The sequence below is a fragment of the Rattus norvegicus genome, chromosome 1 (genome assembly GCF_036323735.1).
Source record: "Rattus norvegicus strain BN/NHsdMcwi chromosome 1, GRCr8, whole genome shotgun sequence".
Classification (NCBI taxonomy): domain Eukaryota; kingdom Metazoa; phylum Chordata; class Mammalia; order Rodentia; family Muridae; genus Rattus; species Rattus norvegicus.
Window position 1 is genome coordinate 104,917,389 of NC_086019.1, and position 102,192 is coordinate 105,019,580.

Below are 102,192 nucleotides of genomic sequence, written 5' to 3' on the forward strand. Positions count from 1 at the left end.
ATTGGTTTCCCGGGGCTCCAAAGTTCCAAGAGGTGTAGACATTGAGGCTCCATGGGGTCCTAAAATGAACTCCTGGACTGATTTTAAAGGATTTCTTGCAAAAAGACCCAGCCAAATTTAACCATCTGGAGTGAAATTTCTGCTGGCGAGACATGCTGGTTCCTAGATCAAAAAAGGCTCAAGGGGGTCTGGGGATATAGTTAGAGTAACTTCCTAGAGTCCAGAGAGAGATGAGGGAGGAGCCCAGTGGTAGAGAGCTCCTGTTTAGAATACCCCAGTGAAGGGCTGGGCTGCCATTACTCAGTGCTGGAATGTACTTGCTGTAACCTGAGTTTGATCTCTGGGACACACGTGGTGGGAGGAAAAAAATTGCCCCCTAACTTGTCACTCTGATCTTTATCTATACATTGTAGCATCAATGTATCCCACATACACAGGAATACACACACACACACACACACACACACACACACACACACAAAGTGGAATTTTTAAAAATCTCAATTCCTAGCACCAAAGGAAAATGGACCTGCCCTTCCTTAATACATGCCAGGAAAAGTCAGTATCCTTAAACCAGTCAACAACACAAGGCCAGCCTCACAGAAAGGGACATGTGTCAGTGGACACTAGCACTAGCCCCTTATTGCCACCACCGTGACTATTTGGGTTGGTGGAAAGGACGTAGCCTTTCCAGGGAGAGTCTGGTGGTTGTACATTTGGCCGTGTTCCAGCACGACTCCATACCCAGAGAGGCAGAGAGCTGGAACCCCTCCAATTTGGAGGATGTTTTGGTTTTGATTTTTGGATGTGTCGGCTGTTGGTGACTTTCTCGCTATTTAACTAATAATCGTTGTCAGTTCAGCCTTGTCATTACCGGCTTAGTTTGTTATGGGTTATTTAGTTAAATTGCAGTGTACAACGATGTGGATTTGCCGACACCCCCGTGTGAGCGTGGCCTGCAATTTCCCACTAATTAGACTTTTTAAAGACACATATGCATTTACCTACTCAAATCTGCATCATCTGTTTGCATGTTGCCGGAGCAAATGACAGCGGCGCCCACCCTCTCTCCAGGACCGGCTCTCTTATTACCACCCTGTTAGATTCCCACAGGAAAGCAGAAAGCAGCAGGGGCTCAGACGGCCCCTGTCTCCTGCAGGGAAAGCCACCCAGACAGAGGTCTGCACAGGAGGCTCTGGGTCTAAGTCCACAGCTGCAGTGGTGGTAGAGGGTCAGACTCCCAGCTTCTTCCCCAGCCAGTTCCACATGAGTCAAGCCTCTGCTGTAATTCTCATCAAATGGCTTTATTTCCCCATTGTGGGGAAGCTGTGCATAGGGTCTGTGGTTCCTGCACCCCAGGACCTTCTGGCCTCCTCTGCTTGTGGCTGGGCCCACAAAGGGGCCAACATTGCCAGCTCAGAGCTTGATCTGCCCAAGGTCAGGCTGCTCCTGGAAGGCAGTCCCTCTGGCGAGACAGCAACCCCTGAACATGGGGTCTACGGTGAGGACAAGGCCACCAGTTGTGTAGCTTGAGGCAGACTGGGCGCAGCTCTCGGAATGAACCCTCTCAGGATGCAAACACCTAGATGTCCACCAGGGACACTCAGTCTGGAAGAGACAGAGAGGACAGAAGGTGGTGAGTACCGGGAGATGAGAGAGTGACACAAAGGTGCAGCACTGGGGGCACATTCAGTGGGTAAGGTGCCTATCATGAAAGCATGAGGCCTGAGCTCAGATTCTGCTCTGGTTAACACTGTCAACCTGCTGCAGCCTACAGTCTCTCAGGAGGAAGAGCCTCAGCTGTTTAGATCAAATTGACCTGTGGGCATGTCTGTGGGGGGTTATCTTGATTGCCCATGGATATAGGGAAGGCCCAGCCCACTACGGACAATGCTATCTCCTCGGGTGAGGAGTCTCGAACTGGATGCTGAAGCTGGCTGAGTGGAAGGCGCTGTGGTCCAGTGGACAGCGTTGTTCTGTGGCTTCTGGTGCATTTCTTTAGCTGCGAGCTTTCTGGTTATAGGTGAGAACGTCCAAGTTCTCGCCCTGCTTCCCTCACTGACGGACTGTAACCTAGGAGCATAAGTCAAATAAATCCTTCACCCCCTAAGTTGCTTGTGGGACTAGCAAGAGATATGAAACTAGAAACTAGAAAAGTACACAGCACTTATGTTAAAGGGGGTGAGGGAGTGGCACCTATGTTAACAAAAAAATGGGGGAAGGTGCACTGGCACCCTAGGGTGAACATGGGACCCACTTCAAATGCCAGGGGAGCCGGGCAGATACAGATGGATTTCCCAGAGTTCCCAGGCCAACTGGAGGACCTCCGGGCCCAGGGATAAATCCCGTTTCAAAGATTAAGGTGGAGAGGGAGAGACAGAGAGGAAGGCGGCAGACATCAACCCTGGCCTCCACGTGCACATACACGCACCCCAGCTACGCACATCCCCTTCAGCAGACCAAGCAAGGGACCCCAAGAACAATGGGAAGGCGCACGGGGGTTGGGACGATGTCTTGCAGAAGCCCAGGACCACACTGACCTTTGGACCCAGTGGGGCTTGGAGGGGGTGGCCCCCCTGGAGGCAGTAAGGCAGAGTGGCTAAGGGCCTCAGCCATCCAAGTCAGGACTCGAGAACAGTGTTGGACCTAGGAAGGCAGGGGTAAGACAAGGCAGGAGCAGGGAACCAGGTGGTCCCAGCCCTGCCAGCCCACGCCTCGCCATGCCCAAATCCTCACCTCTCTCTCCAGCCCCCTCAGACGCCGGTCATACTCTCTGATCTGTCCCAGCTGCTTCAGTGCAGTGTCCACCCTAAAAAAGAGAGAGCATTCTCCCAGCTGAAGTGACAACATCCCACCTGCAGATCCTGTCCATACCAGGTCCCCGCCTCACTTCTGGGACGTGCGTTTCAGACGCTCCGAGTCGCTGTCTCGCTTGTCACGAGCTTGTGCCAATAGGAAGTTCTCTTTGTGCACAGACTCCCAAGTCAGCAGCGTCCTCTCTGCTTCCTTAGAGAGACAGACACCTGCAGGGCCAAGTCCCAGGAATCAAAGAGCAGGCGAACTTGAGAACTTGTCCCCTCCCCAAAGCCATCAAATTCCTCATGCTCCATCTCCAGATGGCTACAGACCCTGACCCCCCGCCCCCACCTGCCCTTCTTTCCCCTCGCCTCCACCCCCGTCCCGCTCCCTTGCAGACCAAGCTCCATTCTCACGGAAGTGCTCGAAGACTGGGGAGGCGGGCAAGTTAGTCCTATGACACCTGCGCAGCCACTTGAAGAGGAGACGCAGGTGAGAGATGATGATGAGGGGTGGGGCCAGGGCAGGCCGCGAATGGAATTCCCGGATGAGGCTGTAGCGCTGCGCCTTCCAGTAGAGGTCGCTGTTGCCATGCACTTTGTTGAAGGTGTAGCTGTAGAGGCCAAAGGTCAAGAGTCACTGGAAGCCAATAAAGGACCTTGGTCATAGGATTGGATTAGGAGTTGAGATAAAGTAGTCAGAGACAGCTCTGTGGTCAAGAGCACTTGGCACCCGCAGAGGACCCACATCGGTTCTCAGCACTCATATGGAAACTCCCATTCCAAAAGATCCAGTGGAGCCTTCTGGTCTCTGCCAGCACTATCCTCATGTGGTGTACATACAGACAGACAGACATGCAGACATACTGGCAAATACTCATACACATGATAGAAATCAAAGTTTTATATGCAAGTTTCCCCTGGAAACAGACCTCCAGTCAATTAGTGAGTCCTGCTATGTGGGTTCTAGGGTCTCTGGTCCTCATGATCGAGCTACAAATGCTCTCAGCTGCCGAGCCATCTCTACAATACAAGTGCTTGTTTATTTAATGCTTGTCGGCGCACACGTTTGTGTATGTACAGATGCATGCGTGTGTGCGCATGGAGCCTGAAGGATAACCTTGCTGAGCTCCTCAGGATGCTGCCCACCTTGGAAGCATGGTCTCTCACTGGCTCACTGGTTAGAATAGACCAGTACCCCTCAGAGATCCTCCAGTCGCTGTCTTCCCAGCACTGGGATTACAATTATTCAACAATGGATGAAAAACGTGCCTGGATTCTGGGCATCAGGCTCAGGTCCTTGTACTTGCAAGACAAATGCGTTACTGACTGAGTCATGCCCACCCCACGGCACCCCACCATCTTGGCTTTGATGTTTTCAAAATTATAACAATGGGTACTTGATGTTGTTGTCGTTTGTTGTTTGTTTTTTGAGACAGGTTTCTCTGTGTAGCCCTGGCTATCCTAAAACTCACTCTGTAGACCAGGCTGGCCTTGAACTCAGAGATTTACTAGCTGCTGCCTCCCTAGTGCTAGGATCAAAGGCATGAGCCACCATTACCTGGCTTTTTTACAAAGGTTCATTTATTTTTTTTACATGTATAGCTATTTTTGCCTGCATGTATGCCTATGCACATTACCCACAGAGGCCGGAAGAGGATGTCAGATCTCCTGGAACTAGGATTACAGGCACTCTCGAGCTTTCATGCGAGTGCCGGGAATCAACTCCACGTCCTCTATGAAAGCAGTCAGCGGTCTTAACCACTGAGCCACCTCTCCCTGTTTGATTTAGGGTTTCATGTAGCCCAGGCTTCTGACCCTTCTACCTTGACCTTCCAAGTGCTGGGACAACAAGCTTGTCCACCTCACCCGCCTGAGCTCAGCTGGTTTCAAACAAGAACTTTAAGCCCTTAATGTTTTTAATGAACTCTCCTGAACGGACACAAAGACTGAAGTAGGGCCTAAACTCACACTGCAAACCAAATTAACTCCAAATGGGCCAATGATCTACAGATAAAAGCTAAAACCCAGGGGCTTGGGGATTTAGCTCAGTGGTAGAGCGCTTGCCTAGCAGGCGTAAGGCCCTGGGTTCGGTCCCCAGCTCCGAAAAAAAGAAAAAGAGAGGAAAAAAAAAAAAAAAAGCTAAAACCCAAAACCAACTCTTAGAAAGCCTGGAAGTAAGTCTCCAGACTCTGGACTTTTACTGACCCTCTGTCTGGGACTGTAAAATGTGTGTGTATGTGTGAATGTGTGTCTGAGTGTGTGAGTGTGTGTATGTGTGTGTGTGTGTTTTAATTTTTTTTTTTTTTTGGTTTTTTTCGGAGCTGGGGACCGAACCCAGGGCCTTGCGCTTCCTAGGCAAGCGCTCTACCACTGAGCTAAATCCCCAACCCCGTGTTTTAATTTTTTTCTCTTAATGTTTCCTCTTCTTACAGATAATAACCAGTTCTCCTAACTCCCTGCCAGCCCTCCTCCCAGGTTCCAGCCCAGCCCCTCCAGCCCCTTCAAACGTTTCTCCCCTCAGTTTCTCAAGAGTGTGTTTAAACAGACTCTTCTCCCAGATTTCCCAATACCAGCAGCTCCAGACTAAATCAACCGTTCCAGCCTCTCTGCTCAGCTCACTTCCCTCCAACTGTCTTCTCTTCTCACTTTGCTAGCCCAATCCCGGTCCCTTTCTCAGCCTCAGCTGGCCTTTTTATATCCTTTCCCTTTCCCAGAAATCCAAGAGGCAATCAACACTGGAGGCCATGGCACCAGGCAATTCTAACAGCCAAGAATTCTTTTTTTCTAGTCAGTGTTTCTCTGCATAGCCCTGTTTGTCCTGGAACTCACTCTATAGACCAGGCTGAACTGGAACTCAGAGATCTGCCCACCTCTGCCTCCCAAGTGCTAGGATTAAAGGCTCGGCTCAGCTAAAATTCTTAAAGAACCAGTTAACCGGCAACTGGGGATCCTTTGAAGGACCAGACATACAAAATAAATCACGTTACATGGGACAAAAACAAGAGTATAAGCAACAAAAAACAGGACTGGAGAGATGGCTCCGCTCAGGTTAAGAGCACTGGCTGCTCTTGCAAAGCATCCAGGCTCAGTTCCCAGCACCTACTTGGCGGCTCACAATCGCCTGTAACTCCAGTTCCACAGGCTCCAATGCCCTTCTTCTGACCCCTGCCGGCACTGCACACGCATATGGTACATGCATGCAAAACATTCACACACATACATAAAACAAACTGCAGACAACAAAACAGGTCACTAAAGTGGACTTCATCAAAAGAAGAAGCATTTAGCACCCTGGAGGCCCACGCATGTGATCCCAGTGCTAGGAGGCAGAGGCAAGGTTACCCTACATTCCAAGGTCAGCCTAGGCTACCGTGCCTCAGTGAGGCCAAAACAGTAGCAACAAAGTCTCAACGTCCAAGTCAGGCACAGGACCGTCCCGCACTGGCTGAAAGTTAGGACATGGCGCCTACTGAGCAGGCTCAGGTCTGGGAGAAGCCCCAGATGGCAAGGTCAGGCACACCTGAACATGGCGATGAGCAGATTGAGCAGCAGGATATTGGCCACCAGCAAGAAGACGATGAGGAGCAACACCACCAGCCAGTTGGCATACTGGGACACACAGGAGCCTGCGACCGGCCCCTCCGGGTGAGCCCAGGAGCCCCGCTCGGCAGAGCAGTTACTGGGATTCATGAGGGCCACTGCAAAGGGAACAGCGGATGTGAGCAGAGGGGTGCAGGGAGAGGGGAGGAGACGGGAGACAGAGACACAGTCAGAGACCACTGAGAGAGACCTAGACTCGGCTGGAGAGCCCTCTCCTACCATCCATTTCCTCCTGGGGAATTTGTCCGAAGATCTGCAGATACGGACGGTAGAAGACCCTGCGCAGGATGCTCGGTAGACTGCGGTCCTGGGGCCTCAGGATCCCCTCTGTGGCCACCCCATAAGCTACAAGCCACACGCAGAGGAAGAAGAGGAAAAAGAATACATCCTTCATCTGGAAGCAGAGGAAGATGTGGGTGAAATGACCAGGTCCTTTCCTCCCTGGCTCCACTCCTTCGCAGAGCAACCCCTACCCCAGACCTAGCTACTCTCCTTACCTTAGACACAGCATCCTCAAAGGCCTGTCCCTTCCTGTCCTGCCCTGCCCACCTCAGAAGTCTCACCCCCACCCCCAATTCTATCCTCAGGTCCACATCCAGTCACGGAAAGGCAAGGCCCTCCCTCCCGTTCAGACTCCACCCCCATCCCCTCCGTTGCCACTCTAGGTTCTGCCCTGCATCCCTGCCTCCACCCCTGCACGCCAGACTCACCATCTTGCTCACGATGACAATCTTGGGCCCCAGCTGCTTGTTCACCGTGAAGATGTGCAGCAGGCGCAGTGTGAAGATCATGAAGTCAAGACAGAGGACTGTGCGTCCCAAGTCAAACAGGCCAGGAGTCAGCCTGAGGAGTGGGGAGAGACGGCACAGCTCAGATCGGGGTGTCTCCTGAGACGAAGTGGGGGCCTCACAGGGCAGGAGCAGGGCCCCTCTGACCAGCTTTCTCTGGTCTCAGTGTGGGTGGATGGACTTCTAAGAATCCCGTTTGGAATTTGCCGTGCCACACGCCTGTCATCCAAGTGCTGGAGAGGCCAGGGAGGAAGGATCTCTGGGAATTCCAGACAGGCCTGCCTGGGCTACAGAGTGAGACCCTGTCCTCCCAGAAAAGGGGAGAGAGACCCTAAAATATGGAGTGGTCAGAAGTGAATAAATGAAAACATTTGTAGGCTGCAAACTGACAAAGGTGGTAAGTCTGATTTGATTGACAGCTTCAGGTTACAGAGCACCAGGTAGTGCCTAGCATGTCCTCATGGGGGCGCTCACAGCTACTGCTGCCAGACAGGCAGGCAATGGGGCGAGCTATTTAGACGGAAATCTACGGATGTAACCGATCCACCTGCCCTGTGACCCACTCACTTTACACCAAGGATGTAAATATATTTTTGCAACAACAAAAATTAGAAATAATAAAAAACCTAAGTGTCTCTCTGGAGGGCACTGGCTTAAAGGATGACAAGACCCGGGGTGAGGATATTTCTTCCTCCGAAGATGCAATGCTTTGTCAGCCCTTGGAAAGGGTGCTTAATAAAATGTATCAAATGTACCCTGGACAACGGCTTTCCTGCACTTGGCTGGGCGGGGTGTGGCCCTGTCTTCTCAGACGATACATTACACTAAATAAAGCCTGGGACATGCAGAAATATTAGTTTGCTAAGCCCACTTCTCTCCTTTCTGTTTGGATAAATTATTCATACCAGGTTACTCTGTTTCAAACTCACGTGGACTGGAGAAAACCTACTTCTTGGTATGTCAGCTGAGGGATGCTACAGGAAAGGGGGAGGTAGGTGACTGTCCACCCCCCAGGACACTCCACCACTCACTGGGGGATTCTGGGCAGCGGCTCTGCCAGTCCCTTACTCACAGCTAGGGCTGCTCACTTACCTGCAGCCAACGCCCAGCAGGAAGCAGGTGAGTGCCAGCAAGTCGCACTGGTTCCAAGTATCCAAGAGGTAGAGGTGCAGACGATGGCGCAGGGGAGCTTTGCCAGGACCAGGTCCCCCGTTGGCCAGGGTACCCCAGCCACCGCCCAGGCCCTGGCGCAGCTCCTCGCATAGCAGCGTGAAGGCCCAGAAGTACAGCAGCAGCTCGAAGACGCCCGGCTTTGTAGGCTGGAAATCCACCAGCAACACGTGTGCAAACAGCAGCAGGAACAGCAGGTAACTGACCACGTTACCCAGGAAGGCGGTCACTGGGGCGCCCCAAAAGTACGACCAGCGCTTGGAGCACCCGCCACAGCAGAGGGTATGTCCTGGCCGCCGCCGCCGCCGCCTCTCAAGGGCCACCTTTGCTGAGGGCTCCGCAGGCCTGCAAGACAGCGAGCCTCAGGGACCACAGAGCCTGGACTGGCTGCCCACCTTGCATTCTAACCTCCATATTGTATCGCTTCGGACTCTGGGGACCGGAAGACACAGTCAATCCCAGCACATTTGAGATTGGGGCAGGAGTATTGTCTCGAGTTCCAGACCAGCCTGATATATAGAGTGTGGGAGGAAGGAACATAAAACATGGGTTCATTACACTTGGGAGACTGAGGCAGGCGGATTGCCATGTGTTTGATGCTAGCCTGAGCTTTGTGAAGGAACAAAAAACGTCAAAGAAAACAAAAAACAAACAAACAAAAAAAACCAAACCAAAACTGAGTACAAGCCCCCCCATCAACCCAGCCCCCCCCCTCAAGTAACTTTAATGGCAGCACAGGCAGGAGGATCTCTGTGAGTCAGTATGGTCTACCTAGTCAGCTCCAAGCCATCCAAGAACATATTCAGAGAAACGTTGTGTAAAACGAACAAACAAAAACAAGCCACACAACAACAAACCACTGAGCACAATATTTGTCTTTAAAACTGACCAGAAGGGCTGGAGAGATGACTCAGTGGTTAAGAGCACTGACTGCTCTTCCAGAGGTCCTGAGTTCAAATCCCAGCAACCACACGGTGGCTCACAACCATCTGTAATGAGATCTGATGCCCTCTTCTGGTGTGTCTGAAGACAGTGACAGTGTGCTCATATATAGATAAAATAAATAAATCTTAAAAAAAAAAAAAGAAAAAGAAAAAAAGACCAGAAGCACACAGTATGTTTCAGGAGCCTCAGAGGCAAAATGGGGGGAGGAGGGGAGCTTTGTTGAGGTCCATCTACTTCCTCCTGGCCAAGACTAGAATCTGAGCTGTACTGAGGGGGACCCTCGAACTGACGAGAATGAAATGTCAGTGTGGATTGATTGCTTCTTCCAAGAGTCTGATGTCAGGTCCACTGTCAGGATATTTAAAGCATAGTACATCTGGGAAAAGGTTTCCAAGCTACGATCAGTTCCTCAGTTCAATTCCAGGTGCATAATAAAGCTTAAAGCTTACTGTGTGACTGCGTAGAAATGTTTTTATAAAATACATATGACCAGGAAGATAGATTCTATAGCTAAAAGGCCTAGAATGTAGTGTGGTGAAGTGCATGTGACATCTCCCCAAAGAATGGGCAATGGTCTAGGAAGAGAGTCTGGGATTTGGGTGAGGTCTGCAGAAAGGTCAGCAGGTTGTTAACAAAATCCATTCCCAGACGTCTGAGCAGGAAAACAAGAATTTTCTCTCCTCCACTGAGAAGAAGCCCCTGTGTGTATAACATTCCTCCTGGTTTCCCTATGATCTGTGGGTGCAAGGTCCCTTGTGCTCCCAACACTACATCTGGCCTTGTGTGGAGACAGGACATTCTAAACCACGCCATACATCCCATAGCATTGTTGCCTCCTCTTATGAGCAAGGAAGAGACTCAGCAAATACAAGTGTCTGTCACATGACCTCAATCCCCAAGGTGGAAGGAGAGAACTGGCTTCTACAAGTTGTCTGTCTGTCCTCTGGATTCCACACCCTTACAGGTGGCAGGCCCACCCTCAAAAACAAAAAAATATGTACAAATAACAAAATAAAATCTGATTTAGAAAAAAAATGTACAGGGCTGAAGAACTGGTTCAGTAGTTCCGAGCACTGGCTGTTCTTCCGGAGAACGGGGTTTGACTCTAGTCACTGGGAATTCCTAGAAAGTCACTGTCTGCAGAGGCCGATTGACTGATAAAGACTTCAGAGACTGCGCAGTGCCTGGATGTTACTATCAGATAGTCTAATTCCTTTTGGGCTGTCTTTAACTCTTGTCTAGCTCAGTCTCAGATCTAACACCTTGATAAACAGATACAAATTTTGTCATGTGTTAACTTCACAAAACTCTGTACTCTGACAATAGACACTTAAGAGTGCTGTAAGATAGGACGTGAGCCCAAGGCTGGGATTCTTCTGTCTGCCCTCTCTGCACACTTAATATTTCTACCACTGTATTTTTAAACGCTGTGATTTATAACTTTCTTTGTCCTGTTACTATGAAACTGTTTCCATGTTGAAACCTAGCGCTAACTTAGCTCCATGTTTCCCGGCTTAGGTCATTCATATCTGACTCAGGAATAAGCTGCCTCTTAGTCTGTTTGAAGTGGGGGTTGGTTGGTTGGTTTGTCATGGTGTGTGTGTGTGTGTGTGTGTGTGTGTGTGTGTGTGTGTGTGTGAATTAACAGTCCTGGTCTCAGAGGGCAAACGCATGCACATACCCCACAACACACAAATCCACACATAGTTAAAAATAAAATCTTTGAAAGTATCTAAGGGGTTAATCCAGCAGAGCCTGCCAGTCACTAGTCCTAGAGTCTTCCTCTGCCCCAGGGAGTCTGAGTCATTTGAAGGAGCGGGAAAGATTAATTATCTCCTAAATGATACAATACGATACAGTTTACTTTTGGTTCCCTGGAGATGGCAATTGTAATCCTCCACACACAACCTGCGAGATCTTCTGACTCCAAGCTCAGAAAAACATAATCTTTGCTTCCCTTTTCTATATCTCTGTTTGTTAGTTTTGGATACTTCCCAAAGCCTGGGTTTGATTTCCTTGGAGCTCCGGGCTACCCATCCCTTCTCTCCAGCAAGCTACTGCTTGCTAACCTCCACCGCAATGGGAGCGGCTTCCTCTCCTCCTTTTCACAGTCTCCTGCTCTATTGCTTTTCTCTCAGCATCTAATAAAAGTGTTCCATGCTTCCTTCTGAGTCCATTTCTAAGTTATTTTATTAACCAGACTAAAAACCCTGGGCAGGTGAGAGGCCAGGGTTTGACGTCTCCCTCAGTCGATTTCCATCCTATCTTTAACACAGGACTTGCTGACTCAGCTACACAGACTGGCCCACAAAGCCCCAGGGATCCTTCCTCCTCCGCTCCATCACGCAGCACTAGAGCAGGCGTGCGTTGCCACGCCTGGATTTTATTACAGATGCTTGGAATTTGAACTCCGCTCCTCACGTTTGTGCACTGGGCACCTCCCTGGCTGACCTTCGATGCTTTTGTTTTCCTGTAGGGTTTGTGTTGTTTGTTTGGCCTGGGATGGAAGCCAGGCCTCGAGGAGCTTAGACAAGAACTTAGCAACGACACATATTGAGCCTGGTCCTTAATACATCTTCATGGGGATTGCAACATAGTGACAGAGCAAGGGCCCAGAGGGCAGGAACATAATAGAAAAGTGGGTAAATACTCCCTAACGACAACAGGAGAGCACAGGCAGCCAAAGTCAAACTGATTTCTTGGGACGACAACATCCTCGTAGGCAGAGATGATTTTTAAAGTTTTAACTGTGTGTGTGTGTGTGTGTGTGTGTGTGTGTGTGTGTGTCTGCCCTACATGTGAGTGGGTGAACTAAGAAAGGTGGAGGTCAAAAGAAGCACTTAAAAATCGTTTCTCGGGGCTGGGGATTTAGCTCAGTGGTAGAGCGCTTACCTAGGAAGCACAAGGCCCTGGGTTCGGTCCCCAGCTCCGAAAAAAAGAACCAAAAAAAAAAAAAATCGTTTCTCTGGGGCCGAAGAAATGGTTCAGCGGTTAAAAACACTGACTGCTCTTCCAGAGATCCTGAGTTCAAATCCCAGCAACCACATGGTGACTCACAACCATCTGTAATGGGATCCGATGCCCTCTTCTGGTGTGTCTGAAGACAGCTACAGTGTACTCACATACATAAAATAATTCTAGAAAAAGGATTGTTTCCCTCCTTGAATTCAGGTTTTTTGCTTGAGTAGAAAGCACCTTGACCGGCAGAGCCATCTCCTTGGTGCCAAGGACCAAATTTCAAGTCAGTCCTTAGGCGTGGCCTTTTAGAAAGTACCTCAGCATCCTCAGTGACTCACTGAAGTCATCAACTCCTAAAAGCCCAGTCCTCCCCTCACTTCAGGACCTGCTCCAGTCCCTGACAGGAAGTGGGAGTTGGCGAGATCCTGAAACTGCCCACGGTGGCACCCTCCCCCTCACCCCACAGTGCTGGCCTGTCACTCACCCAAGAGGACCTGCTCCATTCATGCTGCTGTCCATATCGAAGTCAAGATCCTTCTGTGTGGGCTCCTCCTCTGACTTCCTGCCGTGAGGGGCAGGACACAGAGTAAGAAATAGAGGGGTTCTTGAGAAAGACCCAAACTTAGTTTACCACAAACAGTGCAGAGAGATAAGGGAGTTGCCCTCCTCCAGAGCCATGGCCTAAAAAGTAGAGAAATTGCATAGAGAGATAATGCACAGGCAATTCAACAACCCCCACCTTCCAGAACATTCCCTCCAGAGAAGGAAAAGAGTGCCCTTTTTAGGAAAGAGAGATACGAGGTGGCCAAGTAAGAGGGCAGAGAGAAATAAGCCAGAGTAAGGGACTGAGCCCGGAGCCTACAGCACTAACCTGAAGAGGATGAGGTTGGTGTAGATGAGAGGCGGGCAGAAGAAGGTGAGAAGCAGGGCCCAGATAGGGTTCGTGCTGTCCATCTCCCCCCACCACTTCTGTGTCAGCAGAGACTGTGGAAGGTGGGAATATTAGAGTCCCAACCCCAACCCCCAGCTCCCAACCCGAGACCAGGACAAGAGCTGGAGTCCACCACCAGGGCACAGAGCAAGCAAGCGTCCATATGGAGTCTCAACTGTTAGAGCATGGGGCACAGTCGTCAGAGGCGGCCTCCTCAGGTTTAGCCAGGAAAATGGAACAGCCAAATTTTCTTTTAATGTGTGTGGGCGTTTCGCCTGCCTGCATGTCTGTGCACCATTGTGGGGGCTAAGATTATGTTTTAAGTTTAAATTACTGTGCTTAAGAGATCTATAGAACAAAAGTGTTCCAAATTCAACTCAAAAAACTGTGGTAGTAGTTCTCAGCCAGTGAGATTAACACCATGGCATGCCTGGTGCCCAGATAGGTAAGAAGAGGTCAGCAGAGCCCATAGAATTGGAGTTACGTGTGGCTGTGAGCCGCCTATGGGCGGTCGGAATCAAATCTTTCTCTGCAGGAGCAACCTGTGCCCTTAACCAGTGAACCATTCCTCCAGGCCCAGAGCTGCCAATTTTTATTGAGATTAAAGGGCAGACGCTGTGCCAAGCACTTTGCATGGACCAAATCACACTTGTATGTGAGTATTTTTCTCCTCACACACAAGATTGGCTAGAAACAGACAGAAATCAGCAGAGCTGGAATCCAGGAGCTCCACAGTGCTGAAAACAGGGGACTCAGGGTTATCATTTGAAATGCCAGCTGAAGTGGGGAAGGCAGCCAGACCTCTTGTTGGGACAAACCAGACTTCCTGTTAGAGTAGACAGGACTTCCTGTTGTGAGTGTGGGAATGTTTGAGCTCCTGTCAGATTTCAATTCATGATACTGGTAGTTCTCAAAATGTGAATGTCACGAATGGAGAGACCATGGGGAGTGACAGAGCTTTCCTCAGGGGAAGATTTCTGAAACCGAAGCTTGTGTTTATGTAAAACACGAGATGACGTTCCCTAGGTGCAGAGCTACAAACACCTTAAAGAAGTGGGACGGTGGACTGCAGAGATGGCTCAGTGGTTCAGAGCACTGGCTGTTCTTCCAGAGGACCGGGGTTCAATTCCTAGTACCCACACGGCAGCTCACAAGTATCTGCAACTCCAGTCCCAGGTGACCTCACACCCTCACATGGACATACATGCAGGCAGAACACCAATGCACATTAAAAAAAAAGTGGAAAGAGCTTCCTGCTGAGGAAGTGGCCCTTTCTTTAGGAGGAGAGGAAGTCCCCAGTAAGAATGAGGACTTCCCTTCCTGTGTGAGAAATTGTACTTCCTGGTAGCAACAGCACTGCCTTGGGAGCCAATAGTTATAGATGACGGGTCTTCTTGTGACGCAACATTGTCTAAGGCAGTGGTTCTCAGTGTTCTTAATGCTGTGACCCTTTAATACAGCTCTTCCTGTTGTGGTGACCCTATAACATTTCTATTGCTACTTTATAACTGTAATTTTGCTACTGTTACAAAAGGAAACTTTTTTTTTCTTTTTTGAGACATGGTTTTTCTGTGTAACCCTGGCTGTCCTGGAATTTACTCTATAGACCAGGCTGGCCTCAAACTCAGAGATTCACCTGCCTTTCTGCCTGTGAGTGCTAGGATTAAAGGCATATGCCACCACCACCAGATTTGCTGTTATGAATCTTTGTGTAAATATATGATATTCGACCTCTGTGAAAGGGTCGTTCGACCCTCAAAGGTTAATAGGGACAAGTGGACTCCAGGGTGGGGCTCATGGTTGTCTGAGTCACACGCTCACCTGTACTCCATCCTGGGCAAAGAACGCACGGGCGTCAGCCTGCATGGCAAGCTGGAGACAGGTGGCCTCTCCCCAGAGGGGACAGCGACGCAGAAGAAGGCGGGCTGCTCGATATTCACTGTTGTGGTAACACTCTCCAAAGAGGTCTGGGGACAAGAATTCAGATGAGGTCCGAAGGAGCAAGGAGGTGCCTGTGCAAACCCCAGCACTCGGCCCCACGCACCCACGCTCATGCTTTCAAACTTGGCAGCAAGGTCCTTCCGCCGTGCAGCTTCCTCAGCCTCCCACTCAAGGCGAGCCATCACTCGGAGTAAGAGACAAGCCCCGAGAGCAGAGGCCACTGAGTTGGAGCCCTGAAGAGACAGAAAGAGAACATGGTGAAGTTAGACCTTGCAGTGAAGCTTGGGGAAAGAAAGAACAGAGAGAAATCTTGTGGTTGTGGAAGGTCAAAAGTTAATGGAGTCAAGGCCAAGGGATTCACCTAAAGAAACGCACACGGCCAATAGACAGGGTCACTATCATCACATCAAAGATGGGAGGAAGGTAGCCGAGTGGTGGCCCGGAGCACTGAGGTGCTTTTTTCCTGGGCACTGAGTTCAGTCTGAGAAGATAATGTCACCATTGTATACATTTAAAAAATTCAGAGTGTGTGTGCGGGACAGAGGGGGGAGAGCATGGGTGGGGGCAGGGGGTAACAGGCAGCATTCATGAAAGGTTAAGGCAGAAGAATCACAGGGTCCTGGCCAGTCTGGGTTACACAGGAAGACCCTGTCTCAGCCCTGGGCAGAGTGCCTGCCTAGAGGGCACAGAGCCTTGGGTTCGATTCTCAGCACCGCATGAACCAAGGATAGTAGCACATGTCCAGGGCCAGCCTGGGCTATATGTGACCCTGCCTCAAAACAAACCACAAAAGAAAGAAAGACAGGGATTTGAGTGCAAGTTATCTGAGGCCAGAGGTCAGAGGTCAGAGCAGTCGACGAGCCTTGGTGTCTCTATGCACAGAGGGCAGAGGTGAGATCCACAGGAGGTCAGAACGAGGAGGAGGATTTACCTTCTCCCAGAAATAAATGGCCATCTGGGCTCGGTTCAACAACAGAGCCCAGATAAGCAGGTCACTCCAGGGGGCTTGTTCAAAGCTTGCATCCTGTTGCATGTTGGCCCAGTCCATGAGCAGAGAGTCCTGAAAGCACAAAGTCTAGCAAGAACCAGCCCCACCCCGGGCTTACCATACCCTCTCTCAAACACTACCTTTCCCCATCTTTCTACCCCCTCTTCCCAAAGCCCTGTCCCCTTCCCAGATGCATTCCCACCATGCACCCTCAGCCTTGATGGGCCTTACATTCTCTCTGTGGTCCTGGCCCAGCAGGGAGTGTCGGGTGTTCCTGGCGGGGTACCGCGGTGCACACGTTTCTCCCAACAGAGTCCTCAGAACTTGCCCCACATTAGGAGGCCGGAGCTCTGCAGCTCCATTTGCAGGTGGAGATTTGCTGCTACTAGCGTGGGACGCCTGGTCCAGAAGATTGCGGATCAGCGAGTTGGGGGACACTGCGCTGTACAGCTGGGCCAGGCGCACGGGGGTCAGGAAGTGTCCCAGACTAAGGCCATGGGAGATGAGCAAGCGCACAAACTCAGGCCGGTCATTCAGCAGAGCGTCCATGAGAGAGGCCTCCAGGTGGAAGGACTGTGTGAGGGCCGGGATGAGACAGCGATGAGCTGAGGCAGAAATGCCGGGGAAACTCAGAAATGGAGGACGAGAGACAGAGGCCACAAGTGAAGCATGATAGACAGGCAGACCGACTGACCGACTGACTGACTGATTGATTGATAGTGGATGGACAGATAAATAAGTGGGTGGATGGGTTGATGGGTGGATAGATGAAAGGATCCATGGGCAGATGGATATATGGAGTAAGCTGGTAGGTGAAAGGAGGGTGAGAATAGTTCAGTAAGTAAATATTGGTGCGTGCATGGCTAGAGAGATAGAAGGGTAAGTGGATGGATGGATAGGTGGATGGATGGATAGGTGGATGGATGGATGGATGGATGGATGGATGGATAGATGGGTGGGTGGATGGATGGATGGATGGATAGATAGCTAGAGAGATGGATGGATGAATGGATGGATGGGCGGATGGATGGACGGACAGCATGTTGATAGTAGACAGGGAGACAAGGAACAAGTCAGGGACAGAGGAACAATCAGAGATGAGTGGTCAATTAAGGGAAGGCGGGACAGATCATGATGGAAGGCAGGACGAGGTGTCCAAGAGGTCAGCCAGGAAGAGAAGTGAACCTGTGTCCCGACTCCTCACCCGCCACTGGATGTCCCCACGGAAAAGTTCACTTTGGGCGATGTCCACGCGGTTCCAAGCCACAGCCAAACGCAGTTCATCCAGGTAAGCCGAGGCCTCGGAGCTCCCACAGGCTGGAGGGATGAAAGGGAGAAGTGGGGCTCAGGGGAAGAATGGGGAGAAAGGGCGATGTCCATTTTGGTGTTCCCTCATCTAGGGAACTCGAGTCAGAGTGACGATATGACAATGACAAGTGATTCCAAACGGTGACCATCTTCAGCTGGCCCAGCAGTCTCTAAGGTTGACGTCTGGGACAGCAGAGGTCCAAAGGGTAATGAAGATACACAGGATCAAACCACTTCCCACTCAATTTTGAAAAGCAAACAGAGATGGAGAGTGAGACATATTGTCATTCTGTAATTTTTCTCGTATTCTTCCAAAGTGTCAAGAGAAAGAAAGCAAGCAGTCGATAAGATCCTGCTTGTCCGTGGATAGATGGATGAAGGGTTTGATGCATGAGTGGGCTGCTGAACGTAGATTGATCAGTCTATGGTGGCGTGGGTAGGTTGGAAGAAGGGATTGCTGAGTGGATGAATGAAGAATTTGGACATATGTCCCCTCAAAACTCCCTGTGCCCAAACTTGGCATCGTTTATCTCAAGAGCCTCCTGCCCTTAACCTTCCTGCTCCCCTTGTCCCACACCCAAAGTCAGTTTACTCAGCAAGGCAAAATCCCAGGATCCACCCCTCATGCCCCACAGCCCACAGTCCCCTGAGCCACTGTGTCATCCATGCCTCACGTCCAGTCCCAGTGGCCGCAGCACACCTCACGTGCCACATCTGAGCTCGGCGTCACTTCAGTCCCTTCTTCTGCTCATGGTCTCCTCTCTCCTAAACAGGCCACCCTGCCTGCTCCATGAGGGCCTCCCAAACACAGACTGGACTTGGTTCCCTCCAACCCTGCCTCTCAAGGGAAGTCCTGGCCTCCAATTCCTCAGCTGGTAAGGCCTGTGTCCCTTGCTGCTCTTGACTCCAGCACTCTGCCAAGTACATACTCCAGGCCTCTTTTGTCTCCTCAAAAATATCCCATGCTAGAGACCACATCGCACAAACCTAAATCCTCAGCCACACCAAGTGGCTACCTGGGGGAACTAGTGCAAAGTCTCTTTTCTTCCCTCCGAGCCTCAGGTGGTGGCAGTGGTCACATGCGCCTCTTCATCCAAGCTTACAACCCACCATTCACAGAATGCTGAGACGTAAGGTGAAAGGGAAGATGAATAAGTGGACTGAATTGTTAATGGATGTGTGTCAATGGGTAGTTAAAGAACTGTTGGGTGGTTAACAATTAAAGGTGGATAAATGGATAGGTGGGCATATGAGTGAGTGTATGGATGGGCAAGTGAGTGGGTGGCTAGGTGAATGATTGAATGCGTGGCTAGATGGTTGTATGGATGGGTAGATGGATAGGTAGGTGGATGGATGAATGGATACGTAAGTGGATGGATGGCCAAGTGGATGGGTGGGTGGATGGGTGGTTGGGTGGATGGGTGGGTGGATGGATGGATGGATGGATGGATGGATGGATGGATGGATGGGTGGATGGATGGATGGGTGGATGGGTGGGTGGATGGATGGATAGATGGATAGATAGATGGATGGATGGGTGGATGGGTGGATTACAGAGAATCAATACATGGAAACATGGATAGAAGAATGCATGGATAAGTGGGTGGTAGATGGGTGGGAGGCTGGATGAAAAGACAGAAAACGAATGGAAGAATGAAGGACAAATGGAGCGGTGGGTAGATGAAAATTGGAAGGGATTAATGGACATATGAATGGGTGGGTCCAACAGGGAAGTAAGTGGTTGAGAACAATGAAAGTGTCTAGGGAAAACTGTCCAACAGCATCTAGCAGAAACCTAGGAAGCAGGAAAGACATAGGAGACACAAAGAAGGGTGTGGCCTTAGGCTTAGAGGATCGAGGGTGGGGAGTCAGCCACAGCTGCACTGAAGCTCCATCCTACCTTTCACAAGAGCCCTCAAAACGATAGTCTCAAACTCCTCGGAGCCGTCCTCTGATGAATAGACTGTCAGCAGCTCCTTTCGGGTCATGATCCTCTCTACCTGCAGAACACACAACTCTAGACCCCCAGCACAGCCCCGTGGTTCCACCTATCCTTAGGACCTGCTAGCCAGGGTGCCCAGACCTTCCCGCCATGGTTCCACAATGCCATACCTGGGCCTGCAGGACCTCGGGGTCTCCTTTAGGGAAGTAACGTCTAATTCGATCCCGGGCTTCACCTCGCCTGAGTCCCCCACTCCCTGGGGCCAGAGTATCTTCCAGGGTCTCCACCAGGCAGTCTGCAGCACCCCCAGAGCCAGCCACCAAGAGGCAGGGGAGCTGAGCCTGGGTGGCATCCTCTATCCGCTTTAGAACAAGGAGAGAGCCAGTCAGGGTTCCGCCCTGCGGTCCCCTTATCCCTAAGACTCTCGCCTGCCAAGTCTGGGCCCTCAGCTCTCCTCCCACCTCAAAAACAAGGATGCAGCCCCAGATACCTTTAACATCTTCTCATCGCCTTCGATGAGAAGAAGGAGTACAGGGATGTCAATTCCAGTCCCTGAGAGAAAAAGGGAGAAGGAAACATGGTCGCATTCTATCAGCCTTTGCTGGGGATGGGAAAGAACTACATTTCCCCGGAGTCCCTTGGGGCAGACATTGACCTTGTCCCAAACTCTGTGGCCAAACATCATGGGAATTGTCATTTTTCTTTGAAAATTTGTATCATTCATTTATATAGTGTCGGGAGGGTGGTGCTCACGAATGTGTGAAGGTCAGAGAACAATTTGTGGGAGTCCATCCTCGCTTTCGGCTTTGTGGGCCCTGAGGATAGAACTCGTGTGATCAGGCTTGGCAGCAGGTGCTGTTAATTGCTGAAGACTGTCTGGGTTTTACTACTAATATGTGAGTGTTGTATGGTGTGTGTGTGTGTGTGTGTGTGTGTGTGTGTGTGTGTGTGTGTGTGATCGTGCACATGAACATAGGTGTGCACGTGCCATATGTGCTCGAGGAGGTCAGGGGACAAGCTCAGGTGTCGCTCCTCACCTCCCACCTTGATTTGAGGTGATTGTTATACACCACCGCATACACCAAGCTAGCAGTCTCTGTCGCCCACCTCACCATAGGAGAGCTGGGATTGCAGATTTGAGCTGCTGCAGCCAACATGGCTAGTGTCAACTCTAAGGTCCTCATTCTTGCCCAGCAAGCACATATCTGTCAAGTCATGCCCCAGCACCTTCAGCTCCCATATTTTTTAAGGCTAAGTCTCATGCATTATGGCCTCTGACACATTGTGCAGCCCAGGATGACCCTGAACATCGGATCCTCTTACGGAGTGCTGGGGGTGACAGCACCAGGTCCAGAAGTCCAGGGCAGTCACCTTAACTTCAGATGGGAGCAGAGCTTGGGACTGGGACTCTTGGCTCCCAAGTCAGTCTTATGATTGGCTAAGCCTTCTAAAGGCCAGTGAGGTGAGAGTTCAAGCGGAAAAGGAAGAAGATACAAATAGACGGGCAATCTTAGCACCATAAAACCATTCACAAAGTTCACTAGTCAAGGCACACGAAGGTATTGCAGTCTAATTCCACCCCAGTAAAATAATCAAGTAGATTGCACCAGGCTGGGCAGCATCATGGCATCCTGGAGCGCTGGGCTGAGGAAATAACAGACGCCAACAAGACGGTTACATTTAAGTGTGTGTTTTTAGAGGACAGTGGCTCACTCTGTAGCCCAGCCTGCTGCTCCAGCCTTCCTCCTCCAGCCTCCCAAGTGTCACTACATCCAGCTAAAACTATTTCTTCTCTCTCTTAGATTAATTTATTTCATGTGTGTATATGTGTGTGTATGTGTTCATGTGCATGTGTGTTTAAATCAGAGGCACATCTTGCAGAAATCGATTCCTTCTTTGCACCACGTGGGTTTCAGGGATTTGATCATTGGACTTAACAGCAAACGCCTTCCACCTGCTGAACCATCTCGCTGGCCCCGCAATCATGGACTCCGGATAAAAGTGAAAACTGTTGTAAAGAACTAAAAAGTTACTGTTCTGGTATGAGGAAGGGTGATCCCACTGGCTCATATATTTGAATACTTAGTCACCAGGGAGTGGCACTATTTAAGAAAGATAGGAGGTGCGGTCTTCTTGGAGTAAGTGTGTCACTGGGATGGGCTGCCAGGTTTCAAATGCTCAAGTCAAGCCCGGTGTCACCCTCTCTCCTCCTGCACCCTGTGAATCCAGATGTAGAACTGGTATCCACTTCTACAACACCGTGCCTGCCTGTGTCCCTCCATGCCTTCCTCCATGGACTACAGCTCTGAACCTGTGAGCCAGTCCCCAGTTAAATGTTTGTGAGTGTTGCCTTGGACAAGGTGCCTCATCACAGGATAGGACAGTGACTATGGAGGCCTGGCTTCGAGTCAGGCCATTCGAGATGTAAAACCCACATATCTACACATGAAAACACACAAGCACACGCATTCACCATGGTGACTCGTGCCAGGTGACTCAAACGTAAGATTCCCTAGCATCTGTCACCTGGGGAAATTCCACACGTGAGCTGTCATCTATAGTACGAGAGCTGGGAATGCTGGGGGTGTAGCTCACATGTCCAGCGCTTGCTTGGGGTGCACGCGGCCCTGGTTCAGTTGCCAGCATGGCAGGAAGAGGTAAAGAAGCTTGGGCGTAAAGATCACACACAAGGAAGATGTGATGGATCACGTCTAACACCATGAGAGAAGGAGAAACAAATGCCACTGGGAGGCTGAGGCAGTAGGATTGCCCAGAGGAAGGGATGGAGGGAGAAAAGAAGAGAGAAAAAGAATACATGTGCATAGAACTGTCAAACACCCAGGACTCCAGTGGGGGAAGGGGGATGAGGAAAATAATTCACTTCTCTTCAACTTTTTTTGTTTTTGAGGCAGGGTCTCATTATTCATAGCTCTGCCTGTCCTAGAACTCCCTGTATAGACCTGGAACTCACTGGGCTGTTCCCACTTCTGCCTGTAGATCACTGAGATTAAAAGTGTGCCCCACCACACCTGGAACCTTTTTTTTAATGTCCTTTCTTCTTCCTTTTTAAATAGCATTTTCTCTTTTAAAAAAATTATCGGGGTTGGGGATTTAGCTCAGTGGTAGAGCGCTTGCCTAGGAAGCGCAAGGCCCTGGGTTCAGTCCCCAGCTCTGAAAAAAAGAACCAAAAAAAAGGGGTTGGGGATTTAGCTCAGTGGTAGAGCGCTTGCCTAGGAAGCGCAAGGCCCTGGGTTCGGTCCCCAGCTCCGAAAAAAGAACCCAAAAAAAAAAAAAAAGAACCAAAAAAAAAAAAAATTATCTCTTCATGTACACCTGCAGGCCAGAAGAGGGCGCTGGATCCCAGTACAGGTGGTTGTGAGCCACCACGTGGTTGCTGGGAATTGAACTCAGGTCCTCAGGAAGAGCCTAATAGTGCTCTTAATCACTGAGCCGTCTCTCCAGCCCTTTATGTCCCTTCTTATGATTCAATTTGTTAAGTTGAGTTCACAGCAAGGGTGATGTGATACTGAAAGGAAGTCATGGTCCAAGGTCACATGTTAATTTGCAATGACCCCATCTGAAATTATTTGTAAGTGTTCACATGATGCCCAAATAAAGATCTGGGGGGAACATCTTTGATTTCTGACTTTTTTTTATGCTTAGGAATGCTCAACAGGTAAAATATATACAGCATGCCTGAAATAGAAAACATTTCTGGTCCTAGGTGAATAAGGAGCTTCATCCTATGTTCACATAGACAGGAGAGGCGGGCAAGCAGCTTTGGACACAGAGGGAAAGTCAAAGCTTCTGGGCCTCTCCTATTCTGTTTTTGAAAGCTGTTGCATAAGTGGATCCAGAGGTAAAAGTCCTTCACTTTATTGCTTTCAGTATTCTGTATCTAGAACTATTTCAAGAGTATCTTTCACCTTTGACACAGGGTTTCTCTGGGTAGCCCTGGCTGCCCTGGAACTCACTCTGTAGACCAGGCTGGCTTCAAACTCAGAGATTCACCTGCTTCTGACTCCCAAATGCTGAGATTAAAGGCATGTGCCACCACATGGCAAGATCAATTTTTAAAAAAATCTTCTGTGTGCGTGTGTACTTGTAGGTGTCTCTGTGTGTATGTGCCTGTGAGTGCCATGCCTAAGGAGGCCAGCAGAGGGAGCCTGGATTCCCTGGAGCTAGAGTTACAGGCAGTTGTGAGCTGCCCAAAGTGGGTGCTGGAGATGGACCTCAGGTCCTTTGTAAGAGCAGCAGTTTTTAACTACTGAGCCATCTATTCATACCCCCTTCATTTTATTTTACTTTTGAGAAATGGTCTTTTTACATAACTCTAGCTATCCTGTGTAGACTGGGCTGTCCTCAAATTCACAGCGATCTGCCTACCTCTGCCTCCAAGTGCTGAGATTAAAGGTCTGTGCCACCATCCCTAGCATGGATAAGACTCCTAACAGAGGAACTTTGCCTAATCTTGACCACACCTGGCCCATGGAGTGCTGGCTTCAGAACAGTAATCCCACTCACCTCCCACTCCGGTCTTCTGCTGAGCCACATAGGACTCAAACCGAAGGCGGAAGCGGTTCTCACCACCCATGCGGCCATAGGTACCATCATCCACCAAGAAGAAAGCAGAATAGTTATAGTCCAGGGGGAACTCAACTCCGTCCTCAGGGTCACCACGCCACCGGTATCTTGCAGGGAATGAGCCCTGCCAGAAAGAGAAGTCTTTTAGAAGGGACAGAACACTCCCCCACAGACCCGAGGACCAGACCTTGACCTCCTCCACCAGATCCAAGGATCTCTTCCAGATTTACTTAGACCCAGGAGTCCTTACCAGCCTCCTCCGTCAGATTTCAGGATTACTCCCTGCCCTCCTCCCTCAGACCAGCACTTCACACCAGGTCCTCTTCTCTGAACCCCATTCCCACCTTGGGGTTGATCAGCATGTCTCTGTTCCGGACCACTCCCCAGGGGGCCACACCCATGGCCACCACCTTGCTGCCCCCGGTGCTGGCCGTCTGGTGGTCCCTCACAGCCACACCCACATGCCGACCAATGCCTGTGTGCAGTCCCCCAGTGACGATCCAGGCCCCTATGTAGGACAGAGCAAGGGACAGAGTGGAAAACGGTGAGCAAAGACATGGAAAGGGGAACAATGTACTCCAACCAGGGCAGCAGTGGGGACGAGGCCCAGGAGACAGTTTCCGACCCCCGTGGTCACCTGTGCTCTGGGCTGCTCGCACCAGCCCACGACGCAGAAGGTCCTGCAGCCAGGTCTGTAGCACGGGGCCCTCCGACCCCCCCAGCACTGACACCACCAAGTTTGGAGCACGAAAGCCCCAAGAGCGGGTGACGAGACTGTACACAGTGGCCGGATCCGTGCGATCAGACAGCCGGAGGAACTGTGGACACAGGAGGAAGAGACACGTGGGGGACAGAGAGACAGAGACAGCAGGAGACAGACCCAGACAAATGCAGATGGAGTCTAGAGAGGGGACAGAAACCTAGAGAGAAGCAGACAGACAGACCGGGAGGCTGCAAGGACCAAGAGAGAGAGGGGGGACAGACTCTTAAGACAGAGGCACGCAAAGACAAGGCAGACCAGTGGGGAGACACATTCAGCGTTGCCCCAGCCCCACCCAGCCTGGCGCCCCGGACATGCAGGCCTCACGTTGCTGGACTTTCGGCCAGAGTATGTGAAGTCCAGGTCCCCGTAGGCATCTGTGGGCTTCTCCGTGGTGTGCTCATCACTGTTCCACTCGGTAACTACGGCTGCCCCAAAGGCATCCTCCACAGCCACAGAAGGGTGGGCATCCCGAGGTTGCCCACACTGGCACAAGGTCCCTCTGGGGGCATGAGGGTAGAGTATGAACCCTGGGTGTCCCCATTGAATCCATTCTATACAAATGTCTATATCCTGCCCCTAGAGACAGAGTCTGCCATAAACCCAGCACTGGCTCTGACTGTCTGGAGAAGAAACTGAGGTAAGGAGCCCTTATTTCCAAGCTCATCTCAAATAAGCCAGGACAGGGAGAGTGGCCTGCAGGAGAAGAAGGAAAAATAGGAGGCAGCCAATGGCAAGTGCCCTTGCTGCCCCAAGCCCCAAAGAAGGACATATGCTATGAAAAAGAAAGTTTAAAGAATGATTCAACCAAAAATGATAATGGCAAAGAAGAAGAAAAAGAAAGAAAGGAAGGAAGGAAGGAAGGAAGGAAGAAAGAAAGAAAGAAAGAAAGAAAGAAAGAAAGAAAGAAAGAAAACGAAAGGAAAGAGAAGGCCAGGTGTGGTGGCACATGCCTGTAACCCCACACTGAGGCCAGCTTGGTCTACAGAGAAATCCTGTCTCAAAAAGCAAAATTGAAAATTAAAAAAAAAATAATAATTAAAAATAAAAATAAATAAAAAGAATGATTCAAAGGGAGTTTGGATACCGGAAGTTGAAACAGCTATGGGAGTTTGGGTACCGGAAGTTGAGACCGCTGTGCAATTCGGGGCAAGTCTCTTCACCTCTCTGAAACTAAATTTCCTCCTCCAAAGGTACAAAGATAGTAAAAGCCCCACGGAACTCAGAGGAGCCAAGAAAGTCAGTGTTTCCTGAAGCAAGGATAGCAACCAGCCCCAGCTGCATGAACTCCAAACAAAGCTTTAAATAACTCAGAATTTCACAGTAGAAAAGCCGAGCCTTTTTCAGAGCTCCCTGACTGTAAGGAGGGCGCTTGGCCATGCGCTGGCCTGTCAGCCAGCCTCTGCCCAGCCCCAGGTTTGCCTTCTCAGGCAGAAAGGCAGGAGTGAGTGGCTGGACCCGGGTGGAAGCTAGAAGGTAAAATCATGTTCTTCGCTGTTCACTGTACCCCAGTACAATCCTTCCCCAGCTCCATTCCTTCTCATCCTGAGAAACAGACAACAGATGACGGTTTCCACTTCTTGTCTCCTTAGATAGAAGGTTTTCCTCTCTAAATAGGACACAGTGGGCTGGAGAGATGGCTCCGTGTTAAAAGTGCATACAGAAAGCCCGAAATAAATTCCCAGCACCCACATGGTGGCTCACAACCATCTGTAACCCCAGACCCAGGGAATCCAATGTTCACTCCTGGCCTTCTTGGACACCATGCATGCACGCACGTGGTGTACAAACACAATGCAGGCGAAATTCATATACATGTAAAATAAAAATAAATTTTAAAAATAACAAAAGGAATATTTAAAAGTCATAAATGTACAGTTGTCCCTTGGACTCAGGTTGACTCTCTGTCACCTTAGTTTCCGAGAGTAAGGAGCAGGGACTTGGGGAAAACACATTCTCCTTGGCCCTGATTCTAGAAGGAATTCAAATAGCGGGGCTCACCTGTGGCTTCAGAAGTTAGCAGAGCCACTGATAGAGGAGTGGGGGTTTGGGTGGTGGGTGGTCTTTTGACTAGGCTCTCAGTAGCCAAGGCTGGCCTCAAGCTTACAATAGCCAAAGCTGATCACAAATTATTTCTTCTTATTTACTTATTTTTGGCTTCAAATTTCTGATTCGCAGGCCTCAGCCTCAAGAGTTCTGGAATTGCAGGCATGCACTGGAACTGCAGGTGCTGGGGACACAGCCCTGGGTTGAGTGCGTGCTAAACCAGCATTCTAGTAACTGAGCCAGAGGCCCAAGCCCTGGGGGGGGTGGGTCCGTTTTCTTACATATTTTTATATTTTATATGTATGAATATTTGGCTTCCTGTATGTCAGCACACTGCATATGTGTGTGCACGGTTCCTGTGGAGGCTGCAAGAGAGTGTTGGGTTCCCCAGAACTGGAGTTAAAGGTGGTTGTGAGGCCTCACATGGGTGCTAGGAACTGGACTCAGCTCCTGTGCCTCTGACCACTGAGCCACCACCGAGGCCCTCCACCCCCTGTCTTCTGAGAGCCCGAGCTGGTCTAAAACTAACTTTGTAGCTCAGGCTGACCTTGAACTCCTGCTCCACCCCCTGAGTGCTGGGATGATGGCAAGTGCACACCAGCGCACACCAGCGCACACCAGCACACACCAGTGCACACCAGCACACACCAGCGCACACCAGCGCACACCTGGCATAAGGTGACGCTGTGAGGCAGGCTGTGGTACTGGTCATCCGCAGGACACACATCAGGTTCACACAGATGACCCATTGTCCCTCCAAAGCTACAATAAAGGACGCGACCTCCTCCTCCAGTGCCAGGGGACCCTGTGATGCTTCAGTTTCACCCGACTTGATCCTCTTACCCATCAGGACCTCATTCTCAGGACCCCCTCGTATCCTCTATTCTTTTAGTCAAAACTTCTGCATGGAACGTTGTGGAGCCTCTGGCCTCCGAAGCGTCTGGCCCCAGGAGCCTGTTATCCACGCAGGCTCCTTAACTAAACGTAAGTCTTAAACTAAAGACTTAAAGGAGCTCAGGGGAGAAAGTGCCTGCCTTGAGACAGGAGGACTTGAGTTTATCCTGAGGATCCATAAACAAGTTGTCATCTCAGTGCCGGGGAGGGGGAGACAGAGGTTCCCTGGGGCTAGCCAGGTCACACCGAGCTAGTGAGAGACACTGTCCTACAAAACAAGGTGCACGGTGTGTGAGGAACACTACCTGAGGTCGTCCTCTGGCCTCTATATGCATGATCTATACACATTTGCACCTGCGCTCAGGAGCACACACAAAATTAAATCAAAGGAAAACTCAGTTTCTTGACACACAGTTCCCAGCGCAGGGCCTCGTCACCTCTGTTAGTCACTGCACTCCACATGGACAGTGAGCACCACCATCACAGAGGAAAGTAGGTTCTGGTCACATGGTGCTGGCAACATCTCCTGGGCCTGCCTGCCTCCTATCACCTTTGCTCTGTGTGGGTGTGAGGCACAATGGCTCCATTCAAGTGTCATCTCACTGTCAGAAGGTGACTGGCCTCCATGGAATGCACTCCTTCTGGAAACGTCCTTCTAGTCGGTCCTCTCCTCAAAACTGTAATGCAACCCTCATAGTGGCTTTCTTTTCCCTTTGCTACCCTCAGAGCACCCAAGATCCATGCGAGCCCAACGACCCCAACGACCCCAGGGGCCAAGAAAGACAGTTAAGAAGCTTCCGGAAAGGAGGTGGAAAAGCAGCGGCCAGCACTTGTCTTAAAAGCGTTTAGAGATATGAGGGTGGGTGGGTGAATGTTTTGGCTTTTTGTTTTGTGGGGATTTGTTTGTTTTGTGAGGATTTGTCTGCATGTGTGTCTGTGTACCACATGTGTGCAGTGCCTGTGGAGGCCAGAAGAGGGCGGCAGATCCCCCAGAATGGGAGTTAAGGTGTTTGTGAGCTGCCATGTATGTGTTGGGAACTAAGCACTTGTCCTCTGCAAGAGCAGCCTGGGTTCTTAACCACTGAGCCACCACTGCAGCCCCTGGTTGCTTTTTAGTGCTGTTATTTTTTGGCTGGTTTTTTTTTGGCGGCAGAGGGGGTGGGGTCTGCATCTCTAGCCCAGATGGTCTCAGAACTACAGGAATCCCCTGCCTCAGTCTCCTGAGTGCTAGAACGAATGACAGTCATGTACCACCATGGCTGGCAGGGTTCTTTCTCGGGTTTGGGTTTTCGGTCCTAGGAATGGAACCCAACACATGCTAAGTATGTGTGCTACCACTGAATTACAGCCTAAGCCCAGAGGTGTAAGGAGGAAAGAAGAGGGGGAGAGAGAAAGGGAAGGGGTTTGTATTTCCCTCACCTATTTCCATGGTTTTGATTTCCATCCATAACTAGGACCTCTCAGACCCCAGTATGAACCTTGATCTTCTGCTAAGTACCAACTAGGCCCCAGTCCTCCCCATATCCCTGTCCAAGGCCCCTCACATACGCAGAAGGGCTGGCATTCAGTATCCCTGTCCAAACCTGCTTCTTCTGGGCTCCTCATCTTGGTTGATGGGCCCCACTCTCTTCTCACCTTTCTGACCTCCTACCCATTCTCACGCAGCTTACACACACACAGAGCCTACCCAGCCCCAGAAACCACACGCAAAGTGGCCTCTCATGAGGTCTGGCACCAGCCGTCTCACTCACATTCTACACAGCCTGAACTCTGCTCTGTTTTCAAACCACGCCGGGCTGCCCTTAGGGAGGACTTCAACCGAGCAGTTCAAGGCCCAGAGCCACCTTCAGAGCACCACACTGCACCATCTTTCCAACAACACCTGTATCCCACCAGCTCCCATCCCTTCCCCCTGACTTCAGTGTCACCCCATCTGTGTTTATTTACACAGCATTTTCCTGTCCCACAGTGGTGGAACAACAGGATCCTGATAAAGTCACACTAAGGAAAGCAGATGACGCTGTCCCAGGCCAAGAGTCCACCCTGAGAACTGATTTAAAGCTGGACCTAGCTAGGGAGACCAAGAATGCAGTCAAGAAGCCTATAGGGCTTGCTCCTGTCCCCTGCCACCCACAGAACAGCACTGAGCACGCAATGGTAATTGCCCTCTTCTCGTGGGAGTTGCAGACATTTCCGGGTGTTTATTAGGTGGAGGGCAGAGTTCCAGAAACATCCCAGAGTGACCTTGTTTAGTTTGCACAGCAGCCCCAGAAGGGAGGAGCTGTTCAGTGCCCAGGTGACAAGCGCAGCTCAAGAAGGGAATTGCTATCCCAAAGCTGCAGAGCTATGTAAGGCTGGCCCGGCTGTGGGCTGTGTGGCTATGCTCGCTGAGCCAGGATGACACAGAAAGCCAAAGCAGAGACAAAGTGATACAAAGAGACACATGGACCAGACACAAAGACACAGAATGGATCCCTGAAGCGTTTCCATGACTCCCATCCCCACCTAGAGGGGAATGCAGGATTGGGGTGTGCCCTAAGTACCGTGGCCCAAAACAAGGGCAGGGGAGGGGTCTGTCTGAAATGAAGGCGGGAATGTCCTTGGTGGGCGGGGCCTGAGTGTGCTGAGCGGGGGCCTTCTGTGGTGGGTGGGGTGTATCTGTGCACCAAGACCTCCTGCGGTGGGCAGTGAAGGGGATGTATGTGGTGGGCAGCCTTGTCTGCGTTGAGAGGGGCGAGTCCGGTCTATGGGGCGGAGCCTGTCTGCAGTGGGCAGGGCCCGCGAACCTAAGCTGCCAGGTCAGCAGCCGCGAACTGCTCACCCCGCATCATCGTGGAGGTCCACTATGAACGTCGTGCACACCTTCTTCCTGAAGATCTTAGGGATCCAACTCTGAGAACCGGAACAAGAAGGGCAGGGCGGGCACCCGGGTAAGACCCACGGGATTCGAAGACAGCCCCGCGCGCCCCCGGGACACATTGGGAACTCCTCCCTCCGGCTCAGCCAGGAACCCACGCCGCTCGGTCTGGGAACTCCTGGTTCAGCCCCTGCTACATCTGACCAGGATCCGCAGAGGTGCCGCTGCCTATGGACCCCACTCCTCCCAGTCCCGCGCTGTGCGATACCTGCTCTTTCTCCTGCCCCACCATGCTGCCGTCGCAGCCCCTGGGGCTCCGTGTATTTCTCTCAGCCGCCGACCCGCCCGACCGAACCGGATCCGCAACTTCGCAGCCCAGCCCGGGGCGGGGAGTCCCGGGACACGTCACGGGAGGCGGGGAGAGGGCGGCTGCGAGCAGGGACAGACTCTGCTGCCAAACCACGGATCGGGTCGGCTTGGGGGACACGAAAGACCCAGACTTGGAAGGCAGAGAAACGAAGGAAGCAGAGTAGGGCACACGATAGATATCAGCCATGGGACAAACATAGATTCTGAGAGGCGGAGACTGAGAGAAAGACCCAAAAAGAGGCAGAGACAGAAACTAAGAGAGGGACCCAGCCCAGAGAAAGAAAAAAGAGGGCAGAGACCGAGAGAGAGAGAGAGAGAGAGAGAGAGAGAGAGAGAGAGAGAGAGAGAGAGAGAGAGAGAGAGAGAGAGAGAGAGAGGACAGAGAGAGAGACAGCTAGAAATGCAAAGTGATAGAGCGACAGAGTCCCAGAATCAGAGAGAAGAGACAGAAAAACAGAATCACACACGGAGACAGAGACACACACGCAGAGAGAGAAAGAGACAGAGACACTCGCACACACACAACATACACCGAGAGGCAGAGAGAGAGACACACAGAGAGAGAGACACACACAGAGAGAAAGAGACAGAGAGACAGAGACTCATACACACACACAATACACACAAAGAGAGAGGCAGACAGAAAGACAGGCACACACGAATCACCCACAACACACACACACACAGACACACACACAGAGAAAGGGGGAGAGAGAGAGAGAGAGACCAGTAGAGAGAGATTAGGGAAGACACAGTAGGAGAGAAGGGTAGAACCCTGAGGAGAAGAAGGGACCCTCAGAACAATGACTATAATGGGGGGAGGGGCTTGTCTCATAAAGGACAAAAACCCAAAGAGTGTGGATATACTGACAAGTGTGGGGTGGGTGACACTGGGCCTCCAAGAAGGCATTGACACCTGTCTCCAGCCAAGTCCCTCTGGTGGGGACAGCTGGGGCCTAGTAACCTGAGCCCCCAGCACCTCCCCCTGTTGTATTTATAGCCCTGGTCTGGTCCCCTGCCCCCAGATCTGAGTGCCAGGGAGAGGAGGTCATGGGGTGTTGGGGACAGGATTCTTTCACTGTCTTCCACAGTTTCTGCATGACACCACTGCCACACCGAATGTCTCATTCTGCCCGCTTTCTTCCCAGTGTTTACCGTGCAGCAGGCTCTGCTTCTGCACACCCCTCCTTTCCCAGCACCCCAGACTTTTCCAGCAAGACACTCTAAAAGTCTAGCCTTTGTGCCAAAGATGCCAAACTTGAGCTTGCCATGTCCCTGCCCCCCTCCTGGACATGAAGACCCCTCCACCACCCAGTCCTGAGCCAGAGGAACAGGAGGGGAGGGGCAGGCAGGGAGTGACCAGAATAACTTAGACTCTGGATAAATTTAGCCACAAGAAGGGGAGGGGACAGACCCCATTGGCCCAGCAGTGGGGAAGGGAGGTCCTGGAACCAGGGTCACAGCTCCAAAGGGGACATCCTCAGAGGGTCATCCAAGACCTAAGGAAGATAGAGAAGCAGAGTGGAAGCCGTACCACAAAAAAGAGACAATCTGAAAGTCAAAGCCAAAAAAGGCACAAGGACCCATCAGAGGCAGCTGAAGCCAGCCTGGTTAGACGCTCAGCTGCTAAACGAACGTCCCCATGGGCTTCCAGGAGCCATGGTTGTACAGTTGTCTCCTTTGGGCCACAGTGGCCATCCTGCTGGTCCCTCCAGTGGTGACCCAGGAGCTGAGAGGGACTGGGCTGGGCCTCGGCAACTGGAACAACAACGCAGGTATCCCTGGGTCCTCAGAGGACCTATCAACTGAGTATGGTCACCACATCCACAGCCACGGGGCCTATCAAGGTGAGAAGGACAGACACCACAGAGAAGAAGATGAAGACTTCTCCAGGGAATATGGCCACCAAGTCCAAGACCACAGGTACCCTGGCCATGAAGTTGGGGAGGAGAATGTCTCAGAAGAGGTCTTCAGAGGGCATGTTAGACAGCTCCATGGGCACCACAAACCTAACAGTGAAGATTTAGGGGACTCAGCAGAGAGCCACTTCCCCAGACAGCAGAGCCACAACCGTGAAGAAGAGGACGGCGTTGTCTCCGGTGAGGATCACCGTCACATCCCCAGGCATGACCACCATGGCAACGAAGAGGAGGATGATGATGGAGAGGAGGAGGAGAGGGTGGGAGTGATGGAGAACTCTGATGATAAGCACCAGGCCCACGGCCACCACAGCCACTCAAAAGAAAGAGATGGACTCCATCATGCCCACAGCCACAGGCACCAAGGGCACCATGATGAAGATGATGATGATGAAGATGGTGTCTCCACTGAGGGTGAACACCAAGCTCACAGATATCAAGACCATGATGAGGAAGACGATGATGACTCAGATGAAGAGAGTCATGCCCACAGACTTCAAGGCCAAGAAGATGAAAATGATGATGAAGATGGTGACTCCAGTGAAAATGGACACCAGACCCAGGACCACCAAGGCCATAAAGAACAAGATGATGATGACGATGAAGAAGAAGAAGAAGAAGAAGAAGAAGAAGAAGAAGAAGAAGAAGAAGAAGAAGAAGAAGAAGAAGACGATGACGACGACTCCACTGAGCACAGGCACAGGCACCAGACCCAAGGCCACAGGAAGGGAAAAGATGAGGATGAGTCAGATGAAGATGATCATGTCACCCGGCATGGCCGCCGAGGCCATGAAGATGAAGATGATGACGATGACGATGACGATGACGATGATGACGACAATGATGGTGGCTCTACTGAGAATGTGCACCAAGCCCACAGACACAGAGGCCATGAGCACGAAGACGATGGGGATGACTCAGAAGAAGACTACCATCATGTCCCCAGCCATGGTCACCAAAGCCATCAAAATGAGGAAGAGGAAGATGAGGCTGTCTCCACTGAACACTGGCACCAGTCTCCTAGACATGCTCACCATGATCTTGGACGTGAGAATCAAGAAGAGGCAACAGTCAAGTACAGCCGCCATGTTGCAAGCCATCGACCCCAAGGCCACAGTGCGGAGGAGGACTCTCTAGAAGACTCTACCAATGAAGTCCCTGGACATCACCACCACAGAGTCTCCAGGGATGGCGACGAAGACATTTCTACTGAGTTTGGCCACAAGGCCCCCAGACACAGGCTACAAGATCAAGATGAATGGACCAGGCAGGGTCACGGAAAATCTGTCCAGGAAGACATTGGTCATCAGCCCCTGCAGCCCACAGGTCCTGGTTCTGGAGAATCAAGGAAGGAAGATGACCACAGCTCTCAAGAGGGAGATGAGGACTTAAAGCAGAGACAAGAAGCCCACAGTGAGGAGGAGGAGGAGGAAGAGGAGGGCCATGGCCTCCCCATGAGCCTGGAAGATGAAGAGGAGGAAGAAAAAGATAAGAAAGAGAGCAAGGGAGACAGGGCTGCAGTTTCGGCTCCACTGAGTCATCACAGGAAGCATGATGATGATGATGACGGCGACGGTGATGATGATGATGACGACAATGACGACGATGATGAGATCCTGGAGGAAAACCTGCTACCTTTCACCATTATCCCAAACCCACTGGCTGGGAGGGAGGTGGCCAGAGAAGGTTCCAGTGAGGAGGAGAGCCGCGAGGTCACAGGTAAGTGACCTGGCTCCACAGGGTATGGGGAAGGCCGAGCTCGCCAACTGGAGTCACTGTTACCCTCCTGTCCCCACAGGTCAGCAGGATGCCCAGGAGTATGAGAACTACCAGCCAGGGTCCCTGTGTGGCTACTGTTCTTTCTGCAACGTAGGTCCTGAGGCCAGATCTACTCCACAAGCCCTGGGGTGCTGTGGGAGGCCTGTGAGCCTGGGAGTGGGGGGAGCTAAAACAAATGCTTCCAGAACAAACCAGGGGCAGGGCAATAAGAAGTTAAGGTCCCAGGGTAGGGTCACAGAGTGTGTGACTGACAGGTGTCAGTGAGCACTCACAGGTCCCACCCTCCAGTGAATGGGTCACATGAGGTTGAGGTTGTCTTGAGATGGAAAACCAGGGTGGAGGGTGTCCCCAGAGAAGAGGAGCACCCTGAGCTCAGATGTGGAAGTCAACAGCTGAAATGATCATCTCCTGAGGGATTTGGGGCTAGGGGCTCCTCTGACCGGTCTCCTCCTATTCCCAGCGATGTAGTGAATGTGAAAGCTGCCACTGTGATGAGGAGAACATGGGGGAACACTGTGACCAGTGTCAGGTGAGACCTTCCCAGAGCCTCCAAGCTCAGACACCGAGCTGACTGGGACCACGGGAGTGCCCGAGGCCTGATGCTGGCCTTACATCACTTCATGTCTCCCTCCGGTGGACCCTCCACCTAGCCTCAAACCCTGGGTGGCCCTTCCTCATCTTTGTGCCTGACTCAGTCCCCTGACCAGGTTCTCTCCCTGTCCTCAGCACTGCCAATTCTGCTACCTCTGCCCGCTGGTCTGTGACACACTCTGCACTCCAGGTGAGCAGCAAAGAGGGAGAGTCAGACACCCACAGAGGGGGAAGGGCCCAGCAAAGTGAATCCTAGTGGGGTTGGAGCCAGCCTGAGCTGTGAACCAAGGCTGTGGTCTGCGGTTAAATGGGTAGGGTAGGGGTGTGGCCATGGCAAAGGTCCTGTGGGCAGAATCTGATATGGCTTAGATTGAGGTAATGTTGATGGGTAGTCCTAGAAGTGAGTGGGTGGGACCAAAGTAAATAGATACTAAGGGGTGGGGCAACCCGGAGGGTCCAAAGCAAGAAGGGTGTGATTCAGTTGAGGTGGGAATTAGAAGGGGGCTGGGCACATTTCTGCACTTGCCCTGAGTGTTCCCCGACCATGCCCCTCCTGGAGGCCCCTCAAACCTCTCCTCTCTCTGCTCCCTCACAGGAAGCTACGTTGACTATTTCTCCTCCTCTGTGTATCAGTAAGTGTGTGGGGCTGGGCTGGGAGATGATGCAGTTCAAGGGACCCGTTTAGAGGAGGGTTGGCCCACTGTGAGCTAAAGATCCACCCTGGACTCCATGTTCTCTTCTTATGTTCATGATGAGGGTCATGATGGTCAAGTGGCTTCTGCACACTGGCTAACTAACCTTCTTCCTGTTCTCCTGTCCAGAGCTGTGGCTGACATGCTGGAGACGCAAGAGCCCTGATCTGGCCACCTGGCAAGAGCCGCATTTATTTCTCTGAATAAATGTGCTCCTAGAAACATCAGTGTCCAGCGTGGGGTGTGTCCTGTTGGTAGGACAAGGCAACGGCCTCTCCTAGAGGGCCCAAGACGGACAGTCTCGACTCCTTGCTCTGGAGGTTAACATCTTAAGAACAAAAACTGGGACTGGTGGCACACACCTTTAATCTCAGTGCAGAGGCAGAGGCAGGCGGATCTCTGTGAGTTCGAGGCTAGCCTAGTCTACACAGTGAGTTCCAGGCCAGCCAGGACTACAAAGTGAGACCCTGTCTCAAAAAAAGGCTGGTCAACACCAGAGCTTTTGGAAACACTAGGTCTTTACCCGTGATCACTGAGTAACGCCTGGAGCCAGGAGGCCGAGTCGGGGTGGGGGCTCCCCATTGTCCGTCCTCTCCCCAGCCACATCGCCAGCGGCATAGTTGACAGAGGGATTTTCCCATGCAAACCCCGGAGTCAGAGGGGAAATAGGAACGCTGTGCTGCGTCCCTGGTCCCTGACCCTTGGGCACAGACACCGCCATAGCACGGGGGCGGGGAGGCCTCGGAGAACACGAGACAGGGAGGAGGGTCAGGGAACCCCGCTTGCAGATGACCCCGAGGACTGGCGACAAGACGCAGCGGGGCAGGGCTGAGTGGCATGGGGGGAGGGGCTGGGGGCGAGGCTTGTAGCAGCGAGTCTCCCCTCCCCTCCTAGCGGACGGAAAAGGAAGACTTGGGCCCCGCGACTGGGCAATAGAAAGGGGAGGGGTGGCATCTCCCCGCATGCGGCCCGAGAGGGAAGCCCCGCCCCCTTTCCACAGGTGCAGGGCGCCTGGCTCCCATTCGAAACGGATTAATAAATTACAAAGTAGAGAAAAGGGAGGCGGAAGTTTGGGGTGGGATTTCTTCCTGTCCTCTTCTTCGGCTGCCCCCTTTAAGTCCATTTCTTGTGGTTTGGTCCAGGCCCAGTCCATTTGGGAGGCGGGAACACGCACACCCGGCTGGTATGTGTAGGTGGTGCAGTCCGCAGGGGCGAGCTCCCTCACGGCGGTCTCTGGCTAGACAATACTCTGGAAAGGAGGGAAAACGGCCCAGCCTTCGGAAGGGTCTTCTTCGGAGTGAAGTCACTTGCATTGAGGTCAGACAGTTCACAGAGTGGGAACCATCTGGTACGCCATCCCGCGTTCCCGTGGCACCACCCTGAACCCTAAAAATCACCTGGCCGAGTCCTCACCTGGAGGTGCACACTAGCAGGAGTAAGTCCGGACCGAAACACCGTCTGCTCGTGAACTCCCAGAAGTCTGGCCTAGAGAGAGCAACGGCGCTTCAATCTGGAACTACCCTAGTGTACCCTAGGAAACACCCACTCCCCCCTAATACTGGAGATTGAAGGCGGGACCACGGAATTGCCAGTCAAAAGCCCTCCGCTGAACCACACCCCCAGCTCCTCAAAGTGGAATTCTAGGCGGTTCCTTCACCAGTGAGCTACTTGTTCAGCTCTCTTTTTACTTTTTGAAACAATCTTACTAAGCAGCCGGACTGTCTTGACTGCCTGTAGCCCAGGCAGGTAGGCTAGACCAGATGGAGGTTGTCTTAACACATGAATAGGGTCTGGACTGTCACTTTTAAGAGTCCCCTACCTTCAGGCTGCAGTTTGCGGAGTGGGAGTCCCGGTGAGCCTAGGGCTCCTGCTGCAGCTGAACGAAAGTTGGGGGGTAACATCTCGGCTGAATCGGGGGTTACACCCCGGAGGTCCTTCTCACGGAACATCTTCCTCCAGGATGGGGAGCGGCTGAAGGACTTGGCACTGTCCTAATTGTTTGATAGGAACCCAAGGTGAGGGAGGAGGGCACAAGTTCTGACTCTACCCCTCTGCATTAATAGTGACCCTCACTAAGCTCAACATCCAGCCACATTTGGTTGGCAACACCAAGCCCCACCCCTTCATCTCGGATTTGTAAGTGCAATTGGAAACAAGACCTCATTGCCACGCCCACCTCATCCAGCCGTCTGTCTGTTCCTAGGGAGATGAGGTTACTGAATTCTTTCTCCAGCAGTTGCCGAGCCTGGAAAGAAAAGGGGGAAGAGGTTAGTTGGAGCATACAGGTGGGGATACCCGGCATGTTTGCTGACCAGCCAAATCTCACTTGTGCATTCTGTGTAGGTATTTGTAGAAGCAAGGCCAGGTCGGAGTAGTCGAAGGTTTCATCCAGAGCCAACAGGGCTCCGTGCACCCCACTCTCGGTGAGATTCGTAGCAAACTCCTTCAGGCCAAGACCAGACACCCAACCCATGACCCGTTCGTTGGACCACACCATCACATCTGGGGAAGAAAGGGACTCTTAACTGTGCACCTCCCAGTGGCCAGCCCTGCCAAATTAACCTAACTTATTTCCTTTCCTAGCTAGGTCTCTATGCCGCTGCATCCGTCATCTATGAAACTGGACAGCTAGGCCCGTACTCCCATTACCCTCCCTAGCCACGCCCCACACTGGTTCTACTCATTATTTCTGGGAACAGCGCCTCCTAGAGAACAGGTTCATAGTCTCTCTTGGCCCAGCCCCTATTTCCGGCTCCACCCCTTGTGTGATAGCGCGCCCCAGTGGCCATGTCCAGCCACACATAACTCCACACTCATTTTATTGTCTGGCCACGCCCCCATAGTGGTTCCCCGGTTTCTAGTAGCTCTTGGTTTCTCTGGCTTTCCGCCGTTCAGTCTGCCCCTCCACATATCTCCCACAGGACCTCACCTCTGATTTGGGTCTGGCTTTCTTCCCTCCTTCGCTCCAGATCCTTCCGGTCATAGTTGAGCCGTTTCAAGCACATGATACCATAGTGCAGACTAACCCTGAGCAGTTGGAGAAACTGAGTCACCTAGAAGCCTTCCCGAGGCCACTGTTGTTGCCCTTACAGAACTAACTCTCTCCCTCCCTCCCTTCTCCCCCTCCCTCCCTTCCTCTGTCCCGTGTGTGTGTGTGTGTGTGTGTGTGTGTGTGTGTGTGAGCGTGCATGCGTGCGTGCACATGTGTGACCTATACTAGGCAGAAGCACGAAGTCCCAGTGCCGTACTGGTTACTTGTGTTCTCTTGCTTGTGTTTCTCTCTCTGTCTCCCTTTCTCTCTCCAAGATCTTTTAACACTTCCTGGGCTTGAACTCACTCTGTAGCCAGGCTAACATCAAACTTGTAGTCCTCCAGCCTCCCCAGTAGCAGGTCACCAGTTATCAATTTTTCTATGGACCATCATCTTTGGTTCAAGGAACACCAAGCGAAAATTTAATGGAACTTCCCATTAGCCAAAGTTTCTCTAAAGGGCTATGACTTCTTCCCCTTGGGCTGTTCCCATTGGCCAGGCAGCCCCCACCTGTGGAAGCTGTCCACCATCTTGAGTTGGCCTCGCAGTTCTTTCTTGTTCAGATGGTCCAACATCCGAGCATCAACTAGCGACTCCATGAAGTAGCTTCGGTACTGGGGCAGCCCAAGGCTGGGCAGCCAGTCGTTGCCCACCCACTCGTGGTTCATGTCGCCATATGCCAGGATCTGGGGCCATGGGCAGGTGAGGGAGGGGGTCAGACCTTCTTGTCCCTTCCCATATGCATAGGGAAAGGATAAAGTCCAGCCACCCCCCATCCCAAACTAGTTCTCTTCCCACCACAGAACAGTTTGGCTCTACAACTGGGACCACTGGACCAGCTGAGGGTCTCATGTAGCCCAGGCTAGCTTCAAACTTTTGGTGAAGCTGAGGATGACACTAGAGTCCCCTACCTCCACCCTTTTGAGTGCTGGGTTACAGATGTGTACCCCATACTCCAGCTTGGTGCTGGAACTCACTAGGCAAGGGCTCCATCAACTGGCCCCCAGCCCTGCAGGTCTGCATCCATTCAGCCCAAACATGACTAGACCCGGAAAGTCAGGACTTCAGCGTGGCTCTCCTGCCACCCACAGACATCACTGTTGCAATACCCGGAAAATACTAGTTCAAGCAATTCAGTTTAGGATAAGGCTATGAGACAAGCCCAAAGTCTTTTGCAGCTTTAGGGCAAGGAAACAGATCAGAGTTCAACCGGGTGTCTCCACCCCTGGCAAGTTCCAGCTGGGCACCTTGTGTCTCTCTTCTCCAGGCCACGATGTACTGTGTTCTCCCCGCCTCTCACTTGCTTGGCCCACCTCAAGGCCACCATAACTAGCACAGCTAACCCTTGTGCAGAGCTCCTGAACAGTGAGGGCAGCCCTCTTCCCCATCCCCTCAATGCAAACCCCTCCCATACCGGGCAGTTCCTTCCAGCTGCAGCAATCCCACAAACCCCAGCTTCCGAGCAACCCACAACCATGGAATAGCCAGGCTGGAGGCAGACACTGAGGGGCCCACTTTGTCCCCCATCGAGCCACTATGAACACAAGAACTATGAACAGCTGAGCTCCACGCTGCAGCCTTCCCCTCAGGGCAGGGACTTAGAATGTTCAGACGAGGGGTGGGGCGCAGAGAAACAGAAAGACCATGCAGCGTGCACAACCTGCTCATGCGTCCAACCCGCCCTGCACCCCTACCTGCTCCCAGCTGATCTCCTTGGTCTCCTGACCCGTTAGTGGGAAGAGGGGGAGAGAAGGGGTGGGTTAAGGGGACAGGCAGAGGAGAACAGAAGGGACAGACGATGCACTAACAGACAGACTCCTCCCAGCCCCCACACCCAGTAGGAATAGTGCCACCCCCAGGGCTACCAGCAGGAGGCACTCACGGGTTTTGTAGCTGCAGTCAGAGACTCCATCTCCTCGTGTGTCATCCACACGTTTCCTGTGGGCTGAAGGGCGCAGGGTGTTAAGGAATGGGTGATGACACAGAATACAGATGGTCTCCTAATCGCCCCACTCTAGCTCATCGGCTTATGCTCATTCTGTTTGGGGTTCCAGAGGAAACCCTTTGAAACCATCCAGCAAGATGACTCAGCAGGTAAAGGTGCTTGCCCCTAAGCCTAATGACCCGAGTTCTATCCTTCATGGTGAAAGTAGACTGCTAGTCTTCACTCATGCTCTGTGCTGGACACCAACACACACACACACACACACACACACACACACACACACACACACAGAGAGAGAGAGAGAGAGAGAGAGAGAGATGAGAGAGAGATCATTTATTTCATAAATATATAAATGTATAAATATAAATGTATTCATAAAAGTTAAATTTAAAGATTTCAGGGATGGAGAGAAGACTCAGTAGTTAAGAACATGTGTGGCACAAGCCTTTAATCCCAGCACTTGGGAGGCAGAGGCAGGAGGGTCAGCCTGGTCTATACAGTGGGTTCCAGAACAGCCTGGTCTACTCAGAGAAATTGTCTCAGGGAAACCAGGCACTCTCCCATTCACTCATGCAGGTAAAACATCCATACACATAATAAATCTAAAAAGGAGTTTGGGGTTTTTTTTGGGGGGGGGCTGGGCCTTTGATGTCACCTCCCTGGTGTCATACACAGTGAGGACTGAGAAGGTGACAGCAGACATGGCAAAGGGAGAGGTATACCAGCAGGAAGAGGTTTGCCACTTGTGCTGGGCAAACCTGGGAGCCTGGCATGGTGGAGCAGGCCTGTAATCCCAGCACTGGGGAGGCAGAGGCAGGACTGCACAAGCAAGTCAGTCAGAGCTACACAGGGAGAGTGTCTCGAAGTAAAGAGACTGTGGATTCACTGGGCATTGGCATTGCCTAGAGTTCTCCAGGAGCTAAGGGTCTGCATTCACAAGGCTTAGGGGGAATCCCTAGGACACACACAATGACAATGACATTGTGACCCCCCCATTCTTGTGGTCTGTGGTAAGAGCTCACAATAGGTTCCAGGCCAGCCTGGGTGAACCTCAAAGTCAGACCTTATATCAATAACATTTTGGAACATTTGCCTATGGATAGACTAGCAGATGAAATTAACAATAACCGTAACACTTGTGTGACCTAAGGTTGTGGAGACTCAAAGGAGGAAAAGAGATCTGCTGACGGCATTTCAAGGGATAACCTTTTGTCTTGTCCTTAAATTACACTCACGAACCCAAGAGAAGAGAGCACTTGGGAGGCAGAGGCAGGTGAGTTCAAGGTCAGCTTGGTCAGCAGAGCAAGTTCCAGGACAGAGAGAAAACCAAAACCAAAACAAAAACAAAAACAAAAAGGACCCAAGAGGCAAACAGGCCAATGGGAGCATGGAAGAGAAGATTTACTGTAAAATTAGACATAACCGTGGAATTCTCTTCTGTCTTTTCAGAATCCATGTCCAGACTGGACCCCCAACCCAAGCTTGCTAACAGTGCCGTAGCACTGAGCACCCTTCATGTTAGAATGCATGTTTAAAATAACGTGTTTATCTTATGTGTGTGTGACACGGCACTCTGTGACGGTAAGAGGACAATTATAGGAGTTGATTTTCTTTTCTTTTCTTTTTTTCGGAGCTGGGGACCGAACCCAGGGCCTCTACCCTCTACCCTCTACCACTGAACTAAATCCCCAACCCCAGAAGTTGATATTCTTATTCCCCCATGCCGGTTCCAGGAATTGACTTCGGGTGGCAGGCTGAGTGGCAGGCTGGGTGGCAAGCTGGGTGGCAGGCTGGGTGGCAGGCTTGGTGGCCAGCACCTTCACCCACTGAGCCATCTTGCAGGACCCCTCTCTTTTTTCAATATGAAGCAAAGTCTCACCAAATAGCCCAGTAGCCCAGGCTGGCTGCCATCCTACTGCCTCTGACACAGGTACCAACACTTGTTTGTGTGTTTAAGACTTCTCAAGAAAAAACTGGGTCTGGGTATGGCGGGGCTGGCTGGGGAAGCAGAGGAAGGCAGATCTCTGAGTTCTAAGCCCAGCCTGGTTCACATAGCTCCAGGCCAGCCAGCCCTCCATGAGCGAGAGCTTGTCTCAAAAGAAATGAAAATGAGAAACTGGTGGATCTGGACAGTCTCTTAGAAATGGTGAAATCGAGGTTGGGGATTTAGCTCAATGGTAGAGCTCTTGCCTAGCAAGCACAAGGCCCTGGGTTCAGTCCTTAGCTCTGGGGGTTGGGGGGGAAAAATGGTGAAATCTCCAGGAAGGGAGTCTTGGAGGGTGGGGGATAAAGAACTATGTAACCCACTCATGACACATGGTGGCAGGGTGCACGGGGGGGGGGGGAATGGAGCCCAGGATGGGGGGCTGGGTGCAGAGCCACTCAGCGGGGTGTGGGCCCAGGATAGGCGGTCTGCCAGTGAGGGGCAGAGCCAGGCAGAGGGGTGAGGATTGGCAGGCACTCACCGTGCGTGAGGAGGCAGGAGCAGAGGGTGATGTGAGTGATACCATCTCCTGAATGGCAAGGCGCAGTTTGAGCCTGTGCAGTGGATTGCTGATGCCGATTTCCCGCTGGATCTCCGTGTCTGACAGGTTGGCCATGATGGCGCCGCTCTTGACATTGGCCCGGCAGGCGGCCACGTACCATGCAGGCATGCCCACCCAGAGCTGAGGTCATGGGAAGGTGAGAATGTGGAGGAGTCCGTGGAGAGAGAGACAGATGGAGAAAGCTCTCAGGCAAAGAAACAGATGCGGCAAGACAGAGGCACGTGGGAGAAGGTGAGGGATGAGTACGGACCGGACAGATGGAAAGACAGACACAAGTCAGCAGAGACGGGGAGAGACCAGAAGAGACAGATGGAGTGGGCAGGGGTGGGAGAAAGAGGAAGTGGTTTCCCTCAGAGCCTTGGGTCCTGACCTCCCCACACACCCCACTTGTAGACTTGGGTTAGGGAGAGCCGTGGATAAAACCCTGGCACATGGCTCAGGTTTGTAATCCCAGCATTCAAGAGGCTGAGGTAAGAAAGAGGATTGCCATGCGCTTGAGGCTAGCCTGGGCTACAGAGTGAGACCCTGAGTTAATTACAAAACAAAAACATAAGTGGGGCTTAGACTAAAGGGTCCTTTCAAAGTTGGAGTACCTCCAGCCAGGAGACCACGGTGGGGCCGTCCCAGGCAGCAAAAGGCAGGCCTTGTCGACAGGCCTCTTCTAGAAGTTCATGCCTAGCAGAAAAGGTAGACAGGACCTCTCACACAGGTGCACAACAGCCAAGCATCTCTGAAGAGTGCAGTAAGACGTGATACTATGTAGACCCACCTTCCCACCCAGGCAGCAAAGCAATAAAGAAAGGTGTTCCCAGAGTCCCTGGAGAGCAAAGGGTCACGGCCGCCCACTGATAATCTTGCCCCAAACCCTGCAGACACTCACTTTCTCTTGTTCCTCCTGTCCTTATCTCCTGGACCAGTCAGCTTGGCTAGTCCCAGAGGGTCAGTGGCCAGTGTTTCATCAGACGGTGTCCCAGCTGGTGGCAAGGAAGCATCAAAGTTAGTAAAGTCTTAGATTAGCGGAACGCCGTGTCAGGGGAACTCGGTGGCTCACATCTGACATTTCCCAAGCACTGGAGAGGCAGGGGTAACAGGAACATTGCCAGCTTGAAGCCATTATCTGCTACAAGGCAAATGCCAGGCTATCCAGATTTACACAGCAAGACCCAAAAACAGGGCCTGCTGCACACCTCTTGGGAGTCAAAGAGAAGAGCAGCTTTGTGGGCTTGAGGCTAGCCTGGTCTACAAAGAGACAGCCAGAGCTATGTAAGCAAAGTGGAAGGAGAAAACCAACTTCGTGATGTTGTCCTCTGAACTCTAACACATGCACTGAGAACACACAGAGAATTATGATATATACTTTTAATTTTAAAAAGCAGGGGCTGGGAACACTGCTGAATGGTAGAATATTTGCTGAAAATTCGTGAGGCCCTGGGTTCAGTTCCCAGCCCCACAAGAAAGAAAAACAGTATTACCTAGTGAAGACAGAAATCAATTTCTAGCCAATGAGGAGGTAGGGAAAGACGGAGAAAGGCAGGGAGGGAGGAGGGAGGGGAGGAGGGGCGGGAGGAGGGGAGGGTTGACATTATAGTACTTACCCAGAGAAACACTTTCCCGGCCTGGGGGTCCCATCCGGCCCTTCTCTTTCTTGCCGAAGAGCCGACCGATGGATGACTTGATGCTCTTCCTCTTGGGGGCTTTGTGGAGGGAATCTGGGGTGCTCTCACTAGAGACACAGGGCAGAGCCTGCATGGATACTGTCCCCCACCACTCAAGCCTTTGTCCCTTTCCCAACCTCAACCCAAATTCCTGCTGACCTTCCCCGGGGAGGTGCCCCATCTTCCAGTGACCCCGCTTGCAGTGCCAAAGCCTGGGTCATCCTCTCAAGACGGGCAGAGCGGGGAGTGGGTGGTGGGGTGTCTCCTGGAATGGCTGGACCCTCCCCTCGTGGAACACCGGCTTCGTCCTTGGGGACATGATTCTGGGGACAGAGACAGATGGGATGTTAGTTGTGGGGTATGAATGAGAGGATGTGTGAGCTGGCTCTCGCTCCTCTTGTTCTGGCACTAACTGAAGGGAGGTAGCCTAGAGCAAATGGGGTGAATGCCTATACAGGAAGTAGCTTCACAACAGATGGCAGATGTGGAAGAGGTTTAGCGTCAAAGAAAGGGAAAGGGGGTCATGTACTCAGAACTGGAAAGGAAGATTTATAGAAACAAAACAACAACAAAACAAACAAACAAACAATTGCATATGATTTCGACTTCCTCCAAGGTGAATTCTCCTACTCTTCCTCTTCCTCTTTTGTTTCCTCTCCCTCTTCCTTTTGAAAGAGGGTTCCACTATATAGTCCAAGTTGGCCTCAAACTCACAGCAATCCTCCTGCCTCAGCCACACAAGCACTGGGATGACAGGTGTTGAGTTTCCATACACAAGTTCTCAAAGGTCATTTAAAGTTTATAGATCTCAAGTGTATGTGCATTTAAAAAAGTTTGTGTCAGGCGTTGTGGTGACATCCTGCACTTGGTAGGCAGAGACAGGCATAGCTCTGTGAGTTCGAGGCCAGCCTGGTTTCCACACTAAATTCCAGGGCAGCCAGGGCTACAGAATGAGAGCTTGTCTCAAAAATAAAACAAAAAAAATCCTCAAAAAATTAGTTTAATCATATTTTATTTCTGTGTATCTGTGACCTATACCCTTGTGGTAGGTCAGAGAACAATTATCAGAAATAAGTTCTTTCCTGCTACCATGTGGCTCCCTGGGATCATCTTGTTTGGGAGCAAGTGTCTTTACGAGCCGAGCTATCAGCCCCAGGAATATGTGGAGTCCATGGAGCTGGGCGTGGTGCATGTCCTGTAGACCAGGTAAGATGCTTGGGAAGCTATGGGAGGAAGAAAGATAGCTTGACCTCGCAAGTTTCACAGCAGCCTAAGGAACACACCAAGACTATGTGTTTAAAAAAAAATTGGGGCTGGAGAGATGGCTCAGAGATTAAGAGCACCGACTTCTCTTCCAGAGGTCCTGAGTTCAATTCCCAGCAACCACATGGTGGCTCACAAACATCTGTAACGGAATCCGATGCCCTCTTCTGGTGTGTCTGAAGACAGCTACAGTGTACTTATATACATTAAATAAATAATATTCAAAAAATTAAAAAATAAACATAAAAAATAAATTACAGAAACATAACACATGAGAACAAATCACATAGGCTTGCCAAGATGGCTCGGTGGGTAAAGGACTGCCTACCACATTTGATAGCCTGAGTTCAGACACCAGGGTATACATGTTAGGAGAAAACCAACTGCTGGAAATTGTTCTCTGACCTCCATAAGGGATGCTATAGCATGCTCAAGAATCACATACACCGGGGCTGGAGAGATGGCTCAGTCGTTAAGAGCACTGACTGCTCTTCCAGAGGTCCTAAGTTCAAATCCCAGCAACCACATGGTGGCTCACAACCATCTGTAATGGGATCTGATGCCCTCTTCTGGTGTGTCTGAAGACAGCTATAGCATACTCACATACAAAAAATAAATTAATTAATGAGACTACAGCTGACTAAGTTTCCAGAAACCAGCCTCTTTGTCCTTTCAAACTTTTCAAGAAAAACCGAGGCCACTGCAGTCCATTGTGTCAAGGCCCCGGCAGCCATCTGTGGGAAGTTCTGTCTCTGACCTCCCCCACCTACATGGGCTGGGTGACAGACAGAGGGTACTCACGGTCTTGTCGGTCTCCCGGGCAGGACTGGGAGGTGCCAGACGAGGGGTGGAGTGTCCGGAGCTGGGAGGTGAGGGGCTGGCGAGGGTGGAGGTGGTGAGGGAGGGCGGTAGTGAACAGCTGCTGCGGTACCGGCCCAGAGAGTCGAGGCCAGAACTGGACACCCGGCTCTCCAGCTCCTCTGCACGCTGCTCTGTCGTTTCTTTCTCTTCTTGAATTAGCCTGGAGGAGGAGAAGGAAGACAAAGGTGAGGTGGAGGGTGGAGGGGACTCACAAAGGATGGGGAGGGGAGTGGCTTGGAGAGTGAAGCGACTTAAGGGTGTTTTGGTGGACCCCAAGTCCATAGCTTCAGCAGCGGCTCAAAGGGAGCCAGGAAATACTGAGAGACTCAGGAAATCACTGAAGGCTTTGGCTGAGTGGTTGGGATTCCTGTCAGTTAGAAGGTGTTAACCAAATGGCTACACTAAGCCCTAGGGGTGTACCTCAGTGGTAGAGCACCTGCCTAAGGTCCCCTGGTGAGGGGCTGGGGTGACACAGCAGCAGAGGCCTCACTTGGCATACACGAGGCCCTGGGTTCAACCCCCCAAAACAACAAATTATAATTCTAAAGATAATAAAATTACTACAGGAACAGACAGTGTTCCAAGAGCCGAAAGGGTGAAAGACTAAGATCAGGGTGAAATCAAGGCTAATCAAAGTGGTTGAGAAGGTCCTGACTTCATTCAGTACAGGAGGGTGGATAGACAAAGTATGAATTAGAATGTGATTGTGTTTCCAGGGGCCCAGAAAGAATTCATGAGACCAGAAATACCAAAGCAGGCGGTTTCTGGAGGACAGGTGTCAGCGGCTGGAAAACTGTGCTGTTAGCTAAAAACGCTTGGTAGGTGCAGTTAAGTCTTTCTTTCATGCCTCCTTTTGGTTCTTTTTTTTTTTTTTTTTTGGAGCTGGGGACCGAACCCAGGGCCTTGTGCTTCCTAGGCAAGCGCTCTACCACTGAGCTAAATCCCCAACCCCCATGCCTCCTTTTGCGCACGCGCGCGCGTGTGTGTGTATACACCTGTGTGTGCGTGTGTGATTATGTCTGTTATGTGTGGGTTTTGTGTGTGTGTGGGGGGGGGGTTATAACTGTGTGTGCATGTGTTTTTGCCTGTGTGTGTGTTTATGCCTGTGTTATATGTGCTTTTGCATGTGTGTGTTATGTGTGTTTGTGTGTGTGTGTGTGTGTGTTATGTGTTTGCGTGAGTGAGGGGTGGTCGTGCCTGTGTTATGTGTGTTTTTGCATGTGTGAGGGTAGTGTGTGGATTTGAATGCACATAGAGGCCTGAGGTTTACTGAATCACCATCAGCCCTATTTACTGAGCTGGTGTTTCTCAGCCAGACCTGTCAGCCAGCTTCCTCCAGCAGTCTATCCTGTCTTCAGAGGCTGTCATTTCAGGTGAGCCATCTAGCCCACCTGACACTCATACGGGCTCCGGAGGATCTGAACTCCAGTCTCCGACTGTGCACGGCAATTATTTAATTGCCCAGCCAATTCTGAAATCCCTTCCTTCCTTTCTGTCTTCCTTTTCTTTGCTTTTTCTTCTTCTTTTCTTTATTTGAAAGATTTATTTATTTAATGTATATGAGCCCACTGTAGCTGTCTTCATACACACCAGAAAAGGGCTTCCTATTACATGGTTGTGAGCCACCATGTGGTTGCTGGGAATTGAACTCAGGACCTGTGGAAGAGCAGTCAGTGCTCTTAACCGCTGAGCCATCTCTCCAGCCCTCTTGCTTTATCTTTTATTTCCTAGCTTTTTTTTTCTTCCTTCCTTTCTTTCTCTTTCTTCCCCTATCTTCTTTGCTTTTCCACCTTAGGGACGGAATCCAGGGCTTCCCCGATGCTAACTAAATAAATGCTCTACCAAGTAAACTATATTCCCAGCCCGAGCCAAGGCTTCTTGATTTCTGTGTGAGGGTAAGATGTGCGGGCTTTTTGTTGCTGTTGGGACCTTGTGTTGGGATTCCTGCAGTATCAGGAGGCTCTAGGACATAGTTAAAGAGAGCGGTGATTTTCTCGAAAGTTCTCCTGTGGAGCTGAGGAGGAGTACTGTGGAACACACTCTTCGGTTTAGGCGCTGGCTTAGGGACACTGACACAGATAACAGAAGTGGTCTGTGGCTGGGGATTGTGGTCTGGGAGAATTGCTTGAGGGCGATGGGGAAGTAGTCAGGCTTAGAGAAAGGACTGGGATGGCTTTTAGGAGCTTCAGGGGCTGTGGAGACAGTTTGGGCGAGGCATAGCAGGCTTAGGCTGGCACTCACTTGATTTCCTTGTTGATGGCTTCCAATTGCTCCTGGAGCATGATGGCCAGTGTCTGCACATCAGCTTGCCCACTGGGGGACAGCAGTTCAGCCCCGAACATCCCCTCGGTCTCCTCCTCATCTGAGCCATCTAGCTCTCCAGGGAAAGGGGGTGGAATGGATCCAGCAGGGGTAGACCGGTCCCAGTCCTGTCCCTGGGAGTGAGGATTAAGGTTGGTACCTGGCTTCGCCCACACTCCTCACCTCCTGCATCCCATGATGCTCCTCCAGTCTACACCCTTCCTTTATCTTTGCATTGTAGTGGTAGAGTCAGGGTGTCACCTATGCCCAGGTTTAGATGAGCTGTATCCCTAGTGCCCTTCTTAGCAGGAATCTTCCTTGGACCAAAGAGCTAGCTCACTGGGTAAAATTTCTGTTGCACAGCCTGGTAACTCAGGCTCAATCCTCAGAGCACATTAAAGGTAGAAAGAAAGAACCAAGTCCACGGAGTCGTCTCTGACCTCCACAGGTGTTTTGTGGCTGGTACACCCCCAATAATAAGTTTTTAAAGGCTCATTCTTTAAAAAAAAAAAAATCATTGGCTGGACAGTGGTGGCACGTGCCAATAATCCCAGCACTTGGGAGGCAGGGGCAGGTGGATCTCAGAGTTCGAGGCCAGCCTGGTCTACGGAGTAAATTCCAGGATAGTCAGGGCTACTGATTGAGACATTCGCACCACCACGCCCTGCCCTGTTTTGTTTTTTTTAAATGTGTGCGTATGTAGAAGCCGTAGCTCTCTGTCCTCATTCGCTGTTCACACTATTCTTTTGAACTTTTTCTTTTTAACATTACTTCTTTTTGACGTGTGGTGGGGCCACGTGCATGTACTACGTTGTGTATACAGAGGTCAGAGGACAATCTTTCAGAGTCAGTTCTGTCCTTCCACCATGTTGGGCCTGGGCATTGAACTCAGATCCTCAAGATAAGCTTCAAATGCCACGACCTACTAACCCATCTCCCTGGCCCCACCCCCATCTCCCTGGCCCCACCCCCATCTCCCTGGCCCCACCCCCATCTCCCTGGCCCTACCCCCATATCCCTGGCCCCACCCCCATATCCCTGGCCCCACCCCCATATCCCTGGCCCCACCCCCATATCCCTGGCCCCACTCCCATATCCCTGGCCCCACCCCCATATCCCTGGCCCCACCCCCATATCCCTGGCCCCACCCCCATATCCCTGGCCCCACCCCCATATCCCTGGCCCCACCCCCATATCCCTGGCCCCACCTTTTGTTCTTTTCTATTGGTTGGTTGTTTCAGACAGGGTCTCACTGTATTGACCTTCCTGCCAGGAACTCTCAATGACCTACCTGCCTAGGACTCCCAAGTGCTGGGTTTAAAGGCATTTGCTAACAGGTCCCGCCCCACCGTATTTTCTGAGATAGTCTTTCACTGAACCTGGAGCTCACTGTCTAGGCTGGTTGACCACAGGCTTTAAAGACCCTCCTGCCTGCACCTCCCCAGAGCTGAGCCCAGAGGTACACACCATACATCTGGCTTATTACATGTGTGCCAGGGGATTTTACTAACCATGCTTTCTCTACAGCATCAGTCTTTCCTTACTGGCTCCTCCTAATTGTCCCTAAGCCACGCCCACACCCGCCATTCCTCTCTTCTTCCAGTTCCCCAGAGCCAACCAGCGAATTCTCCACTCTTCCTCCATCTTCAGTACTCACCATGTACATAATAGGAGGAGATCAGACGCGCAGGCAGGTGGATGGTGGTGGTGGTCAAGAGAGAAGACAGGGAGTCAGAGAGACGTGGCTTTTTCATCCCAGGATCCTCCCTAAGCTGCGCAGACCCAGCTGTCCTCCCCTCCCCATCACTGCCCCTCTCTAGGCCTAGAGGGGGATGCTGACCTTGGAAGACTCGTCCTTGGCCCCCGACCAGCGGCCCCTCTTGCCTGCCCGGCCACTGCCTGCCCCATAAGGATCCAGAGGGGCACCAGAAGGTAAGGTTGGTGCCTGGGAGTACCGGAGCTCCAGGGCACTGCCAGGGAGGGACCTGTGGACACAGGAAGGGCCAGAGAAAGGATAGAGATTAGGAGTCACAGGGATAGGCCTGCCTGTTCTGGGAGGAGGGGTGGCAACAGTTGAACTCAGTGGCTTATTTTAAAAAGGAAACTGTGACTGGACAGTGGTGGCTCACTTCTTTAATCCCAGTACTAGAGAGGCAGAGGCAGGCAGATCTCTGTGAGTTCAAGACCAGCCTGGTCTACAGACCAAGTTCCAGGACAGCCAGTATACACAGAGAATCCCTGTCTCTAGAAGAGGAAGAGGAAGAAGGGAAAGAAAAGAAAGCAATTAGGAATGAGATGTTTTATGGGGAAGAGTTGGGAGTGGATATGATCAAGATACATGTATGAATTAGTCCATTTGAGACAGTTTCTCTGGGTACTCTTGGCTGTCCTAGAACTTGCTCTGTAGACCAGGCTAGCCTCAAACTCAGAGATCCACCTACTTCTGCCTTCCAAGTGCTGGAATTAAAGCTGTGTGCCACCACCACCTGACTAAAATATTCTTAAATATAAATAAATGGAATTAATAAAACTGGACCTGGTGATGTAACCTTGTAGTCTCAGCTACTTGGGAGGCTGTGGCAGAAGGATCACAAGTTTAAAGCCACCGTAAGCAACTTAGTGAGCTTCTGTCTCAAAAGGAAAATCAAAAGGAGTCTGGAGATTTACAGGGTAGAGCTTAGAATTTCCCAGTGTGGAGCTGAAGATGTGGCTGGGAAGCAGAGTCCCTGCCTAGAATCCCCTAGTGAAGGGCTAGGACGTGTGACTTGGTGATAGCATGAGTCCCTGGTATTTGATTCCCCAGTACTGTAAAAATTAAAAATAAGGGGTTGGGGATTTAGCTCAGCGGTAGAGCACTTGCCTAGCAAGCGCAAGGCCCTGGGTTCGGTCCCCAGCTCCGAAAAAAAAAAAGAAAAAAATTAAAAATAAGGGATGAGGGCACTGGAGACATGGCTCAGCCATTAAGAGGACCAGCTGCCCTTTCAGAGGTCCTGAGTTCAATTCCCAGCAACCACATGGCGGCTCACAACCATCTTTAATGGGATCTGGTGCCCTCTCCTGGCATGCAGGTGTACATGTAGACAAAGCACTCCTACATAAAATAAATAAATAAATCTTAGAAGAAAAAAAAAGCATTAAGAAGGGATGAGCAGTTGAGGAGAAGGAGTGGGAAGGAAAGGATGGACTTGACCTAGACAGAAAGGACAGGAGGGCTTCTGTCACCTGGAATAGGAGGGCGGCCTCCCCCGTAGCTGGTCGATCTCCATCTGCATCCGTTCCATCTCAGCCAAGAGCTGCTCCTGTGGAGAGGAGGCAGAGGTATCAGGTGCAGTGTTGCTGCTGTGAGGAACAGGCCACTCCATACCTCCCCTGTCGAGTTCCAGGCCCTCACCTTATTCAGGAGCAGCTCATCTTGAAGCTTCTTCATGTTAGCAATCTCCTCACTCAGTGAGTTCTGTGGGGACAGGGGTGACATGGAAGGGCAAAGGGGTTGTGGTCTAGGAAAATAATGCTCTTGGGTCAAGCAAAATGGTGCTTTCAGTCACAGAGCAGAGTTCATGGGTACAGAGGTCTCAAATGACAGATCTGAGGAAGGTGTATGGGCCCTAGGATGGCAGTTAGAGGCAACCCCTGGTTGTCAAAGGCCTGGAATAGGGGTGAGAGGGGACGCACCTTCTCCTCCAGTGCCCCCATACGTTCCTTGAGGTGAAGCTGTAACCGTTCATTGGATTCACTTAGCAGCTTGTCCACCGTTTCTGATAGTCGTTTATTGTGGTCATCGTTCATCTTCTCCCTCTGCCGGGCCTGAGCAAAAGGAGACAGGGCACAGACTGTCAAACGAGTCCTTCCGAGATCGTTCCCCTTGCTCTAAATCATGCCCCTCACATGAGCCTTGCCGTGATTCCCACTCAGCCTGTCTCCTCTCTAAGCCCCTCCTAAACCCACCCCTCATACCATCCAAACCAGACTCTTCATCTAAGTCCCACCCACTACTCTGATCCTCAGTTAAGCCTCACCCTTTGTGTCTCACCCAACCCTGCCCCTCGTCTAAGCTCCACCCCCTCGATTTAGCCCCTCCCTAGAGATATCCTCACTGTGCCTAAGATCCCGTGTAAAGTCAGTCCACTTAACCAAGGACTCAGCTAAGCCCAACACCAGCTTGCAGCCTCATCTAAGCCCCATCTATCAACCCCAGTCCCTTCATCTAAGCGCTGTCCTTACTCTCAGGCTCTCTCTTTTAAGCCCTGCTGTCTTGTAAGCCCCACCTAACCTATCCCCTCAGTTAAGTTCCACCCAGTCCCACCCTTCATCTAAGCCTCATACATCCACCTAGTTCCTTCACGTAAGCTCCAGAAGCTCCACCCTTCATCTAAGTTCTGCCATTCGTATGAGTCCCATCTAGCTCACCCCTTCAGCTAAGCCTTGACCCTTCATTTAAACAGCGTGCAGGCGCGCGCGCGCGCGCGCGCACACACACACACACACACACACACACACACACACACACACACAAGTGTGTGGGTTTCCAAGCCCTGCCCCTCATGCAACCCCTCTCCTGATATAAACCTCGCCTTTCCTATAAACCACACCCCTAACCACTACCAAGCCCCGCCCTCGGGTTACCCCTGCCTCCACCTCACAGTTCCTTTGGCTCCCTTGGCCTCCTCACCCTCTGCAGCTCCTGGTTCTTCTCCTCCAGCTGTGCCTCCAGCTGCCGAAGCCTCTCCTCAAAGTTCCCATGGCGTTCCTCAGCCTAGTAGACAGGACGCGTGGAGTATGACTTGAACTCCACCAAGATCCCCGCCCCTGCACCTCCGGCCCAGCCCCTTGCCAGGCTATCACCTTGTTCAGAGCAGCCACTCTCTGTGCCAGCTGAGCCTCAATCTCAGGCAAGGTCTCTGCCTTCTGCAGGGTCTGCTGCAGCTTCTGCTTGGCGTCATCCAGCCACTCGGCCAGCTGACGGCTCTTCTCTTCACTCTGGGAGAGAAAGAGGCAGAAGAGCCGAGGGACTCAGTTATCCAACCACAGCATCCTCCCATGGTCTCTTGGATCTCTTGCTGGGTGGCCTCTCACCTGTCTGTACAGGGACTCTTTGCTGGCCAGCTCATTCTCCAGCTTATCGTTGGCATCATGTAGAGATGTGGCCTCACGCTGGGCACTCAGATAGCGCTTTTCCAGTGTGGTGATGCGTTCTTCCATATCTTCCCGCTGAGCCAGGGCCTGCAGAGGTTGTAATGGGATGTGTGGACTACAATCCCCAGAAAGCCTTGTGGCAGTAGAGGCCAAAAACTCTGGACAAGAAGTTCCAGGATCCATAGAAAATAGGCCCCCTTACGCCATTCTGTGTCACAACTTTTAAAGCAATTCTGACTTAGAGCCTCGCATAAAGATGATGGAAGGCTCGGGGCATGATAATGCCACATTCCAGTTATCCTGGCAAGTGGGAGGCTAAAGCAAGAGGACTTTGAAGGCCAGCCAAATTTACGACCCACCTGGGATACATAGGGAGACCGGATAAACAAATAAAAAAACCAAAGACCTATGGGATACAGCCTTCACTCAAGCCACACCAGCATAACACTGTCTTAGAATCACAGAGTCATTGCTGACGTTTCTCTGGAAGGTTCACACCATCTTTCATAAAGCTACCAGGCTAGCCCAAGCTTAGAAGCCCAGAAAAGATATGCCAGAATCAGGTGGGAGATAGGCCTGCCTGGGGCTGCCATGAGAAGCCTTGTGACAAGGCAAGCAACTCCTGCCATCTGCCCAGCTAATGAGGAACAAACATTCACTTGTTTAAATTCACTTTCTTCAAGTGTCAGACCAGCAGGGCCTAGTACTCATGTGGCTGAGGGAAGAGGCTGTGGTTCCACAGACAAACTGGACAAATTATACTGTCTCAAAATAATGAATAAAACAGCTAAAGGGATATAGCTCGGTGGGAGATGTCTACACTCCCCCAGTGAGGGGCTGAGAGAGTGACTCAGAAATAAAGTGCCTGCCAGTGAGAAACTAGGGCCATGGCTCAGAGGTAGATAGACCAATGAGCCTAGGGTATGTAAAGTCCTAGATTCTATCGCCATGGTAACACAAGAACCAGGTGCCAAGGGTCACTCTGCCATACACAAACACTCAGATTAGTCCCACTGGACAGATAAGGAAACTGAGGAGGGATTCCACATAACTGGGGACTGTGGGGACTGAGACCGGGTCTAGTCATTCTTGAACTCAGTTACTCTTGAAGGGCTGGGAGAAGGCTGGGGTGGGCGTTGGGGGGACCGAGAGCGGCTCTCCAGGGGCTCCGCCTCACCTCCTTGAGGTCGCGCTGCAGCTTGGAGTTAGCTTCCTCCGCCTTACCCAGCTCGCGGTGAGCAGTGCCCAGCTCCTCCTCCAGCTGGCTCATCTGACGGCACAGCACCGCCAGGCGCTCCCTCAGCTGGCACACCTCTGCACGCTGCCGCTCCAGTGCCTCCTCCAGCTCTGCCGTGCGCCGGCTGGATTCTCCAACGGGACCCAGGCCATTGGCAAGGGTCTGGAGAAAGAGAAAAGCAAATCGAACCCAGAGTGCAGAGCTGGGCTGGTCGGCCACCCTGAAGGCAGCCGCATATGGTGAGGGGAAATCAAAGACCAGTAAGGATCTTGTAGACCAAAGTCCAATGGGGTCTGTCACTGAGGGTCACAGTGACCAGTAAGGATCTTAGGGGATCAGATTGCATTGGGTCAGCGAGGGTTATAACCAACATTAAAGTGACCATTGGAGGCCAATCAACTGACTCAGCCACCAAGCCTGATGACCTGGGTTCAATCTCCACGACTCACATTATGAAAGGGAAGAACTACTCCCTCAAGTTGTCCTACGACCTCCACGTGCACATAAGTGTCACCTCCCACATTACCTATGCACAGTTGATTATAATTAAAACCTTAAAAGGGGCCCTGGCATGGTAGCACATGCCTTTAATCCCAGCACTAAAGAGGCAAGTGGAATTCTGTGAGTTCAAGGTCAGCCTGGTCTACAGCGAGAGTTCCAGGATAGCCAGGGCTCCACGGGGAAACCCTGTCTTCAAAACCAAACCAAACAGACAAAACAGTAAAGCGCTCATCAGAAAGTCAGGAGGTTACTGAGCAGAGCCGCAGCGTAGACTTGTACTTTCAATGACTTGGGAGGCTGAGGCAGAAGGATCTTGGGTTGGAGTCAACATGAGCTACAGAGTGTGACCCAGACTCACAAAAAGTAAAAAGAGGCCTAAGGATGTGGTCTGAAGTGAAGTAACTGCCTAGAATACCCTAGTGATGGGCTGGAAATGTTGTTTGGTGGTAGAAGCCTTGCAGAGAATATAAGATGCCTTAAATCCCACCCTCAGCACAATCAATCAATCAATCATCGCTGAGAGAAGGTCACATGAAGGGAACTAAGACTTCTCACCTGTCCATCCCCATCCTTGCCCGGCTCCTCCAGTCCTGACCGCCTTCTAGATAGCTGGTCTCGAAGGTTCAGGGCCTACAAGAGTCAAAACACCAGAGCACACTGAGTTCCTCCTTTGGGGCCCTGAGGATTTTTCTGGGATCCAATCCCATTGGCCCGCTTCCTTTAGAATACAACCAATCAGTTTCTTAGTCCTCCACCCAGACATGGCCCTCCCCTTCTCTACTGACCCCGCCCCTACCTCCTGATTGCTCAGTTCCAGCTCCTCCTCGAGCACTGCTACCCTCTCCAGTGCCATCCGCAATCTTTCCCGGACCTGCAGATGGGTGTGAGATAAGATCAGACCTTGTAGGGCTTGGTACTGAAGGCCTGTCGTCCCAGCTACTCAGAAGGCTGAGGCAGAAGGATCCCAAACTCACTGTCTACATGTGCTGCAGAGATAAGACCCAGTGTGGGTCAGGCGATCCTGTCCCAGAACACCCCAAAGAGACTTTCCCCCATTATACACTATTCTATTTCTGTTTTTACTTTTTTTGCCAAAGTCTTAAAACATAGCATTGTATGGCCTGGAACTCTGTGTAGACAAGACCTCGAACTCATAGAAATCTACTTTCCTCTGCCTCTTAAGTGCTGGGATTAAATAGTTCATATATATATATATATATATATATATTAAGATTTATTTATTTATTTCATGTATAAGTACACTATAGCTATCTTCAGACACACCAGAAGAGGACATCAGATACCATTACAGATAGATGGTTGTGAGCAACCATGTGATTGCTGGAAACTGAACTCAGGAACCCTGGAAGAGTAATCCATGCTCTTAACCACTGAGCCATCTCTCCAGTCCCCTCCTACATCTTTTTATCAAGTCATGTTCAAATCCACCATGGTAACATTTTCTCCCATGTCAAATACCTCCAGCCAATCATAGCCAGCTTTTCTCATTCCCACTTAGTTCAGTTGAGGTCAATCACGTGTTTTCTCCTCTTCATCCTCTGACTCTCCTACCTTCTCATCCAGGGCCTTGTGGTGCTCAAAGAGGGATTTTAGAGCCTTGAGCACTTCCACCTCAGAGGAGACTCCTCCAGGAGATTGGGCTTGGCGTTTCACCACAGTCATTCGTAGGGAACGCTCGTGCCTGGACACTAGGCACTCGAGGTGTTCCAGAAGTAGCTGGAAGGATAAGGCACCGAGTCATGGGGAAGAAGCAAGGGGAAGAAGAAAGGGGTGACACGTTGGGAGTGCACAGGGAAGAAAGATAAGGACCACAGAGAGGTGAGGAGGAGAGACAGGGAGGGACAACCGAGGTAGAGCTGACCAGGGTAAAGGGAATGGGAGCAGGGGAAGGCAATGATACAGGAGATTGGGAGCAAGGAAAAAGAGAAGACGGAAACTAGATGTTGGAAAAAGATATGTTGGCCGGCATCACCCAATGCCCCATCCTGTTTAAGCTCCATCCCCACAGCCCTCACCCGGGTGTTGTTTCGCTCCGCCTTCAGCTCTGCGATTTCTTCTTCCCTCTCCAGAAGCTGTTCCCGACATAAGTTAAGCTCCTTCGTCAGAGCCGCAAACTCCTGTCCAGGCGTGGGTAGAATCAGATGGCTGACTCAATTATTTCTGTATTTCTCTCTTTGTGAGAATTTGAAGGCTCTGACCCTCCTGGCTAGGTCCTGCCTCCTCCAGCCACTCAAAACTGACCCTTACTAAGTTGTGGTGGTCTCACAGCTCAAATCTTGCCCCTCTGGGCAAACTCTCCCTTTTGTTGTTGTGGAACTATATGGGTTCTGATAGCAGAATCTCCTCTTGCTGCTTAGGCCCCTCCTCTCCTCCTAAGGCTCAACTTTCTTGCTGCTCAGACCCCGCCCTTTCATATAAACCACGCCCATCTCCATGGTAAGACCCGCCCTCCGGTGTTAAGGTAATTCCCTACTCCCGGCCATACTCTGGAACTACCCATCTTAGGCCACTCTCTTTTTCCAAACTGAGCCCTCTACAGGTTCTGTCCTCCTAGTAAACCCTACCCATTTTGTTGTTGTTGTTTTTGTTTTTTGTTTCTTGGTGTTTCCAAACAGTGTTTTTCTCCGTAGCCCTATCCATCCTGGAACTCACTCTGTAGACCAGGCTGGCCTCGAACTCAGAGATCTGCTTGCCCCTGCCTCACGAGCTAAAGGCGCGTGCCATTCCAGGCTTACTTCCCAGACCCTGACTCCTACCAAGCCCCCATGGCAGCCCATACTCCTCAACGAGCTCTGATTCTCCAACTTCTCAGGCCCCGCCCCTTATTTATAGTCCCGACCTCGCCCAACTTGCTTTCTCCAGGCTCCGCCTCTCTCAAGCTCCGCCTTCTCACCAACTACTCAGGCCCCGCCCTTTCTATATAAGCCCTGCCCCTTTCGCAGCTAAGGCCCGCCCACCGAACGCAATCCAATCCCATACTCTCTTCAGCCTGGCCCCGCCCATTCAGAACAGCCCTCGCCTTTAGGCTCCGCCTCCCTAAGACCCCGCCCAACCTGAGGCAGAGCAATGCTGAGCTGCCGCTGCAGCGAGTCCTTCTCGTGGCCGAGCTCGCGCAGTCGTAGCTGCGCTGTCGCCAACCCGTCCTGCGCCTCTCGCAGCGTCTCCAGCAGGCGCTCGCGCTCCGTGAGCATCGTGACCATGAGGCGCTCCAGCTCGCCGCCGGCCTCGTCCGGGCCCAGCGCCGAGCCCCGCCGGCCATCCTCGCTGATGGTAGGCATCACCTCGCACATCATGGCGGCGGTGCCGGCCTGCGGGTACGCAGAGGGGACTGACTAACCTTGTCAAGGCTCAGGCACATAACTGAGGCAAGGCCAGTGAAATACTCCCTGGGGCCCCAATCTAGGTATTGCACAGGGGGCAACTGAGGTCAGCCGAGCCGATCGTGACACGGGGAAACTGAGGTACAGCCAAGTGTGTGGGGGGGTAACTAAGTGCTGGCCTCCAAGAGCTGGAAACTGGGGTCTGTCCTTTGTCATCATGGCACAGATAAACTGAAAATCATTGCTGTTAGAAAAACAGCGAGGGCTTCTTGGTGGTAAAAGCACTTTGGGACACTGAGACTTGGCTCCACCAGACACTGGCAGCAAGCCAAAGTCTGGCCACTGAGGAACTGAGAAAAGCTGGTGGACCAGTTATTGGCAACGTGAGTTAACAGTAACCTTTACCTATTGTGGCTGGACTTGCAATCCTCAACCCACTCTATAAATGAGGAAAGTGAGTCCCAAGCCAGAATCATACCTTGAAAAAGTCATAGGGCTTCGGATACTGAAATGGGTCACTGAACTGATTTGCCCATCTCTATGATTAAAGACCAACACTCCATTTGAAAGAATAAGAGTAAAACGCATAGCAAGAAGGCTGGAGTCGTAAGTCAGTGGCACAGCACATGCTTGGTACAAAATGAAGCTCTGGACTGAATTCTGTACCACTAAAATAAAATATTCATTTATTAAGCCAGGCAAGGTGGTGTATGCCTATAATCCCAGTACTTGGGAAGTGGAGATGGAAGGATCAGGAGTTCAAGGCCATCCTCAGGTATTTTAAGGAATTTCAGGTCAACCCGGTTTACATTAGAGCCTTTCTTTAAAAAAAAAAAAAAAAAAAAAAAAAAAAAAGGTGCATAACAGGGAGTAGTGCTGAATCATTTAACTTCGATCACAGGAGCCTGAGCCCCCACAGCTAGCTAGTAGCCCCCCTACAGCTAGGGATCTGAGCCTTCAACAGTCTCTTTTCGGACCCTTTTTACTTCCAGTGGCTCTAGATCTAAATCTAGATAAATCCCATAAATCTAAGCTGTTGGACCCTTCTCCCCTCCCACTCAGGTTCTAGCCACCCTAGGATGCTCCTCCTGCCCCGCCCTCATGAGGTGTTAACCAAGAGTGTGGGAGGAGGAGAGGCAGGATTTATAAGGCCAAAAGGCAGGACTTGGGTTCCCCTGGCCAGGGGCGGGGCGGAGATGTAAAGAGGCCTAGTGAGCCTCTCCCTGGAACACTTCAGGTCCAACAAGTCCATCTGGCCAGACCGAAAGCAGAAGGGACTTTCACTCCTTTCCTTCCCCTCAATACATGCAGTGGCCTAACCGGTTTGAGATTGGATACTTCCCAACTCCACCCAAGTGAGAACTGTGACCAAAGCCATTAGGTCCTTGGGATCCTATGAGACAAGAAGGGCTCTGGAATACAGGAAAGAATGCAACTGGGTCCCTAAATTCCCTTTGACTTTAAATTGTCCAGAACTCTACACTTCCCAGAAACTGGGACCAGCAAAAAGTTTAGAAGGCAGGAGGGCAGTTTTAGGCTTGAACACAACACAGAAGCTCAATCCCACGATTGGTCAGAATTTACAGCCCAGGATTACTGTAGAACCTCAGATTCTCTGAGAAAGAATGGACGGTCCATGTCACCAAGATGCTACAGAACACAGAAAGATTAAGAGCTTCTACATTGAGTGTGGGACTGAGGGCAAGAGCTGCCTTTTTGGCTAACTAGAGGTCCCTATGCTACAGCTGGGGACTGGAAGGTAAAATCAGCCCAAAGCCACCTGGTAACATCACTAGGTTCCTGGAACACTTCAGAACACAAAACACAGAGGTGAGCCAAATGACAGAGGGGCAGCCCTAATGCAGTGTATAGTAGATCTGGTCAAAGACAGAAGCTAGACCTCAGAGCTTGCTTAGCATGAATGCATGGGCCCAGGGCATCCGCTGAGCCCACAGCTGGGCCCAGGTGAGGCGGGAGGAGTGCAAGTTCAAAACTACCATGATGATATCCTGTTCCAAATACACACACACACACACACACACACACACACACACACACACACACACGGCCAGGAAGATGGCTTAGTGGGCAAAGCTTGCTACTAAGACTGAAGACCTGAGTTTGAGACTCTGGGACACATATGGTGTATGAGGAAGAGAACTCCTGCAACTTGTCCTTTGACCTCCACATGCACACTGTCACATGCACGCACATGTACAGTAAAACAAAATACACTAAATATCAAAGGGGGGGAGATCCTCTAACTGATGGGGGTGGTCTGTTTAGGAACCAAGAACATTTTCCAGAGGCTGAAGACTCTAGAAAAAGCGAGAGTCTAGAACAGGCTCAGAATGCCAAGACAGCAGATGGAGCTGACGCCTATGATCCAGCAGGGAACAGGACAGACACCAAAGCTAAGGCCATAGAAAGGAAAAGACAGAAGCTGTGACAGGGACCTAGAACCTGAGGCTCAAAAGATACTGGAACCTTCCAGGCTTAAGATTGTGCAAGCTATGGGGGATGGAGAGATGACACAGCCATTAATAGCACTGACTACTCTTCCACAGGACCCAGGTTCAATTCCCAACACCCACATGACAGCTCACAATGGTCTAACTCCAGTTCCAGAGGATCTGGCACCCTTGTACAAACATATATGCAGGCAAAACACTAATGCACATAAAACAAAAATAAATCATCAATTAAAAAATAAGATTGTGCATGCTAGAGTTCCAAAGACTACTAGACTATTTCATTGAAAACAACACATTCTGCAAGTTAGAATATCCATGGGAGGAAGGAAATCTAGAACAACAGCAGATGTGGCCAGAACATAAAACACATCTAAAATGCAAACCCAGGAGATATTAGTCTCTAAGAGTGGGAGTAGAGTGAGACCTTTCTGTTATTGGTCTAGTGCTAGTAATCGAACCCTGGACTTTGTGTGTGTGAGGTAAGTGCTCTACCCCAGCAACAACCCCAGCTTCAATAGCTAGAAATATAGGACATATCCAAGGAGAGGACTGAGAACAGAAAGTAGCTTAGGTATGTTATCTAGATATTTGTAAAGACCAGAGTAGGAAGAAGAAGAAGAAGGAGGAGGAGGAGGAGGAGGAGGAGGAGGAGGAGGAGGAGGAGGAGGAGGAGAAGAAGAAGAAGAAGAAGAAGAAGAAGAAGAAGAAGAAGAAGAAGAAGAAGAAGAAGAAGAAGAAGAAGAAGAAATAGAAGAAAAAAGGAGGAGGAGGAAGAAAAAAATATACACAACATAGTGAACATAGTGAGTTCTAATGCAGCCCAGGATGCATGGCAAAATCCTGACACTGGGATGTGAAGGGAGCAAGTGAAAAAAGACATGCCTAGAATTTAGTTCGTGGCATTAAATGTAGATCACACGCCTTGATGAGGACAGGACAGTGTATCATCTGGAAATGTTCTGGAACTTAGACTCTTGAACACAGCACAAGGAAAGGACTCATTATTAACTAGAAATGCAGAAAAAATGGCTGGCAAGTCCCAGATCACCTGATGAACCCTGATCACAGAACACACCTAGAAGAAAGGACAGCTGTTTGGTACTTGGAGTATGAGACATCAGATATTACCAGATGGGTCTCTAGAGGCAATGAGATGGCAGAAATATCCAGCTTTGGGGGGAGAGGAGACTCTGGAAGTCTAGCACCTCAGACGATAGGACAGATGAGTGTTTGTTAAAGCCATAGAAGATGTGGGGCTGGGGATTTAGCTCAGTGGTAGAGCGCTTACCTAGGAAGCGCAAGGCCCTGGGTTCGGTCCCCAGCTCCGAAAAAAAGAACCAAAAAAAAAAAAAAAAAAAAAAAAGAAGATGTAAAGTTCATAGAACACTGAGGCCACCAAGACCTGAAGATGGGAGAGGATGCAAAGCCAGGGTCCAGACCTTTGAATCCACCTGGGGGTGAAGAAACTTAGAGCCTGGATGTTTGATGGGAGTGTAGGCCTGGGTGGGTGGTCTGTTGGACAGGACACTCACCACAGTGAGATTCTGGGTTCCTGAGATGTGTGTTTGTTCTGGTGGAGGTTACAAGATGGGGGTGAGACACCTAGATCTTCAAGGGGGAGTGAGGATAGAATGTATTCCAGGTCTTTGAAAGGAAGCCATGGCGCCTGAGTCCATAAGGCAGCAAGCAGGTGCTGGTGTACCAAGAGGCTGGACATATTTGTCTTTGGGGGGTTGGGGGAGCTGTTAAAGTAAGTGCTAAGTGGGGAGGGGGTGGGCAAAGGCTAGGGAACTGGATCCCCCAGGTGCTGAATAAGATGACAGTGATTAGTCAGGGCCAGCAGATATATGGGCACTAACAGTTTTTTAGATCCAGGTGGGAGCGGGAGGCTCCATGCCAAGGTTTCTAAGTGGACTGGGCAGGGACATTCACAAGCTCTATGTAAGTGAAGCGGCTAGAGTCCCAGAAAGCTAGAGTGCCTAAAGATGGGCCTGAGAACCCCGCGACCCAGCTGGGAGGGGGCGGCGGGGATCCCCAGGTCAAAGGCGCGGTGAGGGGGAGGGATTCCCACACCACCTGCACCCCCCTCCCTGGCGGCCCTGGCAGGAGATGGGGGAGGCGAGGCTACCGAGAGAGCTGACCATGGACAGCTCCGGCGCGGGCCTGTGTCCAGGGCGAGCCGGCCTGGACCGAGGAACGTCGCCGGCTGTTCCAACCAGAAGGTGGGGGACGCAAATGGGGGAACGATTTGGACGCAATGGGGAGAGTCCCACAGTGGTGACCAGTGTCTGGAGCTCCCAGGACTGGGCCCAGAGGAGAGATCTAGACTGAGGGGTCCCCTGAGCTGAACTGAGGGATCCAGGCTTCTGGGCCCTGGAAGAGGCACAAGGAGACAGCCCGCTTGAGATACTAGGGTTCAGCGGAGCACTCTGAGCTCCGGGAAGGGACACGCCTGGGTCTCTTGGGGTGCCTTGTGAAATCTGGACTCTGGGTTCCCTTGGGATGGAGATGGGAATGTAGGATTTCGGGCCAGCGGGTCGGAGACGTTAGCCCAGGGGTCCCCAGGGTGGGCGCTGCCGGGCAAGCTGGGCCGGGCTCTTACCTACCTGGTCCGCGACGACTGCGGGAGGAGCTGGGCTGCAGGAGGGACGCGGGGTGGGGTAGGGGCACCGGGCGGGGCCCCTGGCGACGGCCGGGGCCCGGATCTGGAGATCTGGAGCCCTGTCTACGCCGCTAGCGCGGGCTCAGCGTCTCTTGCTCCGGCTCCAGCGCTGGGGACCCCCTCCCCCTCACGGTCTCACAGCCTTCTTACTCCCTAAAATAGCCCCCTGCCCTTGTCACCGTACAGCCTCCCCCCGCGAGGCCGCAATCGCCAGATCCAGGGGTGCCCACCAGCGCCCCCCCAAATCCCACCTTCTCCCCCCCAAAAAATTCTCCTCCCTCCCCCTCCCCCCCACAGATCCCGGGCGGTCGTGGCCCCTTTAACAGAAGACTGACGGACGGCGCTGAATGGCCAATGAGAATTGTCGTCCGTGCCGGCCGGCGACCAGACCCCGCCTCCTCATCGGGAGGGAGGGGCCGCGCGGGCGGAGAGCTGGGGGCGGGACTCGTGGTGCAGCGACCAATAGGCATGCAGCGTGCGGCGGCCTGGGAGGGAGGCGGAGTCCGGCAGAGGATGATGTCACCTGAATCTAGTAGCGCGCAGCGTGGAGCGCGAGTCGCGACCCCGGGTCCCCGCGGCGGCGCGCGTCTCACGGGACACGAGGGCTGGGCGGCGGGATGGGAATTCAACATTCAAGGTGGGATTTTTTTTTTTAAGACAAGGGCGGCTCCCGGAAGGATGTGCTCGGTTGGAAGGTGAGGCGAGTGGATGATGGGTGGCGAGTGCGTGTTACTCTGCACCCCTGCGCCCGTCTAGGGAACTGCATGCGCCCCACCAACCCCCGACTCCCACGCAGACGGTGGCACGGCCCGCAGGGTTCCCCCAGCGGATGGTTCGCTCCGCCCCGCCTACAGAGGCAATGATCAGGCTTCTGCTGCGTTTCAAGACTCCCGCGTCCGACTCACAGCAGGGGACCTGCCAGGCCTTGGCCTTCCAAACCTCTTAAGGGTTGGGGACAGTGGTCCTTGGTGTTGCGCCCTGGCACTCACATCGACGCAGCCTTGGGTCTAGTCTCTGGGACACCGGCCAGCCTCCGCCTTCAGAGCTGCTCGAGCGGTGTCTATCATGGTACACACACTGGAAAGAGCTTGTTCTTAACCTCAGCTTCACTGTCCTCCTCCCCCACAGAGACTATTCCAGGATGCGCGATAGACACACAAGACACTCGGTGAGGGTTAAAGATCTTTAAATAAGGAGCCAGTGACAATAAATAATACTGTACAGGGGAGGAGGCGGGTCCTGCTCTGTGATTTCAGCCTCGAGACTCCAAGGACCTGTGAGGGTGTGGAGAGGGAGTTTTAGGCAAAGGGGAGGCTTAGTGGTGGTGGTGGGGGGACGCATAAGATGTTCAAGGGTGGGGTTCTGGAGACAACAGTTCAGAAAAACAGGCACAGGGATTCTGGGATTGGAGAGCCAGAGGGTCCCAGGGCCTTGGCTACCATGACAGGGGTCAAAGGTCTGGAAGCCTCTGGTGAAGAGCCAGGGATAAATGTTGAAGGCGGCTGAGATCGCTGGCCTGGTTTGGGTATCTGAGGTTGGGGTAGGCAGCAGGGATAGGGTGGTGACTGGAGGCTCACGAGTAGCTGTGGTGCTGCTGGCGCCGACGGGCAGATCGCATCTTCTCGAAGCGGGCTTCCATCTCCTCCAGCACCCGAGGGGTGTAGCGCACCACCAGTTTCACTGAGCCCTGGGCGGCCTTCAGGAGTTCCACTGCCTTTTCATGGTGTTCGCCTTCCACACTCTGCAGGGCAGGCCTCGCACAGACTCCTGGCCCAAACCGCTGCCCTTACCACCCTACCCAGGACATGGGACCAGTGGGTAGTGACATGGCTGCTGGGGTCAAGTCTCCGAGGCCTTATATCCCTCTAGTGGATCACCAACTTTAGACACAGCAGCCACTACCTAAAAACTGCATGTCAGTATAGCTTACAGTCCCAGTGTCCTCAATGAACCAGGCCACTGAACCTGTCCCACCTGTCTACAGCCCCTAAGCCTATTGCTCTCCTACCCTCAAGCCCAGGGACAGAAGCCTAGCTTTTCTGGCGGACCAACCTCCTCGGTGTCTTTCCTTGGGTTCTAATCACTGCGGTTTCAACCCAGACTTCGATCAGAGCCAGTCTTTCTCCTCATCTCAGAGATGCTCTCCGCTCTCAGCCAGAACCACCCCTCCACATCTTAGTCCAGCAAATTACCTATCCTTCAACCTCCAAGCCAAATGTTCCTCCTGACAAAAACTCCCATCTACACTGGTCTGGTGGGTCCTAGCTAGGCTCTCTGAAGTCCTAGAGAGTCAGCAGTGCAACCCACAGAGCTGTCTACAAAGGCTGTGCTCCCTGTGTGGTAGGAACAGGACCATCCAGTGCTCCCTTACAGTCACTACCAACCCCACTCACCACACCATTCACAGACAGCAGCTGGTCTCCCCTCTTGAGGCCACCATGGCGATCAGCCACACCTCCGGGGATGACTCGAGAGATATAGATGGGCGAGTTCTGCTCTTTGCCGCCCATGATGTTGAAGCCCAAACCCTCATCAGTCTTCGGTAGTTCCACGACCCTGGGATGGGCATGGCCCTCACTGGCTGTGAAAGCAGCCACTGTAGCCTGGAAGAGAGAAGGTGCCTCCATGAGAGAGATCCTTGTTGAGATACGGGCACTCCAGCCAGGGTAGCCACAAAGGTCAAACAGGGGAATCCTGACACAGCTCAACAGAAAGCTATCCTGTAGTGACTCAAACCTGAGAACATTTGCATTCTTCCCCAAGCCAGGTAGAAGTAAGACCTCAGTACTTAGCACGTGCCAATCTTGTTCTCAGACAAATAGAAACAAGCGCCCCCCTCCGGGGGTGGGTTGATAGGGATCAGGTGGGAACAGTCCTGAGTCTGCAGGCAGTAAGGAGCATGGCACTGCAGTTTGGAAAGGTGTCCCTGTTCACAACATCCAACCGGATTGCCTTTTAGGGTCATCTTACCGGCAGGAAAGTGAGACCAGTTTCCAAGCCTGTTGCTAGAGAGAATCTCGTGTGCATTCAAGTTAAAAATGTGCAGTTATTTAAAGGGCATTATAAATAAATCTTCATAGGGTGGAAGAGAGATGCGCAAATGTGAAGGAGGGCGCAGAAACAGCCAGCCTGGAGGGCACTGTGTTTTCGTGGTCACCCAGAGCTGCGGGGACAGGAGCTTACCTTGGCTGTGGCATGAGCCCGCACCTCGGCGCTGCCAGTGATGTCCAGCGTGTCATAGAGCTGTTCATACACCTGGGGGAGTTGGAGACATGGCAACGTCAGGTAGCTGCCAGTCAATAACCCTGGACACCGGTGTCCTCGTCTGCTCGCCCGTCGCCGCCCCCGCCGCGGAGTGCAAGGAAACTACAACTTATACAGTACCGAGGTGCTCACCTCGCGGATGGCGGAGCAGAAGCGGCTCTGCAGGACCCGCTGCAGGGCCTGCAGCTTCTGCGGGGGCAGTTCTCCGCTACGCTGCAGCCGCTCTAGCAGCTCCACAGCCCGGGACACGTCTGCAGAAAGCGGCAGGGACCGCGAGAACACACGCCAGCAGCAAGAAGGGCAACCGAGGTCATTCTGGAAGCGATCCACGCGCCCCGCGGGTCCCCGGGACCCCAACCTCGGGCGAGGTGTTGGTGGGGCGCTCCGCCCCAGACCCTCCCACGCCCTCAGACTGCAGGCCGCGCCCCGCCCACCCTAACTAGATCCGCCCCCCAACCCTCGCATCTGCAAGGCCTGTCGCGGCCCAATGGAGCCCAGAGCTGGGACTGGACCCTCGGAGCGCTTACCCCGCTCCAGCCCCAGCGGCTCCACCAGCGCAGCCATATCTCCTCTAATGCAAGCCACCCGCCCCGGCGTCCGCGAGGAGGTGCAATGCGAGGCCCCGCCCACCAGGTGCCGGCGAGGAGGTGGTGCAGCATGAGGCCCTGCCCCCTCGGCAACCAACAGTTTCACAGGCCCTGCCCTCACACTGACAGGAGGCGGTGCTGTGCAGGGTTCCTCCCACTCCAGAACTTTATAAGAGTCTACCTTAGTCCTCTGGGTGCCTGGCTCCCAGTGCCCCTACATCACTACCAGCTGCCCATCATGGGTCAGTTCTGGTCAAGATCTTGTTACTCCGTTGATGTGTCCTTACAGCACGTCTGTGCCTTTTCTGGTACTTTCCCCTCATTTCTACAACCACAAGTCCAGAGGGATGTGGTGTCTCAGGATTCTAGGGGGCCTGTGGAAGAGGATCAGTGTGACTTGGAAGACAGGAACACATACCAAGAGGTTATTTCAAGAAAGCAGAAAAAAAAATAAAAGCTGCAGAGTGCTAACCTAGCAGGTGTCCTGTTCCCTGCAGAGCATAAATCACGGGTAGTGCACACCTGTAATCCCAGTACTTAGAAGTTCAGCAGTGGAGGCAAGGAGATCAGAACAGTGTTCAAGGTCACCCTCTGTTACACTGAAACCTCGCGGCTAGCCTGGACTACTTGAGACTTTGCCAAAACATACACAGAGCCTGGTGGCCTATGCAGAGGCAGGCAGATCTCTTATGAGTTTGAGGCCAGTCTGTTCTACATAGTGACTTCCAGGTCTCATAGTGAGACCCTGTCTACACACATACACGACACACATACACATACAGAGAGAGAGAGAGAGAGAGAGAGAGAGAGAGAGAGAGAGAGAGAGAGATATCTTCACAGTTCACAGAGATGCTTGAAAGATAAGGTCAACAAGTCATAAGACCTGTCACTCCAGTAGCCACACAAAGAGTAGCCGAGAGGTTGAGCAGTCATGATGGCAGAACAGTGACCTTGTGATGTCATTTGCATTTGGATTTGTGTCTCTATATAAATCCCTGAGAGCATATAGGATGGTCAAATATGGATCTGAAGATCTCTGGGAATATCCAGGGAGACTGGACTGCAGAAGGGGCAGGAGGGAAGATGACGTCACAGCAAGATGAGGCCTAGGAGACTGGTCAACTAATGTGGAGTGTCGCCTGTTTGGGTTGAGAGGTAGAGTGGGGAGCACTGAGGTAGACAGGTTACCATCTGTTCTGATGGCAGATAGTTTCTTTTTTTTAAAAAATTTATTCATTTATTATATATAAGTACACTGTAGCTGTCCTCAGACACACCAGAAGAGGGCATCAGATCCCATTACAGATGGTTGTGAGCCACCATGTGGTTGCTGGGAATTGAACTCAGGACCTCTGGAAGAGCAGACGGTGCTCTAACCACCGAGCCATCTCTCCAGCCCAGCAGATAGTTTCAATGTGTGGAGCCGGTAGTTAGGCTGGCGGTGTGGCTCAGCAGACAGAGCACTTGCCTAACAAGCGGAATGCCCTGGGTTCCATCTGCATCCGTGTATAGCCCTGGTGCTCTGCTGCACCCCTACACTGTGGAAGCAGGAAGATCATCGGCTGGGGGTGTGCTTAAGTTCCAAAAGGTGCTTTATAGGGGGAAAAAACCACAAGCAAACAAAACAGATGAACGCGTAAGCCTGTGATGTCTGAGCCCTGGGAACTAGAAGATGCTGCCGGCTGTCTCAGCATTTTGGGGACAGGTGGTGCACTTCAGGGGACAGATGTGCGGGAGCAAGAAAACAAAGAGGGTGGTCAGTGACAAGGGATGCCGTTGGGTTGTTGTCACAGGACTCTGGTTTAGTTGAATGGGATGTGGTGTTGCAAAAGGACACGTTCAAGGCCAAAGAGAGAGCAGGTTTCTCTGGCTTCTCAACTATAGTCCTCACACTGGTAGCTGTGTCAATAACAAAAAGCACCAGTCAGTGTGCCTTCCATAACTACCCATTTCACCCAAGATGGCCTTGACCTTGGAGTGATCTTCCTCCACAGCCTTCCAAGAGCTGGGATTTAAGGCTTCAACCACCATGCTCAGCTTCAAAACAGCAACCCAAACCACTCAGGCACTTGCTTCAGAAGCCTTTGTCAAGAAATGACTCCTGGCTTGGATCCACAAGGTGAGGACAGCAGGATGCAAGCTTGGTTTCTGCCTTCGGTCTTTGGCTGAGGTAGCAATTATCATCCTTAACCTTTTAAGCTAAGTTGAGTCCCAGGAAGACCAAAACCTCACCGGACAGGCACCCCAATATAGGGAAAAGATCCCTATTGCAGGTTCCATTCTCAACAATGGACTTACCAGGATGCCTGTCTGGGGGTGTGACACTTCCTACTACAGGGAATGTAGATGAACAAGTGTCCAATCGGAGATAGACTGCACTCAACCCTATCTCGAAGGAACAACTGAGGCCAAGAAATGATGGGCTATTAGGGGCCAGACCACGCCTTGGCCAGGGCTGTTTAATCATGAAGCTCTTACTCTGTAACCATAAACCTCTGTCAGTGCCTCAGAAGACAGACAAGAGTCCCTGGACCCCTTGTCTCTCTTCCCAGTGTGCTCTCAAAAATCCCTCTGCTCTTCACCTGGCTGGAGTCTAGCCTGTCCAGGCTTTTGACTTAATCTGGCAAGGGGCAGGTACTGCCTTTGCTGAGGACCCTTGAGTTCCCACATCAGGTGATTCACAGTCACCTCTACCTCAAGCTCCAGGGGATCTTATACCTCTGGTCCCCTAGGGCATCTGCACACAGATACGAAAGGATGCACATAATTAAAGATACTTTCTTTAAACTCTGCTCACTGGGGCTGCAGGTGTAGCTCAGTTGGTAGAGAAATTGCAAAGAATGCACAGAGCCCTGGACTGCATCCCAACTGGACCTGTGATCTCAGCACTAAGATGGCCAATCTGGGCTATGTACTAAGTTCCAAGCTAAGTCTTGAAAAGGGGTTGGGATATAAACATCCTTTTGGCCCTTCTGGAAGCGAGCCCCAAGATACTGCGAGTTGGTCCTGCATCAAACTTCAGGTCTGCTTGCTGGCCTAGATATTATATGTACATTTACTCAACATTCCCAGCTGTGAACTTTAAACGATTTACTTTACAGCTGTATATATGGCACAATACAGTGCACACATGGAGGTCAGCATCCTCTTCTGAATTTCTAGTGGTTAACAGCTCTTGGTCTGCCTGACATTCTCATGTGGGACACAGCTGTGTTCCGGGAAGGTATTTCACCAGGTCCTTGCTTTCTTGTTTTTACAAGCTTCTATTCTTTCCCCTACATTCTCTTCTTTCCAAGTCTCAAATACAAGAGCAATTTATTTTTTATTGGACATTTTATTGTACATTTCAAATGTTATTCCCTTTCCCAGTTTCCCCTCCAAAGATCCCCTATCCCATCCCTGCTCCCTCTGCTTCTAGGAGGGTACTCCCCTACCTACCCACCCACTCCGACCTCACCACCCCAGCATTCTGCTATGCTGGGGCATTGAGCCTTCACAGGACCAAGGGCCTCTTCTCCCATTGATGCCAGATAAGGCCACCCTCTGCTACATATGAGGCTGGTGTCATGGACACCTCCCTCCATGGGTACTCTTTGCTTGGTGGATCAGTCCACGAGAGCTGAGGGCGGGGGGTGTTTGGTTGATATTGTTGGTCTATGGGTCCCCTTCAGCTCCTTCAGTCCTTCCCCTAACTCCTCCTTTGGGGTCCCTGTATTTTTTTAAGCAGTGACTTGATTGTTCCAGCTAGCTTTGAATTAATGATCTTTCCCCCTTACACCACAACTGGCTTTAATGTCCTCTTTAATTCCCAAGGTTGGAAATTTAAGTCGTCTTGGCTAGTCTTGACTCTAGAACCACCATCCTGGTGCTCCTCCACTTTCACTTTAGTCAGGTCCTAAGTCAAGAAGTTCCCGGGGTTGGGGATTTAGCTCAGTGGTAGAGCACTTGCCTAGCAAGCACAAGGCCCTGGGTTCGGTCCCCAGCTCCGAAAAAAAAGAAAAAAAAAAAAAAGTTCCCTTCAGTTTGTCTGAGTCCGTCTTTCCTAGCATTCCCAGTGTTTATGACAAGAAACTTGGGTATTTCTATATTCTGGTTTCAAAGAAAATGGCCCCCATAGGCCTATAGGGAGTGGTTCTATTAGGAGGTGTGGCCTTGTCGGAGGGCTGAGTTTTGAGCTCTCCAATGCTCAAGCTCTGTCTTGTGGCTCTCTTCCTGTTGCCTTCAAATGTGGAACTCTCAGCTACCTCCAGCACCATGTCCTCCTGCACACTGCCATGCTTCCAACCATGACAATGAAGGAAACCTCTAAAACTTTAACCCAACCCCAATTAAATGTTTTTTTTGTTTGTTTGTTTGTTTTTGCCTTTTGGTAGAGAATTGCTGTGGTAATTGTGTCTCTTCATAGCAATAAAACCCTCCTAAATCCATCTACTGAATTATCTGAGATAGGGTTTCTCTGTGTAGCTCTAGATGTCTTAGAAGTCACTCCAAAGATCAGGCTGGCCTAGAACTTATATCTGCCTGCCTCTGTCACCATGCCACTCACCTACAGTTATTCCCCCTCAGAGTGGGGTGTGGTGGCATAACTTTAATCCCAGTACTCAGGAGGTGGCTATGAGGCCAGACTGGTCTACATAACAAGTCCTAGACAGCCAGGCCTACATAGAAATGGTCACAAAAACAAGAACATAAATTGCCAATCTCAGACTTGATAATTCTTATTCTTCCTGTCCTTCTGTTTTAGCTTTACCTCAATGCCCTGAATCTTCTATCCACCGTTGTCCTGGTATCCCACAAGTCATCTTCCTAGCATGCCGAGTAATTTCTGAGTAGATGCTGAATACTGATGGCCTAAATCCTGGTTTTGTCTTCCTAGCCTTGCCTGTCTCCTAGTGGCCGCAGGTGGGCCCCTCCCCCACAATGGTGTGGTTGCTTACATCTCACCACTCTTCAGCCTGATGTGCTTCTAGGTGCTCTCAGGACCACACCAAGCAGCTGGGGGGGTGGGGAGGGAACACAGGCCTCAACACTTATGTGACTTCCTCCAGGATGTGGATGTAGTGGCTACTTCCCACTATTAAGAATGGTAAGCGGGCTGGAGAGATAATTTGACAGTTAAAGAGCACTGACTGTTCTTCCAGAGGTCCTGAGGTCAAGTCCCAGCAACCACATGGTGGCTCACAACCATCTGTAATGAGATCTGATGCCCTCTTCTGGTGTATCTGAAGAATGACAGTGTATTCACATATATAAATTTAAAAAAAAACACCCATCTTGAAGGCAAACAGCATGATGGTTCTAGTTGGGAGGGGAAGGAACACAGTATGGATTAACATTCCTTCCCCAAAGGCGGGATGGGAGGTCACTTAATCTTTAACTGAGAGAGCCACCACCTACCTGCACAAAATCAAGGCCAGCCTGTCTAGTGAGATCCAGGACAGCCAGGGCTACAGAGAAACTGTCACTAAAAAACAACCAACCAAATAAACAAACGACCAAATAAAAACAGTTCCTCAAACCCCTAAGGAAATAAATCCCAATGAATCTTTTTACTAAGCAGGACATGGCCAATTAGCCTGTTTCCAGTCTGTATTCAACAGACATTTTAAAATTATCCCCCCAGAAAAGACCATATACTTGGCATACATTTGACAACTTAAGGCCAGCTCCATCCTCATCCATAATTTCCGAGGGTTAAGTCCATAGTTCTTTGGCCCCATGCACTTAGCAGGAGCCTGTGTGTGGCATTGGCTCTCATCGTATGAGAGCCCTCCGCCCAAACCTTCCCTCCTAAGCTATTTCCTCCCAGTCCTACCTCTTAAATCCCACAAAATCCATCCAAATGGCCCTAGCAGTTGGAGACAGATGTTGAATGTGACATGTGAAGGCAATATTAAACTAATCAACTCCTGAGTAAAGGTGGCTCTGTCTCCATTAGTCTCCAATGGCTTTCTCAAGTTTTCATTGCTCCAAGCTTTCTGCAGTAAGATGCTCTTAGCAAAACCATAAGCCTACCTGAAAATGTGGGAAACACAGCAACGAGTGAAAGTCACTTTCAGGACCAGCTATCCGTGGTAGATGTTCCTCAGCTCTCTGGTGGTATCTATCCTTGGTTAAATGTAAAGACTGGGCCTTAAGCAGCAGATTGAAGTACTATCAGACAGCTCTCAATGGGACTGCCTTCAGCCTTTCTTCAGGGTTATGCCAGGCTAGCCACTGCTTCCTCAGGGCTCGCCACACTCAAAACTCTCCCAGCTGTCTTCCATCCCTCCAGAAATGTCAATGGCTGGCACCCTGCCTCTTTGCCTACTGTTCTCTCAGAAAGATGCAGCCAGGGCTTCCCTATCTCACTTGTAAAGCAGCTATGGTGGCCGGGAGAACAGCCTCTAATTCAGGTTATAACACACGCACTAGGAACAGTATACCAAGTGGAGCTGAACAGTATGAAGTGTAGTAAGACACCAAGTGCCCACTATCAACAGGAAATTAATTTTATTCTTAAATCCAAGGGATCAGAACAAAAAACCTCTGCCCTCAGAGGGCAAGCCAAGGTGGAAAGGCTAGGAAGGCAGACAGCAAGGCAGGAGCATGTCCACAACAGAGGCCTCTTCATTCAGGCGCTGCCTCCATCAGATATCCGTTCTCTGGGGCCATGTACCCATCCCCACCCTCGGCCTCCATGTACATGTCTCGACCATCACTACCTAGCCCTTCCAGCCCATTGTCCTGACCGCTGCCACCCCCACCCCGGGCCTCATCCCTGCCCCGCTCACTGCCCCGCTCCCCACGCTTGTGCTCTCTATCCCGGTCACGGTCTCGGTCCCGACGGCGTTCCCTCTCACTTCGGTGACTTCGACGCCTCTCCCGGTCTCGATCCCGACCCTTCTCCTCAGGGCCATCAGGGCCTTCAGGGCCAAGCTCTCCAGGAGGCCCATCATCAGGAGCTCCATCACCAGCTTCAGAGGGTTCAGCCATGTCGCCTCCACCGCCTCCGCCGCCGCCACCACCACCACCACCACCACCTCCTCCTCCGCCTCGAAGCTCCTCTTTTCGCTCCCGCTCCCTGCGTGCTCGCTCCCGGCTCCGACTACTTCGACGCTTTCGATCTCTGTCTTTGTCCTTGCTTCGCTCTCTGGATCGGCGCCGCTCATCCTTGTCTCGACTCCGAGAGCGCCTCCTCCGGTCCCGAGAGCGGGAGCGTCTCCTTTCTCTCTCCTTGTCTCGCTCTCGGCTTCTTTCTCTGCGCTCCCGCTCGCGGTCCCGGTCCCGGTCTCTGTGTGGAAGCGGGGAGGGGCCCGGCCTATATGAGGTTAGCACTGCATGGAAGGGTACCCCCTTGTGACTGCCCTGTCCCAAGAAACCAGGTGCCCAACCTTACCTCTCATCATATCGGGAAGTGTCATCTCGGCCTGAATGCCTGATATTCACATCTGCCCCACCTCTTCTGGTACCACCAAGGCCACCTCCTGTGGGCCAAGTAAAGGAACATGGCAGCGTTAGTGGACACAGTTTAAAAGGGAGTATCTTTTTTTGGTTCTTTTTTTCGGAGCTGGGGACCGAACCCAGGGCCTTGCGCTTCCTAGGCAAGTGCTCTACCACTGAGCTAAATCCCCAACCCCAAAAGGGAGTATCTTAAAGGGGCCTACACAGCTGACAAAAAACAAGCGCCTCTACTCACTGCCACAGGGTATATATAATCTCATGCCAATCATCTCCATGTCCGCTGGTTGTAGGACAGCCATGTTATCCAGCAAGGTTTTGCACAAAACGCTAGAGCTGGGGACACCTGAACAAGAACCTTCTTGCCTCCCAAGCTTGTCAACCTAGTCCACTACCAATTTGTACTTTGAGCACAAAGTCCAAAGTATGAACTTATAGAAAAGCTGAAAGTAACTAGGTTTGGTATTGCACCCCTTTAACCCATACTTCAGAGGCAGAGGGAGCCTGGCCGACAGTGAGCTTCAGGCCAGCCAAACAAAAACAAAAAACAACAAATACCAGAAAAGCTGGAAGACCTGTCATACCTAGGTTCCCAGGGAATCCTAAATTTCCAGCCTTCTCAGCTGCCTCTTGCTCGCATCAGTCAGCCATGTAACATTTACCTTGCTTTCCTTGTCTCTGTACCTTCTACTTCCCTGTCAGTCTCGAGATCCCTGCCCTGCTCATCACACTACACCATGCTGCACTGAACTGTTAGAGGCCATCAGCAACTCCACAACTGTTCAAGGAAAGCACTCCCACACCTCCCCAGATTCTGACAAGCCACAAAAAGACTTTAAACTTGCACAGATTTAACACCTGGTCTAGAAGGTGTTGGGTACACAACACTAGCACTAGGGAGCAGGTGGCAGTCTCATCTTCAGATGGGGTGGACTAATGAGCCACTGGGCCCCAGTAACTTGGCAAGGAAGGAGTGAGGTGGACCTGTGTTTCACATAGGAGCACAGGCAAAGAGAAGTCAGCCACATGCTAGGCTGTTAAAGTAGGTATAGATTACAGGTTAGACTACTGCAAAGCAGGACACAGACTTTAGCTGCTGGATCACAGCCTAACAATAGGTTAGGCCATTAATTATCAATAAAAAAAGTCTATAGCGAGAATTCTGTAATTTGGGTTACTTTAAAAAACACCGAGGCTTGGTTGGAGATGGCTCAGTGGTTAAGAGCACTGACTGCTTTTCCAGAGGTCCTGAGTTCAAATCCCAGCAACCACATGGTGGCTCACAACCATCTGTAATGGGATCTGATACCCTCTTCTGGTGTGTCTGAAGACAGCTACAATGCACTCACATATATAAAATAAAGAGATCTTTAAACACACACACACACACACACACACACACACACACACACACACACACACACACACACACAGAGAAATATTCTAAGAACATATTTTCATTTTTAATCCCAGATGCAAGGATGTAGGGCTGCTTTGAAGCAGCGGATTTGCTTCATGCTTTGTAAGAGGCATGGTTTTGCCAGCTGCAGATAAGCTTCTGTGATTGTATGACATTTGGAATTCTGGGAACTTTTCAGAGGGTATTTGAATTCTTGAGGTCAGGTTAGGGTAGGTTGTTGGATTGTTAGGCACAAAAAGAAAAGAGAAGAAGAAATGATATATCCTAATGGTGAAGATCAAACTTGCCCCAAGGAACTCAATGCCCCTAATCAGCAAGCAGGTAAGTGTCCTTTTCAACCCCTGATTTTATTCAGGGATCTCTTTTTACTCCTCTGTATCCCCCCCCCCCCAACTTATGTAGTTTTAGGGAGTTGAAAGGGTGGAAGGATAAGGGTTGAAAAAAGAGCAGGGGCTGGGGATTTAGCTCAGTGGTAGAGCGCTTGCTTAGGAAGTGCAAGGCCCTGGGTTCGGTCCCCAGCTCCGAGAAAAAAAAGAAAGAAAGAAAAAAGAACCCACAAAGTAGCCAAACATAGCTACAATGTCTACAGCATCTTTCAAAATAAAACACTTTCTGCACAGGAGGTAAACTCCTTCCCTCCACCACTCTTCATATCTGACTGTCACAAGTCCAAAAGCAACAGGGCTAGTCAAACCATAGCCTGAAACCTCAGAAACTGAGTTAAAACAAACAGCTTGTTCACTAAAGGCTAAGGCAGGAGAAATCACCATGAGCTTGAGGCTACCCTGGGCTTCACAGTTGAGACCATGTCTCAGAACCTCATACAAATAATAACAAATACCACTATGCACTACATGTGGGAAAATTCTGCACAAAGTTTCACATAGGCTAAAATGTCTCTCCATCTGAGTGAAGAAGGCTCATAGTTTATTATTTATATTAGTATCAACAAATCCATACACCAGAACAACTGACTTGTTTCTGAGACTTCATTCAGCACAGCACAAAGTCTCAAGAATTCACCCTTTTTAAAAGAGAACTGTGGGCCCCTGTGGTTGGGGTGGGAGGTTAGCACTGGCGCACAGGTGCAAGCAAAGCCAGGTGATGCTGCCTGAGACAGAGTGAAGCACCAGGACAAAGACCTAACCCAGCTCGGGCCTAATCTGAGGCATCAGCAAAGAGACTGACATCTGTCTACAGAGTGAGCAGCAAACTCTCAAAGTCCAGCCTCAAGGTCTTAATGAGGATCTACTGACATCACAACCCTTGGGACTGAGACAAGAGCCTCAGTGGTTAAAGCTCTTCCAGAAGTCCTGAGCAACAGTGTCCACACAGACATAAAATAAATAAATTAAAAAATTAAAAAGACCCTCAGATGCATTTCAAGACTTGCCACAACAACCCCCATGGAGATAGCCCATAACCACCACAAAGAAAGTGAGGGGACAGATGCAAGATCAGAGCACAGGCTGCTGCTGCTCTCTTGCTTCAGGTATGAAGCCAGGAGCTGGGCTGGTGACTCAGCTAGAGAGTGAAGAAGCGAAGCCATTCAGTGAGAGCAAGAGCAAAGCTAGAGCCAGTGATTCTCTCCAACCCACCCCATGATACCAAGTACACTGGGCATAAGGTGGCTGAGGTCAGTGTGGAAGTTTCCAACACTGCACAAAAGCTGCTGCTGGTCAATCACTCATGCAGGGAAGACCAGGGCATGCTTGGGTGCTCATGTGTAGGTGTCTGTGTGCACCAGCGTCCAAAGCCATGAAGATGATAAGAAGACAAGCTGGAAATGGAGGAACAGGCAGATGGGTTGGGGAGACTGAAGAATAATAATCTATATTCACAGGCCCAGGTGCCCCGAGGGCAAATGCACTCACCTAGCCGCCGGGGCCTCCAGCCCTTCACAGTCCGGCCCCTCTCCACATCCACGAGGACCCTCCTGCCATCTATCTTCTTGCCATCTGCGTGCTTGTAAGCGGCTGCAACAGATGTGGGGGAGGGGGAATCCCCAGAAGGTCCTCTAGTCAGACAAGGCTCCATACAACAGCATCCCTGCCCCTCAAACCACATCTGCACACACACACTCACACTCCCACCAGTCAGCCAGGCAACCAACAGCCAGACAGCCCTCTCCCCACCCTGAAGGGCCTGCTCCATCCAGTGCCTGATTCCTTTCGGGCACCCCCAAGTGCTATTGGGGGGCAAACCATTCACCCTGGCCTCCCCCAGCTTTCACATGATGGAGCAGCCCCCTCCTGCCAGGGTGGCCAAAGTTGCTGCAAAGAAACTGGAGGTTAGCTGAATGCTGGCCTCTGCTGTGGGGAGGGCTCCTCCACACCCAGGCATGCACCCTAGACACCATGCTGGGCAGGAGGCTGGCTAGGCCCCTCCACACCCAGGCATGCACCCTAGACACCATGCTTAGGCAGGAGGCCCACTGGGCCCCTCCACATCCAGACCACACCAGGTTTTTTTTTGTTTTTCATTTTTGGTTTTTCTGTGTGTTTTTATAGGGGAGGTCAGTGTGAGGAAACAGACATCAGAACAGAAATGAACAGGAGTGGAAAGACCTTTAGGAATTGGCAGGGATACAGGTGGGTGCTGAGCTCCCCAGGGGCCTCCAAGGACCCTGGCTGGACCCAGAGGGACATGTGCCGTGCTACTCAAAATCCCTGCCTTACCTGAGCCGACTGACCCTGCCACCACCTACCCTGGCCAGCTCTGTCCTCCAAGTCGAGGTCAATGGCCAGCAGGGCCTGCAGCCCAGCCTGAACCCTCAGGGAAGTTGAGGAACATAAGACATAGTGGGATGGCCCAGAGTCCAGGCCTGTGATCAGGCAGGGCTGTTAAGAAGGCCAAAAAGTCCCTGTCCAGGTCCCAGTCCTGGCCTAAGGGGCTGTGCTCACCAACCACAATACCCTGCCCCACCCCTGCCCACTCCCCCCCAATAACAACCAGAGGAAGAGAAAAAGGTGCCATTTACCGATGCCGGCCTTGCGGGTGTCCAAACCGAGCGGGATGGGGGGGGCCGGCAACTCCTGGGGGCCTGGCGAGGAGGCGGGCTTCCCGGGGGTGGGGTAGGGGTTGGGACACGGGACTGCTTACCTGGAGACCCCAAGCTTACCTGAGTACTCATACAGACCCCACACCCACCACCATTAGGGCAACTAAAGCTACAGGGAACCCTGAGAGGGAAAGACTACATTTCCCACATCATCTAGAAACACATGGATGAAGGAAAAAAGGGAGCCTCAGAATCTGAGGGATGATTTGCACCTGGGCTGGGAGACCTGGGTCTATCTATCCTGCCCAACCTAAACAGTGGGCCTCAAGGCCTCAAAAACACCTACTGCTCACCACTGCCTCAATCACCTTCACTAGGTACAGGCCCAGCACTCAATACTAGGGTCAGGTTCTCCATCTCGATTCCATGTGCCCTCCCACTAGTGGCAACAGCTCTGAGGCTAGCACACAGGGGACACACCTGGGATCCAAGAAAATGCTTCCCATGCTCCAGGAGGGGCCAATCGGCCCCTAACCCCAGAACAGAGTGAGAGGGGAGGGAACTTAAAAGACTTCAGTCAAATACAGGAACCCTGCTTAGGTTCCCCATCCCAAACCCCAGATGTCCAACCCAGAAAACAGCAAGAAGACCGTGTAATTGTGTCAGTCTAGGCTTCTCTCTCTTTCCCTCTCTTCCGCCTCTGTACAGATTTAGTAAAAAACTACCACACCTTCAATTGTTTTAAGGCCTGCTCCACCCCTCCCATACCCTGAACCCCAATCCATGCACTTTGGGGAGCTCAGGCACTGGACATCACAGCTGCCTTCTCAGGAGGCTCCCACCACACCAAGGAAGACAGGAGGGACACAATACCCCAAACTAGAAATCAGACTTTCCTAGACCACTATGGTGACAACTCCACAGAAGTCACAGGGCAGGGAGGGTTGGGCTGAAGGGCTCCACATAGAGCCCTGGTCCCAGGACACCCCAGCTTTAGGATTACCAATATGACCCAGATGTCAGAGGCTGGGTGGAGCCCGACTATGGAGGCAAATGCCTCTCCCATCGAGGTCCACCCTTCCCCTTGGGATCAGTGAGATTACCAGAGAGAATGTGGATGGGGGCAAGAGGGGTGGAGGGCACCCAAATGAGGAAAGGGCTGTGGGTAAAGGGAGACTGAAAGGTGACTAGGGTGGGAGGGGAAGCCTCGCTGTTCCTAAGCTGCCTGGCTAAGCTGGGCTGGTGTGCGGTGCTGTGATCTTACCCATGATACAAACCCTTATACCAACCATACACTGAGGTGTTGTAAGGGGAGCGTAAGCATCAGCTGCAAGCCAGCTGCGTGGTGGCTGCAGTGACAATAAGAACAGTCAATTAATACGGCGGCCCCTGGACACGCCGCAGCCCTGCCCACCCCCACCCACCCAGCCCTACCCGAATGGACGCCGCATAGCCTCAATGGGGCTTTGTAGCTGTGGGAGTGGGTACTAAACATGCCCACCAGATCACTGCTTGATGAGGACTAGGTGGGGGTTGGAGTGGGGAGGTGGAGGGTCGGGTGGCCCAGCCCAGTTATACTGGGGGGAAAGAGGGCTGGTTCAAAGGCCAGCTCGCTCCAACCTAGTGGCCCCCAACTCTAGTGGGGGCCTAATGGGGAGAAGCTCCCCAAACCCGACCCCTCCCCCACCTCCACTGGCCCCATACCCCACCCAGTGCCCTCCTGGCCCCTGAGGTTCAACGTGTGACACTTACCTCCCTGGGCTCACACACACGTTGTGGGGGGTTTGGTTTTTGATTTTTAAAAAACACGTATATAAATATATAAAAAAAAGATATATCAGAAACAGAGGGAGAAGAGACAATGCTAAAGTCAGGTATGGCAGGGGAGGGAACAGACGACGGGGGGAGAGGCTGGGCAGCAGAGGTAGAGGGTCAGAAGGAAGGGCAGAGGCACAGTACTCACAGTGCATGTCTCGTTCATGCTCATACTCGATGAAGGCATAACCACGGGGTTTCCCAGAGCGTTTACTGTAGACCATGTGGATCTGCAGGGTAGGCAGAAGGCATCAGCCACACAAGTTACAGGGCTGCCCCACCCACCCCATAACACAGGCCTTGGGCTGGGGACACACTAGTAACAGATTTATCCTTCAAACATCCCAAGGGACTCTCACTCTAGTAAAAGCCAGAGTCCAGTGGAAACAAGCAACACATAGGAGGCATGGCATCCTGCAAAGCAGGATGGAGCAGGCTGTGGCTACAGATCTATGGAAACTGAGCATTCTGATGGTGGATATCAAGTGAGGCCACAAGGCAGACAGGCATTGAGTCAAATGCACCCAAAGCAAGCCAGGGATGAAAAATGAACAGTGTGCATAGGATAAAGGGCCACTGTGGATGGTCCATGTTGAACAAGGCAAACAGAAGTCTGCCTGCCATGTGCATGCAGAGCCCAATATATGGGAAGGTAAGGAGAATGGAGGACCCAGAGCATTTAAGACCCTCTGTAAGACAGAACAGGGATGAGGGAGCACAGGGCCAACTAGGCCATGTAAGGTCAGGATGAAGCTTCTAAGCCCTCTCTCCATATATCAGGGACACAGAGGCTTAAGCACAGAGATACAGGATTCATAAAGGAATGCTGGGACCCAGGAGGTAGGGCAATAGAGTAAGATTTCTGGGAGATAACACCATTTAATTGGGCTACCGAGGAAGGACTGGCCTTTTTTGCACTTTACTACCTGCCCAAACCTGGATGGATATGGTCTTAAGCTTGCTCAGGAACCCTAGGACTTTTAACTCTACAACCTGAAATCTTCAAAAGCCAACTGAGATTCCAAGCTGACATGACAGAACCAGGTTCCACTGGGCTTTGGAGAGTGGGAAGGCACCATTTCCTGTCACCCAGGAACCAGGGAAAGGCCAGACAGCCCATCCAATGCCTTGCCCTGGGCTAAGCAGCTTGTGTCCGTCATGAGCGCCAGGTCTTACTTTGTCTCCCAGCAGAGGAAAACAAGACACAGAGCAGTTAAGTTTTACTTCAAGGCTTTGCACAGCATCTATGTTTTTTCTATTTTTTGTATAGACCTCAGTCTGTAGCCCAGGCTAGTCATTTTTTTTTAATTCATTATATATAAGTACACTGTTGCTGTCTTCAGACACACAAGAGGGCATCAGATCTTATTACAGATGGTTGTAAGCCACCATGTGGTTGCTGGGATTTGAACTCTGGACCTCTGGAAGAGCAGTCAGTGCTCTTTACTACTGAGCCATCTCTCCAGCCCCCACCAAGGGCAGTCTTAACATTATAAAAGTTTTACTGACTTAAGTCTTTCTAGGGCTAGAATTACAGGTATAAGTCACCATATTTAAATTTAGCATGTTTTCTTTCATCTTCTGTCCAGTATTTTCTATTTAAATGATTTCTTGAGGTTATAGTTACTTTATTTCCTCCCACCAAACCCTCCCATTCAAATTTTTATTATTATTTATTTATGAGTACACTGTTGCTGTCTTCAATACACAAGGAGAGGATTCCATTACAGATGGTTGTGAGCCACCATGTGGTTGCTGGGATTTGAACTCAGGATCTCTGGAAGAGCAGTCAGTGCCCTTAACCACTGAGCCATCTCTCCAGCCCCCTCCCATTCAAACTAAATGCTTCTTTTTAACTTTTTTCAAAAGATTTATTTTATTTTTTTTTTAAAGATTTATTTATTTATTATATATAAGTACACTGTAGCTGTCTTCAGACACACCAGAAGAGGGCATCAGGTCCCATTACAGATGGTTGTGAGCCACCATGTGGTTGCTGGGAATTGAACTCATGACCTCTGGAAGAGCAGTCGGGTGCTCTTAACCTCTGAGCCATCTCTCCAGCCCCAAAAGATTTATTTTATTTGTATGAGTATACTGTAGCTGTCCTCAGACACACCAGAAGAGGGCATCAGGTCCCATTACAGATGGTTGTGAGCCACCATGCGGTTGCTGGGAATTGAACTCAGGACCTCAGAAAGAACAGTCAGTGCTCTTAACAGCTGAGCCATCTCTCCAACCCCCTTTTTAAAAATTTTAATTGTTGTTACACATAGGTGTTTGTCTATCTCTAAATACAATCTGCTCAGTCCATGCATACCTGCGTGTGTGTTTTCAGGACTGACCTTTTGGTACTGGATAACCAATTAGTGTGGTTCCCTTCTAGTTCCCTTCTGACTGTTTCTCCTGTGCTTGCTTGCTCTGCTGGAGAAAGGTTTTTACTAACCTTGGCTATCCTGAACTAGGTATGTAGACCAGGCTGGCCTAGAACTCAAAAGAGATGCACCTGCCTCTACCCTCCTGATTGCTGGGATTAAAGGAATGTAGCCTAGCAGTATGTTTCTAACAAAGGGGCAGAAGCAGACACTTCACACTCAGGGCCACATGAAACATCCTGTCATGGGTACCCCTCTCTCTCTCTCTCTCTCTCTCTCTCTCTCTCTCTCTCTCTCTTTCCCGGAGCTGAGGACCGAACCCAGGGCCTTTTGCTTGCTAGGCAAGCGCTCTACCACTGAGCTAAATCCCCAACCTCTCTTATCTACAGCAATAACTTCTGCAGATTATACGACAATTAGTAATCCCTTAACTACACAGTAAGTTCAAGGGCAGTTTGGATAACTTAGCAACACATTTCAAAGTAAAACTGGGAAAGGCTAGATAAATAGTTACTGAGGCTAAGAGCACTTGTGGCTCTTGCTGAAATCCAAGCTCCATTCCTACCTTCCACAGGACAGCTAACAACAGTATGTATGTATAACTCTGGTTCCAGACTGAGGTCACTGTGCGCACTTGTTATACACACATGCAAGAAAACCTTAACAACAACAACAACAACAACAACAACAACAACAACAACAACAAAAACAAAAAAAAACAAAAAAAAAAGAAGAGAGGCCTATTTGGAATAGTTAGTCCCTGTCTTAACAAACAAATAAAAAAAGTCTGTGAAGGGGTTGAGGATTTAGCTCAGTGGTAGAGCCCTTGCCTAGGAAGCGCAAGGCCCTGGGTTCGGTCCCCAGCTCCGAAAAAAAGAACCAAAAAAAAAAGAAAAAAAAGTCTGTGATCTGTAGCTTAGTTGGTAGTAATAACCTAAAAATGCATGAAGCCCTGTATTCAACCCCTAAAACATCAAAATTGAAGGTCATGAAGGTCATCTTCTCTATATAATGAACTCAAGGCCAGCCTAGACTCTGTGGGACAATCTTAAGAGCCAGGGAGAGGGCTGAGTTTGATCTCCAGGATTCATACCAAGGAAGAAAACCCATCTGAAGTGGCTCCACACATGCCAATCCTCTCCTCCTTCCCACTGCAATAAGGCAGTGCAGAGAACCCAAGATGTCCCCTCACATCTACATGGCAGCTCAGTCATAGGAATTCTAGATCCAATGCCTTCTGGCCTTCACGGGCACTGCACTCATGTGAATACGAATACATACAGGCAGTCAGGAATACGAAGAAATGGGTCAGTGGTTAAGAGCACTTGATGGTCTTGCAGCGGACACGGCTTGCTTCCCACCACTCACATGGTGGCTTATGACCCTGTGTAACCCGTTCCAGAAAACTTAGCAACCTATTCTGGACTTCTTGTGCACCAGTCACCAGTGTAGTAATACACTCAGATACAAGCAGGCAAAGGACACCCATATACGTAAAACAAAGAATTCTTAAGTCTATAACGCAGCAATTATACAGGGACTAGGGATATAGTTTCAGGTACAATGCTTGCTTAGCATATACACCTCTGCCCTGGGCTTAAGCCCTAGTCCTGGGGGCAGAAGAGAACAAATAACTAATTTAAGAGGTCTTGGGCAATAATTTGCATTAAGTTTTAGGCAAGTACAAACTGTAAAATTCCAACCAACTTACCACCCAAACACAGCCTAACCCCATAATGGGCTGACTTAACCTTAATCGACTGACTGCACATACACCAACTTACAGCAGGCTGAACACTGCAGAGCTGGTCTTCAAATCCACAAGGCCTCACCATTTCCAATGTTACTTGACATTAAAGCTATACTAAAGGAAATAAACCCAGGCCCAGAATGATGTTCCTAGGCAGGGAACCCAGCCGCCTTCTTCTCTTCAGGCCACTGCTCCCTCCTCCAAGTACCCCCACCTCAACCCTCTACCTGGACACACTTACTCTTTTGATGGGTCCGTACACCTCAAACTCTCTTCGCAGCTTAGATTCTGTTGTGTCATAGTTCTACAAGACATAAAGCTAAGTTAAGTGGAAGAAGCACATTGTTCCAAAGCCCTTGAACCACTCAGAACTAGACCCAAATTCTCAGTAGCCTAGGATACCCAGGACAGGAACTGGGTACTTACCACTCTAGCCACGAACAGAGTCTTGAAGGCATCGCCCTGAGCATTGGGATCATTGTGAGGGTCCCCTGTACAAAGAGAAGATCATTTTGAAGTAGACAGTGCCCACAGTTTTGGATAGAGGAGCAATGGATGGGAAGAGGCCGAGTACATGAAGATGGAACCTAGGCACCCCCGACCCCGAGAGAAAAGCTGAGTGTGATTTAGTAAGCTCGAGTACACCCCGTTTCAGGACTGGTTTCACTAAAGTTCAATGGTCTTTTTCTAGAGTGATTGACAGATGATGATAACAGTCTCCTGGGATAGCAAAAACATCAAACAGGATGTGGAAGACCTAAAAGTCACTTCACAACTATATACTTTGGCTAGCCATTCCCAGTGCAAGGTGAACTGAGCATTACCCAAGGCTGTGGGATCTCACTGGAGGAATGGCTTGAGCTAGCTTGTGACAGACTGCAACCACAGCAAAGGAGCAAACCTGGTACCAAACAGTCTCAGACCTCAGACTACAGAACCAGAGTCCAGGATAGGTGGGGTCAGTCTGGGCTACGAAATGAGACCCTGTCTCAAAAAGGAAGATAGTTAAGGATAGGTTTTCTCCTCCATTCCCTAGCCCTGAGGCAGGGACCCTGGGCTAGTGCTAAAAGCAAATGACCAGGAACTTCCAAGACACTGTTCCATTTGGACAAGAATTAAGTCTCCAGAAAAAAACCAAGAATCTATTAACCAATCTTTATGGGGTGTGGGGTGCTAGAAGCTGCACCCCTGTGCTGAACATTCTGTGCCCATCTTATCAGCCACCCTGGCTCTCTCATTCTTACAATCCTTAGAATGTAGCTAGAACTGCTAAATAAAGAGGTCATAGAAGAGATAAAAACACAGTTTGGGGAAAAGGTGAATGCTAAGAATTTGAGGCCAGTCTGAGCTACAGAAAGCAATGCTCTTTAAAAAAAAAAATCAAAATAAAGGGGGTTGGGGGTTGGAGAGATGGCTCAGCAGCTAGCTGTCATTCCAAAGATCTTCCTGAGTTCAATTTCCAGCAACCACATGGTGGGTCACAACCATCTGTAATGGGATCTTCTAGTGTATATAAATAAATCTTAAAAAACTTAAAGATCTTCGTCCTTCTCAGGATCATAGCAATTTGGAAGAACACAAGGCATGTCTAGGGCCTTTAAGCAGGAAAGCAGGGCTATTTCTTCTGCCTGCCTATGCTTAAGCAGTCCAGACAAATGGTCTTTGTTACAAATTGTGTTTCTCATATTGACAGATCACAGGCATTAATATTTTGCAAGCTTCTTCAGTTATCAGTTGTGACTTTCCCACCAACAGGCAAACTAGATCCAAAGAATCAGCCATGGTGGTAGTCCTTTTGATCATTAAGGGCATGGTCATGGGCTGGAGAGATGGCTCGGCGGTTAAGAGCACGCGACTACTCTTCCAGAGGTCCTGAGTTCAATTCCCAGCAACCACATGGTGGCTCACAACCATCTGTAAAGAGATCCGATGCACTCTTCTGGTGTGTCTGAGGACAGCTACAGTGTACTTATATATAATAAATGAATAAAAAAAAAAAGGGCATGGTCATAACAAAAGAGGGCTCTTCAAAACTTAAGGCTTTCAACTGCACCTCCACTCAAGAGATGCCCCTCAACATTGCTGACCTCATCCCACTACCTGTCCCTAGGCAGGGTTAATCCTAGGGTGCTGAAAATTGGGAGGAGTAAAGAAAAAAGGAGTCAGGTTGGTGAGATGGCTCAGTGGTTAAGAGCACTGACTGCTCTTCCAGAGGTCCTGAGTTCAATTCCCAGCAACCACATGGTGGCTTACAACCACCTGTAATGAGACCTGATGCCCTCTTCTGGTGAGTCTGAAGACAGCTACAGTGCACTCATACATAAAGCAAATCTTTAAAAAAGTTTTATTTTTAAAAAAGAAAAGGAATCAGTGATGATTCTTGTCCCCTTTTCCTTTCTCTTTGACAGCCAGTGCCTAAATGTGCATATGTGTCAAGGTTGAACTTCTTAGGACTCCCTTGTCAGGACCCTAACACAGAACTAGACTACAGGAAGCCTTACAGCTAGAAAACTTCACTAGGCTTTCCATTAGTTGCTGTGAAACCTGAAACGCCCCCTCTTTATAAGATACTCTACAACTCCACAACATACTACTTGTTTTTCATCTTGCAATGGGAATAATCATTCCTCCTGCACGTACAAGTCACCATGAGTTCATAACATGAAGGACATCAAGTGCTCAGCAAAGGGACAGAGTCTCCTTTAATAGAAGCTTCTATAGTTACTGGGCATAGATAGATACCCTACCGTACCTGATCCATCCTCTGCTCTATTTTAGACAGTACAATGAACCTGCTTCAATTACCACCACAGGGCCTAACTTAATTGATCTCTACATTCCCCAACCCAACTTTGGAATTTCAGTCACATCTCAGAGCACACTATGTTGATCATCAATGCAATTGAAATAAATACATTTCAATAAACTGAAACCACAGTATCATTGTTAATGACTAATTTCTAACTTCATTTTCAATCCCTCGACTGGGGCTATATCAGAATGAAACCTGTATACACCACATTTAAACCCCAATCCAGTCAAGCTCAATGTCTTGCTTAGTTGATCTCCCCCCCCTTTTTTGGTTTTTACTCTGGAAACCAACCTCAGATGATGAGTCTTTTGACCTCTTATTCCATGGTCCCCCTATTCCCTGCCCCCAACTTCTCCTTGTCGGTTTTTTTTTTTTTTTTTTTTTTTTAGATTTCTGGTCATGGGTCTATTCTACATAATCTCCCACATTCTTCAACTGATGCAAGGCAAACATGGATTACAGGAAGAGATTGGCATTATGCTGAGGGCAGGAGGAAGAATTGAGTACTTATCTTTGGAAAGCTCCTTTAAGAGAATTTGGGCTGGGGAGACAAGTGAACAAGACACACTAATAAAGCACTGTCTAAGCCAAGAGGACCCTGGACATGGAATGTCTCACTTTGTGACATTTAGCAAGTAACAAAGGCAGATCTTTATGACAAGCTAGGGAAGTTATAAATGGTGTTGGGATGGCTCATCTTAGTTGACAACTTTCATGACTCTGGAGTCAACTAAAACCCAGGCAGCTGGGCACGCCTTTGAGGGCTTCTGGATTCAGTCATCTGAGGTAAGAAAAGCCAACTGAGATCTGGGTCATACCTTTTGTTGGCAGCCTACATAAAACCATGAATGAAGAAAGTTTTCTGCCTGCCTGCCCTGACTCCCTGCCAGGGTCATCCCTCCTGCTGCTAAAGCATTCTCTCACTGGTATCAGAGCTACTTCTTCAGGATTCCAACACAGACTTTCCAGTGAACAAACTCTTAGCCTTTCTGTTGAAAAAAGTCATTGTTTGACTAGCCAGACCACAGCCTGTAAGACACAGACACACACATTTCTATCAGTGCTGTTCCTTTAGAGAACCGTAACATGGGTGCTAAAGGCAAACTGAGTAGCAACATCTGGAAACAACTTATATAGCTAAAAATCCATTTATTAGGGAAGGCAAAAATCCATAGGAATTAGGAGGTGCTTCTGTGGCTTGAACATGAAGTATGAGGTGTCTGAGAAAATACATAGAACCAGGTACACAAGAGCTAGAGCTCTGTGCACTAACTTACTCATCATGTGTACTAACTACCTACAAGTTCTAAAATATAGTTTAGAAAAGAATGATTCAACAAGGCTGCAGACAACAGATGGAGATAAACCTCATCCTGTGGTGAGTCTTTACCTACTGAATACCAAGATCACTTTTGTGAGTCTGATTACCAAGTACTACTTAATCCCTCCTTATCTGGGTGTAGTATCTCCAATTCCAAGCTCAGGGAGCTGGAGATATGGTCAGGATCAAATGGCCAGATCACCCCATGCCTTACCTGAAGACACAATGGCATACGCCATGGTTCCTTTAAAAGAAAGCAAATAGGGCTGGAGAGATGGCTCAGTGGTTAGAGCACTGACTGCTCTTCCAGAGGTCATGAGTTCAATTCCCAGCAACCACATGGTGGCTCACAACCATCTGTAATGAGATCTGGTGCCCTCTTCTGGCCTGCAGTCACATATGCAGGCAGAATGCTGTACATAAAATAAATAAATAAATCTTAAAAAAAAAAAAAAGAGAAAGAAAGAAAGCAAATGACTGAGGTCTCCCTACATGTCAAAAGCATAAACCGACTGGAGATGGAGAGATGTCTCAGTAGTTAAGAGCACTGGTTGCTCTTTCCAGAAGGCTGGAGTTTGATCACCAGCAGCCACATAGTAACTCCTAACTATCCAACTACAGTTCCAGGAAATCCTATGCCCTCTTCTAATCTTCCACATGCAGGTAGGCAGAAAATCCATGCTTATAAAAAATAAAATAAAACATACAAGTAATGTAAGAAGAAAAGCCTGTTGGAATTTTCAACCCCAATAAGCCTATATAAAAACACACAATCCAGTTACAATAAATAATTATAAGCTATAAGCCTAGATTGAGCAGACCTAACACCTCACTAATTTATTCCCCAATGAGACTCTTTGCAACTTTCGGCATGTGGTTCTGCTCCATCATGGCTTCTTCCTCTTCTTCAGTCCTCTCTCTTCCCTTCTCCTCTCTACTAAGACCTCCCATCCCACCTTTCCCTTCCACTGTCTTTAGTGGTGACTAATTAAAATGGGGAGAAAGTTCACGAGATCACCTGAGTGATCAACTGCTTGTGGGGGACGGGACACCCCTCTTGAGGAAACTGAATTAACATCAAAATCATCAGGACAACCCACAACAGCCTTATACAAGTGCAGTGCCTGGCAAGTGGTTGCTAGGAAGGTGAGCCAACTCTGCTTCTCAAGCTCCCAGAAGAGACACACATGTGACCTGGGAAGAGGAGCAAAATGAGAATGGAGGGGAACACTGCTAGGAAGGAGAACCTTACACATTTTCAGCTCTGTCTCCACTTCCTGCTGTCGCCGTTCAATTTTTTCCCGTCTCTGCCAGTAGAAAAAAGAAGCAAAGTGAGTGTACCCAGAAGTACCTCGATGTCAGGAACCATTTGGAAAAAAGTAGCTAAAAAAATACAACACAAAACCAAACAAACAAACAAAAAACCCACACAAAAACAAAAAAACAAAACAACAAACACTAAGAGGTAAAAACAACATACCTTTCTCTCCATGCGTTCTTCCCGGGTTTCTGCCCTTGTTGGAGGAGGGGCATCTCGAGGGTCCTAGGAACAAGAAAGGTGACAGAGAATGGTGATGGAAAAATAGCAAGGAGTAGAAGGAAGACTCTCAGTATCTTCCATACACAAACGCCACACGTTCCCTGTATACTGACAGAAGACAAGAGGTGAGGGCCCAGATGAGGTATACCACAGACCAATGCTGACCAGACTGTTGCACACCTTTGGCGAGGTCAACATAGAAACCTCCTGCGTTCAGAAACTTCTGCCTAGTCCAACTAACTATGTCTGCTAGACATAAAAAAAATTAAGTCTTTTTAAAGGTCCTTTTTAAAAAACAAACATAGAAACAATCTTTGGTATTTACCCAAAGCATCAATTGCTGGGCATGGTGGCACACACCTTTATCCCTGCACTGAGAGGCAGTGGCAAACTGATCTCTGAGTTGGGAGTCCAGTCAGGCCTACAGAAAAAGCTCAGGACAAAAGAACATCAATCTAAATGCCTGTAGACATTTGACATTTGTCATGATATAGGTAACATGGTTGTAAGGTACAGTACCAAAGCTACCTAGTTCCTTCCCATAGCCAAGAACCCTGTCACAGAGGGCCAAATGTTAGAAATATGTCTGAAAGGATGGTGGGCAGGGCAGACCTCCAAAGCAAGACGATCTGTAACACCATGGCAAGTCATAAAATCCTCTCCAGGCTCTCATTAAATGCTAATTGGCACATGATCTGCAAAAAGGGTGCCACTGAGCTGTACCCATTAAAGTAAATGTTTATTGGATAATAACATTTCTCAAGTGGCATGTAGACAAATATTACTGAAGAATCACCTTTCTGTTATCTAGTAAATTCTACTTTTCCTACTTAATGTCAGAATGTTCTTCCTGAGACATCTGGCTATATGGCAGTGTTTCTTAGGTCTGCTCTGAAGGTGGGCATGACAAACTTTCTGCATAAGAGAACTGACTCCAAGGAGCTCAAGTGACTCATATGTACTCAGCAAGTACAGAGCCAACCCCTAGCTCCTAGCCTCAAGCACTGCAGGACGCACTGCTCAGCCCCAGCAAACACTATCCTCTTTAAAAACCACTTTATTTTTACATTTGTTTATTTAGATGAGGATGTATATGTATCACTGTGCATGTAGAGATCAGAGGACAACATGCTAAAGCATATCCTCTCCTTCATTGTGGATTCTAGGACCAGAACTCAGATTTCTTGGCAACAATCACTTTTCACTGCTAAGTCATGTCGTGTATGCAACCCTGTCCTCTTAATGACAAACACAGACATTTACTGCCTTATCCCAAATCCTTTAACAGACATTCTGTGACTCAGCTCTCCACTGGTTTCATCTTACTGCTACCTCTTGCTAAAGCTAAAGCTAACCTAATGCATTACATATGATGTTTTCTGGGTTAGTGGTAGAGACCTAGAACTCTGGCTCTTTGAGCAGAGTAAGCGTAAGTTCAAGGCTGGCCTTAGTGACAAAGGGAAATCTACAAGACCAGCCAAGACTCCACGAAAGACTGTAACCACTCCCCCACCCCACCCCCAACTCCCCTCCCGCAGGACAAAACAACAACCCAGACAGGGTGGAGATACACTTGCCAATGTAACCAATCTAGCCAATAAACTTGGGCAAGGGACTACCATATCCATACAAAAGATATTAACTCTGTGAGGAAATGAACCACTCCTGGAAGCAATACCTGCAGCATTTACAAGACTGAGGAAGAGGACTGCTATAAGGTCAAGGCCACACTGAGCTCTACACACACACACACACACACACACACACACACACACACACACACACAGCAAAATCCTGTCTCAAAACTCAACCAAAAGATGATAGTTCTTCAGGTTAAAGCTCTTGCCATCAAGTCTGAAAACCTCAGCTCCTGGACACACAAGGTGGAGAGAATGGGCTCTTGCAAGTTGTCCTCTGATGTTCACCGGTTTGCACATACACACCCACACATATACAAAAGTGTAATAAAAAAATTAAAACGCGGGCTGGAGAGATGGCTCAGCAGTTAAGAGCACTGACTGCTCTTCCAGAGGTCCTGAGTTAAAATCCCAGCAACCACATGGTGGCTCACAATCATCTGTAATGGGATCTGATGCCCTCTTCTGGTGTATCTGAAGACAGTGACAATGTACTCATATACACAAAATTAATAAATCTTTAAAAAAAATTAAAACGCACACAAAAGCACGAAACAATATAAGAAACAGTACAAGTCACACGCACGCACCACACAACTAAAAAGGTTTTGAAGCTGAATGCCTCAAGGTAGCCCGCCCCCACCCAGAAGCCGAACACTCCCAATGTGCTCACCTCAAACTCTCGGATATATGGTGCAATGCCACAGTAAGGTTGGTTATGGTGTTTTTCATGTGGCAGCTTTTCCAGGGGTGGCAGGTATGGGATGGGGTCTCGGGGTGCAAAAAGGGCCAGAAGGTTGGGAGGCAGAAACTGTGTCATCTTCCCAAATCTAAGACCAGAAACGTTATGTTAGCAATCTTTATTTAGAACAGGTTTCTTCTAGGACCCCTCCACTCAAAAAACAAAACAAAACAAAACAAACAAAACAGGCGTGAGATTTCCTGGATGCTGCTATCCCCTGCCTGAAAAAAGGCCTTGGCAGGAGCTAAAAAAAGGAAAGGCTAATAACACAGAAAACAAAGAGGAAAAGGAGTCAGGAGGTGTGGGGCCCAGGGATCCTGAAGCCTCGAGCTCTAGAGGTTGCTCGCTTCATACCTTCAAGATTACGAAGTAGGGGTTTCAAGGTAGGCCATAAGGATAATATCCCGTAAGCCAGGGGGCCTCTGCGTAAAATATCTAGGATGCCAGAGACGAAAGGAATTATGGGTAGAGGTCCAGGATGCGACCAAAAAAAAAAAAAAAGGCGAGGAAAAAAAGCAACACACAAACCGCAAGGGCCTGTGGGTAGGGGACCGCAGGAGATTGGGGGAGGGGGGACTCTGAGGGAAAGAGAGCCTGAGTGCCCAGAGAACTCTGGGTAAAGGATGGGGAACGCAGGGGGTAAAGTCTAAGGCACTGACCCGGGAAGCGGGCCACAGCCCCGGGGAAAGGGTTCGGGGCCCCGCAAGGGTTTGTGGGTAGCGGCCCCACACCCCGTTAAGGCCACTCATTCACCCACTCACTCACCGCGCGGCGCTCTTCTCGGCCTGACGTTAGTCTCAGGCCTCGCGGCCGCCGTTCACAAACAAAAACTCCCGCTCTGGCTTCCACTTCGGCGGTGCCCGCGTCAGGTATCCACTGTGGTCCGCGCAGCGCGCGCAAACCAGGCCTCTCCTCGCAACCCGCGCGGCCTCAGCTCGCGATCAGAACCGGGAGTGAATGCGACTCGAATCCCTCCGCCTTTCTCACTGCGCATGTGTTATAGGAACCGAAAGAAACCCTCACACAAGTCCGGCCACACCGCGGGCACTGCGCACGCGCAAAAGCTATAGGCCGCCTTAAATGCCTAAGCTTCCGCGGCCCAGCGACCTTATTACGCATGCGTTATCGGACCTAAGTCAGTCTCAACCTCGCGCTCTAGCTAACCGCCTATGACCGCGAGACACTTACAGATGTTCCACCCTTTTTCCTTACACTTCCCGGACCTTCGACGCATGCGTCTAGGTAATGCACGTGCACATATCCTTCCGCAGTCTGTCAAAGAGTGCGTACCTGAACAGGGTCTTTGCAGTTATGTTATTTAAGAGAGAACTCTTTCCCAAATTTCTCGTATGTGCTAGCCACTATTTGGTCTGGGGGACGCAGATCATGACAAAATACTCTTCTCCTTCCTGGAGTTCACATTGTTGAGAGAAAAGATCCATCCGTTTGGTATTTTTTTTCCTTTTTAATGTGTTCTGTTTTTTTTTTTCAGACAAGGTTTCACCATATAACCCAAGATGATTTTGCATTTTGTATCAGTGTGTGTTATTTATCTATATATGTTTATATATACATACATACGCGATAATATGTGTATATATATTTTCTTGATGGGTGTTCTTGTGTTTGTTTTTGGTTTTTGTTTTTCGACACAGGGTTTCTCCGTGTAGCCCTGGCTGCCCTGGAACTCACTGTGTAGACTAGGCTGGCCTCAAACTCACCCACCTACCTCTTGCCTCCTCAGTGCTGGGACCAAGGCACAAAACACACAATTCCAGGTTTTTTCTTCTACATCTTCTCCTTCTCCATTTTCTTCTTTCTTTCTTCCCTCCTTCCTTCTTCTGTTTCTTTCTTCATTTGAGGCAATGACGGATCTGGAGCGATGACTCAGCAGTTAAACACAACTGACTGCTCCATCCAGAGGTCCTGAATTCAATTCTCTGCAGTCACCCTGACCTTCAGCTCTTGGCAATCCCCCTGACTCAGCTGTCTATGTGCTGGGTTTACAGCTTGCAACTACCCAGGGTTTGTAGTTTAAAGGCTAGCCTGTGCTACAGAGAAGCCGCTCTCAAGAAAACAAGGAAAAGAGCTGGGGAGATAGCTTATTTAGGTGCTTGCTGCACAGGCATGAAGACCCGAGTTCCACACCCACACACCTCTGCACCCAGGAAAAAGCCCCAGCACTGAGGTGGAGAGGGGAGGATTCCAGGGCTCAGTTGCCAATTCCAGGTGTAGTGAAAGGTACTGTCTGGATAATTACGGTGAACAGTGACTGAGGAAAACCAAAAACCTGGTGGGGTTGACCTCTGGCCTCCACCCACTCCAACATGCAGTGCTTGGCTGTACACAACTTTAGTCCCAGCATTTTGGAGGCAGAAGCAGGTGGATCTCTGGAATTTGAGGCCAGCCTGGGCTACATATGGAGTTCCAGGTCTAGATGTAGATCTTTATCTACATGATAGAGAGACCAAATTCAAACACACACACACAGTTACAAGGGTAACCCAGCAACCCAAGATGGTATTGAACACCTTATGCAGTGAAAGATGTGTTGGCATTTTGTCTAGGCTCTGCCCCACAGTTACCTGGCAACAGCAGGTGTGCCTGACTCACTGTAAAAGGGGCTGCTTGCCCCCTCCTCACTCTTTCTTGTCTTCTTGCTCCTGCTGTCTTCTCCCTCCTGTTCTCTCCCCCGTCCCCCTTCCCCCTTCTCTGCACGTGCTCATGGTGGCCTCTACTCCATTCCTCCCTCTCCCTCTCTCTCTCTCCCTCTCTCTCTCTCTCTCTCTCTCTCTCTCTCTCCCCCCCCTTTCTCTGCCTTTCTCTCCCACTCCCTCAACTCCCCTCCCCTGGCTGGTCCCCCCAGGGGTAAGGGATGCCTCAGCATGGGTGCCCAGAGGCGCCCACTTACCCCACACCTAATGACACATCCACCAAACGTATCCCTTCTTTCTTTTTACAAAACACAACAGAATGACCTTGAACTTCTGGCCCAACTATTTCCATCCCCTCCCCCCACCCCGTGTTGAGGTTACTAACATACACTCCATTCTCAGGTCATACAGGTGGTAAGGATTTAAACTCAGGACCTTTTGTTTATTTTGGGGTTTTTTTTGGTTTGTTTGGTTGGTTGGTTTTTGTTGGGGGGTGTTGTTTTGTTTTTTGCTTTTTTGAGACAGGATTTCTCTGCCTCTACCTGCCAAGTGCTGGGGTTAAACGCATGTGCCAACATGATAGGTTCTTTTATTACTCTCTCGTATATCAATGGCATCCTGGCCGAAGTTTCCCCTCCCTCCTCTCTCCCTCCTCTGTTTCTCTTCAGAAAAGGTAGATCTCCCAGGGTCAACCAAACATGGCCTATCAAGTTGAAATAAGATTAGGCACTGAGAGCCCAAATCTTAAAAGTTCAGACTCCATTTTAGAAAACCTGATCTAAGTTTGAACTCAGGTAAACTAACAGGCTGGTACCGAACATTAGTTTGCAAGTTGCCCCCCAACAAAATCTGAGCCTAACTCCAGTCTCTAGGTTAATCCCCAACAAGACCAGCATCTCCAGGTTACACCCTCAACAAATCTGCAACCCCCGGTTACAAGCCCACCCCCGCCTAATGACCACCAATGCAGAGGGCAGCAGGTTTATGATAGGACTCCCAGCACCAGTTATGTTAAAGGCCACAGTAGCTTTCCAATTAGATGCTTGCACACATACTCCCTGCTTGCTGCTTACTATAAAGCCTTGCCCCATAGACATTCAGGGCTCCCCCAGCACCAAAACCATCCTGTGTGACAGGGGTACAGTTGAAGGGGAGGGTTGTCAGGGTGGGGGGTGAGCTAGCTTGGATAAAATAAAGACCCTGTTGTGAGTTACATCAGATCAGCTCCTGTCTGTGTCTTGGGGGATCACTAACATTTCCCTGGCACTACAGCAACTCTTGGGCTGGAGAGATGGCTCAGCAGTTAAGAGCACAAACTGCTCTTCCAGAGAGGTCCTGAGTTCAACTCCCAGCAACCACATCTGTAATGGAGTCTGAAGTCCTCTTCTGGTGTGTCTGAATACAGCTACAGTGTACTCATATACATAAAGTAAATAATTAAAAAAATAAGTACCTCTTCTTATATTAAGGCTGGACGGGGCAACCCAGTAGGAGGACAAGGGTCCCAGGCAGCAACTGATTTTGACCACCCTCCAGCCTGATATAAGTTTTTCTTGAATATCTGAGAGTAAACTGCACAGGCGGTTTCTCCTTCAATACTGTAACACGGAGCCTCTAAGAAACAAGGACACGCCTATAGAACGACACACTTTCACCACCAAGAGAAAAGCCCACGGTGGCCCTCTCCCGTAACCCCAGCACTTGGGAGGTAGAGGTAGGATGCTCAGAGGTTTGAGCTATACAAAAGTCAGTCTGGAGACCAGAGACATGATTTAGTGGTTAAAGCATGTACCCTTCTTACAAAAGTCAAGAGTTTGCTTTCGGGGCTGGAGAGATGGCTCGGTGGTTAAGAACACTGGCTGCTTTTCCAGAGGACCTGAGTTCACTTCTCAGCACACATGTGGCAGCTCACAACCGTCTGTAACTCCAGTTCCAGGGGACCCGACACCCTCACGCCTATGCACATGAGTTAAAAATAAATTATTAAAAAAAAAAAAAGTAGGAGTTTGCTTTTCAGAACCCACATCTGGCGGCTCACAAACTCCAAGCCTGTGTTTGGAGTTGGAGAGAGGAGGATCCCTGGAACTCTTCGACTAGTAAAGGATCTTCTGCCCTCTTCTGGGCTGCATCAGCATCTGCACTCGAGTACCCCCCATGCACCAATATACATAATTAAAAAAAAAAATAAAACCACGTCTCAAAACATGAACAGTAAACATTAAGAAGAGGTCTTGGTGGTGCATGCCTTTAATCCTAGTGCTCTCAAGGCAGAGGCAGGCAGCTATGTGAGTTCAAGGGCAGCCTAGTCTCCATACCTAGTTGCTGGACAGCCAGTTAAATGGTGAGACCTTGTCTAAAAACATAAATAGAAAGTGGGGAAAAAGAACTGATCATTTGACAAATGATCGAGGAATGTTGGAATCAAATAGGTTTGTAAGGCCTTGCCTTCAAACAAAAGGGCGAGGGGGTGGCCAGCAGGGTGTGGACAGTGTGGATCACTGATAGAGCACTTGGGTATCATGCTGGAAGCCCCAAGTTCCGTCCCTAAGTCTTAAAAAGCCCTTATTCTGGACATAGTGTCCCACACATGTACCCCTAGAAATAGCGACACTGAGGCTGGAGGATTCAATTCCAGGCTGATCTAGCCTGTCCTTTTTTTTTTTTTTTTTTAAGATTTAACTTTTTTGGGGGTTGGGGATTTAGCTCAGTGGTATAGCGCTTGCCTAGGAAGCGCAAGGCCCTGCCTGGGTTCGGTCCCCAGCTCCGAAAAAAAGAACCAAAAAAAAAATTTAACTTTTTTTTTTAAAGATTTATTATGGGGTTGGAGAGATGGCTCAGCAGTTAAGCGCACCAACTGCTCTTGCAGAGGTCCTGAGTTCAATTCCCAGCAACCACATGGTGGCTCACAACCATCTGTAATGGGGTCTGGTGTGTCTGAAGACAGCCACAGTGTGCTCATATACATAAAATAAATCTAAAACTATAAAAAGATTTATTATGTATACAGTGTTCCACCTGCATGTACACCTGCAGTTCAGAAAAGGACATCAGATATCATTACCGACAGTTGTGAGCCACCATATGGTTGCTGGGAATTGAACTCAGGACCTCTGGAAGAGCAGTGTTCTTAACCTCTGAGGCATCTCTCCAACCCATATGCTGTCTTAAAAGCAAAATGAAACAAACAAACAAACAAACAAACAACCCTCCAAGAATAGAACAAGGAGCTGGAAAGATTGGTCAGCAGTTAAGCTCTCTGGCTGCTCTTACAGAAGTCCTGGCTTTGATTTCCAGAAAACAATGGGGGGTTTACAGCTATGTGTTACAATAGTTTCAGGGGTATCAATGAGTACCAGACATGCATGTTGTACACAGACAGACATGCAAAACACCTGCGCACAGGAAGTAATACAAATAAATTTCAACTTAAAAAACCATTTTAAAATAAGTTTAAATATTTTTAAATGATATATTTATTTGTTTTGTGTATATGAGTACAGTTTGGCTGTTTTTAGACACACACCAGAAGAGGCATCGGATCCAATTACAAATGGTTGTGAGCCACCATGTGGTTGCTGGGAATTGAACTCAGGAACTCTGGAAGAGCAGTAAGTGCTCCTAACTGCTGAGCCATCTCTCCAGTCCAAGTTTAAACATTGTTTTAATGTAACTCACCTTCCCTTTGTAATAAGCTCAACTCCTACTTCTATAACTGGAGTCACTGGGTGATTGGCAGAGCCCTTGATGTAGACAGGAAACACTTGGAGAAAGGAGCTGGGTATTAGAAGGGGTTCTAGATTTTAACATGTTAAGACACCTGTTAAACTGTGTAGGCCATGCATGTAATCCCAGGACTGAGAAGATGGAGGCAGGAGGATTAAAAGTCTGCCAACAGCTTCAGCCGAGACAACCCCAACGAGCTTTTGTTCGAGTGTACAAAATGACTCAGTGTTTAAAGTATCCACACCCAGCAAACATCAGGAGTTGAGTTTTGATCCCCAGCCACCATGAAAAAGCAGGGTGTAGCAGAATTTGTTTGTAATCCTAATGCTGGGGACGGGAGAAGAGGCAGGCAGACCTGGACTCAGGCAGTAACATGGGCGAGCTGAGCATCTAGACTGTACTAACGTCAGGTGTGTGTTTCCATGGAAGCACAGCATACCCAGGTGTGAACGTCTGTGGAACCGTATGGAGGGTGGCCAAGAGCTGGGCTTCTGGTTCTTTGAGATTTACGTTGAGTGAATGTGTTGTGTGAGTGCGTGCGCATATGTAAGCATGCTCCTGTGGTGTGTGTGTGTGTGTGTGTGTTTGTGTGTGTGTGTAAGTCTGGGTGCTGGCAGAGGCCCCAAGAGGGTGTTGAGCCCCTAGAGCTGGAGTCCTAAGTGGTTGTGAATTGCCCACAGTGAGCTCTGGGAACAGAACCCTAGCCCTTGGGAAGAGCAGCAAGTGCCTTACCTGCCAAGCCACCCCTCCAACCCATTTCAGTTTTTTTCCAAACAGAATCTCTCTGTTTTAGGGTTTAAATCTTGGCCTGTGCCCGGACAGAAAACACCAAGCCAACATGGTTCCACGTGGAGAGGTTTAGTGAAAGAAGAAGAAGAGAGGAAAGGCCAGCTATAAGCTGGTTAAGACCACTGACTGCTCTTCCAGAGGTCCTGAGTTCAAATCCCAGCAACCACATGGTGGTTCACGACCATCTGCAATGGGATCTGATGCCCTCTTCTGGCGTGTCTGAGGACAGCTACAGTGTGTGTACCATAAAACAAACCTAAAAAAAAAAGGCCAAAAGGCCAGCCATGAGCACGTGGAAGGAAGAGGGGTGATGGGGAGAGAAGGATCAGGGACAGAGGGGACGAGAGCAGAGACGAGAAGAACATAAAAAAAAAAAGCAAGAGAGGAGGGGGCAAGCAGTCCCCTTTATAGTCAGGCACAGCTGGTTGTTGCCAGGCAACTGTGGGGCGGAGCATACCTGACTGTTCCCAGGTAGCTGTGGGGGTGGATCTTAAACAGAACACAAACATTCC

The 102,192-nt window shown here is 50.3% G+C and overlaps 5 protein-coding genes and 1 long non-coding RNA gene across 15 annotated transcripts; 2 read left to right on the top strand and 4 right to left on the bottom strand.

Moving 5' to 3' along the window:
- Window positions 1-1,073: 1,073 nt before the first annotated feature.
- Trpm4 (transient receptor potential cation channel, subfamily M, member 4) lies at window positions 1,074-32,065 on the bottom strand. Of its 7 annotated transcripts, XR_001835352.3 has the most exons (26): window positions 30,779-32,043; window positions 30,475-30,545; window positions 25,041-25,215; window positions 24,591-24,771; window positions 24,298-24,461; window positions 23,894-24,077; window positions 19,860-19,921; window positions 19,540-19,731; window positions 19,328-19,427; window positions 17,324-17,436; window positions 16,351-16,692; window positions 16,063-16,191; window positions 15,235-15,364; window positions 15,012-15,157; window positions 13,131-13,243; window positions 12,744-12,821; window positions 8,279-8,701; window positions 7,109-7,241; window positions 6,618-6,792; window positions 6,319-6,496; window positions 3,213-3,409; window positions 2,891-3,023; window positions 2,737-2,809; window positions 2,541-2,646; window positions 1,890-2,073; window positions 1,284-1,608 (listed from the first exon to the last, which is right to left on the bottom strand). XR_001835352.3 is itself a non-coding variant. In NM_001136229.1 (25 exons), the coding sequence occupies exons 1-25, from the start codon at window positions 30,800-30,802 to the stop codon at window positions 1,604-1,606; spliced, it is 3,627 nt and encodes a 1,208-aa protein (NP_001129701.1). In that variant the 5' UTR covers window positions 30,803-30,848; the 3' UTR covers window positions 1,074-1,603. The 7 variants fall into 7 exon arrangements, 2 of the variants coding, with proteins under 2 accessions (NP_001129701.1, XP_038944191.1); NM_001136229.1 differs by lacking the exon at window positions 1,890-2,073 and having other exon boundaries at window positions 1,074-1,608; window positions 30,779-30,848; XR_005491008.2 differs by lacking the exons at window positions 24,591-24,771; window positions 25,041-25,215 and having other exon boundaries at window positions 30,779-30,856.
- A 296-nt stretch (window positions 32,066-32,361) lies between these two features.
- Window positions 32,362-36,087, top strand: Hrc (histidine rich calcium binding protein). The gene is made up of 6 exons (NM_181369.3): window positions 32,362-34,517; window positions 34,597-34,667; window positions 35,038-35,106; window positions 35,304-35,358; window positions 35,764-35,800; window positions 35,990-36,087. The coding sequence occupies exons 1-6, from the start codon at window positions 32,522-32,524 to the stop codon at window positions 36,024-36,026; spliced, it is 2,265 nt and encodes a 754-aa protein (NP_852034.2). The 5' UTR covers window positions 32,362-32,521; the 3' UTR covers window positions 36,027-36,087.
- A 122-nt stretch (window positions 36,088-36,209) lies between these two features.
- Ppfia3 (PTPRF interacting protein alpha 3) lies at window positions 36,210-64,985 on the bottom strand. Of its 2 annotated transcripts, NM_001270985.2 has the most exons (30): window positions 64,755-64,890; window positions 59,408-59,662; window positions 58,370-58,471; window positions 57,906-58,070; window positions 57,130-57,204; window positions 56,889-56,963; window positions 55,773-55,994; window positions 54,536-54,682; window positions 54,305-54,439; window positions 54,132-54,215; window positions 53,135-53,266; window positions 52,854-52,916; window positions 52,685-52,761; window positions 51,303-51,447; window positions 49,403-49,590; window positions 47,102-47,321; window positions 45,197-45,360; window positions 44,978-45,105; window positions 44,263-44,356; window positions 43,976-44,057; window positions 43,302-43,502; window positions 40,774-40,836; window positions 40,586-40,612; window positions 39,402-39,577; window positions 38,790-38,887; window positions 38,187-38,362; window positions 38,037-38,105; window positions 37,680-37,851; window positions 37,274-37,345; window positions 36,210-37,109 (listed from the first exon to the last, which is right to left on the bottom strand). In NM_001270985.2, the coding sequence occupies exons 2-29, from the start codon at window positions 59,645-59,647 to the stop codon at window positions 37,287-37,289; spliced, it is 3,579 nt and encodes a 1,192-aa protein (NP_001257914.1). In that variant the 5' UTR covers window positions 59,648-59,662; window positions 64,755-64,890; the 3' UTR covers window positions 36,210-37,109; window positions 37,274-37,286. The 2 variants fall into 2 exon arrangements, with proteins under 2 accessions (NP_001257914.1, XP_017444193.1); XM_017588704.3 differs by lacking the exon at window positions 40,586-40,612 and having other exon boundaries at window positions 64,755-64,985.
- Window positions 63,925-66,038, top strand: LOC120097162 (uncharacterized). Its single transcript, XR_005494392.2, has 2 exons — window positions 63,925-64,370; window positions 65,108-66,038. It is a non-coding gene; the product is annotated as an uncharacterized LOC120097162 (long non-coding RNA).
- On the bottom strand, window positions 65,980-69,407 carry Lin7b (lin-7 homolog B, crumbs cell polarity complex component). Of its 2 annotated transcripts, NM_021758.2 has the most exons (6): window positions 68,602-68,690; window positions 68,207-68,325; window positions 67,994-68,065; window positions 67,204-67,413; window positions 66,388-66,551; window positions 65,980-66,084 (listed from the first exon to the last, which is right to left on the bottom strand). In NM_021758.2, the coding sequence occupies exons 1-6, from the start codon at window positions 68,636-68,638 to the stop codon at window positions 66,063-66,065; spliced, it is 624 nt and encodes a 207-aa protein (NP_068526.1). In that variant the 5' UTR covers window positions 68,639-68,690; the 3' UTR covers window positions 65,980-66,062. The 2 variants fall into 2 exon arrangements, with proteins under 2 accessions (NP_068526.1, XP_063128543.1); XM_063272473.1 differs by lacking the exon at window positions 65,980-66,084 and having other exon boundaries at window positions 66,091-66,577; window positions 68,602-69,407.
- A 5,722-nt stretch (window positions 69,408-75,129) lies between these two features.
- On the bottom strand, window positions 75,130-95,463 carry Snrnp70 (small nuclear ribonucleoprotein U1 subunit 70). Of its 2 annotated transcripts, none has more exons than NM_001399641.1 (10): window positions 95,280-95,463; window positions 94,446-94,602; window positions 92,076-92,138; window positions 91,848-91,902; window positions 86,889-86,953; window positions 86,704-86,766; window positions 82,486-82,567; window positions 79,396-79,497; window positions 76,040-76,127; window positions 75,130-75,961 (listed from the first exon to the last, which is right to left on the bottom strand). In NM_001399641.1, the coding sequence occupies exons 2-10, from the start codon at window positions 94,590-94,592 to the stop codon at window positions 75,271-75,273; spliced, it is 1,356 nt and encodes a 451-aa protein (NP_001386570.1). In that variant the 5' UTR covers window positions 94,593-94,602; window positions 95,280-95,463; the 3' UTR covers window positions 75,130-75,270. The 2 variants fall into 2 exon arrangements, with proteins under 2 accessions (NP_001386570.1, XP_006229164.1); XM_006229102.5 differs by lacking the exon at window positions 95,280-95,463 and adding an exon at window positions 94,869-95,190 and having other exon boundaries at window positions 75,139-75,961.
- Between the last annotated feature and the right edge of the window lie 6,729 nt (window positions 95,464-102,192).

What these genes read in the sequence shown, in the direction of transcription:
- Trpm4 (NM_001136229.1), bottom strand. Translation starts at nt 30,802, where the DNA reads ATGGTGGGGCAGGAGAAAGAGCAG. An exon ending in TTTGAGGGCTCTTGTGAAAG is followed by an intron (nt 17,437 to 19,327) that starts GTAGGATGGAGC and finishes TCATCCCTCCAG; the next exon opens with CCTGTGGGAGCTCCGAGGCC. An exon ending in ACCAACCTCATCCTCTTCAG is followed by an intron (nt 12,822 to 13,130) that starts GTTAGTGCTGTA and finishes CCCTCACGGCAG; the next exon opens with GAAGTCAGAGGAGGAGCCCA.
- Hrc (NM_181369.3), top strand. Translation starts at nt 32,522, where the DNA reads ATGGGCTTCCAGGAGCCATGGTTGTACAGTTGTCTCCTTTGGGCCACA. An exon ending in GGAGAGCCGCGAGGTCACAG is followed by an intron (nt 34,518 to 34,596) that starts GTAAGTGACCTG and finishes CTGTCCCCACAG; the next exon opens with GTCAGCAGGATGCCCAGGAG. An exon ending in TTCTCCTCCTCTGTGTATCA is followed by an intron (nt 35,801 to 35,989) that starts GTAAGTGTGTGG and finishes TCTCCTGTCCAG; the next exon opens with AGCTGTGGCTGACATGCTGG.
- Ppfia3 (NM_001270985.2), bottom strand. Translation starts at nt 59,647, where the DNA reads ATGATGTGCGAGGTGATGCCTACCATCAGCGAGGATGGCCGGCGGGGC. An exon ending in ACAAGGCCCTGGATGAGAAG is followed by an intron (nt 57,205 to 57,905) that starts GTAGGAGAGTCA and finishes ACCCATCTGCAG; the next exon opens with GTCCGGGAAAGATTGCGGAT. An exon ending in AGGAGATCAGCTGGGAGCAG is followed by an intron (nt 39,578 to 40,585) that starts GTAGGGGTGCAG and finishes CCATGGCCCCAG; the next exon opens with ATCCTGGCATATGGCGACAT.
- Lin7b (NM_021758.2), bottom strand. Translation starts at nt 68,638, where the DNA reads ATGGCTGCGCTGGTGGAGCCGCTGGGGCTGGAGCGGG. An exon ending in TCTGCTCCGCCATCCGCGAG is followed by an intron (nt 68,066 to 68,206) that starts GTGAGCACCTCG and finishes CAACTCCCCCAG; the next exon opens with GTGTATGAACAGCTCTATGA. An exon ending in CAGCAGCACCACAGCTACTC is followed by an intron (nt 66,085 to 66,387) that starts GTGAGCCTCCAG and finishes ACACCCTCACAG; the next exon opens with GTCCTTGGAGTCTCGAGGCT.
- Snrnp70 (NM_001399641.1), bottom strand. Translation starts at nt 94,592, where the DNA reads ATGACACAGTTTCTGCCTCCCAACCTTCTGGCCCTTTTTGCACCCCGA. An exon ending in CATATATCCGAGAGTTTGAG is followed by an intron (nt 92,139 to 94,445) that starts GTGAGCACATTG and finishes TCTTGTTCCTAG; the next exon opens with GACCCTCGAGATGCCCCTCC. An exon ending in GGAGACAGAGCTGAAAATGT is followed by an intron (nt 86,954 to 91,847) that starts GTAAGGTTCTCC and finishes CTCTTTGTACAG; the next exon opens with GGGACCCTCACAATGATCCC.